The sequence below is a fragment of the Podarcis muralis genome, chromosome 2 (genome assembly GCF_964188315.1).
Source record: "Podarcis muralis chromosome 2, rPodMur119.hap1.1, whole genome shotgun sequence".
Taxonomy (NCBI): Eukaryota; Metazoa; Chordata; class Lepidosauria; order Squamata; family Lacertidae; genus Podarcis; species Podarcis muralis.
In genome coordinates this window covers 75635713-75740523 of record NC_135656.1, presented here as the reverse complement: position 1 = coordinate 75740523, position 104811 = coordinate 75635713, and the positions used below count along the sequence as shown (strand labels likewise).

Sequence of the window (104811 nt, the reverse complement as noted above, 5' to 3'; positions counted from 1 at the left end):
GGCGCTGAGGTTTTACCCACAGCGCCACCCGCGTCCCACAGTTGTTGGTTTTAGGTACATAAAAAACAAGGCTCACAGCTTAAAGCATTATTTTGGAAATATGCTCCAACAAAAAATGTTTACAAACTTTAGGCCACTCACTAACATTTATTCAGAAGCCTAAAATAAAATTTTGGGGGGCGGGCGCAGGAGCGACAGCTGAGGTGAGAAAGCAGTCAGAGCTGCAGGCAGTATGACCACCAGACAGAATCATTGGAACTGAGATGTACTTGGAAGCTGGAAGACAGACTTTGACAAGGCTTACGTGGTTCTGGGGCAGTTCTTAGTGCTAAAGGACAAGGACCTCTTCTGTGAATGGCTGAAGGACATGTGTGGCACCAATGCCAAGCAATCCAGAGACTGTTACGGCTGCCTGAAGGGCGAGATTTTTCTTGCGAGTGACGTTGGCCAAAGCCTGGTGGATGATGTTAGGGGTTTTGTAGTTGAATAGATTGTCCCTCCCCGTCTCTCCTAGCACCTACTCTTTATAAACCTTCAGCACCTACTCATTATAAACCTTCCAGCATCTACATGGGCTGCTGTGGGCTCTTGTTCCCAACGCTGGTATGCAGGGGAGCCATGGCTGCCTTTTAATGTAACAGAATCTTTGTTCCTCCAGGGAGAGGGTTGAGAAACATCCAATGTTCTAATGTGGCTTTTAATGTGGCTTTGATGGCACCCCCCCACAGGCCACCCAACTCCAGAACCAGACCTGCCTAACAGTAATAGAGGTTCCCCTGCTCCCTTTCTTTGAGCTCCACTTAGACTGAGGTTTACCTGTCTGAAAACAAAAGATGTATTAGGATTATTATTTTTCTGTTTTCTCTCCAGTGTTTTGTCTTCACCATAACTTTCATGTGACTTGGTTCATTGGCAAGAACCAAAAATCATTGCAATACAATAAAAATCAGCAGTGTTAACTAAATAAAAATAAAATGATTTTCAGTAAGTTTTGTTTTGTTATCAATGCACAGAATTGTTAACTGAAGTTCCAGTCCAGTCTTCCTACTGAGAAGCCCCACTGAATTCACTGGGCTTTGTCGTCAGCTAACAAGAGATAATTGAACCAATCTCTTGAAATATATTATTCAGAAGCAGACTTTATTCATTATGTATTTTGAAATGTTACAGTCTAAGTTTTAAAAATAGGTTTTATTGGAACTCTTACTTAAAACAGGCATTAGATTCCCGTAATCAAATGTTAAACTTTAAAAAGTTTTCCTACTCCCACTACCTTTTCAGCCAAGTTGGAAGTATCACTTTGAATTTGCCCAGACATGCCCCCTTAACTTTCTCTTTTACCATGCTAATGTGATATTTTGCTAGGTTTGTTGATGTGCTAATAGTCTACATTGCTGTCTTTCAGAAACTACTAAGAATTCCACTTAGCATGACCAAAGGCCTTAGGTGTATCTAAGGTAGTCTTTTGGATCAGTTCTTGGCTTTGGAGACTGTTGGGGCAGGGCAGAAAGACTTAATTTTGAGTGATGTTTAATGTTTAGTGAATGACAAACATGTTTAAATAGAAAATAAAAAGGGGAGTTAGTAGTTAACAGATTAAAATGTTTTAAAACATGAAGCAGCTAACATTAAATTTGCACCCTAATCCCAAAAACTTTATATGAAAATAACTCCTACTGAAATGAATGGAAGTTCCACCAAAGGTGTTTGGGATCAAGACAGTAATTTCCATTTAGGGCAGCAGATTCCTAGATTCAGGATATTCTAGAAAAGCTTTAACAACAATTACTGTACATTCTGTAATGTACATACTATACACATTAGATTATTTCACTGTGATGTTATATAAACCAAAATATGTTTCTGTTTTAACTGACCTATTTTTATCTAATATTATTGGTGTAAATAGATGTTTAAAAAGGTATTTTCTTGGGCAAGTGGGAAAGAACTATGGAGTAAATTTCTAGAACTTTACTTCCAAGAAATTTGATTCCATGCATGACAGCTGTTTGGGAATAAAAAGCTGGCCTGGATATTTACATTAGACAATTCATATTTGTTCTGTTCAGCTGTGTTTATGATCCTGAAATAGTCTGCGCTGCCAAGTCACTAGAGAGGTTTAAAAATTCCAGTTGGTCAGAGTTTCTAATTCCCACCACCCACATTGCCTCCTCCCTATCCCCCCCCCTCCAATTATTGCTCAATAAATGCAGAGGTGGTAGGGGATAGCTACTGCGAACTAAAAGCCATTGTTAAAAAAAAAAAGATTTAAATTAATTTCATTTTTATTACAAATAGCCAAGGATTTTTTTCCAAAATATAAATCTGTAAAACAATCATCTTGACTGTACAATTTCATTTACAGTATACAATCCAGAAAAAGTACACAGTTAAAGAACTGTTTTTATACATTAGCCCTTGGCCACAAAACAAAGAATTTGGCAGTACTACTACAACTTTAATGACTATGGGGTGAAAATCAACATATCAATTACATCATCTAACTTCATTATCAAAGCGGGATACATACATACATCATTGTACAGGGAATGTTAATTTTTTTAACTGGAAACTGTCATCATGTTGTAGTTTTTGGAAGGGCTGGCTCTGCCAATTCTCCACTCCTCTTTACAGCTGCTCATGCTCTCAAGAGCTTTGGCATTCTTCACTGCTGGCTGAGGGCCTTCATAGAGGACACAGATCGACCCATCTTCTCCGATGCGATAGGACACCTCAAAGGGGTCGATCCAAAGAGTTAATTCGCTGGGCAGGAGCTGGAAGAGTCTCTCGTGGCTTAGTCCGATCATACCCGCTGCCTTTCCTATCAAGGGGTCCATCTTGTGATTGATCCTAATGCAGCGGTATCCTGAGCCTTTGGAAGGCATCAGGGGGAACCAGTGGTGCTTATAATGGTCTGCAGAGGGTGGGGGGAACAAAGGAAAGAGGAAGAAGAGTTACAGCCTCTGGCACACAGTCCCCGTCCTTCAGCTGTCTTGCCTGAAGAGGGATTCAAAACACAGAGGAGACAACGACAAAAGGAGGGGGGGAGAGCCTTTTTAGAAACACAAATAAGGAGGACGTCAGTACTGTTATCACTGAAAGTAAAGGAGGGCTGCCAAGGAGACTGGTCGCCAGCCTCCCCCTCCAAGTCGGAGAGGCTCAAACTGAGGCGAATTTAAGCTCCTTAATCGTTGAGAAGTGAGGGTTTTTGTTGGGGGGGGGGGGAGGAGAAAGGAAAAGTGGTCCATAAGAACCCCATAGCAGGGACAGTTAGGAGTTGGGGAAAGATATTTCGAAATCCAACCCAGGTATGGCGGGGGGAGGGAAAAGCGAGGAGAGGCTGCTCTGTTCGTTGGGGGGGGGGTTCTTTCTTTTTGTGGGGGGTGGCTTTGTGGCAGGAGGGAGGCATAGACTCCCCTACCCCCCGCGTGCGACGGCTGAGGGGTTCTCGGGGCTCTTTTTCTTCAACTCCCCCATCACCGTCGTCGTCGTCGTCGTCAACAACAACAACAACGGCGCTGGGTGGGGGGGGGGAGAGGTTTGGGAGTCATGGGGGCGCCCCTATCCTCCGCCGCCTCACCTCGCAGCGCCTCCTGGAGGGACTCGCTGAAGCAGCGCAGCTCCTCGTCGCCGATGCCGCCGGGCGTCCGGAGGAGGCGGGTGATGAAGCCCGCAGCCGAAGAGATCTCCGTCTTCATGGCCCTCCACAGTTCCCTCGCGGCCTCACTCGGTCCTTATCTTTCCCCACACACTCTGTGTGTGCGCGCGCAGGGGGGGGGATGGGGTGGGGGGTTGGCTTCGTTGCTGCGGGAGGCTGCGGAGGAGCTGAGGGAGATAAGCGGGGGCTGCTGCGAGGTGCCGATCCGCGCTGCCGACTCTCCCTTGCTGCTGCCGCCACCCACTCAGCGCTGCCGCAGCTGCGCGAGGAGTAAACAGATCGAGACGCACAGACAAGAGGCGGCCTTTTCCCCCCCACCCACCGCCGCCACACTCAGCGGGAGGGGCCGGGACACCAGGCAGCCAATGACGCCGCGCCCCCCCAGCCGCTACATCACAGAAACCGGGCGTTCCGCGTCGCCGACGCCGAGCCGCCCCTCCGGATTGGGCGACGGGTGGACATTTCAGCCTCCTGATTGGCCGGCGGGCAACGAGGAAGTCGGTGGAAGGTGTCGGTTGACGGAGTCTCTCCTTCCCCCTCTCCTCCTCCGCTCGCACTCTTCCCCCCCCCCCCGCAACTCCGCGCAGCAGGAAAAGTTTGGGAGGGGGCGGGCCTGGTTTTCTACCAATGGGAGAAGCGCGGAAGGGGCAAGTTTATTTGTTCCTTGCGTCAGTCTGGCGGCGCCTCTTGAGTCAGCCGCTGGCGGGGGTGGGATGAGGGAGCGGAGAGGCTGGAAGGGCGGGGGGAGGGAGACTGCTGATCCTTTTGGGGATGGTGGGTCTGATCTGCGGTGCCTGGAAATCGCTGGCAAGGGAGGAGCGTGGCGCCTCCGGAGTCACAGGGGAGGGAGCGCGGGCGCCCGCTGCGGGACGTGACTTATTAGAAGCGCCCAGGCGGCGGGAAAAGGGAGGGGGCACCATGACTAATCCGCACAGCAGGCTTCACAGGAGTGCTGCAAAGACGCCTATTATCTCAAGTTATTCTCATTCTTATCGGGTCATACAGTTACTGTATCTTTGTGTGTCCTAAGAGGAGGTTGCTGTGGAGTAAAAGCGAAGGAAGAGGCCCGTTATTATTTATTAATTTGTATACCGCCTTATACCCTCAGGGCGGTTCACAAGATGCATGAAGTAAGGTCTGGGTAAAAGGGGATCTAGTAAGTCGAAGGCTCTTGAGTTTTCGTTATTCACCCCCCCCCATCCACCAGCAAGTGATACCCGTGGATCACCATGTTTTTAGTGGCACGTCGTGGGTTTTTTTTTGGTGGTGGCAGGACCTGTGTGAAAGTCTAGAAACTCCCATGAGGATCAGTGCTCCAGATCTCTCTTTTTGTCCCAAGGCAGCTCACCAGATCTGTCGCTTTTGTGGAATGTGGGTGTGGTTTGTAGGAGCGGGTAGAGAAACCTGTATAAACAAGTGAATTCTTAGGGATCCATATTGCGCCATAGTGGCTTTCATAGTAGTATATGATCTGTCGTTTTTATGGTACAGTCTGTGAATAAAGATCATATATTTGCACTTGAGATGAATTGTGGTTATAGTTTGGGGGGGGGATACTGTGGCATAATCATGCAGCTTAAGGGTTCCATTTGTTATCTCCTAGATAACATTTACTTTCTTCCATATGAAGTGGACTCTGATCCATGAAAACTTGCTACATAATAAATGTAGTAGTCTTCAAGACAGAGCTTTCCAAACTGTGCCGTGACACAGTGGGTTGGCTGCAGTATGTGTTGTGTGATGTGTGTCCCTATCTTATAAGGGGTTGGTTTAATCTCCGGTTTGCTGGTAAAACTGAATTACCGTGTCGCAAAATGATGCATGTCTAAAAAGTGTGTCACCAACATGAAAAATTTGGAAAGTTCTGCTTTAAGGTGTTACAAGAGTCATCTTTGTTTTTGCTGCTACAGATTAAATGGTTTCCCCAAAGGAAACTTATTGAGATACTACTTCTTGAAAAAAGTTAGATGGTAGTCATCTGTATTAAAATTTTGACTGAAAATTTACTGAGTGACTTTAGGCAAGCAAATCTTTTTTAGCCCCACACACCATTTGCTATGGCAATAACAATACAGGCTTGCAGGGGTTTCGTCTGAGGGCAACGTTCAAGGTTAGCTAACCCTTTGAAGGCCACGAGCCAGCAGTGGTTATGGTCAAAATGGTCATATACATACTGCTGGCATACAGACTGTACAAATATGCATTTTCACTTCACAACCCTCACTACACCACCACTAATTTATGCACTGCTCTGTTTACTCACTCTTCTCCTTACTAGACTGTAGGGAAGGGAACTAAACTTGATAAGAAGGAGAAAGTGGGCTCCTTTATCTTTCCAAAAAGAAAGAAAAGAACTCATTCTCTCCTTACCCTTCTTGCCAGGCAGCAGAGAAGAGATTTTCATTTTTCTAACTTTTTTTCCAAAAACAACTTTAAAAGTTTTTGGGGTAGCTGCCCCAGCACTTCCAATAACCTCTAATAAATTTTGAACAAAGTTTAGAAAAATGGGAGGGTCTCTTACTTGCCGTCTGCCTCCTTTCCCCTTGTTGCCTCCTCTTTACCAACCAAGCTGGCAGTAGCACCACTCTCACAACATCTTTCTTGTTGTTTGCTTTTCTCATTGGATGTGCTGCTGGTGAAGCAAAACTCTGAATTGTTTCACCTGTCCTCTTCATTTCTCAGAGTGAGGCACTCTGGGGAATTAAAGATTGTGCGTGTGACTTGTCAGGAGCTTCACTGTGAAAAATAAAAATAACAAGCAAGACATTGGGACTGCTGTGGCAGCATCATTAGGGGACCCTCCAAATACTGCAATAATGAAGAAAGGGAAAGTGGGGAGGGGAGGAAAATGTATTTTCTAAGGAGCAGAGACAGCACCACCACCCCTCCCACTGCAATGCGATGATGGGAATGAAACACTACCTGTGCATTTCTGAGATTTCTGAAGAACAGAGACAGTGATATTACTTCTCATTGCAGTGCTGGGCTGGGAGGAGAGGAGTCTCTTGTACACTGTCATTGCTAGCAGGTTGGAGGTGCTTAGAAACAGGAAGAGAGCACTCCAGCGTACTAGCAATGGTGGTGTACAAGAGGAAGAAGAGACACTTTTGGAAGTTTGAGAAGAAGTGTCCTTTCAAGATAATTGGTTTTGATGAGGTCTTGGCAGCCTGCTTGAAGTGACTAGGCACACCTGATCTGACCCACCACAGAAGTGCCACCCCTCTTCTCAGGATTATCGACATAATGTACCTAAAGCATTCAATACACTTAGGATATTTGCCAAATATTATTAGAATAATAATATATTACAATGTCCTTTGGTTTGTTCATTGAATAAAGAATCCATTACTGTTACCAAGGCTTACTGAGTAAGAGAAAAAGATTACACAACAGGCTTCATCATCAAGTGTATAAACTTTATTTAGGCTGATGTACATCTTGTGCTACTTGGAGCGTGACCGAAGGAAGTGTGACTCACAGATACTGTAGTAATTCACAAATACATGGCACGACAGTAGAAGCTGCAGTTGCAGAGTATTTTGAATGAGGCATTTATTCTGAGACTGCATGAGGAATGTTGGCACTCTCACACAAGGCTGTGGCATTTCATAATGTGTTAGCACTGGGAAATGTACACGGTTCCTTATGCAGCTGAACAGCTCATAAATTCCTAGGGGACTGAGAAGGTTGAGCTTCAGATCTATGTGCCCATTTTTGTTCTGCAGAGCTGTGGTTTCTGTTCTTTAGGACACCCTCAAACAAATGTTATTAATAGCACCCAGAGGAAGCTACAGAAGAAAAAAAGATTGGAAGGGAGAGATTGGAAGCCCCAGTTGACTTCTAAAAAGGGCCCAAAGGCACTTGGAGAAGCCCAATGAAAGTACGGTAATTAACAACAATAAAAGTGGAGGGAATCACCAGAAGAGACCCATTGCATTTAATGGATGTGGCTTACTTAGGTCCATTAATTTCAATGGATCTACCTGGAGTAGGACATATATGCACACCCATACACATGCACATGCACAACCCACTGTTTGTAAAAAAGAAGCAGCAGCTACAGAATTATGCTAGGATTCTCAGGGGCCTCCCAAAACCTCTTCGTGGGCTGTGGGTTAGTCACCCCAATGTAAAAGACCCTCATATATACTTGAAAGTCAGCTCATTTCTGTCCAGATCTGTCTTGATTTCTCACAAAAGGAAGGTGAAATAATTACCTCATGATATATTTATGATATGCAGCTAATGGAAGAGGGAAGCCTGCAAAGTATTTTCAGTTTAGCATGGATATAAATAGTGTGATGGGAAGTACAAATGTTATTGATGTTCTAAGTAGACTAGGTCATTGTGTCAGATATAATATAGTTGAAGAGACAGAACTGTCATTTTCAACAGAAAGTTAATGCAGGCAACTTCTGAAGGGATTATTACCACAGCCAAGGATGGCCAGTGCAAATATACTGCTATTCCCCTAATTCCCCAAACTCTACAATTTATAAAAATGACTATGCATTCTGTCCCTGACATATGATTCTTGTTTTGCCTGATACAGGATTGGACCTACAACCTGTCTATATCTCCTGCCTCTTGCCCACTTGACAATTACATACCTTTGAGCAAGCAGCAGTTTGTTGTAGAGCTATGCTCCACTTGCATGTCTTGGAACTCTTGTGTTTGGAAGAGGACTTAAAAAAAAGATACTCCATATTTTATGTAACCAATGGAGAGCTGGTAGTATTTCTTTATACACCAGGTTCATTCACTGAGTGGAGTGAATCCTCTTCAGAATTGAGTTTCATTACTGAGGGATATTTAGAGCTCTGCAAAGCACCTGAAGATGTTAATGAGGCAACAGCAATTAATTCAGTGCCCACAAGTTGTTTTAGGCTTCTAGAAATCATACGGGAGATTCATAATCAGAATGTGAGGAGCAGGACAAGGGAAATGCCATAGCTCTGTGGGCCCAGGTTGAATCGCTGGAATCTCAGTAGGGCTGTCTGAAAACTTGACTGTAAATTATATGAAGTTTGAGCTAGGACGGTGAACCTGTTATGTACTGAAGTTCTCACCCTGGGCCAGCAGGGGGATACTGTAGATAGTTATGCAAATGAAGGATCGAAAGTGACGCTCAGTGATTGGATGGATACTGTAGATAGTTATGCAAATGAAGGATCGAAAGTGACGTTCAGTGATTGGATAGTTTTAGAAAGTTGTTACAGTAACAAGGTACTGGAGCTCTATATAAGCAGGCTGATTGAGCCCTTCAGTTCAGTTCTGTTCTGGCCTCTGAATAAAGAAGAGCTGTTTGAAGAATCGCTGTGTTGTCTGATATGTTGACCCACAACTTAACAGAACCAATGGCCTGATTCAGTACAGTTTGCTAAGATCTTTGTGCAGTCAGAGAATCACCCTTTTATAGATCAAGTAGCACACTCAGTAACACAGATATGATGAAGTGGATTTGAGACTACAAAAGCTTATGACAAATTTGCTCGCAGGGTGGTAAAGGACCCTTGTTAAATTATTCAGTATCTCCATAGTGCTCACTGGAAGGACAGATCGTGAAGCTGAGGCTCCAATACTTAGGCCACCTCATGAGAAGAGAAGACTCCCTGGAAAAGATCCTGATGTTGGGAAAGATTGAGGGCACAAGGAGAAGGGGACGTCAGAGGACGAGATGGTTGGACAGTGTTCTCTACTAACATGAGTCTGACCAAACTGCGGGAGGCAGTGGAAGACAGGAGAGCCTGGTGTGCTCCATAGTCCCTAGCTGAGAGTGGTAGGAGCACAACGAGACTGGAAGAGGGTTGTCAGATGTAATTCTGCTTCAGCACATTGTAATAATGTGGGGAGTTTTACTATTGCTTAGATTAAAAGTCGCCTTGCAAAATATCAGAATTAAAAGGAGGAATAAAAAAATACAGTACCCTGAATAGGAATACAGTGGTACCTCGGGTTAAGTACTTAATTCGTGCTGGAGCACGATTCCTGTTCTCATCCTGAAGCAAAGTTTTTAGCTCAAAGTACTATTTCTGGAGTCTGTAACCTGAAGCGTCTGTAACCCGAGGTACCACTGTACAAGCAAATACTTTAATAAAAGCCATACATACAGTATTCTGCTTAAGTGGTGTGTGTTTTCATACAGTCTTAAAAATGTAAATTAAATACGTGAATAACTTCTTCCCACACAATGAAGCTCGAGTTTGAAACAAACATGTGCTTCTGTATTTGCTTCTACTTTTTTTTAATTGTTGCTTTGAATGGCAGGGACTCAGATGCCCCCTTTTACCGGAGTGAACTAGGGATGGCCAAGGCGTCAGAGGCAACCCGGACATCCGGCTTTGGGCCTCTGGCCAATCCGCAGAGACCGAAACTTCCCAATTGGCCAATTGCCGAGGGCCTTGCATTTCTGCCTTTGCCTGCCTTTGGAGCTCTGCGTTTTTTCCTCCGTCGAGCTGACTGGACGTTGTTGTCTCCGGCCGCACAGAGTCTGCCCTTGATTGGTTGGCCGGGGCAGGGGAGGAGCCCTGTGTTCGCAAGCGGGAGAGAAGGGCCCGCCGAGGCGCTCCCGGGTGGGCGGGGGGACTTTCTTTTCTGTGCGCCTCGCTGGGGCGCGCGCCCACTTTGTACTCCGGCAGGTCGCCTTGGGCAGATCCGGTGAGTTTGCATTCCCGGCTGCAGGTGAAGGCATCGCCGGATCAAGGGGCTGCTCCACGGCTCTTCTGCGGCGGAAGAGGCACGGGGATGATGGCCATGCTGTTTCTGAATACTATCAGGTCTGTCGGTAATTTTCTGTCCCGTCCCCAATGCCTCATCTTCTGCAGCACAGGCTGCGATATTAGACAAGCGTGTAAGTTAAGATTATTCCCATTTTCAGGTGACACATTGCAGGAGGGTAGCTGCGTGCTTTTGTTGGGGGAAAGTCAGAGGCATCTAGTTAGTTTATTGCGCCATAAGCAATTTTTTTTTGCAGGTGACATGCTACATGACCAAACAGGAACGTGGTAGGAAGGCTTACAGCATATCTAGATTGGGATGCTAAAAGGATATGATAGACTGTGGTACAGTGATAAAACTGCTAGCACATTTGCAAAGCTAAGCAGGATTCAGTATGGTTTCATATTGGATGGGATGAGATTCCTCCATTGCAGAGGGTTGGACTAGTTGACCCTCAGGGTCTACTTTGCAACTCTACAATTATCAGCACCATGCTCTACTAACTGAGCTAGAGCTGAGTCTATGAATGTGAGGGCTTTAGAATCTAAGATATTGTGTAATTTTACTGTGGTGAAAGGCCCACTGAACTCAGTGGGCTTGCTTTTGGGTAAGCATGTGTGGACTTGGGTAATAAAGTGCCTGAGTATTTATTCTCTTCTGTATCTCAGTTCTGCCTTCATACTTTCCTCTGTAGTGCAGAAGACAAACTGTTCTTAAAAGAAAGCTAAGAAAATCTTGTGATTACAAAGTTAAATGTCTGCTTATATTCTCTCGAAATTAAGAATCTAACCCCATAGGTTATGAAATCACTAGAATCAGTAGAAAGGCTGATCCACATTGAGGTTGTTGCTTGGGTTTAAACCTGCTTTAAAATGTTTGTAGTGAAGCTGATTCTGTATAAATACCATAATCCTTCCTTGGATGCTTTTGTGGGCTTGACATATCATTGGACATATTAACAAGCAGGTGTAAACTCAAGTTCTTTGTACATCTAGCTATGAGTAAGGACCAGAAAATATATTGGGACTGATTTCCAAGTAAGCATGCTTACAGTTGGGCTGTAAGAGTACCTATTGTAGGGAATAAATGCTGATGAGTGAGAGAGAAGCCAACAATACTCAAAGCTAGTTGATCTGTCTCATCCCTCTTGGATTTTGACACTTGGCTAGGAAGTTGGTGTTTTTTAATTTCTAATCATTTTTATGCAGAATTTGGTGCTTTAAAATCAGGTTGACTTTAAAACATTTTGTATTTCCCTTACTTGCCAGACTAATTTCTAACGCAGAATGTCGGTGAACCATTTATTTGGGAATAAGAAGAGAAACAGCTCCATATTGTATGGTGTGGATCAGGCAAAAGTTACCACTTCACCATTATCTCTCCAGAGAGCTACAAGCCGAAGGAATATTGGAAACTGTGAAGATGGCTTTCCACCAAGCAAGCGTTACAAAAGTCATGCTGGAACTGAGCATAAAGAACTGGAGGATCCGTTTGGGGACAATGATGACTTTACAGCAGATGATTTGGAGGAGATAGATATTATTGCTTCCCAGGCATTGACACAAAACACTTCTTTAAATGTGAACACAGTGAAACCTAAGCAGAATGTGGAGCTGTCTTCCCATCCAAATAGCACCATCAAAACATCTGATCATATTACGCAATGGAATATTGCCCCCAAATCTGCAGGGCAGTTTGGTATGTGTGGTCTAAATGCTGTTTCAAATTTGCATCAGTAGGGAGAGGTTAGCATCTTCTTACATAAGCATTTGGAAAGAAACTGCAACAAATATGCTTTAGGTATTTCCTCCCTCCCTCCCTCCCTGCCCACCCCATCTCCTACCCACAGTGTTTGGACAGTGCAGTTAAGAATTTCAGGTCTCAGAGGTACAGCCTGGTGCTATGTAACAAAGTGTATTCTGGTCCTCATTTGTGCTGGCAGTATAGGCATGTCCTAGAATCATAGAAGGGACCCTGAGCCATGAGTTCAGTTGTGTGCACATGTGCACAAAAGTAAATCCCATTGAGTTGTGGGACTCGCTTCCAGGGAAGTGTGAAGAGGGTTGCAGGTTTAGGGTCATTAGAATTTATTTTCTTGGTAGAAACGTTTAGGATTGCACTATAGAATTGGATGTCTGGACATTTAGATCTTTTACACCATGAAAACTGTTGATTCTACTTCAGTCCATGTAGCAGACTGAATACTGATGATTCTGGTACACAGATCGTGCAGGTTTCCATGCTGTCTTCTTTTTCTGAGTACTGGGGTGCAAGCAGAATTAAATGCCAAGCTCTATGGAATTTATACTGCTTAGTTGTTTTGGAAGATCCCATGGAGCAAAAATCCCATGGAACAAGTTTTATACCGAAATCTTCATACATAGATCTAGATCGTTAATTGGTACCCTCGACCACAAAAGAATTGAATTGTTTAGGTCAAATCCTGAGATCACAATTCACAAGTTTCTTTCTGTAAACAGGAAGTAGCACAGAAGAAACCTCATCAAAAGACCAATTTAGACTTGAGGCACTTCAAGCACAATATGGGGAAGCTGAGAAAAAGGTTTGTTTTGTTTTCTGAAAGAGTTCTGGTCTTAAGGCAGCCCTGCTCTGTGGCATATGCCAGTACTGAAGTTGTGGACCCAAGATTTGGATTTCGTGGGGGAAATGCCTCTACAAGGGGATTGCGGGGAGGACCTATAGTTGTATATGCTAATAAATAAGGAGGACAAGTGGGTGATTCATTTTCTCTCTCAGCAGTTACTGTTTCTTATGGAATTTAGAGAGTAATTTGACCACTGGGGTAGTGAGGCAAATGTATGTAGAAGCTGGACTTCGCTCAGATAGGTTGTATAGACTTTTTTAAAAAATGCTTGTTGCAAAACCTCAGTGATTAAGTGAACCGGGGGTGAGAAGTCTGATGTCTACTGCTCTTCTTAACAGCCCAGTCTGATGCAGTTTTACATGGTGGTGTCTGGCATCACATTCTTAATCTTAATGGGAGCAATGGTCTTACTGGGGGGGTGGTATGTGAAATAAAGCTTGCAAAATGCATATAATTCTTCTGCTTGCATCATGTTCATGAATTTGCAGCTGAAGGAAATGAAGGATGAAATCCTAATTAAAAATGGAGAAATCAAAATTTTACGGGATTCAATGCAGCAGATGGAATCCACTGCGGAGGAACAGCGAAAATCATATGCGCTACTGGAAATGGAGAAAGCTCAAACTATATGTGAAAAAGAAAAGGAGTTTTCAAGAAAGGTACTATTTAATTAAGGGGGGGAATCCATAACAAAACCTTGTTTGAAGGTTCTTTTTCACCTTTTCCTCCTTTTCTTCCCTCCCCTCTTTAAGCAAAAAATTAAGGACCTTTAGTGCTATGCTAAATAGAAGAACATTGAAAAGATGGAAGTCCATGTCAGATTTGGTATTTTTATTACTGCTATTGAATTAAGGAAATAATGAGCTACTTTTTGTCAAAATTATTAGTGGCTTGTTTTGTACACATAAGGGCTTCTTCTTGTTAATTCTATTCTTTTTACAATTTATGTTTTTAGAAAAGGATTTTTTTTTAAAAAAAATAAAGAATGTACATTTCATTTTAAACCAATGAATAATGCCATTTGACAATTAAGGTTAAATACCTCTGTTAGAGAAATCTGCCTTGTTATTTCTGGTTGTGATGCTAATGGACGGCAAGTGTGGTGTCTATATTTCACTAGCAAAGCTCTTGTTACACTCTATCCCAGTCACTCATGTTTTCACAAAGAAAGGATTGGACTCTTAAACACTCAGCTTTCCTAATTGAAATTAATAATTTACCATTTTTAAAAAATGGGTTTCTAATGTCAAGTTTATTCTTTCAGTTGGAGTCTCTGAAGTCTGAGCTGCAGTTCAGAGATGCAGAAATGAATGAGCTGAGAATGAAGCTTTCAAACTGCGAAAGATTTAAACCTGTTACTTCTTCAATGCCATATACCAGGTATGAAGTAAGAAGATGAATTCTGTCCACTAAATTCTAGACAGTTGGGCCAGCCAGGAGTTTGAGCATCCATCCTTCTTATAGCTGAATGTAATTAATTGCACTGCTGTTTTCATCTTGCAAGCTGTTGTGCGGAGACTTATCATTGAACGCACAGCATAATTCTTAAAGCAAGGTTGTCTTTAATTTGCAAAATCTTCCAGTCTATAATTGGAGAATAAACTAATGTCTGGTGCAGTCTGCTTGCACCTGCTTGACACTGCTCCTGTGCAAACTGCACTGGCTGCCTATTTGCTATCAGGCCCGATTCAAGGTGTTGACCACTATATATCTTGAGACCCAAGGCCTTGATGGTGCACTTCTTCCCATATCTGCCAGGTTGGGCCCAGCAATCTGCATGGAAGGCCTGTTTCGTGGTCCCTTTGGTCAACATGACCCAGAATAGGGCCTTTCTTGTGCTGGCCCACCCATTTGTGGAACTCCTTCTTGCATAAAATATATACAATAAGGTCCAACAGGGTTTCTTTGGATGAGGAGGGATAACATGAGAAAAATATTACATACTACAGATCATGCATCCAGTATTCTGGAGAAAATTCTTTTAGTTTATATAGAAGAAATTTACCCTGCATATTCTCCTATTCAAGTGTTCTTTATTTTCTAATGATTCACACAAGTATTTATGGGAGGTAAGTGAATTGTTATGTTTGTTTTAGACGTTGCTCTTGAGCGGTTTTGAATTATTTTTCAATTACTGTACCATACTTTGTTGTTATTTCCTCTGACTTGGGATTCTCCTGGATAAGGAGCAGTTTACAAATGTAAATAATATTTTGCAACTGATTCAGATATTTTATTTAACCATTTAGTCCAAAGAAGAGCCCTCGTAATATTTCAAAAGCTGAAGAATGTACTCAGGAGAAAAAAAGTTTCCCCACTAAAGACTCTTTTCGATCTGAGGTTTCGCCTAAACCATCGTGCTCCACAACACAATTGTGTGTCCAAGCGTTGCCATTTATTAAGGGTATGTAAATTCTTAGTTAGTTATATTTGACCATTGTACATCTTGCCGTGATGTCACCCTGGCCGCTCACCTGGGCAAAAATAGAGTTTGGCTTCAAGCAGGTCCTGCAAAAATGGATGGAAGATGTGCAGCAGCAGCTAGAGTCAGCACCGCCATGCAGAACAGCTGAACATGTGCTGGGTCTTCTGCCTCTGGTTACACTTGCAGAGGGCCCACTGCTGTATACTGGTAGTTCCAAGTCCATAGACTACCTGTGAGTGGTGTTTGTCTACCATAGGGCACCAAACTATTAAAATAAACCTCCACCTGTATTGTCTGTGTTTAATACAAAAATATATGCAAACTTTCTGTTAAGCTAAATTAAATGATTGGGCTTGGGCAAAAAAATCTATTGATTCCTGCAGTTCATTGTTAGACTTACATTTACTGAGCTTCAGTTTGCTCCCTTTGCTTTCTGTAATTTCCCCCCAGTTGGAGGCTATTCACTCAGGAGTATCATGCCATTTTTACTAGGTTTCTAGATGTGTTGGAATTGAAAGCAATGAGCTAGCTGACAAGGCTTCGAAGTTTGGAAATCCAACTTGCTGTTAGGTGCACAGGGATCTGTGTGGTTTCTTCGTTATTGTTTAATTTAATTGAAGGGTGTCAGTTTTTTAAGGCATTTGGACATGATTGCGGGCAAAAGAACATTAGAGATGGATGCTTGGCATAATCTGTTGTATTTACACTGTATGGTTTACTGTTAATTCCTAATCCACATACTTCTTCTCAATAAAACTGGCCAGGATTGCTCTTCTGCCTTTAACAGCACTGGTTTACCTTAATTCAAGGTAAAGCTTTCACAACACAGAGATAAGCATGATCACCTACTAATATCTCCAGGTCATACTGCTACTAAAAGCACAGAAGCAGAAATTAACTTGTCAGTTTACAAGTGACTGGATTTGAACCCAGATCCAGGTTCTTAAATGGTACCCTCAGTCTTGAAGTTCTTAGTTTATACTGGCTTCAGATAATCTAACCATGCAAATACATTTACTTATTCTACATCTAGCCTATGGAATGGGTGTGAGCCCCTACTGATTTTCTGATGTAGCAAAATACATTTTTAACCCACTTAAATATATGTATCTCTGTTTGCTACAGTTAAAGCATGAAAATGAAACATCAGCAACAGTGCTATTGTCTCATGATATAAGGCAGTATAGATAGGGCTAAAAGTCAAAAGGGAATTGAATATGACTGCTTGAATTACTACAAAGATTTCTTTCCAGACAGTAAGATGCCTAACCAAGAAAATGAGCTTGTGAAGGAAGAAACACGTTTGAATATCTTTGCTCAAAGAAAAGGTAATTTCAGATAAGAAATACTTCAGTTGCATACATTTCCTAGGACTGGGGTTGGCAACTTCTATTTGAAAGCATAAAATATGATCCCATGATGATAATAGGAACCCCAAAATACTGCTGTGAGTTGTAAAGCAGTGAAGTCCCCGCAATAAGTTTCTAAGTCCTCTTCTTCTGAGTGTGTCCCTGTTTCCCAGAATGCCAGCTGCCCCCAAACCCTTTTGAGTTATAAACCAAGCAGAAAATTGGCACTGATTTTATGAATTGCAAGTATTTTGAGCCACAAATAACGCCGAAGCAACCTTATCAATAACCTTTAATGTATGAATGGGAATAATCAAACAAGACTGACAGTTTCACCATAATGAGTTTCTAAGCTACATTAAATATTAATTCTTGTTAATGTTTCACAGCTAATCTAGCCAATGTTGTTATAGTTACCAGACTCACAGCTGGGAATGAATGACCTTTGTGGCCGCTTCAAAAGTGTCTGTTTGACCAAACCCTGACCATTCTTCTGATGGATGAAGCCAAATATAAAAGGGCCAATATTTATTTGTTTCAACAATGTACAGTGGTGCCTCGCAAGACGAAATTAATTCGTTCCGCAAGTTTTTTCTTCTTGCGAGTTTTTCGTCTTGCGATGCACGGTTTCCCATAGGAATGCATTGAAAATCAATTAATGCGTTCCTAGGGAAACCGACTTCAGACCAGGTCCGGGGACAGTCTGTCCCCCGACCTCTTCTGAAGGCTGGGGGGGGGGGACAAGGGCTTTTCTTCCCACCCCCAGCATTTTAAAAAACCCCGGGACAGCGGAGGGCTTCTCCGCTGTCCGGGGCGATCTTAAAATGCTGGAGGGCGGCATTTTAAAATCGCCCCGGACAGCGGAGGACTTCTCCGCTGTCCGGGGCGATTTAAAAGCCCCTGGGAAGGCAGGCAGGGAGGACAAAGACATTTGCCCCCCGCCCTCCTTCAGAAGAGGTCCAGGACCTCTTCTGAAGGCTGGCGGGGGCGAAAGTCTTTGCTCCAACCCGCCTGCCTTCAAAAGCTGTCTGGCCAAGGCTTCGCGGAGTGTTGCCGGCATGCCGAAGCCTGCGTGCGCTGAGATCCGCGCGCCCAGGCTTCGCGAACCTCTCCGCAAGCAGCGGCAGCGCTGCCGCTGCTTGCTGAGTGTTGCCGGCATGCCGAAGCCTGCGTGCGCTGAGATCCGCGCGCCCAGGCTTCGCGGACCTCTCCGCAAGCAGCGGCAGCGCTGCCGCTGCTTGCTGAGTGTTGCCGGCATGCCGAAGCCTGCGTGCGCTGAGATCAGCGCGCCCAAGCTTCGCGGACCTCTCCGCAAGCAGCGGCAGCGCTGCCGCTGCTTGCGGTGAGTTGCCGGCATGCCGAAGCCTGCGCGCGCTGAGATCAGCGCGCCTAAGCTTCGCGGACCTCTCCGCAAGCAGCGGCAGCGCTGCCGCTGCTTGCTGAGTGTTGCCGGCATGCCGAAGCCTGCGTGCGCTGAGATCCGCGCGCCCAGGCTTCGCGGACCTCTCCGCAAGCAGCGGCAGCGCTGCCGCTGCTTGCGGTGAGTTGCCGGCATGCCGAAGCCTGCGCGCACTGAGATCCGCGCGCCCAGGCTTCGCGGACCTCTCCTGCCTTCAAAAGCCGTCCGTGATAGCGGGAAGCACTTCCCTGCTATCCCGGACTGCTTTTAAAATGCTGGCGGTGGGGAGCAAAGCCTTTCGGCCCCCGCCAGCCTTCCTGGACCTCTTCTGAAGGCCGGAGGGGGGGGGAAAGGCTTTGCTCCCCACCGCTAGCATTTAAAAGAGGTCCCCGGAGATTTCCCTATGGGCTTTCGTCTTGCGAAGCAAGCCCATAGGGAAATTCGTTTTGCGAAGCGCCTCCAAAACGGAAAACCCTTTCGTCTAGCGGGTTTTCCGTCTTGCGAGGCGTTCGTCTTGCGGGGTACCACTGTATGTGCCACTTAACACCGTAGTTTCTAAGTAGTGGATTTCAAGTAAACTACTCCGATTGTGAATTTGGGGTTCCCATAATGCGGGTTAGGACTCTCTTCAGCTGCAGATGTCACCATAAGCAAACTTGGTCCAAAAATAGATGTTGAAGATGTCTGTTCTTTCCATTCTGCAACTGGTCACGCTTATGATTGTCTGTAATGAGTCACATTGTCTTCCTTGCACCTGCTGTTTTGTAAGTGCAATTGCAGTATTGGTTTAGCCTAACATTGCAATAAATAGGTATGAGGGTGACTGAATTTGGTTTTCTTTTGTGTGGGCACTGTGTTGTCTTCTGAAAGTAGACTAAGCAGTCAGTATTTCTCACATGCACACACAGCTCTATCTGAAATGCAACATTAGCCTTATTTTTACACCCATCCTGAGGCTTATCTCTTTCCTTTACAGTAGTATTGGGGTTGCTGAGCAACAACTCTCCTCATCTCCCCAGTCACATTGACTGGGGCTGATAGGAGGGGTAGCCTAATTACCTCTTAATGGCTACAGATTTTCCGCCCCTGAAAGCAAAAACAAGAGGCAAGGGCAATATAGCTTGCTTTAAAATATAATTCCTGGCAAACTGCCCTCTTTGTACGTAGTCAAAATTTATGGACTTGGTTCCCTTTCCAAGTAGAAGGGAGAACATAATGGCATTGGCACGAATGAATTACATTTACTTCACTCCTCCTTGCTTGCACTGGGAGGAAACAAACCACGATCGCTGGTTAAGCATTACATCCAAGCTCATACAAATATGGGAACAGAACAAACTCTGATCCCTACTTTGGGTGTCATGCTGTGAGTCTAGGGGTGTGTGTTTTATTTCTTCCCAGCATGAGTGGGTAGGAGCTGAGAGTGCCTGGTTTGCTTGTGTCCAGTAAACCATGGTTTACAGCTTACTGTGATATGTAGAAGCGGCTATTGTGTACATATGTATGTGTGTGCTCATCTTTCTGTGTATGTGTCCAAGCGGTACTCTTCTCATATCATAAGCCGCTTATATCAAGGCATGGACTATATAGCAAATGCAAATGCTGTTGGTTTTCTTTTTCCACCATGTTTGCAAAAACATCTGCTTGGCAGTTTTACACTCCTGTTGCAATGTCCATCTTGAACACTGGATTTTTATATTGTTGCAGGTTCCATTTTGATCAATGCATTGCTGAAACAGCCTGTCGTTCCTGAATCATCACTAGGCCTCTGCTATCTTCTTAGCTGTAACGTTGATGCTCAGTCTGGACCTTCTGTGCAGTCGAGTTCTTTCGAAACGTATGTTTTCAGCAATTTGTGATACTTAGAATGTAATTTTAAGTAATGCCTGCTGCCGTCCTGTGCTGACCCAAAAAGCCCAGCAAGCAGAGAAACTCTGTTTCATGTAGATGTTTTATGCTGTAATCTGCCCTGGGATCATTATTGACTCATAGAATTGTAAAGTTAGAAGGCATCTGCTCTTGGGGAAATGTTAAATTAAGAAAAGGTTAACCTTGCTCTTTGTAAGCCTTGCAAACTGTAGTGGGTTAAGATACTAAGCAACTTATTTTTTCTGCGCCTGTTTGCGTAGAGGATCTACAGGAAGCATCAGCAACAGGAGTGCAAGCTCTGAGGAAGAAGAAACATCACTGAGAATCGCTCAAAAGCTTGCCTTAACGGGATTGAATTTGATTGCTGTGGATGAAGGCTCGTTGGCAGAAAACTCCGAAGAAACTGAGCGAAGAATATCCCACCTTAAGCGCTATAAAATTCCTGGAGCCATACATCTTTTTCCTCTCCTTGAATATCATATTGGTACATACCACCAAGCCCTCCTCCTAATGATGAAGACGGGAAGCTCTTCTGGGAACCAGTCCGCTTGCTCTTCCAGGACCTCCTCAAGTGCGGCGTCAAGTGTAGACGATAATTTGTCTACTCTGGAAGAGTTTGCACTTGTGTCCCTGGGCATTCTTTATTATTTGGTATCCTATAGCTGGGATGTTCTTCATACACTGCTCTCCCTTACCATGAAACCAGATTGTGGTTTGGGAGCTCCAGAAATTCCGGAGAAGGATGAAGCTGTTTGCAGTAAGCAGTGCAGAGTCGTTCTTCAGGAGCCCAGCCCAGACCTAAATACTGCTAATGTGGACCAGTCCCAACATCCTCTATTTAAAAAGGTGCTGCAGCTCTTGGCTTCGTGTGCTACAGCAGCAGGGTACCAAAGACATGGAATCATGAATCAGTGTCTCAGAGTTCTGGTGAAATTAGCTGAAAAGTCAACGGTTGATTTACTTACAAGGTAAAATACAACTTGAGCGAAATGTCTTTTCCAAACACCTATTTCCTTCCTGCCTTGATCTAAGATTCAAAGTCATCGTAGTTATTATTGTTGTTGTTGTTGTTGTTGTTGTTGTTGCTGTTAGTTAAATTTATATACTGACATTCATCTGAAGATCTCAGGGCAGTTCACAAGAAAGAGATACAGGATAAAAGCACAAAATAAATAGTTAAAACAAAAACAAAACAGTAAGCCCCTCCCACAAACAAATTAGTAAAGGATGCCGTTAGGATAGGTCTTGCAAACACACACACACACACACACACACACACACACACACACACACAACATATAAAAGACTGCCATTAATTACAGAAAGGCAATTAGAAAGGCTAATTGTTACGCAGCTGTGAAGAATTGGAGGGGAGGGGCACAGTCCCCGAGAAACCTGCATATTTCCAGCTGAAATGCATATAAATTATGCAAACAAATAACAATTATGTATCACTGAATACTCTAAAAAAATAACTGTTCTTGTGCCGAATCCATTCCTAAGAGGTTGTGTCCAATTCTTGCCTGAAAACTTCTTTCAAGTCTTATGGGCAAAGCATAGAGCCATTCTGAGCATGTGCTTTATCCATATGCAATTTAAATGCATAGTAGAAAGAAAATGTAACCATATATACGTTTTATTCTGCCACAGACTTTTCCTGTTCTGATTCCTAATAATACTCTTGCCTTTGTGGAAAAACTTACTTTTGTAATCCTAAACATACAAACTTGAATACAGTAGGACTTACCTCTGAGTAAATATGCATAACATTACTTGACTCTTAGACATTTTCTAACAGTATATACTATCTGCAATAATTATTGCCTCTACTCTAATTTGTATTTTATTTTTCTATTAAGCTTTCAGCATTTGTTGAACAGACAAACACAGACTCTCCTCCGCTGCCTGTCTTCTGACTCTCCCTTGTTTGCAGTCCATCTGACTGTTCAGTTGTTAACTTTATTTGCTCAGCACTTGGAGCTGGCTGCTCAGTTTTGTTCTTGTTCAGGTGAGAGGGAGAAAATCTTCACTATCTTAGTGCTTTTACGAAACACTGACTTTGTAAGGCTGGAATGAAAACCAAAATTAACTAGTTTATTTTAACAGTTTTTTTGTGTTTTAAGTTTACAGCCTGAAAAAACTGTATTACTTGCCTCAAGACTTCTGCATTCTTGAATTTCTGCATGAAAATATTTTGCTATCCATTAACATTGCAGCACCTCAATTAAAGCAGACTTTCAAAGAAGTGGAAAAAATAGGTGCTAGCTTACAAGAAGAAATGTTGGCAGTTGCTCACATGTACCTGTGAGTTTTACACCCTGTGTCAACAACCAGTGGCTCTGGTGGCCTGTAGTATCTATAAAATAACTAGCATTCTCCCCAGATGTGTAGGTGAACTGCCAAAAAAGCCTAAGAATTTGCACAAATGCAGTGTACCATTTGGTGCTGTGAGCCACCATCATAATTTTGTTTTCCACTTTCTGGTTTCCCTTGGGCCAAAGATTTTGCATGCTAGGTGTCTTGTGATCTGAGGTTCTGGTCCTTTTTGGGCATCAAGCGTAGCATCCAGGCCCAGCAATCAACTGCTGGAGCACTCTGTTGGCTGCCAAGCCTGGTACTATGCTGGAGTTCAGGAAGACTGGCTGAACTCTTTTTCTTTTCCCCTCAACAGAGAGAGAAAGAAAGAATGAATGAATGTGCAATTTAGAAGTGTTGAGGTGGTGGGCCCTACTCATGAAGAAAGCTGTGGGAGTTGTAACCTTTGTGCTGTGCTGTTTACAGCAGTGCGAGTTACTGGCCCACCTCAGCTCCTTTTTTTACCCACAGTTAATTATTTGAGGAAGTGAGAAGTTTTTTGAGGGTGGAGTAAGAAGATGAACGGACACAAAGGAGAAGAGCTCATCCAAATGAAGTAGGTCAGGCATAGGCAAACTTGACCCTCCAGATGTTTTGGGACTACAACTCCCATCATCCCTAGCTAACAGGACCAGTGGTCAGGGATGATGGGAACTGTAGTCCCAAAACTTCCGGAGGGCTGAGTTTGCCTATGCCTGAAGTAGGTTGTGCAAATCACCACCTGACACATTATTTTTTCAAGGTTATTATAGAGGATTCAGTCTTGGTCCTTTATGGTAATTCCTCCTTTTCCCTTCCCATTGCCCCTTTTTAGGAGGCACTTTTGAAATGGATTTGAAGTGTGGTTTTTAATGCTATTTAATTTTTTTATATAAAAAGGCCCAGGGAGCTGCTATTCAGAATAACTTTAAGGCAGTGCATTAGCATTACTAATGGATAACATAGAAATACTTTATTACTACACGTTTTTTTTTATAGAAACCTGTCTCCTCTTGGCACTGTACACGTATATTACATCACGACCAGATAAGTCAGCATCCGAGATGCGTTGGCTGCAGTTGGAACAAGAGGTAAAAGGGTGTGCATCTCTGTGTCGTTTTTAAAGTGTGAGTTTGGAATAATGGTTCAATTTCTTAATTTAACAGGATATGCTGGTGAAGGGGATGGCGGCTTAGTGCTCAGCCCCGCAAGCTTCCTTTGCAGGTTTTGTTAACTCTACATGTGCATACCTGAAGAAGGTTTTTGTGGAAACCAGCAGTGGGGAAGTCAGATATCTTATTGCTGCAGGCAGCAAGCAGTAGCAGCCAGGCACTCCTTTTGGCACTTTGGGGGTTGTCACCCTGGGCACCCCAGCCTACAGCCTCTCCTGCTGCCTGCCAAGTCCAGTTATGAAAAGAGGGAATGTGTGCCCAGAATTACTGAAGTGGGGTTTGCGTTGTGTGTATCCAGCCATGGGAGGGAAAGGGGCAGTTATGGGGCGTTGAGTGGAGACCACTCAGAAACAGGTGGGAAGCCTAACAGACAGGGCCTCCTCTAACCTGGAGCTGGCCCTGGTTAATATGCTGTTGAATGAGCATATTAAAACTGATACTAAAGCTCGATCCAATGCACATTGCTTTGAAGATTTTTTCCAGGTACAGTCGTACCTTGGTTCTCCAATGCCTTAGTTGCCGAACAAATCGGCTCCCAAACTCCACAAACCCAGAAGTAAGTGTTCTGGTTTGCGAATGTTTTTTGGAAGCCAAACTTCCAACACTTCTGCTTGAGTGCAGGAAGCTCCTGCAGCCAATTGAAAGCCGCGCCTTGGTTTTCGAACGGTTTCGGGAGTTGAACGGACTCCCGGAACGGATTAAGTTTGATAACCAAGGTACAACTGTACGTGTGCAGAGGATTGCAGACTTGCTTACATCCCGTTGAATTTAATGAGGCTTACTTTGAGCACATGTATATGAGAGTGCACTGTGAGTCTGATACTTGATCGACATTTGCTTACTCCCCTCCCCTGCTTCATCTCGACACCTACATAGTCTGTTCTTTGGTTTTTGTTTCATTTTGTCTTAGACTGTTCGCTTGCTGACCAAGTGTGCGCAGTGCTGCAGCAACTCTGTTTCACTGGTTGGAACAGACTGCCAGTGCAACTCTGAGGTAACCCACTGAATGCAATGAGGCCTTTACGGCATCATTCCGGTTGTAGCAAGTTTGTCTGTATTTATTTTAAATGTGAAAAATTAACCCATCCATGATGCATTATCGGTGTAATATTACTAGAAAGGAACACTTTCCTATTATAGCACGTGATTTAAGAATAATTAATATTTATAATAACAATTTCCCTTTTCTGTACTGCAACAAGATGGTCAAGGGTCTGGAAACCAAGCCTTATGAGGAATGGTTGAGGGAGCTGGGTATGTTTAGCCTGGGAAAGAGGAGACTGAGAGGAGATATGAGAGCCATCTTCAAATATCCGAAGGGCTGTCACATGGAAGATGGAGCAAAGCTTGTTTTCTCCTGCTCTGGAGGGTAGAACTCGAACCAATGGATTCAAGTTAATAGAAGGAAGATTCTGACTAAACATCAGGAAGAACTTTCTGACAGTAAGAGCTGTTTGACAGTGGAACGCACGTCCTCTGGAGGTAGTGGACTCTCCTTCCTTGGAGGTTTTTAAGCAGAGGTTGGATGACCATCTGTTATGGACGCTTTAGCTGAGATTCCTGCATTGCAGGGGGTTGGACTAGATGACCCTAAGAGTCCCTTCCAACTCTACAATTCAATAATTCTATGAGTACACTTCCGTAGGAATATAAGAGCACTGCTTGATCAGGCTAAAGGGCCATCATAGTTCAGCATCCTGTTTTCACAGTGACCAACTGGGTACATATGGGAAGTCCGCATGCCAGAACCTAAGTGCAACAGCACTCTCCCCACTTGTGATTCCCAGCAGTCAGTACCCAGAGGCATGCTGCCTCTGATAGTGGCGGTAGAACATAGGCAACATGGCAAGTAGCCATTGACAGCCTTGCCATCCATGAGTTTCTTTTTGCAAACTGGCAGCAGTGGAAAAGCCATGTTTGAGAACTGTGTTGTGCTTTCTCCTACAGGTAGTGAAGGCTCTTATTATAATGATGCATAGACAATGGCTGACGGTCAGAAGGGTGGAAGGAAACTTGTTTGATGTGCGTGGAAAGCAAGTTGTTCGGTTTTTACGGGACACTGCTTTGCTCTTACACAGTTTGTCTCAAAGGGATAAACTCTTCCATGAACATTGTCTGGAAGTGCTTCATCAGTATGATCACGTCATGCCTGGTGTCAGAGCCATCCTCAGAAAAGTTCCAGATCTGAAAGCCTGTGAAGGTGAGGCTACTGGCGTGAAATATGTGTATCTTAGTGAATATTGATATCATTAAAGTAACCTGCAGCCGTGCATGTTTTCTCAGAAGTAAACCTAAGTACCAAGTTCAGTGGGACTTGTCTTCAAGCAGGTGTGCACAGGCTTGCAGCTTTAAGCTTCCTAGCTTTTTATTATTCACTGACTTCAGTACTGATCACTGGACATTGGTTTAGCCTTACTTTTAATATCATGCCAATCTACTGCGCATGCAAAGTGAATGTTTCTCCTTTGCTAGAATCAATGAATCTAAGGCCATGTTTAAATGGACAGCACATTACAGTTTTGAATTGGATTGGCACAGTGGGTTGTGCTGTTACCAATTCCTGTAGTAATAATAGGGTAGTAAGATAAATATGCAGTAGCAATACAAGTGAAGTACATGGTATTCTGGGGCCAGCGCTAGTATTGCCTCTCTGCAGTTTGGAGCTGTATTCCTTGATGCATCGTGACCATATTTTAATATTCCACTTTATTACTTTACACTTTGCTGTAGTTAAGCATATGAATCTGCTGTTGAGTCCTGAGCATTGGTATATCTTCTAGCCCAGGGTTTCCCAAACTTGGGTCTCCAGCTGTTTTCGGACTCCAACTCCCATCATCCCTAGCTAGCAGGACCAGTGGTCAGGGATGATGGGAATTGTAGTCCCCAAAAAACAGCTAGAGACCCAAGTTTGGGAAACCCTGTTCTAGCCCAATGCCTTTGGCACTGACTACAAGCAACTCTTCAAGGTCATAGGCAAAGGTCTTTCCTAGCCCTGGTGCCTCAGGTACTTTTAATGGGAGTAATAGTGTTTACCATTGCACTACTATTGATCTATGGTTCTTTGTCTAAATTATTCCCAAACAGAGGACATTGTTGTTGCTTCTTCACTGGCATAGTAACAACTTTTTAAAAAGTACCATTCCTAGTGTGAAACCCAGACAGCCATCTTTTTCCAATAGCTAATATTTAGATACTGGCCACATTCCTATGTTGTACTAAACCACGGTTTAGCAGTGCATTCCTGACTTGCAGGAAACTTTGGACTTGTACACTTCTCTCCTTCTTCCTTTATGCACGGCTTGGAGGAGGAATTTAGAAGCTTCCAATTGCACTTTGGATAACGATGATTTGTTGAGTTGTCTGGACTGATAAACTGTGTTAAGAGAAACATGTTTAAACCATGGTTTTTCGAAGCTGACTTGTTTAAATGAACTGTAATTAAGTTTAACCACAGTTCTGAGTCTAGACAACTAAAGAAGCTGTGGTTAGCCAAAAGCAGAAGCACATGCTTCTGAACTCCTCTTCCCAGCCATGTCGGAGGAGTGGGCAGTGTGTGGACCCAAGGCTTACTGCAGCTTCTTCTTGCTCATGCACATCATGCTAAGCCAGATCCTAAACGTAGAAGCTGCATTATGGCAACTCAGACTGTTGATCCATCCAGCTCAGTTTTGTCAGCACAAGGGGTGAGGAGGCTGTGGCTGTTCAGATGTTGCTGGACTACAATACCCACCATCTCTGACCATTGGTCACAGTGGCTGATGGGTTGTGGCTAATGGAAATTGGGAGTCTTTACAAGGGTCCACATTTTCCTCCATTTCTCTTTACCGCATTATAAGGCAGGGATGAGAAACCTTGGCCTCCCAGATGTTGCTGGGCCCTAGTTCCCATCAGCCCCAGCCAGCATGGCTAATGGGTCATGGATGATGGGAGTTGGTGTCCACCGGGAAATTCTTTCACTCATAAGATACATGTTTTTTCTCCCCCAGAACTTGCATTGGATGAACTGTACCCATTGGAACCAGAAGTTGAGGATCAAGAAATTGACTGCAGCTAATCTTGGTTCAAGAATATATTGGTTTACTTTCTAGAAAAGGCAAATTTTGATATACGAAACTTGTCCCTAGTGTCCAGTAACCAGGAACTATTCCAATGGAAGCAGTATGTTTTTTGTTTTTTTAAAAACTGTTTTACTCAATGAATTTGCAGCCTAATATATTGTAATATAACACTGGTGGCTGAAGGATGTGATATTAAAAATAAAATCTAAAAAGCTGTTTCTGTGTTTATGGGAAGGACTGCTTTGCTCTTCAAATGTTGCTCTGAATATTGTGGGAACCAGCTTAAATATGTATTTCACTGTATTTTCAGAAGAATGCTTGTGTTCCTAAAACATACAATCCACTTCCTGTCTGTGGCTGCAATCCTATAAATGCTTCACAAGGACATGAGTTTCGTTAAAGTCAGTGGGTCTTAATTCTACATTGACTAGCGTAGGATTGCACTGTTTGTCAGAAGTGGGAATGCATCCCTCCAAGCCTCTCTACTTTGTCCTCAGGACCCCCCAGACCATGTCCCTCCATAAGCCCTGCTTTCTACCCTTTTGCCCTTGCTTCAGTTTGTGTGGAACATGAATGGGGATAATCCTTCTCACTTGCCAGAATGGGGAGAAAGGTGTGTGCAGAGGGTGTAGTTACCTCTGGCTTTTGCATGACTGTATAAAAGAACCCATCCCTTGCTCTGAACACTTTTGCATTCACCCTTTTAGCCTTACGTTGTATACCTGTGAAAGCAGATTCTCACTGCAGAATCTGCTTTCAGGTACATCCTCCTTCCCTGTTTTTAACTCTTAACAGGGCAGGGTCAGAGCCAGGATTTTCTAGGCTTCTAAATAGCATGGAGAGCCTCAGTGAACAGAACAGGCTCCCCTCAGTAGGCATACAGTAAAGGTAAAGGACCCCTGACAGTTAAGTCCAGTCGCAGACAACTCTGGGGTTCTAGCGCTCATCTCGCTTTACAGGCCGAGGGAGCCAGCGTTTGTCTGCAGACAGTTTTTCTGGGTCATGTGGCCAGCATGACTAAGACACTTCTGGCGTAACGGAACACCGAAACTAGAGCTCTGCTCTCCATCACAGAGTTCTAAGCACATAGGGGTTAGAATGCCAGAGTCCTGCTTCTGCCATGCAGTGATCTCATCTTGCACTTTTGAATGCATACATCCAATCTCGTAGAAGTACCTTGCCCCACTTTGCCTAGATCTCTTTCATAAACTCCACTAGAAATGCAGCAGTATCTTCCTTCAGCTTCTCATACTTCCCGAGTGCCTGGTTCTAATATTTCTGCCTTTAACTGAAATAAATCTTTAAATTATTGCATTACAAGAGGGAGCCACCCTCATTCTTGATGAGTTTCAAAGGACTAGTAGTGCTGTTCACAGTAAGAATTGTCTAGCTGTAAGGGAAAAAAGTCTCTGGGAATTATAGGAGTGTATTGAGTTACCTGTCTAGGAATTATGCTACGTCAGGGACTGAGTCACTAAAAACAAGACCTCACATGTGTATTTAATAACATCTGTGCTTCCAATACTTAGTAGTGAAATCAGTTTTAAAGTTGTGTAAGCATGTTACAGCAGAATCAATTTAATTAGTGTTTTAAATGCTTTTGCTTGCAGTTGGTAACATCAAACTCATAGGATTGCAACTTTGAGAACAGGTTCTTGATTTGTTGATACGAAGTCCATATTATGATGTCTGATTTTCCTAGTAGTAGTTCTAAAGCTCTAGCTACTGAACAGCAACAAATATGCTCCTGTGAGATGTGAGGACAGAGAAATGCATAGTGTTAATCTTTATATAAATAAATGGGAGCTAAATACTTAACCTAATGCATATGAAAAATGACAGCACTGTATATATTATAGCCATAATGAAACTAATTGACCTATACGTTGATAATATTTTAAATGTGGAACAGGAGCAAACCAATCCCGTATCTGTCTCCTGTTATCCTTTTCCTATTAGCATGAGCCACAATCGACTAAAAAGTGGTCTCAGTGTCATTTTGGATGCTTCTTAGCTGGTGCCTGCTGCTTAGGAAGTTTGGGCAGTTTCTACAATTGTTCTCTTATTACTCTACCATGAATGTAAGCTAGCCCCTTTTGTTATCTGTATAAACTTGTCTGTGGCTAGTTATTTTGTCTGTGTATTTGAGAACAACCTACTTGCTTTCCTCTTGCAGTTTGTTTCCAAAGAAGTCAGTCCAGCGACAGTTATTGTTGATCCTCTTTTTCAAGCCAAAACAGATTACAAACAGTACAGTATCCGGGCAAAGCTAGATGCTGCAGTAACATGCACAGATTTAAACATGGTTTAAACCACGAGCTCCAAAGCTTTGTGAGATACTGATTTGCCAGGACTGTGGCCAGGGAGGAGCTGAGCTTGAGCTTTCGGTTTCATCCGGAACTTTGGGAGCGGCTTTCCAATGCCTAATGGCGGATTAAAATAAAATAAAATAAAAATCTTAAAGGGGTGAAGGAGGCGCTGGACTGGAGAGAAGGTCTCCATCGCGGAAGGCTGCCTGCGCGCCATTCTACTCCAGTATGTATTTTAAACAGGAGGCTCCGAGTCTGAGCGCTTGTAAAACGGAAAGGGAGACGCTGCTTGGTTCCGCAGCTGTTCTTGAATTTAGGGGTTAAGGTAGTAATAAGGCGAGATCGTGAAGGGAAAAGGGTGGGACGAGCTTGGCCGCCCTAACATTTCCCTCCTTTGCGAGTGCCGTTTGCGCAACCCAAAACGCGGCAATGCGGGCACATCGCCTCCCTTTCCCGTCAGTGGCGCCTGCAGGAGGACGGCGCCATTTTCTTGGGTTCATAGATAGGATTCCCAAGCATTTGCACGGCGAATGCGGCCACACTTCACGTGGGGTTGGGAGCCGCTTTGCTCCCTTCCTGGCCCTTCGCCACAGGAAGACGAACTCGGGCCTCTGCTGCGTTGCTCAGCTCCCGGGAGAGGAAAGGGGCGCGCGACTCTTTCAAGACAGGGCGCCCTCGTGATTCTGCGCTGTGGAGCCACCTGCCCTTGAGGCGCCCGGAGATCTGTCTCAGGAGAAAACACGGACTTCTCTCCAGGGTCGAGAAGGAACCTCCCGTCTAGTTCGAGGGCAGAGTGGGCGCTTGGTGCCCGCATCCCAGACAGACCCCTACATCGGTGTGATAGAGGCCTTCTTGCCCCCCAGTAGGAAGGTTTATGCAGCCTTCCTCAGCTGTGATTCCTGCATTGCAGGGGGTTGGACTAGATTGTTCTTGGGGGTCCCTTCCAAGGATTCTGATTTTACGAAGCGCAGCTCCTTTGCGAAGCAGTGCAAGGGGGTCGGCAGTGTAGCCCAAATGACCTGAGCATAGGGCTTCTTCGCGTATATCTGTGGCTTGTCGCTGTGTGTCTACTTCATTTATTAAAGCATTTTGGCCACACTGAGAGGGTGAAAGGAAGGGTAACTACGGGCATAGTGTTAACATGAGATCTATACATTGCATTGGCCATCTTGTGCCTTTCCCAAATTTTCACTGTTCTTTCTTCCTAGACCTGAGAATGTGGCCAACATCTGTGACTCCCTCCAAACCCATTGAGACATTTGTTTTTATGGACCTGGAAGCAACAGGCTTACCACCCTCGCAGCCTAAAATTGCAGAAATGTGCCTGTTTGCTGTGTCTAGACATTCCTTGGAGAATCCTCAATACAGCAACCCTCGCCCAAAACCACTACCTCTCTTACCACGGTTAGCAGATAAGCTGTCGGTTTGCATTAATCCAGACAAGCTGTTCACCCTGGCAGCAAGTTCCATTACAGGACTGACGAATGAAGCGTTTGCCATGAACAGAAAGCAAACCTTTAACTTGGATCTTTTGCACATGATTGTGGCCTTCTTCAGACGGCAGCACCCACCAATCTGTTTGGTAGCACACAACGGCTATGGTTATGATTTTCCTTTGCTGAAAGCTGAACTTTCTGCGCTGGGTCACTTAGCCCTTGACGAAATCTATTGTGCAGATACTATTAAAGCCATGAAAGCCTTGGACAGCGAGAACAACCAGCTTCAGCAGTTTGCATACCAACCTAGCGCACCTGGCAGCAGGAAAAAATATGCTCTTCGAGACTTGTATTTTAAATTCTACAGAGAATATCCTCCGAACAGTCACAATGCAGAAGGAGATGTCATTGCGCTAATAAACATCTTTCAACAACGTGCCAGCGATCTTATGTGCTGGATGGATTCAAATGCAATTCCATTTAATTCCATTAGAGCCATGTACAAGGAAAATGAGAGATACGCTTCCTTTTCAAAAACACCTGGAAACATTCAACCACCCCACTCCAGTCACTTACAGAAGCAGTCGCGGCAAAGGGTAGCAGCAACTACTTCACGCTGGCCTTTTCCAGAAGGTGGTGAACCAGCAGATAATAATTATATTCCACTAAGCCATAAAAGTACTGATAAATATTTCATAATTCCTGATGAAATTAAGAGTGTTCAGGGTATTTTGATTCTGTTTCTTGGGCTAGTAGTCATGTGGGTTGCAGTTAAATACCCTGTTTAATTTAAGAATATGCATTGGATTGCGAGGAACGCCTCGCAAGACGGAAAACCCGCTAGACAAAAGGGTTTTCCGTTTTGGAGGCGCTTCGCAAAACGAATTTCCCTATGGGCTTGCTTCGCAAGACGAAAGCCCATAGGGAAATCTCCGGGACAGCGGGGAAGCGCAGCGCGTCTTCCCCACTGTCCTCGGACCTCCTCCTGCCGCCCGGCATCGGAACGAAGCTCCGAAGCCGGGCGGCGGGGCGGGGACGCCTTCTCCCGCCGCCCGGCTTCGGATGGCTTTTCTGATGACTTGGGGTGGGAGGAGGGTTTTCCTTCCCACCGCCAACATTCAGAATGCTGTTCTGAATGTTGGCGGTGGGGAGGAAAAACCCTCCTCCCACGCAAGCCCCGGGAACAGAGGGAAAGTGCTGCGCGCCTTCCCCTCTGTTCCCGTACCTGTCCTGAAGGCTTGCGGTGGGGAGAAAAGCCCTTCTCCGCACCGCCAGCCTGGCAAGCGGTTTCCCTAGGAACGCATTAATTGATTTTCAATGCATTCCTATGGGAAACCGTGCTTCGCAAGACGAAAAGCTCGCAAGAAGAAAAAACTTGCGGAACGAATTAATTTCGTCTTGCGAGGCACCACTGTATTATAAGTTGCAAGCTGCAAAAATGTGTTTCCACCAGCTCTGGTTCTTATTTTCTCCCTCCATTTAGATCTTCTATAACCCCTATTTTAGAAAAGGGGCATTGGTTTCCAGTTTGTGTCTTGGCCCAATTCAAAGTGCTCACACTGGTGTTTAAAGCCTCAAATGATTCAGGTTCCAAATATCTGCCTCCTTTTGTACCGAGCCTCTTGTGTGCTGAGATCAGCAGAGAAGGTCCTCTTGGTAGTTCCTCTGCCCTTAGAGGTTCAGGGAAGGCATTCTTTGTGGTGGCCCCTAAGCTGTGGAACTCCCTTCGCACAGAGATGCTTCCGGCACTTTCATTTTACTGTTTTTGGAGAATGCTGAGGTTTGAGGTTTATGTTCTTAGGATGCACTTTATTTTTATGGCTATTGTTTTAAACTGTTTTTAATACTATGTTTCAACGCTGTAACCTGCTCTGGGATCTTAGGGTAAAGGGTGGATAATAAATTAATATTATTTTGGTGATTCTTGACGTTATTATTTTGTTGGTGTCTTCAAGGGCTGTGATTTTTTCCCCTCTTTTTTTACAAGCCATTCTGCACAATGTAAAAATTAAAAGGATAAAATAAATTTTAAAAATTGTGTAAGAACTCTAAATGTCGGAGTACACTGGTATATATGTGAAAAAGCCAATATTCATTAGGGGAAAGGCCTAAAATTCCAGAGAGATGAAGGTGGGTAAAAACAGCTATCTTCCTTTCCATTAAAAAAAAAAAATGCTAAAAAACTCAAGTGGTTGAGGAAAGCGGTTCAGAGTCTTGCTGTCATTTTAAGTATTTCCTAGAATCTTGACTCTGGAAAGTTCCATGTCGCCTTGGGAAGTGCCCAAAGCTAAAGCTTAGGCATAAAGAGCAAGGTTGTAGTTTTTATTTGCTGACTTCACTTTAGAACAGAAGCGGGGAATATCTCACCCATTGTCTTCCACATTTGACCCAACCAAGCCATTTTGGTCAAGCCACACCCACCCTACAAGATATACCCCACATACCAGATGTGTGACATGACTCTTCTTTTTCTTCTTCTTTGGCAATCACTTGTAGCTGAGTAAGATTGTCTTCCATAAATATGGTTTTAACAATGAGTCCGTAAGTGACTGTGGAGGCCAATTCTGGATCCACACGTTCTTCCACAGTAGAGACATTGGTTTCCGGGCAGGAGTTGATCACAGTGTGTATTTGCCAAGCGTGCCTTCCTCTTAGCATGTTTCTCCCTTGCGTCCTGAGTTCGAGTGTCTTCGAAGCCCATGACACCTTTGGTAAAGGCTGTTCTCCAATTGGAGCGCTCACAGGCCAGTGTTTCCCAGTTGTCGGTGTTTATACTACATTTTTAAAGATTTGCCTTGTGACTTGAATAGCAGGAGCTTAAAGTGATGGGTCGTGGGAGTGTGGAAAAAACCTCCCATCTTAGCAGTAGTTTCAATGGAAACTGCTTCCCTCCACTCCCAGCACTGCTGTTTGAACCTCTGGATTTAATGAGATTTAAAGAGCAGCATAGACATGTTTGCAAAAGGGCTTTCAAAACAACCCAGCACTGCTCATATTGTAGGTCTGCCAAGGGTGGGGAGATAAAGATTTGTCCCATTGTCCAGCAAAGGTTCCCCAAGTTAGGTTGATTGATGAGATACTTTCACAAGGTATATTTACCATAGTGAAAGCAAGAATGCTAATGCCTTCTTCATGCTTGACCTCTAACCTAAACAAGTCAATCCAAATAGAACTTGATTTGATCTACTTAGATCCCTGGAGGAGCCCTGTTTGAGGCACTGCTGCCACTACCAGTCACACTAGCTATTTTTATGAGTTAGAACCTCACACTAAAAACTTATGCTCTATTTGCACACTGTTCATTTCACTCATCACCTTTAGTGGAAACTTAGACCCAATGGTAAATTTAGGACCCCTCCTGTGCCTCCACAGAACTCTAGATCAGTATCCCTCTTTGCTTTAGACGAGACATGGCCAAACTTGGCCCTTCAGATATTTTGGGACTACAACTCCCATCATCCCTAGCTAATGACCAGTGGTCAGGGATGATGGGAATTGTAGTCCCAAAACATCTGGAGGGTGAAGTTTGGCCATGCCTGCTTTAGACAAAGCCTTCATAGGTAACCGAGCCCATCAGAGTTCTCTAAGCTCTCAATGTTTGTACAGACTTTGTGAAATCTGCCCTAGAATGTTCCACCCTTAGCTTGACTCCCTCTTTACCACAGTGCTCCATACCTCCCCTTCAATCTTTGTTATTTTGTGTTTAGGTGGGAACCTAATATTTCCAAGTCTCTCTTGCCAGCCAAAGACAGCTTGTATTGCATAAAGCAGAGTAGCCAACATGGTCCCCTTCAGACGTTGCTGAGCTCCAAATCCCCATTGTCCCTGTCCATTGGCCATGTTGGCTGGAGCTGACAGGAGTTGGGAGTCGAACAACATCTTGAGGACAGCACATTGCATACCTTTGGCATAAAGCTTCAGGGGCCAGCAGGGCTCCTCTGGCCCCTAATTCACTATCACAGACTGCCCCAGTGGTTTGACACCCAAAATAATCTGCAAACACATTAGGGTTGTGCAATGCTTTGAGAGCTGTATCTTCTTATATGGAAAAAAGGTAAGGCTTTCACCATGCAACCCCCAGTGGAGTGTTTATAATGCCGCATCACATCCCTGGATTTGCATGAAGCTGGTACAGGGTTTGGGGATTAAAAGAGAAGGCAGGTTACAACACCAAGGGAATGAGAAGTTGTGTTTGAAGCAGCAGTTTGTGTAAAGCAGGGATGATGGACATGGTGTGAATGTAAAAATGGGTGCAAAGCAGGGGTGCAGAATAGAAGAGAGTAGTGGCTTCAGAAATGGGCTTTGGAAAGTGAAAAGCGAGTTTAGATAGCAGGAGCTTAGCCAGCAGAACAAGCAGGGGCACAGCCCTTACTCTCTTCATATTGTCACTGTTTGGGTTTGGATTCTTTTCAGTTAGTGCAATTAATTTTCTCTGGGTCAGAACTACTGTCTTTTACATGCAGGGAGTTGAACACTATTTTTCTAATACTAGCAGAATTCAACAAATAATGCAAAGTGAGTACGTTTTGACAATATATTTATTATAAAAAGCTGCAAACATGCCAATCCTTTTGAATTGTCTTGTTTACTATAAGCAACATACAAATCAGGATTAGTTTTTTAAAAAAAGAATATAAAAAAGAATTGCATTGTATATTGATATATAGTACACTGACTACAATAATGCAGTTTGAAAAGTCTGTGAAAGGCACTTCCAAAGTTCACAATAAAAAAGTAAACACTGAAAATCTACAATATGAAGCTGAAATTCAATTTCCCTTCTGCTTCAGTAAACAACTTTTTTATTAAATTGACATATATAACACACACAGTATTTCACAGGCCACAATTTCCCCCTCAGATACTCACATATAAGCACTATTGAGTTAAACAAGACTCATGTAACAGCAGGATTGCAAATAATGAAATACTTGTATGTAAGCAAACACTCGAATTCTGCTCATAGATACACACTGGTGTCATCATGTGACTATGTGAGCTGATATTTCACAGGTCACAATGGAACAGGAATTACTCATGATGTTGATACCTTTTAATGATCATATACAGTTTCTTCCTAACCCTCACTCCCACCAAACTCTACCTAATACTGGGGAGGAAGGTTAAAAACACACAAGATACTGTCTCATGACCATGGCAAAGTGATGGCAGTCAACAGAGCTATGCTTTGTGATACAATCACTTATGTGGAAGTGTGGACAGGGTTTCAATCCATGCTGGCACAATGGTGAATTAAGATAACTCTGATGCTTTTCCTGAAGGAGGTAGAGAAAGACACACTTTTCAGCAGTTTGTTACTATACACCCAGAAAGAAAAAGTAGAGCTTAACACAGCACATGAAAATCAATATCTATATAGCCTTCCTAACATCCCCAATAATCACCATAAGACAGGACTTTTCCCCATTACAAGTCACGGTAAGGAAATGTAGTCAATGCCAGTTTCTATAACTTTTCATTTTACATTAGTAGAATGTAGACCATATGCAATCTCATGAAGAGAGAGGTCTATGCCTACATAACATGATCCACGTTGCAATCCTATGCACATTCCCTCAAAAGCAAGTCCCACTGAGTTCAATGGGGCTTACTCCTAGGTTAAGGGTACATGATTGCAGCCTTAGTCATTTTACCAGAAAATTCTTGAATAGGAAAATGCAACAGAAAGAACTATATAAAGACGTTTAAGAAGGCACCAAGATCACAGTAGCACTCCTCAAAGCATTGGTTGCTCACACAGAGAAATGCAGGGACTCCAACTTATAACTACATAGGAGCAATCCGCAATGAGAAACTGCAGCTCCAAAAACAGGTTGCCTCCTCTTCACATTTCTCCTTCACAGCGAAAGCAATTCTGACAGTGGTTTGTGGTGGTTTTGGTACATGGATAGATGCAGGCAGGTACAAAAACCCATTAAGAGCTGGAAGCAAATTTCTGTTAGTCTATTTAAGGTGCAATCCTATACTACCTGGGAGTAAAAAGGCCATTGCTCTCCAGGAGACTTACTTCCAAGTATGTATGGAGAGTGCTGCACTGTTAAGCAGTTTCAAATAAAGAAAATAAATGGTTCTGAAGGGGCATTAGAAAGATTTACAGAGAAAATAACAGGCAACTAGCCATGTTGGCTATATTACCTCCAGCATCAGAGACAGTATACCTCAGAATACCAGTTCCTGCACTATCATGAGTGGGAGAATACTACTGTGGCTTGTGGGCTTCCCATAGGCATTTGGTTGGCTACAGAAAACAAAAGGCTGTGCTAGACAAGTCTTTGGTCTGATGCTGTAGGGTTTTCCTTATGAGCATGCTCAGTACCCATGGAATGTTGAACTGCCAGACAGGAAAAATAATGAAAAGGAGAGGCAGGGTGGAATGCCTAAGCTTCCTTATACATGGAGGAAGGCATGTTTGGCCGGCACTCTCAACAGGAACATTAGGATCAGAACAGGAGAATACAATATTTATGTATTTATATCCAGCTCTTCTACTAAGCCTACTAAGCCTAACATTGTACTGCAGGTCTGACATGTTAAGATGATTAATGATCTCATGCAACCATGTTCATGCAGCGGTACAGTACTTTTGGTTGTTGTTGTTGTTGTTGTTGTTGTCGTTTTGAGGAAAGGGGAAACTGGAATATTAGACAGAGGAAAGTTACCTATGAAACTGACATGCTTGAAATTAAAACTGTGAAAGCATAATGAAGCAAATGACTATGCAATTACTGCACAAATACAGAAAAGTTTTCTTTAACAACTTACACTATTTCTTGCCAAAAAACCAAAACATTCTACTCAGTACTATTTCTCTTACTTCTGTTCATTAGATTTTACTTTGCAATAGTTAACTGGAAAAAGTATATCCAGTTTTTACACTGATTTTGTTGAGGTACACCTCTCATTTTATAAGCATTAACAATTACTGGCAAAATCATGGTAGCAGACACTTGTTGCTACTCGTCTTATCAACGACTCCGTTTCACTAGACTTCAAATTATTGTATGGCATATCCATGACTCCTACTCCGAAGTTGTCTTTTTAAGACACTATCAACAATTTAAATTGAGATATAGGAAAACAAATCCAGGTGATCTTTTTTTTCTTTCTTGTGGTGTTCAAGGTATTAAAAAGCAAACAAACACTGTCAGGGCTTCTACCCCACCTGCATCAGAGTAGTATTTTTAGAAAGTATGCCACAATATAGATTCTGTTTGAAAAGGCTTCTGCGCAGATACAGAGCAGTAAATCCATTTGAAGTTAATGCTTTGGAGGATCCATGTATGCTGGGTTATAAGGTGGCTGAACCCCAGGAGCTCCAGCTGTAAAACAAGACAACATTTTAAATATATATTTTATAAATACTATACTTTCTCCTGGGCTGATTACGAGCACTCTCAGAGAATCTACTGATTTGTGAGCTCAAGAAGGACTTCCAGCCTCATCAGTAAAATCTTCAAAACAGATTGTATCAAGGCTTTTAAAAGTTCTTTTCCATTAAAGGAGAACATATCTCTTAAAAAGAAGTTCAAGCAGGGTCTCTTATGACAAAACTGACCCTGTCCTTACATGCTTTTAAGGGTAACCCAAAGCTGAGTTTCTGTACAGGTATACTGCTCAGTGTGATTAGATTCCTGACCAATCTATAAAGTGAGGACAGGATTGTACATTTGGGCTCTGCTGCTACGGAATGACTAAGATGGCAGCATATCAGACTGAGGGATGCCACAGTCAGCAGCGTAGCTAGCCACTTGGGTGCCTGGTACAGGGGCGTGTCCTGCAGCCGGGGGCGGGGTGAGCCACCCATGGGGTAGGGCAAGCCTCTCCAATGCTTGGAGCCTCTCCCCCGCCTCCCCCTCAGCTGTAGGGCAGCTGAGGGAGAGGCACTAAGCAGACGCAACTCCCACACTGCTGTTTTAGGCAGTGTGGAACCTGCAGGCGCCTAAGCTACCATGTCACTCCTAAAAAGTTTTGTGAGCCCATTTTTTATTTTTATTTTTAAAAACTCATTTTATCACACACACCCTTGGTGACGACACCCGGGGTGGACCGCATCCCCTGTGCTCCCCTTCCTCCGCCACTGGCCACAGTTGCTCCAGTATGGCATGATGCCGGCATATTTGATACCACCAGTACAACAGGCAAAAACTGACAAACTTGGCAGTTTAATGGTACAGCAACATGCTTTAGTTAGGATCCTAAGTTTGCTCAGAGGTCATCATCACCAGGAAATTTGGTGTAATATAATGCCAGGAAAGGTTATGCAGTAATAAAGATCACTTTTTATAGAAGTCAGCAGAGAATCTAAGATAATTGCCTGCCCCTGCCCCCTCGCCACATAAAAGGATAAGATTCCAATTAACTCTGCAGCCAACGATAGCATAATACAGTAAGTATACAAGCCCCAATCAAGGATCACCAATCTCAGATATTAAATAGCACATCAAGGGGCACATTGTTGTCCTCATGTCAAGAAATATTGGGAGCATGGAATGAGAACTTGGTTGGTGGAAACCTTGATGAAATAGCAAAGAACTAGAAAAAAATAAGCTAAGAATGAGCATATTAATGGTTCACGTCCTCCCTCTCAGAAACCTTGTATTTGCTCCACTTCAAGGCTCCAGATAAAAACACCCACAGACACCCCAGCTCTTGCAGCTGAGGGTGCAAGACAAAGCACCCCGCTCTTCTCAACAGATTCTCTCCTTACCTGCCATGGTTTCATGGTAGGGTGGTGGTCCTGCAGGCTGTGTGGGGTAAGGTGGAGGGTACTGTGTTGGGTAGGGTGCTGCTGGCATCCCCTGCTGCGGTTGCACTGGCAGAGGATTATATCCTTGATACATCCCTACAGGGTAACCTTGTGGTGGCATCCCAGGCTGCTGAGGATATGGCACCTGCACCACAGTTGTGGCTGTAGTTGTGGTCACGACAGCTGTAAGACATGGGAAGAGTGCCAGGGAAGCAATCAGCACATGAAGGAAGATGATTATATTTCTAAACAATCCCTTTGCTCCCTGTTTTTTCATTTTTTGTAAACTCAACTGCCACCAACTGCATTCTAAAGCTATTCTGACTACATTCCTGAGGTGAACAGCGATGAAGCTTACCCTCCCCTCACACACAAATTTCTTAGTCCTCCTAAGAGACACAAACAGACACGACACAGGGTTGAATCCCGCTAAGTCACTGGGCATGTGGAATGACTTCTGCAAGCACATCAGAACTTATCCTCCTTTTGCACTCCCTGCCCTGCACCACCCCAAATCTGCTCCAGGGGTTGAGGAAACCCCAGAGCAGATTTGACAGGAGGGGAGGGGAGAGGAAGTTCAGTTGTGCTTGCAGAAAACGTTCTGAACATACTACAGTTTAGCTGAACTCAGCCTGCATATTAGATTCACTTTACAAAATCATGGCTATTTGGTTGTTCAGATATTTAGACAATTCCTACCATACCTGCTTTTTGGCATCAAGTCCAAAATGCTGCTGAGGTAAACAAGCTCTTGATCTCAGATGTGTCTAAATAACATGAATTGCTTCTGCAGCTATATCCCAAAATTACGCATGACATTAGACAGCACTATATTTTTAAAAAGAGTTTATGAGTCATGAATAATTTCTTGTTAGAACAGCCTTCTTTCTTTCTTTACTAAGAGGAGGTAAAAAATAAACCATACTTACGCCGTGGTTGTCTTCGGCATGCTTTATACAGGCAGCAACATGAACAGGTGAAGCAGAAAATGATGGTCACCACAAACAGTACAAATATGGAAACACCAACAGCTATGACAGTCCCGCTGTAAAAGGAAAAGTCACATTTGAAAACTAAGGTGTCTATCAAAACAGGAGGCAATCGTCAGTTATAACCGGAAACACTGATAAATCACACAGTTATCCTTTGTTCATCAAATATTTGATCTAATTTGTTATATTTAGAAAAAATGCATAAAAATAACATTCAGTGTGCAAACAAGCAATTTCCCTTAGAGGTTTATCATATGGATTATGTCAAATAAAAAAATGAGGATTAAAAATTCAGTACTATGATCTAGAAGTGTTCTTTCACGAAGGGGCATAGTCATACCAAAGAAAGAAAAAGCAGCAGAGAGGCATATATAGATGCATCATGTGTATCACTATATCTGAAGGAGCATCTCCACCCCCATCATTCAACCAGGACACAGAGGTCCAGCGCAGAGGGCCTTCTGGCGGTTCCCTCACTGAGAGAAGTGCGGTTACAGGGAACCAGGCAGAGGGCCTTCTCAGTAGTGGCGTCTGCCCTGTGGAACACCCTCCCATCAGATATCAAGGAAATGCCGTATTTTTCGCTCTATAAGACGCACCAGACCATAAGACGAACCTAGTTTTTGGAGGAGGAAAACAAGAAAAAAAAAATCTGAATCTCAGAAGCCAGAACAACAAGAGGGATCACTGCGCAGTGAAAGCAGTTTAGAAGTCTGATGTTTAGAAGACATCTGAAGGCAGCCCTGTTTAGGGAAGTTTTTAATGACTGAGGTTTTAATGTATTTTTAATCTTTTGTTGGAAGCCGCCTAGAGTGGCTGGGGAAAGAGGGTATAAAAAAATTATTATTATTAATTATTATTATTATTAATGAGTGGATGAGTAGGTACACACTGTGTTGGGGTGCTTGGTCGAACTGGCATGCACATGGCTACATGTATGTCATCAAGTTGACCGTCCCTGTGCGCGCAAGTCACTTGACTTCCAAATGTCATCAATCTTTAGCAGTATGCATTAACCTAGACTTGCCAAGAACAAATCTTTAGCTCTGCTCCTTTTCTGTGCTGGACCTACTATGCATAGGGTGATCATTAGACCAGGCCACAAGACCACCACTGCTTGGCATTTGTTCAGTACTGATAGTGTGCTGAGCACACTAAGGTAACATAGTTCCTGCCCAGAGGTCTTACAATCCACAGTAGAAGGGCAATTCAGGGATGGGGAAAGACTACAATGCAGGTGGGTGGGTGGCCCCTGGTCTCCTTTTATGTAACCCTTGACACCTCATGAACAGTGTTTGAAACTCCCATTGTTCTAGGCACATTTTGTGATAGGGGATTTCATTAGCGCGAGCAGTTTCTGAGGTCCGGGTGCAGTTCTGTGCCTAAGATTTCAGATTAAAACTGCAGAGTGGAAGGAAAGAAGGATCTTTTTCTGCCTCCTCACTTCCAGTTACTCTCTGAAGACTGAAGAAGAGACCCTCTAAAGAATATTAGGGGGGTGGGCAGGGGAAGGACTAGACCATGTGAAAAATGAACTTAATATTTCTGCAATTCATTCATTTTCAGCTTTGTATTCTTGTTATAAAAAAGTGTGCCTAGACGTACCTCAGTTTCTAACGCTGCTCCGGAAGCTTTCCCATTCTTCCATCCCATCCATTTCCCCCTTCCAGTTCCTTTCCGGTTTTTTGTGGTTTTTCAAAGTGTTCCTCCCCTCAGTATATGCCATTTCAGAACAATTTTGTTTTATTATTATTATTATTATTATTATTATTATTATTATTATTATTATTATTAACAATAATAATAAATTTATATCCCGCCCTCCCCAACCGAAGCTGGGCTCAGATCGGCTAACAACAGTAAAATAATACAGCATTCTAAAAACAATTCATTATAAAATCAGTTCAAATCAAATTGATGGCAACCATTGGGCTAGAGTTCTGTGAAGAATTACCAAAGGAGGGGGTCAGGCTGTGCCTTGGCCAAAGGCCTGGTGGAACAGCTCTGTCTTGCAGGCCCTGCGGAAAGATGTCAAGTCCCGCAGGGCCCTAGTCTCTTGTGACAGATAAACTGATTTCTTTTTTTATTCTTTTTTACTTCTCCTCCTGTTTGTATGACTTGGAGAAAATAAGTATTTTCCCCACCTGTCCAAGAAAAAAATTAGTAGGCTTCTGCCATATGTGTGTGGGTGTGTAGCATCCTGAAGTCAGAAAGTAATTATTTTAATTTGCTTTCTAGAACATTAGCTGTACTGGCTGTTGTATTATTATTATTATTTTTAATTCTCTGTAGTTATTTGAGACTAACCTCATAAAACCCAGTAAAGCATTCATCTGAGTAGAATTGTACAGAATTAGGAATTCTAATCAGAGGCATACCACAGCTAAACTTGAAACAGTGTGGTCTTTATTCCACCTTTATCACCACCTTTCTGTAACCAGTGAGGAAATGACACTGACAGGAGGGGAAAGTTCCTCACCCTTGGGTTAAAGGTTAGGGTACAGAATCGTCAAAGAAGTTGATCTCGAGGAGAGATTCAGATGAAAAGAGAAGCTGCACCAGGCAAAATCCAAATTGGGCCACCTTCAGCAACCAAGCGGCCTTCATAAATCATGTGCATTGAGCAACTTTTCATAATTTTAATTTGTGAATATTTGTTTTTTAGTGTTGACTGTTTTGCACAAATTATTCTGCGTTTTGTATTTATTGGTTAGGGGAAGGAGCCACCAAGGCCTAATTGTAACCACTAGGGAAGGGTTTCAACATAGTGATATCAGGATAGCTTCATCAGCAAAAGCATTTCTGCTTGCTTGGTGGAATAATCTCCCCTCTCCTTCTCCCAAGTACTATTCTGGGCATTATCCTGACCCACCTGAGCCAATCTAGGGGACGCATGGGGGGAAGGAGAGGAGGGTAAAGTCTAGTTGTGCCAACTTCCACTTGTGGGACCAATTAATTCAGTCCAGCCCTAGGAATCTGGTTCAGTTATCTCTGGCTTTAGTTATTTTAGCAGGAATTGCCCAGGCACATTCAAATTATTTTTTTACTCATAAGGGCAAAAAAATTACATTTCCCCCACGTTAAGAAGAATCCATGATAAGAGTTTTACATATCAAACCTCCATTTTAAACTTCTTTCTATTCTTTAAAATGAATCCAACAACAATAAAAAAGCTCCAATGAGGTGGAAACAAAATGGCCACAATGAAACAAAATAAAGCATTTAAGGATTTCACAGTGATACTACATCTTCAGTTGCATGTTTATATTCTGCTCCATGTTTCTGCCAAACATCAGGCCAGTCAGGCTAAAAAAATGTTTGTGTTCAACAACATTCAGCCAATGCACTTAGGTTTAATACACTGGTGGGTAAACTACATTATTGTCAGCTACAGTGATACTCTTTCCACTGCATGATGAGAAAACTGAAGGCACACCCAAAATATTTTATGAAGTGCAAGCTAGTATATCTTTGAGACGGCAGCAGCAAGCCATCTGACAACTTCAGTACTGTACTGACTAATTCCTGAAGCTCATACCAAAATAGGGGTGGGGAGAAACACCCACAGCTTGCATTCATTGAGTGTTCCTTTCCTTAAATGTGAAAAGCAAGAGCTTACTGGTGTTATGCAAAACTAGACACAATTTACTGTATATGAGCAGCCAAGTGCTGCAGCACGATATAGACTCTTCCGTGAATTGGCAACACCGCCACAAAATGAAATGTCTTGTGCAACCAAGGGCAGGGAGGGAGAATCACACTTATTGGAGGCCATCTTAAACACAGTCCTTGTAACAGCGATTGCAATGCAAGCTGAATCAGGTCTTTCTTCACTTTCAGATGCTGATTTTAGAGGTTAATGCAGTGATTCTTTAATCTACTACCGCCCATCAAGTACACAACATTGCCATATGGCCCCTGCCCCAAACCATCACCACCGCAGCCACCACCATCATCATCGAACTCTAGATGAGGCAACTTGGTCAGAATATATAGATGTTATTACTAAAAGGTGAAAAAGATAAACAATCTAACGAGGAGCCAGAGAATATATAGGTGTATTTCTTATGCATGCATACGATACTCAGATCTCAGGTTCAATGAGACCACTGTACCAGACGGTCATTAGCCAACATCACCAACAGCAGACTGCCACCCACCCACTCTATCTCCAGGCAGCAGCACGGTTATTAAAATTGTGAGGGGAAAGAAGGGATGTGGTTGTGGTTGTTTTGTTCAAGCTGTAGGGGAAGAGCTGAGGAAAGTTGTCCCCAGGTGGAAGAGACAGTGGCAGGAAATGAGGTTGGTTGTTTATTGTCTTCAGCTACAAGCAGAGTTAGTGGTCAAACAAACATTATTTCTGATAAAGCCTGGGAGCTTGCACAAGCTGACCTCTCCAGCCAGGCAACAGCGCTGAGTCAGTAGTTTAGGAACTGACCTCCTGGATCATAGCTGCTTCTCTTACAAGGGCCACACGCTAGATGTTGAGTTGACAATGCATACATTACAACATCTCAACCAGCGGGGCACCCCCTCCCCAGAATGGCATATGAAGATTTCAGGGTGGGTTCATGTTTCCAAAAAAACATGTCCTCATATGTATATGTCACAATATTTCAATACTTTTGAAAATTCAAATCATATAATTAGGGGAGCCAGGTAATTGCTCTTTGGTGGTGAGTTCTGAAAGCTCATACAGAGAAGGAAGAAATGGATTCTCAGAAAAACACCACCATTTTTTAATAGGCAGTTTTTCAAGAACCTGTTTCTCCCTTGTCTCTGATGATATTAGTGCATCCACTCTGTTATTTTCTTTCTGGAAGCTCATCAGGTATACTCAGTCTCATTGGAGAGCAGGCTTTCCAGTTTGATTCTCTCTTTGCTGCACGAGCTCCTTAAAGAGCCTGAGGAAGAAGTCTAGGATCTGGGGATTTTTTCTTAGGGTATGGTGAACAGGAAAAAGCAACCGTCCTCTGCTGTTGTTATAACCCATTGCAAAGGAAGAGAAGAGGCTCCACAAACCAATTTGCAGAACATGCTGGAGGACAGCATGACTCTGGTCAGTAAATCAGGTCAGTCTCAGCAACTTATAACCACACTTTATATAAGGAGAAGCTACAGATGAATGGTGAAGTACATATTTTGCCAAGGCTTAATACCAAGCATCTCTGGTTAATAGGATTGAGGCCCATCTGAGGCCCAAGAGAGTGAAGCTTCAGGCCAAACCATGCAAACATTAAAATACCTTTGTTTTGTTTTTTTGTTTAAGACCATATCCAGCCTTTACTTAACGTCCATTTTTTCTTTAAAAACATAATAAATAAACAAAAGATCAAGGTAGGCAAACAAACTATCTAATAATTATAGCAAGAGGAGTAATAAATACAAGACAATAAAATAATGGTCATAATAAGCTTTTTTAAAAGCATAAAATATATCCCATAGTGGAATACACGGTTCATATTTATACAAAACATATCAATCATGAGTACTTAAAGGTGTCTTTGCATCAAACGTGCAGGTTTTTTTTTTAAAAAAGAATTTTGCTTCAGCTGTTGTGGGTGGGAAGGCAGTGCTGATAATTAATGGGATCGCACAGCTGAAGCAAAATGCTTTGAACACTCCTTTTCCTTTGTACACAATAAGGAGAACTCTTTCCCACTCTCCCTTGCTTTCTGCTTCTGACTATAGCAGCACACATTCCTTGCCCTTCTCCCATGCACTTTGGACACAACCCAAAAATTATTTCCCCAGTGGCTGCCTGTGTGCTCAGTTTCTCCCATACTACCTTGCTCTTGGTCTTTGGTGTTGTTCTGTCCCAGAATATAGTCTAGTGTTGCTTTTCTGAGCCGTCCAAATTTGCTACCCTAAGCTTCTGCATGAGGTGCTTGCACTGCTGGGCCAGCCCTGTGGGCAGATAACTAAACTGAATAAAGTAACGATGGGTAATGTCCATGAAGCCACAGTTACCATTTGTGGATACTAAATAGTTGCATGTGATCATTTTATTCTTTATAGCATCAGTAGAAAGTGATCTGGACTGATATCCTCTGGCCATACAGTTGCATTCTATTCAGTATTAAAGGCTGAATCTATTCCTGACTTGGTTAACTGCTTGTTGATATTCTGCAGTGTTTCCTGGAACATCACTGGATGTAGCGGTTCCCAGGAATAAGTTTAATTAGGATTGTGCAGAAAGGTGTTTATGACATATCTTAATATCCCCCCCCCCCCAGAGCAACAGATTGCTATTACATAACGCGTACATGGGGAAATAACTTTACTAGTTTTGAACTGAGAATCAGACCCATTAAGTTAGGTGTTTTTTAAACAAATGAGATGCATTTGACAATGACAGTGAATTATTTATGTTTAATAATAATAATACCTTTATTGTCAATGTACAACCTGTGTACAACAAAATCAACTGAGCCTTCCCACCCCCCACAAACACTCAATCTCATTGCACTCTCTGTGCTTGTCACACAACACACCAACCCTGAAAGTCAGTTGCACTATATTATTTTCCGTTCAGCAGCCTAACAGCCCACGGATATAAACTGTGTTTTAGCCTGTTAGTATGATTGATTATACTTCTATATCTCCTGCCCGAGGGTAGAAGATTAAAAAGGTGCTGGCTGGGGTGTGAATCATCCCTGAAAATTTTTCTCGCTCTCCTAGGGAATGATCCCTTGCGATGTCATTTAGTGGGCTCAGGGGACAGCCCATGATCTCATGTGCTGTGTTCAGCACCCTCTATAAAGACTTTCTGTCTGTGACTGTCAAGCCAATGTATCACACTGCGATACAATATGAGAGGACACTTTCTACTGTGGACCGGTAGAAGGAGGTCATCAATTGTTGTTTAACATTGTTCTTTCGCAAGACCCTGAGAAAATGGAGTCTCTGTTGGGCCTTCCTAACCACCTGAGTTATATTGTTTTTCCAAGTGAGGTCTTCACTAAGGTAAACTTCCAGGAATTTAGAGGAAGAGACTCTCTCCACCCCCCACCCCCCACCCCCCCCCCCCGATATACAACAGGGCTAGTTCCCCTCTCTTCCTCTGAAAGTCCAACACCATCTCCTTTGTCTTGCTAATATTTAGGTGCAAGTTATTCTCTAAGCACCATGTAGATACTTTTTGAACCTCCCCCGATACGCTGATTTATCTCCACCTGTAATTAGACCCATTATGGTAATATCATCTGCAAACTTAATAATTACAGTGGATGGATCAGATGAAATAGTCATATGTATACAACGAGTACAGGTAGGGACTCAGCACACATCCCTGTGGGGTGCCAGTGCTGAGCTTCAGGGAGGTAGATGTAACAGGCCCAATCCTCACTGTTTGTGTCCGATCCCTTAGAAAGTCTTTAATCCAATCACAGACGGTAGATGAAAGGTCTAGTTCCATCAGCTTTTTGATAATAATGTCCGGAAGGATGGTATTAAAAGCCGAGCTATAATCAATAAACAACATTCTAACATAATTCCCTGGTCTCTCCAGATTGTTTTACCTGAATACAGCAGCTGCAGTGTGCAGATGCAGACTTGGAGTCCCTTGTGCCATTGGCAAAAAGTTGTATCGGCGCGCACACCCACCCCAAGGTAACAATCACCTTTGTGCTGCTGTGCGAGAAGGACAGGGAGTTTCTACCATGTTTGACCTTGCCACAATAGCAGCAGTGCATTGCCACAGACACATGCATCATACACTCCATAGTCTGATATGTGATTTTTGTGCCCCTGGTTGGGGGGGGCAGTTTTGCCAACTGCTAGTTGCAACTCTGGCAACATGTTACCTTAGCATCCCACCCACCACCAGGAGAGAAGTCAACAGTTTGTGCTGAACCCGTCTCCTCCTCCAGGTAGAGGTGAGAGAGATTTCTGTCTGGGGGGAAATGGAGAGCCCCTGAAAGTCAGTTCAAACAATGGTGAGCTACATGGATGGACAGTATGACTGGGTTTAAAGGCAGCTTTCTAAAGCCTGGCTCTAAAATGCAAATGACTATGGCTGCAATCCTAACCCCACTTACCTGGGAGTAAGTAAGCCAGAACGGTTATTCTGTACACTTTTTATATCAATTGCAGAACAACTGGATAATCTTTTTAAAATGCACCTGTAATGCCAGGGGCCTCAAGCTATGCATGTTCCATGCATAGTTTAGCAATTTGAACTTTGGATCCTGGGCACCAGAAAACAGCCACGTATTCCTTGGACAGCACTCCTGAGCACACTAATTTGAAAACCTTATTTAAATCAATGGGACTTACTTCTGAATAAAGAGGGGTAGGGGCGTGCTGCAACAACTGGAGGGAGTTTGGCTATCTTTCCACAATACATGAGCCCTCACAAGTCAAGCTATTAACTCTCTAGGTAGCCTATGCATTATAGTGGCCTACTTTAATTTACAATAGTACAGACTTATGTAAGAATTGAGTTTATTACAAAATGTGCTGTAATAGTATATATATTACAGCAGAACAACAACCACCCTATTTTTTTATTTGTACCCCACACACCTGACTGGGTTGCCCCAGCCACTCTGGGTGACTTCCAGAATAGTTACGGGGCAGCTACTGGGGTATTTTTCAGTTACAGGGCATGGTGCCGCTCTGCAGCACGATGGGAAGGAAATCTTTCAGCTAATGCATTTCTCACACCCTGCACAAGATTACCACGTGCTTAGAGCTCATAGACCCAAAGGCACCTGGTCCTGCAAAAACTCTGATAAGAGTTTGTGGGTTCCCACCTGCTCCCTTTTCCACCACTATGCACTTAAAGCTGACATAATTTGTGTGCAAAGGATAAGCTAGGTGCAAGATTCCTTCCTAGGGGATATAGCATGGAGGTCCTGCGATATAGCAATGCCTTGGCCTGCTCTGGTGCTATGTACCTGGTTTGGTATATATTGCAGTGGAGGGGCTCCATGAGTGTACTAATTTTTGGAGACCAAAAGTGGGCTCTGATGTTACCACATGCTAGTTCCACTGATGCACACAGGTGTTCATACACTGCCTTTTGCATGCAGAACCCAGAGGCTAGGTTGTGTCCAGTGCCCACAGTGTTTTTTTGCAGATGATCAGCACTCTCAATCCAAGTTTTAATTGGCAATAATACCGTTTGGAAGTGTCCTGTGGGCTATAGTATATGTTGCAATGCAGTCACATGTAATATTAGCTTGCCGGCAGTCTCTCCATTACAAAAATATCTGCATATTTTTGATTTGATTTTTTAATTTTTATACCGCTTCATATATTTAAAATATCTTTAAGCAGCATACAGAAAACTAAAGGAACCACAGACAACTTAAAACAAAATATTACACAAATACACACCTACATATAAAAATGTTACATTAATAGCAATATCTATCAAGCATCTAGCTATCTCAATTCATTTCCCTTCCTTCCTTCCTTCCTTCCTTCCTTCCTTCCTTCCTTCCTTCCTTCCTTCCTCCTTCCTTTCAGCCTCTGGGTTCACACCCAGGGTCCAAACAAACTCTCAGCTCACCCACAGAAGTCTCAAAATGAGAAGAGGTCCTGGAAAGAGGGGACATCACCCTAAGTCTCCCATTCTAGACTTGTTTTTATGAGCAATCAACTGCACTCTCAACACCCAGGTGCAGGTGGTTTGTTGAGTTTCCCAGGGGGTCCGAAGGATGGGAAGAGGGCCCCCGCCACTTAACATCTCCTTCTTCACCCTTTGTCCTCTGCTCCTCCAGCTGCTATTTGATTTATGTTATTAAATTCATTAACATGGTACATATAATTCTACCCTTAGGATGCCTTCCTACAAACTATTGCAATATAAATGTAATGCACATTTTTTGTTTAAGAAAAGACCAAGGTTTAAGGAATGGAGGCTGGAACTTTGGAACCTAAGAAGAGCACTGCTGGCTTAGACCAAAGGCCTATCTAGTCCAGCCTTCTGTTCCCAACCAGATGCCCATTGGGAAATAACTGCCCACAAGCAGGAAATAACTGCAACGGCACTATTTATCCCATCAAAATTATTTACTTATTTAAACTATTTCTGCGCCACCTTCACCACCGTACAATCATAGGGCAGTGTACAAAATGCTGAACACACGCCAATATTTATTTCTAAAGCCCATTTAAACACTAAATTAAATGCTGCAGCAACAACACAGTGGAACAAAAAATTGCTTTCCCCCATTTTTGGTATAATAGAGGAAGTGGTGGTGGTGAGAATCAGTTTTTACTTGCTGCAAGAAACTTGAGCCCCAGATGGCTTTGAGAGTCCAGGGAGGCTCATCTGGCCTCAGCTTGCAGGTGCCAGGCAAAGACCATCCTATTCTCTTGGGGAATTTGGACTTTGGCATGGTTTGATTTTCTGGCCTGTTCTTGATGTTCATCTTTTGGTTGCGTGGGATATTTTCCTAGTTTTCCTGGTTATTTGTGGATGGCCACTTTTAGCACCATGCACGGCTTTGCTGTTTTTATTGCACTTTTAATTTGCTGCATGTAACTTTGAGACTCTTCTTGTAAGTGACGAAAATAATAAATAATAACAATAAAGGAAAACCAAAAACAATGTTAAGGTAACAATAGGTACCATAGGCTGACCTCAATTAACTACACCTCCTCACCTCCAAAAGCCCGAAAGACTTGCCCCCTGAAAGACTATAACGTTTTGGCAATACTGTATGCCCCTCAGCAAGGAAATCAATCCACAGTTTTGGAGCTACCACTAAAAAGTTTCTACTGCAGGCCCCCACACTTTTCCCATTCAAAACCTTTCAGATAATTCAGTGTAGCCCCCAAATTTATTTACTATTAACAACAAGAATAAATTTATTATTGCTACAATTCCTTTTAAGATGATGGAATCCGTGTTCATTAACCTGCTTTATTGCGTATCTAAACATATATAAATGCTTCTCTTCTTAGATTCATTACTACCACAAAGTTAAATGGTTTTGCCATTCAAAACATTTCAGTTTTATTTAAGTAAAATAGTTCAAAAGCTGCAAACAACTTCCTGCATGAAGGATTAAAAACACATTTTCTCTTTTATTTAAACATTGTTTCATTTCAGTGAACTGCATCAGCTTCCGTGAAAAGTTCCATGAAAGCTTTAGTAAAATCAATTCCAAACGGATTTTTTTGAGAAAAGGGGAAGCAACAAGCTGCTAAGGAGTGATTCATTGTTTCCGTTCAGTTAATACATCTGCCTTACATGCTCAATGGATAAGAATAAGAATTACACAGGTTGAATTTATCTCTTTTGGAAGTTAATATACATACTGCACTGCTCCCATGAAGTTACTTGCTTTTACATATAGCTGGCTAAAACCTTAAATAAGAAGGATTAATTGATAGGCACCATCCCTGTACATTCTTGCAATTACATAATCTAAAGCTATGTAGGCTATCCCCAATGTTTGCCCATTTTTAACATGAGACAATACGCTTGCAGACAGAACAAGCAAAGCTTACCCCATTTTTGTTCTCAGCAAAGGCTTTTAACCCAAATTCTCTCTCTCTCTCTCTCTCTCTCTCACACGTCCTCTAGTTTCTTTTCACTCAGAAACGAAACTGGCTGCTTTCTTGCAGATGTACTGAAGCCTGGTGGATATGTGCTGTTTCGTTGTCAGTGACATCAGCAGGAAAGCATAGCAGGCTTCCTTGGTCACACCTACTTTTGCTCAAAAAAGCCTTCTTAAAGGTACAGAGCGTTGCTTTTCACCCTGAACCACAGAACAATATAAGGCACAACTGAGTCATCCTAAACTGCCCAATGGCTTCAATGCATTCTGCTCAAGCTTTTTGTATAAATGGAAATCCAGCGATTCTAAAATGTAGCCATATTCTCTGTGCCTGCCCTCAGATTGTGAAATTCCGTCCCCAAAAAAGCTACATCTAGCCTATTTACTCTACAGATGCTATTAGATGCTGAAGACACCCCTCTTTACCCTAGTCTTTGAGATTACACACAAAATTTAAACTGGAAAATTATTGGGCTTCTTCTTTAAATTGCATTACTGTATTATTACAGTAGTCACCCTAATGCAGGCATGACCAAACTCGGCCCTCCAGATGTTTTGGGACTACAATTCCCAACATCCCTGACCACTGGTCCTGTTAGCTAGGGATGATGGGAGTTGTAGTCCCAAAACATCTGGAGGGCCAAGTTTGGCCATGCCTGCATTAGGGTGACTGATTACTAAAAATAAAAACTAAAACTGGAAGTGTCACCATGGTCCCAAGCAGAACTGGCTTCAATATATATATATATATATATATATATGTAAGTAACCAGGCAAGAGATTAAATTGTATATGGAAGTTATTAATCTGATGACTGACTTTCAACCACAACTATAACAATATTTTCAAGTAACAGAGACGTTATCATGATTATTAAGGAAATACAGCATTCGAAATCTTACTAATATCAGATCAAGACAAAGGCTTAATTGGCAAAATGTCCTTAATAATCATGGAATTGGATAAGAAAGTTGAGATCTTTGCATTGGGTAAACAAGCTCCAACAAGAGCTGACATGACTAAAACGGAAATGGTTATGGGCCAAAATACCACCATGGATTATATCTGAAAATTTACAGGAATTTTTCTCTAAGGTCCAGTACCAGTGGTATTTTACCCCACATAGGCTTGCAAGAATATATCCAACACCCCCAGGATAAATGCTGGAAGTGCGATAGTTACCATGCAGAATGTCTGCATGTATTTTGGAGTTGTCCAATAATACAAATTTATTGGAATACCATTTGAAATCTTGTCTCAGAAATGACTGGTTATCTATTGTTAAATAGATCCCAAAGTAGCAATACTGAACTATTTGGAAGGCAGCATCCTAGAGATTGATTTAGAAACACTTTACTGGTCATGGCTAAATTATATATTATAAATTATATACAGTCATACCTTGGGATAAATACGCTTCAGGATAAGTATTTTTGGGTTGTGCTCTGCGGTGACCTGGAAGTAATGGAGTGCATTACTTCTGGGTTTTGCCGCTTGCGCATGTACAGACGGTCAAAATGACGTCACACGCATGCGCAGAAGCGGCAAAACGCGACCCGTGCAGTCACATCTTACGTTCTGTTCAGGATGTGAATGGGGCTCCGGAACGGATCCCATTCACATCCCGAGGTACCACTGTATTGCAAAATCCTGGAAGAAGAAGAAGAAGAAGAAGAAGAAGAAGAAGAAGAAGAAGAAAAGCACCCCTAAGCTTAGATTAGTATAAAAAGATAGCAGAGCCTATAATAGTGCCATTGAAACTTACAAACAGATTTACAAAGGTAATTTTTTTATCCTGTTTTGGAATATTATGAAAAGGTTCATAATAAAATATACCTGTACATTTTAATTAATAACACAAGAAGAAGTTGCTAGATCAGACCGATGGCCCTTCTATCCCAGCATCTTGAGCTTACAGGGGCTGAACAGTTGCCTATAGAAAACCAGCAAGCGGGATTCAAGCACAAAAGCTCTCTTCCCTCCTGTGGTTTCCAGCAACTCGTATTCAGAAGCATTAATGCCCCCAATTTCGCCCAGGAAATTTCCCTCCAGAGGAACATGAACAAAATTCAAGAGAGTCACCCCCACACCGATGCCTACCCTGGACATGTTGCTATGACTGAATCAGCACCTGATCATAGCACACCACCAGTATATACAGTAAAACACACACAGGGAGACCACTATTTAGATAACAAGGTGTTCAGTGTGGGATCGTATCTCTCTCTGGACTCATTCATGTTGTGTACACTTAAGAGCTCACAAGGTTGCTCTGGTGAGGGAGAAGGGGAAATGACAGTATCCTCACAAAGGAAGCACCTTACGCAAATTGGCAGGCCATATGGAACACAAGGGAGCATGAGCACATTGCTGTCATTTCTTGTCCCAAAGCCTGAACAGCTGCTTCATGTTGGGACCCCAGGCACAAGCAGCCAACATCACACTCCAGTCCAACAACTGAGGGTACCAGGACAGAGCACACCACACAGGTAAGCAAGGGAAGGGAAAACACATGCTGTTCATGCCCAAGTGCCACACCTGCCTCTGTATCGCCTTATGCCTACTGTGCCCTAGCTGAACTAACCTGCTCTGGCCCTCTTCTCCCTTGCACCCTCCACAGCAGGATGTAGAGTCCTCCACAAAGGAGAAGTACTTCTCCCAACATGCAGGTAAGCTCTCTGTTGCCAAAGGCCAGGCACTCCACTCCAACCAATGCCACAGCTCACGGTCATTTTTGCCTTGCAAGATCACAGATCAGATTCAGGGAGTAATAACAAGCTGTCACCATATGCAGCCCCCAAGGATAAAGGGGCACCTCCTCTCACAATCACTGCAGGTTCCTTCTCCTCCCAATGGGATTGAATGAAAGCTCAAGATATTTGAGCAACATGCATTTGGCAATGTGGGGGTGAGATACCACAAGGCACACACAGTGGTGGGGCCTCCCCCTTCAGTGGGTATTAATAAGCAGTGCCTCCTCAGAACAGCTGTGGAGGATCACTTGCTCCCAAATGCCTACATGAGGAGTTTACAACGAGGAATGTACTTTATGCTATACAGCCATACCTCGAGTTGAATGTGCTTTGGGTTGAGCGCGTTCGAGTTGCGCTCCTCAGCAACCTGGAAGTAACGGAGTGTGTTACTTCCGGGTTTTGCCGCTCGTGCATGCGCAGACGCTCAAAATGACATCACGCGCATGCGCGGAAGCGGCAAAACGCGACCCGCGCACACGCAGACGCGCCGTCGCAGCTTACATTGCATTGAGGATGCGAACGGGGCTCCGGAACGGATCCTGTTTGCATCCCGAGGTACCACTGTATCTAAATTAGATAAAAGATTACTACAGGCAATGACCAATGGACGCACGTCCGACTAAAGTGCGATTGCGTACACATGCATGGTGCCAAACCCAGAAGTGACAATAAAATGTCACTCAAGGGGTGGAATGAGGGCGGGGCGGAACACTTTACATGGGCCCTGCTGATGCATGTGTGAGTCCTGAACTTAACCCCCATGCAAAACAAAGCTTGCATTCTGCCGTAGGTGTTTGTAAGCTTCCCTATTTGCTAACCAGTAGTTCAGTCATCCATCACTACTCAAAACATTCATCCAATGAACCGATTTCATATGTTCATTTTAATATGGGTGGAAATTGCCACTTTGTTGTTCTTGAAAGCATGAAACTAACACCCAACAAGACATAGTTACGGCTTGTAAAAAGTTTGCTTCTCAGCATGAAATGTCACTTATTATAAGGATTTTCCCTACTCCAGGATTTAGTTTTCACCTTCAACAGAAAAAGACAACATTGAAGAGTAGTTATGACACTTTGCAATACAGTGGTACCTCGGGTTACATACGCTTCAGGTTCCATACGCTTCAGGTTACAGACTCCGCTAACCCAGAAATAGTGCTTCAGGTTAAGAACTTTGCTTCAGGATGAGAACAGAAATCGTGCTCCGGCTAGCTAACATGGTGCTTCAGGTTAAGAACAGTTTCAGGTTAAGAACGGACCTCCAGAACGAATCAAGTACTTAACCCGAGGTACCACTGTATATCAGAAGAGTCTAAGGGCTTGGTAGACAAATGCCAACACAAAACTGGTTCATTAAATCACAAGACTGTCATTTACATGAATCTGAGAGTTCATGTCCACCAACTTATACCAGCATCATGCTACATGAATTTAAAGAGAGTATTCCACAACAAGTAGTCTTAAGATTTCTAATTGTGGCTACAGGTATATTGAAACTCCATAAACATGCACCCTGTGAACACAGCTTTTTACATATGCCATGAAGCAGGGCTTTCTAGTGTAACATATGATAAGAATTTTGTAGATTTGGCAAATCCACACCATGATCAACTCCCACCCGGAAACCAATGTCCCCACTGTGGAAGGACGTGTGGATCCAGAACTGGCCACCACAATCACTTATGGACTCATTGTTAAAACCATGTTTATGGAAGACAATCTTACTTGGCTACGAGCGAGCACCAAAGAAAAGAATGATAAGAATACATACAATTGCATGTATCACAGATATTACGTTAGTTAAATGTGTGTACATAAAACCACTTATTTACCTGGGTTGAGAGTCGAAGCCAAAGTCGTTTGATTTGTACATGTCTGAGATGATATCTAGATCTGAGCTGTAGTATAAAAACAAATGTAAGACTTTAATGTTTAGCAATAATTTCATCCTATGTAGCTATTCTTTACAATGTTATTCACGTGGCGTTAATATCTAGTGCAGGGAAGTCATACATGGAGAACTGTGCTTCTCAGCCACAAAGGGGAGCTTTTTCCATTGAAAATAGAGATAATTAGCCGGGAGCCTAAGATGAGTGAAAGTTTCCCAATCCTCTCCTCCCTCCAGTGCCTCCCAAACATCTGTGAAGGGTTAGGGGACCTCCTGAGCAAAGTGGAATTGGGCCCAGGGAACTGCTGGGAGAATGGGAATGACCCCATAGTGAGTAAATAACCTTTTCCCTGTAAACCTCCTTCCATTCACTTAGGATTCAAGCCACTGTGTTTAAGATGCACCTTTAAATGCTGAAGCACCCCATGTATAGTAAATTTTATCCCTAAATGCAAAACAAAACAAGATTGTTTACATTTACCTCTAACCCCCAACACCATGTTAAGTCAAGCAGCAAGCCAGGTAACTAAAACATCACAGTAAGACACTAAAAGGCCCATAAAAGGTTTGCCTAATTAGAATATTCTTCATCTGGTGGTAGAACATTAGAAGAGAGAAAGCCAAACAAACCTTCCACAGGAGAGAAATATGCAGCTTTCCCCACAAAAAAGAGCCACAAAAAAGGCTCTCACACATTCCAAACAACCTAGCAGCCACCCGCAACCCGACAGAGGGAAGGGCATCCTTCTCAGTTCTTAAGGGTGTGGGGAAATTACATGGGAGGAGACAGTACTTCAGGTCCCAAGCCATTTAGGGATTTATAAGTAATAACTAACATTTTGAATTATGTCTGGAGCCGTGTTTGTAATAACCAATGCAAAAGTTCTAAAATGGGTGCAATATACGCATGAAGCTCTGTTCCTGTGTGCACCAGAGTTGCTGCATTCTGAACTAAATGGAACCTTCAAAGGCCATGTACAGTCTTGCTGTAACCAAGCATGTGTCACTATGATTTGGTCTGGCCTCACCAGAAATGGAAGCAGTTGGCACTGGGTCAAATCCCCCTTGGCCACAGCAGCAAGGTCAGGTCCATCCAGGACTCCCCTCAAACTCCAAACCTTAAAATTTAAAGTGAGCGCTACTCCTTCAGGAACAGGCAGAAACCACCATGCCTCAGGAAAGGCTAACCCTGCCACAAAGAGAACCTATTGTCTGGATTAAGCTTCAATTTATAAACCCTGAGGGTAGCAAGACTGCCAGAATCAGACTTCTAGGCAGCGGGGAGACATGCAGTGGGTCACTGGAATTCTACTGTGCAGCTTTTCCTTCTGTAGTTCAGCGGTTCTGGGAAAAGCTGAGGAGCTCATGGCTCCTTTATTTGTTCCCAGCACCAATTAACTGGAGAGTAGGAGGCACATGATGGGATCTCCCATGGTCTGGGAAAGGAGGTTTAAACCTCTCCATTTCTATGTGCTGAGAAGGCAGGGGGCGAGTGCATGGGTGGCAGTGTGCGTGGCTGATAATGGAGTGGGAGGAAGACTCTGTGTCTGCCTGAGAAGGAGGAGGCCGGTGAATGTCTCTCTCAACACACCACCCACCACCATATATTGCTGCCTGGACTGAGAAGGCTGCCATAGGGCAATGGCCAATATGTTGAGCAGCAGTCCCCCCCAGACGACCTCCCAGAAAGGACATATTGCAGAATGATGCCCCAAAGACCAATATCTGACAGGTGGTCTAGAAATATACCGTTATCAATAATGGTTTTTTTTTTAATTTAAAAAACTGCTATGAGGACCAGTAGAACTGGTAGGGATGCATTCTCCCCCACCCAGCCCCGGCAAAAAATCTATTCTTTTGGCACAGATTGTCAAATAAGGCAGCCAATGTCCTCTTGGCCCCATTCTGAAGTCAGAATGAAATACAACTGGATAATCCATTTCATCCAAGATACTGAAATGGCACAAATGTGCTCAAGCAGCTTTCCAAAGACTGAGCATTTTACACTGGCCTATCATTATCTAACATTGTTGGGTCAAGGGGGGATTTTTTAAAATAAAATGGCTTTAGCACAGCCATCTTAAACTTGGGTAGAACCACATTTCCCTGTATGAAGGCAATTCAATCCTCAAGACCCATGTAGGCATACAAGACCTGGTCTCTTTTATAAACCAAGATAGGTAAGGACATGAAGACTATCTTACACTTCCAAAGATTTTTGTCGACAAAATTGAAAATTATCCCTAAGGAAAGAAAACGCAGGTATGATGGGCACACAACGGAATTCAGTTTTAACTGTGGCATCCAAGTCAACATGAGCAATTTAATCTGCAAAGTGTCAAGCAAAACTTTCACAGTGAGCTGAGTCTCCAGTCATACCTTTCTGCATCACATACAAGTTGCTCATATTTAACCAATCTTTGCATGCCGTCTGAGCAGCAATATCGGTCGTTGCAAGTTCCACAGCAGAATGCTGGACAAGATAGTGCTGGTTTCAGAATTCCATTAGAATTGGTGTATTCCATGCAGTCTTCACAGAAACCTGAAAATAAAGTCAAACAAACAAACAAGTCATTGCGCTACACATGTTCCACAACAAATTCACTACAAATCAGCATAGCCTCTTTTTATTTGGATCTCCTGGAAATTATATACCAACATGCACAAGCTTCTGACTCCTGCATAATTGTAACCCTAAATAGTACATCATTGGAAGGAAGAGAATGATCTCATTCAGAAGGAAAAGCTTATTGAAAGTAGTATTTATGAGCATCTAAAACCCGTGAGGGAAATGTACGGTATATGGGGGAAGAGAGCTGCCAAGCGTTGTGTGTTTTACATGGTTTACATTTTTCTACAATCCATCGTGAAAGAAACAATCTGTTACAAAAGAACTGCTAACTGCATAAACAGCCAGGTGCCCAAAAATGGCTGCTACCACCTCCTTGGTTTGGGCAGCTAAAAGAAATTTCGGAATATAGTCCTTGCCTGCATCACCAGTTCAGCCTTCTCCTGCTTTGATTATCGGCTAGAGCAGAAAACCACTATTTACTACTTAAATATTTATATTCTGCCCTTAAAGTGTGGTGTTTGAGACAGCCCTTGAGTATTCTCTCTGTATCTGTCTCGCAGACTCTCACTGTGTGTGATGCATCTCCCAGGCTACTGCTGTAATTTGAGTCAAGGGCACAAACAAAAATGATGTGGGAGATCTGTGATCGGGGTCTCATGGTTGTTGTTTTAAAAAATTGCTGTATGGGGCTCCAGAACTGGAGAATAATGGTGTCAATGGAGATGGCTAATCCAACCTTGCCTTTCTCCTCCCCATAATTTTTCCAAAGCAGCTGTTTGTTCTTCTGGAGGAGCAATCATGATATCACAAGTCTTTGGCTTGAATCCAGACTTGTTCTTCCACAAAAGGAAGGGCTCCTTCCATTCACTGAACAGCTTTCAATCCAGTGGAAACTCCCATTGGTATAAGTGGGAGTGGGGGAAGAATGTAACTATCATTGATTTCTCCTTTCCTGTGCACCCCTGCATCATCCCTCACACTGTTCTGGAGGGCTGCCCAACCTCCTTGCAGTTTTTCAAGAGGGCCAACAGGAAGAAGGATTCTGCAAAAAACCACTTCACCTTCTTCTGCCAGTGACAGCATCCCAAGAATGGGAGTCTGCTCACTGGATCCAAGCATTTTTCTTAATCTGAATCATCAGTTGAAAATTAAAAAACAACAACATATCACCAGTTTTTAAACATTGTCAGAAATAAAATCTCTTCCAAGGTATCAGGCTGAAGCAGTACTTCTGGATAGTCCCAAAATATATTGGCCTGAAGAGCTCAACAAAATACGGCCATTTTATTTTATTTTATTTTTATATCACACTTCAATATAAATATAATATAAATTATAATATAAATATAATTTATAATATATAAATATAATTTATATATAAATATAATATAAATTCCTAGGGCAGGAATAAAACAGATCCAAACAGTTATTAAAAATGCACAAAACCTAAAAGGCAGCAAGATCTCAAAAGACAGGTAAAAGCAACAAACAGGTCTAAAATTACATCTCAAAGGTTCTGTCCTATGTCCAACATAACAACAAGTTAAGTGCCAGGCAGAATGCTCTGAACTTGAAGTGAGCACTCCATAATTAGGATGCAAGCATTGAAAAGGTCCCCTAGTTCCTGGTGGCTTATCAAACCCACCACAGATGGTAGGGGCACCTACAGAAGGCTATCTGCATCCAAGGTCAAAGCCAGAATTTTGAATTGGGTCTGGAAATGGACAGGGAAGCCAACACCAGTGAGTAATCCACTAACTGGACTTTGCAAACCATCTGCAAAAGCAACCTCAAACAGAGTGCATTACATTAGTCTAACCTTGAGAAGGTTAATTGAGGCCAGGCTGTCTCTGTCCAGGTAAGGTGTTCACTGGTCCACAAGCCTTAGCTGGTACAAGGAACTCTATACTGCAGAAGCAACCTATGCTTCTAATAAGATAGATAAATCAAGGGCCATCCCACAATGTGAAAACCTTTTTCTTGGAGGATCCGGGAGTGTTATCTCATCAAGCACAGGATGAGCACCACTTCTCCCACTTCTCTAGACAGATAACACACTCACTCATGATACCTCTGTCTTCAGTTTATCGGCCTTCATCCAGTCTAATACCGCAGCCAGACATAAACTGGGTAATTCAAAAGATTGAACCTCACAGCAAGATGTTACTTGGAAACATGCCAAACAGTAAAGAATCAACCTGACTTTCTACCAAGTCTGTTCAGGATTGCAACATTAACCTCATACTGGGGGGAAATGTTCCCTCACTCCATTATTGTTGTTATAAGCAGGAGCTCTAAGCCTTCTGAAGGGTCCACCACTGTGCACTGGTTTCTTACTGCTTATTTCAAACTTAATTGAAACAAAACTCAAAAATAGATTTGCTTTCCACAAGTTGACACATATGATTAAACGCTGTAAAGCAAACTAGCAAGACAACTATAATTAGCAATGTTTAATTCAAACCTACATCAGCTGCCAGTTATTTTCCAGGCTTAGTTGAAGGCACTGATTACAATATTTAAAAGTATTCATGGCCTGGAAACTGCATATTCAAGGACCAAGTCAGACATCTATGTGTCTGTTTAACATGTATCTGTCAGTTTGAATATTCACAGGTGTGCAGGGGTGGAGGACGGGAGCAAAACTAACCCCTCAACACCCCACTGCTTTGATTCCCTCCCCAGTCCAGCTCCAATAGTGGAAGTGATCTAGCCGGGGGGGGGGGGGTAGTGGTTGCACTCCAATGAGTAAACGAAGTTTTCCACCCATACTGACAAGTGCATGTTTAACAAACATGTGCACATTTCGTTTGGCTGCCCTTCCCACGTGCTGGCCTCCCCACTTCTGAAGATTGTCTACTACAGCTCTAACCTTCTTCTAGAGAAGTCAAGAGCAGTGGCCAGCAGGCACAGAAACTTTGCAATACTGCCCCAATGATTTTGACTCCCTGAAGAAGATTTTTGCTGGCCTTTCAGACTTCAAGGAGGGAGTCCATCCAAACAGTCATAGTTTGCTATTGATACTGAAGTAATCTGGGGTTTGTTATCTATGTCTTTTAGGCTGCTGTCCTTCACACAGTTGCCTGGCTGCAAGTCTTATTGCTTAATGATTTTTGCACTGATTGTGTTAGCTGCCCTGAACAGCTAATTATGCCCAGGCCAGACATAAACATTTTTTTCCCCAGTTGTTTCCCATAGTGGGTACATGTGCTTTTATAACAACCTTCTGCCTTTTATAACAACTGTCAACAAGCCTGCATTTCTAGAGATTGCGCCCATAGTGTTTGCATACTTTGGAGAGGACTCTAAATCCTTTATAAGGGCTAAAGTAGACATGACACTGAGGACACTTTTCCCGCTGCGATCCCAATTATCAGCCCACCAGGGGATGCTATTAGCATTTCTGAAAATTACATGTTGAATGCAAGCACATGCTTAACAAAACGTCTAATTAGGCTCTGAATTGAATGCTTTGATCTGGTTCAGATAATCAAATTCTGGCCTGTTATCCTGGTCTGTTAAATGACATTAAGTCCCAAATGGGCCAGAATTTTGTACTTTGCTTTTACAACATCTTGTTGTTTCTCTGCACAAAAGTTGCTTTATACAGAGCAGGTGGGGGTGGGGGTACAGATCACTGGATTCCAACTATGAGTCCTAAGGAAATGCTGTCAATTTAAAGGAACAGACTAAAATACTGTATAGGCCAATGAGCTGCTATAGATCTGATAAAGCATACAGAAAAAACACAGGAGGAAAAAGATAAATTATCACTTCAAAACACAATGGCGGCATCCTCCTAATTCATCCTGAAATTCAAAGGTATCTTAATAAAGTCTTAGTCTAAATCCAGGCTGTTTTTCTTGTAGACCAGGAAGACAACACTGAACACTTAGGAGATGCTGCCTGCATGGAGGAAATAAAAGTTGCTACTTTCCCCCCTTTCCCCTTTCCTCAAGATTCTGCCTTTTAACACATTTCCTGCACATGAGAAGGAAGGAACCAGACCACACCGCTGCTTTATTTCCTGTGCATTTGAAGAGGAGGTGCTTTTTAATCAAAGGTCTTCCTTGCTTGACTCTCAGAGCTATGTCAAGGAGGGCTCACCCATTATACCTTTTGTGCCATAAGCTCCGTGTTAGAGTGTGGGGTTTCGGGGTCCCATATTTCACCATTGAATTAGAGAAAATGGCAATTGGGTTTTCCATGGAATGCCATTTGCTCTGGTACAGCACTGCCAGGGCAAAATTTTAAAGCGCTGCTTCGACACAGAGCTTTAAAACATGGTGCAAAAGGAAGTCTGGGTGAGCCTGTAGTTGAAAGCAAGATAGATACAATTATGCTAGACATGGAATTTCGTATTAGATACCAAGCTGATTAGAAAGTACTATTTTAAATATATATATAATCATTTTTATTACTTTTACATATAATCACATTGCATAACATCTTGACTAACATCTTGACGCTGCCCATTTCATGAAGAACCTGAGGCTCTAAAGATCTTTCTAAAGATTGTAGCCATGGGGAAATAGGGCCATAACTCAGTGGCTGAACACATGCCATGCAGAAGTCTCCAGCTTCAGTCCCAGGAAACTCCAGGTAGAGCTAGAAGAGATCCCCTGCCTGGATCTCTGGAGATCCACTGCTAGTCAGTGCCAGCAGTTCTGAGCTAGAAGGATCAATGGTCTGATCTGGTATAAGGCAGCTTCCTATATTCCTATTATAGCAGCAGATACATTAGTTGATAAAGCTTGGCTTGGTCTGTCTCAATATCATCATCACCATCATCAATTAAATATTCAAAGTGGGGAGCCAGGGGTTCAATTTAGAGAGCAATTGGCAGGAGCAAGTTAAACCCTTCCTACAGTCCATCACGTGTTATTTTGAACCCAGGATGCTTAAGAAAAGAGAAATAGTTTCACTAAAACATGCATTACTGTATTTATTGAAAGCGTTGGTGGCTCCCAAAGAGAGGTATCCCAAGGGTGAAATCCTGCAAAAGCAATCACTATGGCTGGGTGGTGTCCCCTCCACCCACCATACGGTCCCTGTAGGTGCACATGCACCCAGTAAGGCTTTCCCTGGCATCCATGAGAAAACCTGAACCCACAGAAACAAAAACTGGCTGGTTGACCGGAGGCTTTCTTCATCCCGCCACTGCTCTTCTCTCCATACTTACTTCTTTCTCTCTGATTGGAATTCCTCCCTTCTCTTGGAAATTCTGGCCAGAGTAAAGGAGACAATGAGCTATGGTGGATGTGGTTTGTGAAATGGGAAATGTGTGGGTGTGAAATGCAAGTGGCTATGGGTGCCATGCAGGGAAAGGGGTGGGGGGAGATGAAACAGAGGAGACTGTTTTTGGCAAAGGAGCAAGGCTCATAGGCTTTCTTATCTTGTAGAGACGGGGGCAGGGGCGGGGAGAGACAGAAGTTGGAGGCATTCCTTGTTTTTAGCAGCAGCAAAGCCATCATACTTCCCACCCAGCTCTGTGGGGAATGGTTGGAAATCTTCTCAGGGATCTGCTCTGTAAGGGCCCCACAGAAGTGGGCTGAGTGGCTGGGGAGCAGTTCTGCAACTCTCCCCAACTAAATAACTCAGTGAGGCAAAAGTACCTCTACACCTGTGGCTTTGCTCTCCTTCCCTCTGTGATCTACTTCACACCCACCCACCCGATAGTATTTTCCCCTGTGGCAAGCATATGCCAAACCTATTGTGTGGGTTCAATTCATTGTGTAGGTTCAACTTGTGATCCATTCTTGACTGCCTTCATAAGCACCTCTTTTAATTCAATGGTGGCTTGGAGGGGAGACGCCTTGTAAAAATCAATAAGGACAACGACATAGATCAATGTTCTTTTGCCATGGTGGCACTGGAAAGTGCTGGATAGGTGATTGTTTTACAATTCAGTCCATGAAAGACAGATGTAATCTGAACGTTGATGGCGGCTAGGGGACAACCTATGTGAAAATCACGCAAATGCTGCATAATAGCCATTTTGTGACTGGGTTTTTTTTTCAGAATTCTGAATGTATGTACCTACATGAATTCTGTAGTATGTACCTACAAATCCCCAGAAGGTTGGGGGGCCCTGTACTACAGAACAAGCTCCACTGAATATAATGAAACTTATTTCCAAGTAAAAATGCCAGCAACTGATCTGTGGGGTCCCAAAGAGCACAGTTTAGGCCAAATGTTTTTTATACAAAGCCACAGGGATTAGTCATTAAGACATGTGGCATGGTGTCATCAGAATGCAGATTACACCCAGTTCTATTTTTTCTGCAACACTTGAATCAGGAGAGGCTGTTTGTGTCCTAAACTGGGGTCTAGATGAAGTCATAGGCTAAATGAGGACCAGTAAATCGTGATACAACAGACCCTGTGGATGGGTGGTTGCCAAGTCTGGAAACTGTGTTGTGTAGCCTGTAGGGGTTGCACTCACTCTGAAGCTACATATGCATGGTTCAGGAGTCTTGTTATATCCACCACTGTCACAGGAGGTCCAGGTGACCTCAGCAGCTTTGAGCACCTATTACCAACTTTGCAAATGTTGGCATACCAACTACGGCACAACCATTCTTGGACAGGGATGGTCTTGCTACATTGGCCCACACACACTGCTATCCTCATTATTAGGCTACTGTAGTGCACTTCATGCAGGAATACAGTGGTTCAGAAGCTGCAGCTGGTGCAAAATGCATCTGCTAGGGTGCTTAGTGAAACAACCAGCCTTACACATATTACACTGGGTGTTCAAAATCTGCACTGCCTGATTACTAACTATCAAGCCAACTTCAAGGTTTTGCCTCTGCCATTTAAAGCTCTTGACTGCCTCCTGCAGTACAGATCCAGCTGAACTTTTAAGATCTTCCACGGAGACCCTGCTGGCCATTCCACAAACAGCAGATTGTCACTGTCTCCTTGGTAGCACCCATCTTGGGCAATCTGTGAAGCAGAGACAGTAATGGCTTTTAAATGCCTCTTTAAGATGCACATGTTTACCCAAGCTTTCATGGGCTCTTGCTCTTAATTATTTTTTTGTACAGTTTTATCTGTGACATATGGTTGTGCTCTATTTTTAGCTTGTATTTGTTTGGTTTTCAGGAAGTAGCATTTTTGTCGGTTTTATGTAAGCCACTTGGAGGTGCTATTGTATTAAGCGGTACAGAAATATAATAAATAAATGAATACACAAATCTCCAACCAACCATTCAACGCAGGAGCACAGAAAATACTTCTCCACCAGCACTGCAATAGAAGGCCTTACACTACTGGTCCTCTAGCCATAGTAAGGAGATCAGAAGTGAGCTGCAGGCTTACATGCTACCCTCTCCTGTGGTTATTCCCCTTCCTTGATCAATATTAATACTGGGGTAGTGAATGTTATTTCTGTACTGATGTTAATCATGGTAAAGAGACCAGTACTGCTGCATTATGTACTGGCTACAGTAAAACTTTCAGATTAGGACTAAAGGAGGAGTGTCATGGGTCAGAGATCACTCTGCACAACCAGTGGTGTAGCATAGCAGCACATGGCCCCGGGCACATTTTCTGGAGGAGGAGTGACCAGGAGCCCCCACAATAGGTTCCCATCAGACCCTGGTTCTGGAGCTGCAGAGGCAGCTTCCTTCAGTGGAGCTCCACTTCTGGGTCACGTCTGACCCAGGGGAGTCAGTGGCAGAGAGCTGTTGCCCCTCTCCTGGGTGGGGATGTGCCACATGCAGCTCCTCTACAGCGGAGAGAAGCTGTGGGGGTGAGGTGAGCCACAGCCGGCTCCATTTGTGCCCTACCTCCCTCAGGGCGTGCCCCAGCCCTTGGCCTGTGTTTGGACACGCTCCACCACAGTGCACAACTAAACAGCCTTGTCATGCTCAAAGCCACATTTCTGCCCAAGATTACGACTCCAACTTAGTTGCTAAAATGCCATAGAAGGCCATCACAGTACTTTCAGTTATAAAGTATCTGGTTACTTACACCGTATAAAAGATCAAATAGGCTGCTCGGGATAGTTACATGGGTGTTGATGAACACTCCTTTATCAACTGAAGGAATCTTTTCACAGTGAAATGATCTCATATCGCTCATGCAGTTTTAATCACTAGGAGCGTAGGTGTATTGGAAGGAAAGGGAGACCTTTCACTCCGTTCTATACTGAATGGCAGCCACTCTCTAGGTTACAGGCTGTTCAGGGCTCTGCATGGAAATGTTGGGGATCAAACCCTACACTGAACCTGTGCTATATGCCCCTGAGCTGCGAGTGTTCCCTCTGGAATTACTTTTCACAGCCTCACAAACTAAGGCTTAAAATGTGGAAGTCATCCCACAAAAGGAAAATTATATATTAAGATTTAGATAGTGCTGTCGCAGATATAGGCTCAGAGGCCTGTGGCATTAAATGGCTTCAAGAATGGTCTCAGAAAAAATGTAAAAATGATTCCAGTATGCAGCCAAGGTCAAAGATTAGTGACATCTGAAAGGCTACAAACTTTGCAAGTTTTACCGTCAAGGTTATGCAGTATAAAGCACAGTCATATAAAGACAAACAGTCTTGCAACCCTGGAATTGACATGATACAATTTTTTCATTCCTGAAACAGATAAAAAAACTGCAAGCCCTTTTTATGGAGGGGCAGGGAGTGCAAGCAAAGGTAGCACAAGTAAACAGTGGGGGAAATTCAATGTAACACTAAGCATATTGCTGCTTCATCAGCAGAAACAGATGAAACAAACTGCCCTGTCCTACCCCACACACTGTTCCAGTGGTTCTCTAGACCCTCCACTAAGTTAATTTGTGGGGCACAGGAAGAGGAAGGGGGGAAGCCCCATTGAGCTAATGGAAGTCCTGGTGCAATGAAGTTGCTACATAACTAACTTAGGTTCATTCACTTCATTGGGCCTTCTGTGAGGACTAGGTTGACTACAGCCCAGAATTTACTATTTGCAGACAGAATCTAGGTCGATGAATAACTGAAGTAATATACACACTGGGTTATACATGACTGCTAAACAGAGAACTTCCACTGTATGCACACACCATGGTAAGTTATTATATTACAAATTTAATATGAATAAATAAGCCTTTAATTTCGAGTGACAAACCATCATTTTTTTCTCTAATGGCCAATGAGACTAGAGAAACATACTTGAGTACTTCCTTGTGCGGAATGTTGGGTTGTCCCTCCCTTTTTCAGCGGTAACAACTTAATTTGTTAAAAAGAGCACTTTTTTCCTTCAGATATCATTTGCAAAATGTTCTGCTCAGCTACAAACACTGCACTAGTTCAAGAAGTATTGAGCAGAAGATAGCAGCATTAAATGTATATTTATTTAGTGGCAGCAGTGTGCAAAAAAGCTAAACAAATGTATGTCCCTTCTATAAAATATTGTTTTGTGTTAATACTTGGATTCCTTGGCCCAACCTTTAAGGGAAGAGGATGTACTTTATCTTGACTTTTGCATTATTTACAGTGCACTTGAATACACTGTGCAATGAGACTTGCCTCCAGGTAAATGAATACAGAATTATAGCCTTAGTCCATCTTGCTACATCTACTGACAAATATTTTTTGCTTTTTTTATTTAGTAGCATAAGATTATCTGAGAATTGTAAAAGTTTTCAGCCTCTCTCTCCGCTTTCACAGGAAAGTTACTCCATGTTCTAATGCTCCCACAAATCGAACATGTTTCCTTATATATAGCTCTTATTTTCTCTCCATTTGATAGCTTTCTAATGTTTATTTTTCTGTGGTGAGTTATTGCTTAACTTTTATCCTAAGCTGCCTTAAGCACTTTTTTAAAAAACAGAAACACAGACTATAAATCTTTTAAATACACAAATACCTTTGTTGCTATAACTGTTTTCGTGCCCTTCACTATCAACACTTCTTTTTTTAAAATTGTTTTTATTAAATATTTTCTTGGGTTACAAAAGTACACACATCACCTCTGTTTTCAGATCACAGACCCTGGTTTTGATTTGTTCAAACACCAGCAACTACTCCTTAAGCCCTTAGGCATCAGCCTCAGGTTTAAAGTGTGTATTTGCCCCTGCAGCAAAAGTCCATGACAACCTTTTAAACAAAAACAAAAATCTTCCCTTTATGCTGCGTTCCCTCAACCCCACTTCTGCACAAGATCATCGACTGCTCCTTTCATAGCCTCAGTTTCTTCTACAATGGAAATTTCCTGTGTTATAAAAAGCTGTGTTGGGAACAACGTAAATCATGGATGTGGAAGCATATGAGAAAAGTGGGAGGCGCGCCATCAAATGTGCTGGGAAAGCGAGAAAGGGTGGCTTCCCACTCCCATGGGCACCACGTAAGCACAAAGCAGAAAATCCCACTTTGCAGTGTCTTTCAATATTTTCCATGAAACCCTCAGTTAATCTTCAGGGGCCTCTAATCTCCTGTGCCTTCACACCTCACCTTTTAAAACAAACAAACAAACAAACCCTTTGCTCACAGAGCAGCTTTACATCTGAAAGACAGCCTAGATTGGCATATGTACATCTATGCATATGAAGTGGAGGGAAGTGGGTGGCGCTGTGGGTTAAACCACAGAGCCTAGGACTTAAATCCCCACAACGGGGTGAGCTCCCGTTGCTCGATCCCTGCTCCTGCCAGCCTAGCAGTTCAAAAGCACATCAAAGTGCAAGTAGATAAAAAGGTACCACTCCGGCGGGAAGGTAAACGGTGTTTCCGTGCGTTGCTCTGGTTTGCCAGAAGTGGCTTAGTCATGCTGGCCACATGACCCGGAAGCTGTACGCCGGCTCCCTCGGCCAGTAAAGTGAGATGAGCACCGCAACCTTAGAGTTGTTCGCGACTCGACCTAATGGTCAGGGGTCCTTTACATATGAAGTAGCATATGTAACATGTGTCCATGCCATTCTTCATCTCAAAACTGCAACAAAACCCATGGATATTTAACTACTGTATGGCCACATCTACCACCCTTTTCTCTTCCTTCCCTCTGTTCTCTGCACAGCAAAATGTTTAGCACAGGCCTGCATTATTTGGGGCCCTGATGAGCTGAATGCAGGCCCCCAACCATGCCCCTGAAACTTGCCAGGTGCTCACCAACTCCCTTGCTTTTGAAGCTCCTGGCAACAAAAGTCCGGTGGTTTTAGTGGGAGGGTGTGTATTTTAGGGCTGGAAAACCTTCGAGGTGTAGCTGAACTGCAAGTCCCATCATCCCTGACCATTGAGCATGATGGCTAGGGCTGATGGGGGTTGGAGTCCAAAAGCATCTGGAAGGCCAAAGGTTCCCCAGCCCTGTTTTATGGCAAAGGCAGAAAGATGGTGACACCAGAAACGCAAAGCCTGGTCCCTCAGGAAGGCCTTTGGGGGCTAACAAGGCACAGCATGCTTTGACTTATACTAATTAGGTATACTTTGGGTTGTGCTATGTGTGCTTTCTTTGTGTAGTAGTTGTTATACTAGAAAAGCAGGAAGTTTACTGAGCTCCTGATCAGCTGTGTTTAGCTTAGGACCACAACTTACACATTTCTACTTTAGCTTTTAAGCGCCTCTAGCCATATACATAAACAAAATTTTAAAATGTCCAGAACAAACTTAGTTGGTCTCTAAGGTGCTACTGGACAATTTTTAAAATTTATTTATTTATTTCGACTGTGTCACACCAACACGGCAATCTACGTGAATCTAGTCAAATACATTCATCTCCCTTTTACTGGAAGTCACCATGTACATTGGTATCTGTTGCTCATCTTCACACTGCCTAAATTTAGAGTGTAACTTTAAGCAACTGTATTAATAATTTTGTGTGAAACACCTCTTGGTCAAGTAACTTCTTCCTCAACTGTTAGTTCCTTCAGAGGAAGAAGAAGAAGGAGGAGGTGCTTCCTCCTTTTCTTCCTCTTCTATAATCGCCTTGTGTGAACCACTCTAGTCTAACCTTGCCTGCCTCACCATTGTTGCCCAAGTCCCCTCTACTCCATTCCTAGGATTTCAGTTGCCTGCTTCAAAATCTACTGCACCTCTCCTAGCAAGGGCAACCCTGTCATAAAGTGACATACAGCAGATTACTTTGGTCTCAGTACTGGAGCACAAAAGCCTCCTAACTCCAACATTTGTGCCTTGCCCTCCCCATTTTATAGGCTTGGGACAGATAACTGCAGGGAGCAGAGATTCTTTTACTTCCAACGCTTAGCTTATATTATCCCCCAAATAGCTCTAAGCCAGAGTGGAATGGGCGGTTTTCATAATAATAATAATAATAATAATAATAGTCTGAAAATACTGCTAATGTTCAAACCTTCGCTGTCTTTTATTTATGACAAGAAGTCTTATTTATAAATATCTTGAGGTGCAGACACGCAATTCTGAAACGCAGCAGACCTAGTAGTAGCAGACAATCGGGTGTTAACCGCTCCCCCCCCCCCCACGCGCCAGTCTGGGAATATGAAAAGCGGGTTTTGGTGAGGCCGATGGCAGTGACACTTGAGAACAATCTCACAAAAGAGGCCTCGGAGGTTTTAAGAAAGCAAAAGCAAAAACCGGGAGATTCAGACACATACACGCACGATGAGCCACGAGTGGGGCCTCGGCGAAGAACGAACCAATTGAGAACGCCCCTGAATCAAACATGAGAAGGAAAACAGGTCTCTGTGTGACAGAGGGAGCGCCAGCTTCTTCCTCGCCTCGACAGCCCTGGATGTCTGCTCAATGCATCTCCTTTCTTAGAAGTTGCCCAGTGTCCGAGAAGAGAGCCTTACTTAACCTTCTCCCCCCGCCCCTTGCCATCCATAGCGGATGCGTAAAGCACCGCCGAGCCGCCACCAGCTGGTTATTGATCGCTGAAACGCAGAGCCGGCCACTTCTGCGCCTCCCCGCTGCTGACGCCTCGGCTCCCCCTCGGAGGAACTTCTCCCGGGGCAACCCGCCAGCAACCCGCTCCTCGTCCCTCTTCCCTTCCCACCATTGTTGACGCCAGGCAGGCAGGCAGCCCTCGCCCCCCTCCTCCTCCTCCGCCTCCAGGGTCTCAGAGACGTCCCCCTCAACTTCGTAGCGCGTCACTCACCGCCAGGCACCAGGAGAAAGAGCGCCAGGAAGGCGCAGGAGGTCAGGAAAGGGCTCCGGGCGCAGGCCATCCTCCTCCTCCCCTCAGTCAGCCCGCGAGCAGCTGCCACAGACCCACTGGGACGACTCCGCGCCTCACAACTGAGTGGCTCGCGTTGCCCGAAAGCGAAGAGCCGCGGCCACGCCTCCTCCCGCCCCCTCCTCCTCCTCCTCCGGCTGCTTTTGCTCCAGTTGTCCCTGCGAGCGCCTGAGCGAAATGGGAGTTCCGCGGCGGCGGCGGCCGTCCTTTTGCCGGCACCTCCCTCCTGCTTCTGCTTCAGGGCTGGCTCCTCCCTACCAGGTGGTCATTTCCCCGAGGGTCATGGATGAAGAAGCCCCAGAGCATGTGCAGAGCCTCTCCGTCGTCCCCCAGCGCCGCCCAACTTGGAGGTGTGTTCCCACACCTCTGGGATCAACAGCGCTATTCTGTGCCTGCTTCCCCGGAAGGAAGCCCCACTGTGTTCGGTGAGATTTACTCCCGTGTAATCGTGTATAGCGGGAGGTGGGGCACCCTGTAGCCATCCAGATGGGAGCCGGAGTTCAAGAACACAGGTTCTCCATACCTGCTGTGTAGGACTGCAACCTAAAAGTCCCAAGATCCAGCTCTGACAACGAACTTCTTCCTTACAACCCCTGTTGTGGCTCTTTAAAAAGAAAGAAAGAAAGAAATAAATCAATTACTGGAGCTCCCAGGGCTGAGACCTGCCTTGGAAGGAATGTCCTCTGGCCAGAAAGTTCTGCTCCTTAATCCCAGTTTGCGCAGGATGTCTGTAACTGACCAATGGCAAGAAATCATTCTTCATGTGGCTGGGGAAACCCAGCCAAATAGGCGGGATAGAAATAATAATATATCATCATCATTATCATCCTCATGTACTACTTTATTGTTATCCCACTTGTGTTGGGGCCCCCCAAGGTTCAGCCAGTCAGTTTACAACCAACCTTTAGTGTGGAGGTTGGAATGGGAATAGAAGTAACACTGACAAGAAGGCATCGTGTTTAGCCCTTCTGTAGCCCACAATTATTGTAGCAATTGTAATATGCTGTGCAATATGGTGGATGATTATTAATTGTATTTTTGGAGCTTTTATTTCTTCGAATGTATTTTATTCTACTGAAATATGAATTCCTTAGAATTCAATATGTGCTTAATTTATGCAGGTTACTTGCAGGTTATCTCAAATTTAAGTAGTGCAATACGTTCCCATTGGGTTGAAGAACAGGATGTTGGCTCTCAACGGATGGCCTTTGGAGGATGAGGAAATGGCCTGTCCCTGTTCTCTGGGCTGATGTTTTCCTTCCCTTTGTTGGTCATCAAGAAGTGTTTGCAAAGAAATGACAGTTTGGAGAAAGGCAAACCGGGGACAGACAGAAAACAACTTTAATGGAGAGAGTAATCTATTCATCAGTTGTATGATTAACTGATTACAGTTTATTTAATGGCTTGCACCCATGGATATAATCCTACATTACACATGGGCAGAGCAATTCAAAAGGAGTGTGGCTCCTAACCTCCCCCTTTCTGACAGTTTTATTGCCATCAGGAATATACAAACTAGGCCAGCTTCAGGGCTGGTGTTGAGGTGTGTCCTTCATTCCAAGGTGTGTGTTGGGGGAGTGGCATGCTCCTGCAGCACATCCTTTTGGGTGAGTCAAGAGGGGCAGCCTCCTGATGGATGAAGCATAAGTCTCTCTCTTTCAGGATGGGCCTCACCGTCCGCAGAAAGGGAGGCCCAGAGGATCCTCTGGTCTCTGCGATCCCTCCCAGGGACTGCAGCCTAGCCCATTTAACTGTCTTTCTTATTTCTGTAAATGTGTAGAAGTTGGTAGGATTCCACAACAGTGATCAGAAGGAAAGATGCCATGGTCTCTTGCAGGTCCTGCCAGCTTTTTCCTCATCAAAGCTATTTTGTCTGGAAATGCAACACCTTATTTTTTTGCATGTGGAAAATTAATTACCTATTTATTGTTCATTGGAATTGTTTCCCTTTTCAGCATGAGCTTCTATGCTAGCAAAATGACGTTTGTGGCAGGATGCCACATTTCTTAGCCTTGTTACTACATGCTGAACTTAAGAATATATTGCTGCATTTCCTCCTTTGTTCCCTCACAATAAATTGCACACTGCTGCAGGCCACACCTGCTCATTACCAAAGAGAAGCAGAAACGGAAGGGCATGCCAATTGCAATGCCAGTGGGAGAGGTTTACAATAAATAAAAACTTTTCAGTGAGGAAACGGATGATGACATTTCCTTCATGTGACCACATTCGCACGCCCTCTTTGTGCATCTAGTCTAGCAGTGGTGGCACCTGTGTAGGTGTAGACTCTGAGACACCTTTATTGCAGGTCCACCTTTCCAATTACTTCTTGGTGGATAGAACTGCTGTCTTTTTTTTACAGGTAGACCTGACATCCAGAGAACTCTGCTGAAGTCCTCAGTTCTTTCATCCCACCCAGCATTCAATTGAGCTGCTGCTGCTGCAAGTAACTTCATAGCAACCCCCCAACACACTGCATTTCCATAAAACAACCCAACCCAGCAGGATAACAACAATGGAATACACTTCAGGGCTGTCAAGCACTATTTAAGTCTCACCCCCACCCCCACCCCCGCAGCCCTTCACATAGCAAAATATGTTACTGCTCAGGATCCATGATCCCTCAACCACAGATCCACCACCTACAATATGATATAACAATGATGGGCTTTATATGTGATTTTGGTAACAGCAGAGTAATTTTTTAAATGCTACAATTTTATTTAATACAGTGGTGCCTTGGGTTAAGTACTTAATTCATTCCGGAGGTCCGTTCTTAATCTGAAACGGACCCCATTTAGCTAATGGGGCCTCCTGCTGCCGCCACGCCGCTGGAGCCCGATTTCTGTTCTTATCCTGAAGCAAAGTTCTTAACCTGAAGCACTATTTCTGGGTTAGCGGAGTGTGTAACCTGAAGCGTATGTAACCTGAAGCGTATGTAACCTGAAGCGTATGTAACCCGAGGTACAACTGTATGTGAAATAAGTAGGAAAGATCAAAACCCTTGTTTTTGTCACTACCTTTTTGTTTATGAACTGAAACACTTCTGCCCAGTCGCAGCTAGCTAAACTCATCAGCACCTGAATTGTTTTCTATGGGGCAGCAATCACTTCTTCAATAGGGAAGTTACAGATAGGTAGCCGTGTTGGTCTGCCATAGTCAAAACAAAAAAAAATTCCTTCCAGTAGCACCTTAAAGACCAACTAAGTTAGTTCTTGGTATGAGCTTTCGTGTGCATGCACACTTCTGTGTATCTGAAGAAGTGTGCATGCACACGAAAGCTCATACCAAGAACTAACTTAGTTGGTCTTTAAGGTGCTACTGGAAGGAATTTTTTTTGTTTTGTCAATAGGGAAGATTAGCATAAAAGATTAGAAACTAAACCCAAAAGTCTCTTGGTAGAGACAACCGGCATTTCAACTCTAGGCTTCAGCTTCATTAACATGTGATCCGCTTTCCTAAATGTCAATAATTGCTGTGACTCATTTATTGTCTGGAAACACTGAGAAGTGCGATCAGGCAAGTTTTTCACAAAAGGAATGAGGAGATTAGTGCCTTTGCTCCACACCTCCTTTCTACAAATAGTAGAAAATTCCTTACAAATGCTAGGTACCCAAATGAGCCATGATATGCAGATTCCCAGCTTGCTTGCTTGCTTTTTTTAAAAAAGGAATTGCATTGTTGCTTTTGGTAGATTGGGATGGGGAACCAGCCTGCACACATGCAGCAGGGTGGGGTCTTCCCCTTCCAGGGTTGCAAAGGTAGTGCCTGAACACTACTGTTTTCCTGCCATTGGGTTGAGAAAGGGTGTTTGTTGATTATTCAAGGCAGCAATTGCTCCCTCACTCTGTGCACACACCATACATTTAAAGCACTTGACATCCTCAAAAGAATCTGGGAGCTAGTTTGTTAAGGGTGCTGGGAATCTTAGCTATGTGAGGGGTACACTACAGTTCTGAGGTTTCTTTGGGGGCAGTCATGTGCTTTAAAAGCATGGTGTATGCACAGCCTTCAAATATAGCTACCGGTATGTATGTGTAGCAAGGGAGGCAATTTGTTGCTTTAAAATGCAAACTTCTCTTCTTCGTCAGGAATGATAACCCATATACAGGAAGAAAGAAATTATCCAGTGGCCAGTCTTGAAAGTTTTTGCTATATAAAATTAATTAAGAAGATTGAATCATTAAGGGTATTATATCTGATAGCTCCTCTGTTTAATTGTGAACTTGACCAAAGAAATAAAGGCCAGTAACTCTGCTGCCCTGTAAAAATAATCTTAAAGCTTCAAATATAATTCATTCTATTTGATTAACATGATAACTATTTTTTCAAGCAGCAGTCAAGGAACGTGTTAGAGATAATTAACAGATGCCTGCTGGCCTGGAAATGAAAAAGCAAGGAATGACTCATTGTAAACTAAACGACTTTCCATTTTCCAAGCCCAGAAGTCAAAGCTTCGTTTGTAGTTCAACTAAGCCCCTCCTTTCTACCACAACCTACTGCCTTCCCCCTGTGGTTATTTTTCTAGCCTGTTTCCCCAAGTTGAGAAACAACGTACATGCCAGCAGTGATTCATTTCGCAATTGGTAGAACTATGAAGAAGCAAATGAAGAACCATAATGTAACATTATGGAGGATTGCTGCTCTAAATGTGTTGTAAACATTTTTTGCTTACTGGCTAAATCTCTTCCCCCCCCTTCTTTTTAGTGGTGAGGCCGCCTCCTCAAGTTACATTGAGAGGTGTCTAAAACTCCCCTATGTTATTTTTCCATTGAAAGTCACCCACTTAAAATTGGTTATTTGCTGCAATTTTAAAAAGAATTGGGTCAGAAAAGAACCCACCACCACACAGCACAGTCCCAGTAGGGACCAGGGCTCCCCCCCCCAGCTGCTCTTTGTAAGCAAAGAAATTTGTCCAGTCACAAAGACATGATTCAAAAAGTAGTCACATCTAGCCTGACCCTCACATATCAAAATATCAAGGCTTGCTTAGTTCTCAGATCTGATTCAGATTCACATAGCAGAAAACAAAATCCTAGGACAGAGAAACAGTATCGAGTCAGAGAACACTAACCCTTCCCCCTTGACATTTTGATTTTCTGTGTGCATGATATTCCCATGTCTTAAATAAATCATGTGAGTCTGGAGTCTGAAGTAGTACAACCAGAGATTAGGTTTACTGTCTCATCTGCTGTTTTTCAGAACGAGGCCTAAAGCTGTAGCAGAAGCACTGCTATAAAACAGAGGTAGGAAACATCAGGCCTGAGGGCCAGATTCAGCATTCCAGGCCTCTCCATCTGGCCCTTGGGGGGGGGCCCTTCCCAGGCAACACCTCTTCCCAGTTCATATCCGCCATCACTAGCCTACACCCTGCAGTGGTTCTGCTGCGCACCCTCCTTGAGTGCTTTTGCCTGTGTGGAATCAGCCTGAGCTGTGATGATGCCTCTTGTGTGGGGTGTGTGGCTGCTTGTAGAAACGTCAACTGTTAGTGTACAAAAGTAAATGTCACGCTAGTTGCTCCACCCACCACTGGCATGAGGTCTCCAGAAGGTTGCCTGTGATATAATATAGTCTTCAGGCTCCAAAATGTCCCTCATCAGTGATAGATAAGCCTTTCCTACATCATAGAATCCGCAGGAAAGATCCCACACCAATGAATATATCCTATAGGGAGGGAGGAATTCAACATCACACCGTTACAAACATTCTGCTAGCACAAGTGTTTCTGCTCTCCAAACTCATGCTGTTCTGTGGGGTTCTCCCAGCCACTATCACCCTGACACAATTTAGCAGGGTGTATGAGAGGAGGAAGATGGGACGCGGGTGGCGCTGTGGGTTAAAGCCTCAGCACCTAGGACTTGCCGATCAAAAGGTCGGCGGTTCGAATCCCCGCGGCGGGGTGCGCTCCTGCTGCTCGGTCCCAGCGCCTGCCAACCTAGCAGTTCAAAAGCACCCCCGGGTGCAAGTAGATAAATCGGGACCGCTTACTGGCGGGAAGGTAAACGGCGTTTCCGTGTGCTGTGCTGGCTCACCAGATGCAGCTTTGTCACGCTGGCCACGTGACCCGGAAGTGTCTTCGGACAGCGCTGGCCCCCGGCCTCTTGAGTGAGATGGGCGCACAACCCCAGAGTCTGTCAAGACTGGCCCGTACGGGCAGGGGTACCTTTACCTTTACCTTTATGAGAGGAGGAAAGCCCCATTGCCATAGTGGAAGTCCTTCTATTAGCGGGACCTGGGGACACAGGTAGCGCTGTGCTCTAAATCACTTAGCCTCTTGGGCTTGCTGATCAGAAGGTCGGCAGTTTGACCACTACGCAATGGGTTCAGTACCCATTGCTCTGTCCCAGCTTCTGCCAACCTAGCAGTTCGAAAGCATACCAGTGGGAAGGTAAATGGCATTTCTGTGTGCTCTGGCACTTGTCATGGTCCTCCGTGCACCAGAAGCAGTTTAGTTATACTGGCCACATGACCTGGAAAGCTGTCTGTGTACAAACTCCAGCTGCCTTGGCCTGAAAAGCGAGATGAGTGCCGCACCCCATAGTCACCTTTGACTGGACTTAACCATCCAGAGGTCCTTTACCTTTGCTAGCGGGTCCAGTTAGTTGAATCCAGGCCATGATTCATGCATGGTGAAACATCACTCTTATTGCAGAGAAGCAAAACTCTGCACTTGGTGACAGTGTTGTAGTTAAGATTCCACCTGCTTAGGTAACTTCTCTATGCTAGGAGTGTAACTACATATGTTAAACGTTTTTAATAGTTTTCAGTTCTTTTAATTAAGTTTTTATTGTACTTTAAATTGTACTGTTTCAGCATGTTGGTGCTTGCAACCCTAGGCTCCTTTGGAATAACCTAATTAGTAATAATAACAAATGATACATGTAAATGTCTGTTACTGATGCAATTTTTAAATGTAAGGGAATTTAAACGGAGAAGCAGCAGCAGCAGGAGGAGGATGCATAGCCCTTCCTCTCTTGCCAGTTGTTCTTCTTTTTAACTGCTCCAGCAAAGTGACTTTCCCCTTGTGAGCTTAAAAAAGCCATGTTATTATCTCTCCCGTGCCCAGATAGGTCACTTTTTTGTTGCCATTGCTATGATTGTGGATGTTTTGTTCGCCCTTAAATTTATATTGGCAATTTACACAGAAATGCATAGCTTACTTTGTAGCATCCTGTGTTAAATATCATGTATACACTCCTCAGCTGCTGTTTTTATAAGCTTACTGAGCATGGCCCATGTTACCTGATTAAATAAGCCCCACCTGCAGCCTAGCAAACCCTGCCAATTTCCTCTTGGCTGCTTTTGGTGCTTGTGGAATTGCTTCACAAGCCTCCTTCCTTCTGGCTGCCTTCTCACTGTTTAGTGACACTGCCTTTATTCCCCAAACAGTGTAAGGGATTCGAGGCTGCTAACTAATAGAGAGGTGGGGACCCTGGATGGAACTGCTGTTGTGCAATTAACAGCAGCAACATCTGCAGAGATCAGCAAGCGAAACTGGAGCATCATCACCTGCTGTTGATATTTAATGCTGTTAAAGCTGAAGGAGCAGGAGTAGGAGGGGGGACCCCAAGATCTAACCTAGAATATAGTGCCTTATTCCCACTTTGTAGTGTGGGCAGCATGGATAGAAGACGCAAGGAAGGAGAAGGCTTATCTGTCTTTAAAACACCTGGTGCAGAGCAATAGCCATCACAAACCTCCAGATGTGACTGGGTTACAACTCCCATCAACCCCAACCATAATGGCTGATTGTCAGGGATTATGGGAACTGGAGCTCAACAACATCTGGAGGGCACCATGTTGGATATGCTTGGTGTACAAGATGGACTTTTGGTAGGTGCAGCTTTGCTTAGTTTGCAGAACAAGCTGCAGCAGCCAAAGATGAAAGACATAGGGTGAGGAACCCTTTAGGCCACATCCCCATGGTGGCAGGGTCAGCAGGCAGAGCATTAAATGTGAATGTTCTCCTTTTGTAGTAATCTAGTTTCTGCACATGCAAACATTCCTCCTTATCTTCCAGCCAGGCAGGGGTGGTGAGAGGTGGGGCTTGGGGTGGTACAGGACCAGGAGAGAGACCTGGGGGGCCAGATAAAAAAGCCTGGAGGTTCCCCATGCCTGGTCTCTGATATGTGTTTCCTTTAATGCTATCCAAAGAGACACAAGGCAATTGCATATGAGCGCACTCATGTCCGCCATATTTTTGCACACCTCTCCTGGAGATCAACAACCACTGCGCTCACGAAACAGGTATCTTGATTTGTTTTAGTCAAGCAGTTTGTCTGACGTATGCACAAGCAGCTGAACTGAAGGGATGACTGAACTCTGAAGCAGGAGTACTGGTGAATAATTCAAGTGTGCAACAGGGCAAAATTGCAGCCAACACAAAGGCCGAGGAGAAAGGAAGACTGTTTGCTGCATAGACTTTTGTTTTTAATAGGGAAGTTTTTAAAGAACATTTTAAAGAACATTAAAGAACACCCATTTAAAAATAAATGGGTACGGTATGTTTATGGCCATATTTTCTTACTATGCACCATTCAAGCATATAGGATTGCTGGGGGTGGGGGAAGACAGTATTCCTGTACCTGTAACAGCAGCATGGCAAGCAGTAATTAAGCAACTAATTACAGCATGTAGGTGCATTTTCTGTACCGCAGGCTGAAAAAAGAGCTCGTGGGAGTGGTTGGGTGCAGGGATACCAAAGAGGAATGTCAAAAACATCAGAGTTATCAGTTCTAGTACTTTATTAAAGAAAGGTGTAGACTTACAGCAGAGCAGCCTGCCAAGTCTCCCAGACCTAACAGATGGGGGATGGACACTGCAGCAAGGAGATGGCTTGCGCTCCCCCCAGCAAACATTCATACATTCTTTATCCACAAAGCAGTCTATGTCACTTTGGCTAGGACTTCCCATCACGCCACCTGACCAGATGAGGGCATAGGTGGCAAATACCCAAATCTTACAGATAGTTGTTCCCCTTTCTGGGTTCAAAGCACAGCACCCCAAGCCCCTAGATAAGGATACCATCAAAGCAAGCCAATTAGCCTATATCAGGGGTAGGCAACCTAAGGCCCGTGGACCAGATGCGGCCCAATTACCTTATCAATCCAGCCCATGGACGGTCCGGGAATCAGCGTGTTTTTACATGAGTAGAATGTGTCCTTTGATTTAAAATGCATCTCTGGGTTATTTGTGGGGCCTGCCTGGTGTTTTCACATGAGTAGAATGTGTGCTTTTATTTAAAATGCATCTCTGGGTTATTTGTGGGGCATAGGAATTTGTTCATCCCCCCTCCCCCCCCCAAAAAATATAGTCCAGCCCACCACATGGTCTGAGAGACAGTGGACCGGTCCACAGCTGAAAAAGGTTGCTGACCCCTGGCCTATATCAAAGCAAGTGAACATAAGCATATATGAGCTCACTGCTACAACAACTACCAATTAATTGTGGGGTTATCTTGACTACCAAGATGGCATCTGCAGAGTTTCCGGAACAGTTCACCTTTGGTTCAACACAATGCAGGTAGCTATGTACACATAATACTAGGAGTGGAGAACCTGTTGCCCACTTGCCAATCCTGGCGCACCAGATTCCCCATTGGGTGCACAAGACAATTTTGGACAAGCCACCCTCACCTGCCATAAACCTGAGCACATTCAAAGCACATTCTTCTTCTCTAGGGCACTGTAGTTTATCCCTCACAGAGTTACTAGCAACTCTTAGCAAATTGCTGTCTAATAATAATAATAATAATAATAATAATAATAATAATAATAATTTTGGCACTGGTGGTGGTGGTGGGGGAGGAATGTGTTTCCATTGTGCTTTAAAGGTACAGTGTATACATCAACAGCTAACTGTGTGAGCCTAAATGTGTGTGCTCAGAAGTAGGTCCTATTGAATTCAATAGGTCATGTGGCCAGAAAAGTAGAGATAGGATTGCAGCCTAAATTATTGAAGGTATAAGCTCAGTATGTCTCGCTAAAGGTATTGGTAGAGTGCAGCACATTCCTATGTATACTTGCTCAGCAGATACAGGTGGTCATCCATTTTATTAAAAACAGCAGCATGGCCTCATAGTTTTGTAAATCATCAATGTATTATAATTTTAAGTTTTGGAGGCTGGCTTCTCCCTCTCACATCTGTGGGAGTGTCCAGCTAGTCAGATTTTTAGAAAATTCATTCTAGATTCATGTTTATTAGTGCTATTCTCTGCCCCAGTGAAAACAGGCTTCCATCTTTTACATGCAGACCGTGTATCATATAAATGCAACAGAACAGGGACTTCAGGAAAAAGCAGAAGTCAAGTGCTACATTTGTGACATTCTGTTGAAGATTGTGTGCAAAAGCCCTATGGACTGGTACCACACTGGTTTCCCCATAGGGTGTGCACATGCGTATCACCACTAGAGGCCACCATATATCTAAATCATAACCAAAAGCGGCTCTGAATCATTCATAAATAGTAAATCCAATCAACACACTTATGTTGAAAGGTCTTCTGATTTAGTGGTTAGAATTGCCCAATACCACAGGAGCTTGGCCTTATGCTTGTTCTCTGCCCATCGTGATGTGAGATTTCTACTGTGTATATCTGAGTAGAGACAAAACTGAATGAAAGGAGAAGCAAAGGCTACAAAGTATAAAACCTGCATCTAGTAGGTTGAAGTTAAACAGAAAACTAGCACAACAACATCAACAACCAAAAGAGGTCTATACTGTAAATAGGGAAAGGAAAGCATTTCCTCCACAGACAAGAACGGCAACACTAAAAACAAAACAAAAACAGGCAAGAAGCTGGCTGAGACAACCCACCTTATTATTCTGTAGTAGATTACAGTGGTACCTCAGGTTACAGACGCTTCAGGTTACAGACTCCGCTAACCCAGAAATAGTACCTCGGGTTAAGAACTTTACCTCAGGATGAGAACAGAAATCGTTCAGCAGCAGCGGGAGGCCCCATTAGCTAAAGTGGTACCTCAGGTTAAGAACAGTTTCAGGTTAAGAATGGACCTCCAGAACGAATTAAGTTCTTAACCAGAGGTACCACTGCATATTACTATTGAAACAAATTTTAACTATGCAAAGAGCTTTATAATATTCACATTTCTCAATCTCAGAAGAGCATTGTTGTTGCAGACAGTGAACTGAAGCTGAAAAATTGTAACTTACCCAACACTTGTCAAGAGGCTGAGTTGAGATTTAATCCAAATTTCACCACTCCTGATCTATCTCAAGAGGCACTGGACAGACAGTGCTAGCTTCTGTAATAGGTGTTCTTAATATGGCACAGGCTTCAATCCTAAACATTCTGGCGAGGGAATAAGTCTAACTGAATTTAATAGAGCATTAAATGATAAGGGGGAGAACCATGTATGCCACCTTGAGCTCCTTGGCGAAAAAGATAGCATGGAAGTGCAATAAATAAATGACTTAATTTTGAATGAACATGTTTAGGATTGCATAGTGAGGCTTGTGTTTGTCTGCAGCATACTTTGAGGCTGAAAGTTACTCAGTTATACTTTTAGACTTATGCACATTGATTAGAGAGTAAGTTCCAACTAACATGGTCAAACCTTTTCTGTGGACTGTGGGGAAAATCAGCTATTGACTGTTTAGTTTACAGAAGAAAATTTAAGCTCATGTTTCCTGATTTGTTTTCAGATACATTGCTCAGGAGAAGGATGGCCTGGGGCAAAAAAGGAAGACTGGAATCCTGCACCTTTCAAGGCTGTGTAGAAGAGAGAATTTCAGCAAAGGTAACCACACCTGCTGAAATTCTCTCTTCCACAGAACAGGACTGGGGTGGATAGAAATTCAGTTCAGGTTTTTTTTAATGCAAACTGTGGAGGAGGAAGCGAAAGGAGAATGTTAGCCGCTTTGAGACTCCTCTGGGTAGTGATAAAGCGGGATATCAAATCCAAACTCCTCCTCCTCCTCCTCCTCCTCTTCTTCTCCTCCTCCTCCTCCCTAATTCACACCTCCCTAATAATGGAGCTACTTGTCAAAATGTGCACTTCTCTGAATTTTGCACTGCAATTCTACAACCAAAGAAGTATACAAAAATGCACACATTATGGGGAAATGTGTATGAAACTGGATATACATTTCACTGCTCATGTGAGTATAGAACTTGCATGAACAATTATTTGCCTGGCTGACCCTCAGAGTCGATCCTGAATTGCCTTAAGTGTGTCGCAGCCAGGAAAATAAGTTTAGCATGTTTTTCTGGACGACACGCCCCAAACTTGGAATCTAAAATTATCCTGGCCTGCAGTTTGATAGCGGAACAAATATTTTAAGCAGTATTGCCACCCTTTGAGCAGAAGACATGTTTCCCATGAGTTCACCGTATAAACCTGATCTGAAGAAAATTCTTACTTTTGAAGGGTGGATAGATGCCTGCACATTTGCAGGTAATATTGTCTTGCCTGGAGGGTTTACAAAAGGCACTCCCTCAAAAAGTTACAGCTGTAAGATCTGCATGGCAGACATCTGAAGTACACGTCTGTTGTGCACAGTGTGTATCAGCCTTGGATCATGCTTAGACTCCAGCTGAAGAGTGGTTTTCCCTTGTCCATTGCAAACCTCACCAATTTCAGAATGTGCTGTGAAAGAGGGTCATGAATTCATATCGAGGGCCAGTTCCTATGGCTGTGTTGAGAGTTGCTCCATGACTGCACAGGATACAGAGAAACCACCCAGCTGCCATTCCATAACCCTTTTCTGAGCATGAGATACATTGGATTCAGTGGGGCTTAGTTATGAGCAGACATGTATCAGATTGCACTCCCAGACTCTTTAGGGTTATTCTGGGAGGCAGCATCAAATTAGAAAGCCTAACACTGTATTCAATAAAACTTGTTACACTAAATACTAGGCATCAGTGTAAGATTTTTTTCAGTTGGAATCTCCACAAGACTATTTGGTTGTATATGCAGGGTTAGAGCCATGCTGAGGACCCAAGTTCTCAGTTCTGAAACTACTCAGCTGTAAATAGGCTGTAGCAGTGTTAACCAGCAACTGCAGACTCTTTAGCAGTACTGTTCCTTTATCATTCAATAGGCACAGATGATGTGAAAGCAGTACAATTACATATATATTAATTGCTTACCTTCTTATATAAACTCTTTCATGAGCTGTTCTCCCAAAAGTAGTGGGGCAGAGTATACTTTGTGTTGTGAGAAAATGACATTGTTTAAAAGCATTGTTGTTATTGGTAAGTTCTATATTTTTTAAAAAATATTGGCTGCGGGAATTGGGGACTGTGAGACTTTAGGCTATATATTTTCTCTTTATATGTGCGTTTTCTCTTTATATGCATGCTACCCACACTTGGTTTAATTTTGTTCTTATTTTTATTATATTGAATGAATAAAAACCTCTAGCTTTTAATAAAACTTACTTGCCTATAACAATGTTTGAGTGCCTTGGTCAAATGATTTAATTAAAATATTCAAAGCTATTCTTAGCAAACAGACCCTCCAGTTCAATTTGAAGGGGAGAGAAGAAAGAAAACTGCTTTTCAAATATTGGAAGGACTAATCTCCGACTCATTGCTAAGCGACTTTTAAAAATACTAATATAATGTAGCTCTTGCTATTATCAGAAATACAGAAAGCTCTAGTGGCCTAGAATGACTTGACTGAACCTTATAATAATCTTAAGGGGAAGAAAATTTAGGGACGAGATTCAAGAAGTTCTTGTAACTACTAACCCTATGTTGAAACTAGCCCAAACTGAGAAAGAAAACTATTGTTAATTTAACAGAAATTTCTGTTTGTCTTGCAGCTCCTGTAGCTGAGGCAACTTGTCCATTATCTGAGCCTCATCATCCAACCACAATATCACCAAACTGTAGGGTCTCATCTCCTTCACGTTGTGTTTCTCAAACACTACGTGAGATAACAAATTGGAAAGGAAAACCCAGAAGGCATAAGCTAAGCAAAGACTATATTGGGGGCCCCAGTAACTTCAAGTAAGTTAAAATCAAGTAGCTTAAGTTGGATTCCTGCATGCATGCACATAACTGAACTGTGTGAACTGGAAAGCACTGCATTCAGGTTTTTCAGGTTGTAATGAATGAAAGAAAATTGCTTTGGTGGCGGATTCTTTCACACGTACTAGTTGTGAATCTAGGCAGTATGGCTTCAAATACACAGTGGCGGAGCTTCATGCTCCGGCCCTGGGGGGCAGAGAGCAGGTGGGCACATGTCCTGGGGGTGGTGCGCTCCCCCCCACACTCCCCTTCCTCCACCACTGTGAATACAACTGTTGGGAAGTGAGGATAGAGCTGTTGTACTTGAGCTCAGCTTTTGGGCTTCCCATAAGGATCAGGCTGGACTAAACAAGCCTTTGGATTAATCCAGCAGGGCTGTTCTTGCATTGCAGCCTATGAGTAAAGAACTTACTTGCACAAGATTTGGAAGATGCTATCCTGAAGTTATTGGCTGGAAAGTTGAAAGAGATGTCCTTGTATACAAGAGAAGGGACTTCAATCTGTTGAATTTCATTGTACACAGGTCGTACATTGATCATAAAGGTATTATTATACAAGGACCTGAGAGACCAGGGTTTAAATCCCCACTCAGCCATGAAGCTCACTGGGTGACCTCAGGCCAGCCACTGCCTCTCAGCTCAACTTACCTCACAGGGTTGTTGTGGGGGATTAGATTAGAAAGGGAAGATTAGATGAGCTCCTTGCAGAAAAAGGTGGAAGAGAAGTATAAAAATATAAATAAATAACTTTTTAAAAATTCAGCATCATACTACTGACTATTCAGAGTATTTGCTAATCATTATACAGTCTAATATCTTCTCTAACAGAAGGGTTATTGCACAGCTGGTGCTTCAGGTCAGCTAATGTGGATTCCAGGCAACTGTTGGCAGAGTCCACATTGTGCTAAAGGAGCACCTTTGAGGCTGTAACTTTCTGCTATGCCTTTAACAGTTGCTTGATCTGCAGACATGAGCAGATACTGTAAAACTGAAGTCCCCTCCCCGCACCCCAATGAAGTTGGTGTTAAAGGCACAGGAGGCAGGTCTGACTAGTTCTTGTTCCGTGATCAACCCTGCCTTAGTGCCATGTTGCATCTTAACTTGGGCTGCTTCTCATGTAGAGGTAGAGGTAACTAACTGCATCAACTGGTTCTCAACTAAGATGGGGAACTTAGTTGCTGACCTGGGGAACAGTGTTGCTTACCTGAATCATTAACAGCCTATAAGAAGATGATTTTTTGTTTTTATGCAATCTGCTGTAGTCTCTTATGCTCCTGGCTATTGTTTGTTGAGAGGCCTGTTGTTAGAATAAGCCTCCATGTGAGAAGTTGGTAAATTTACCAGTATTAATAAAATAAATAACAGCAGTTTGTCAGAGCTGGAAAGGAATCTTGTTGAAGCTTACTTGGGAGTAAATTTACATGTCAAAATTCCTTGAAATGGTTTGCCCAGAACCAAGAAGAGGGATGGGTGGCAAAAAGCCTCAGAGACAGCCTCTTAGCTGATCTTATGAAAATGCAGTCTTTTAATGATCCTGTGACCAAATAAATCCAATTCAAAACCTGACCTCAAGATAAATTGCTGCACATGGAAATTCTACTTTTGACAAACAATTTGCTTTTACTGGAAGGGATGCTCATTTTCCCTTTGGTCATAGGATTCCTTTGTATTCAAATAATATATTGCCAATTTTTTATGCCCTTTACAAATAAATGTGTTGAGGTGTGAGTGTGTGTGTACACAAACATGCATCTGGGGTGTGTGTGCCAAACTGGGTCTTTGACCTGGGTGACAGAAAGCCTAGTTTTGGCCCTGAGTTTGTACTACAGTATTCTAACAAACATGCTTGCTTTGATATGCTTGCTTTGACAATCCAAGTCTTCAGTGATACCTGCTAAAAATGCTAATCTGTCTTTTAGACATCTCTGCCACATTGGATGGAGTCCCCAAACTGGTTTTGCTGTAAGTAATTGCTGTGGATTATTGCTTGCTCAACTATCAATGCTTCCTCTTTTTCTCTCCTTTTTTAAAATGGTTGCTACAAAAAAACGAGCTTTCTCTCATGATCTGAGAGTGACATTCTAACTTGTTTGAGCCTTACCTTTATGCAAGCTTTTTTGTGAGCAAGTACGCATGCAAAGAAAGGCCCTTTTCTTCAAAGGCAGGGGTCTCCAAAGTGGTGCCTTGTACACAGCAGTTTGCCCACCATTGCCTCCTATGTCTCCTGCAAAATGTCTCGGTAAATAGCCATCTCCAAAATCACAAGGCACGAGAGACTGTTTGCTCTTCTTAGTTGTGTTTGCACTTGCCAGATGGGCAGAGTATAAATAATATTATAATAAATTGTTGTTGTTGTTATTTATAGCCTGGTCTTTCCTGCTTCAGATACATTCCCTTAAACAGACCCACTTTTCAGTAAATACAAAGCCTGGACACCTACTTTTTCTTCCTTCCCCAACACAGGTGAGATGCAAAGACCTTCTCACTGTCAGTGCAGTGCTGACTGATGCTTTCTTTTCCACTGAATAGAGCATGTCTACATCATTTAATGTTTATGCCCTTTTAAGATGAGGCAGCCTTTTTATGTTATGTCATTTTCTGATTGGTGCCCATTGCACTTCTTCAAAATTACAAATGTGTCACAGGCTGGTGGTGAGCCCTGTTTTCAAAGCTCTGTAGCCGTTACATCCTCTCTCTTTTTTGGACACAGTTGCACAACCTTTTCTATACCAAAGCTCTGTTTATTTGCCCCTTATGGTTTGCTTATGGTTTTCCTCAAATAATGATGGGACTTGTTGGTTAAGTAAAGGTAAAGGTAAAGGGACAGGGACAGGGACCCCTGACCATTAGGTCCAGTCGTGACTGACTCTGGGGTTGCGGTGCTCATCTCGCTTTATTGGCCAAGGGAGCCAGCGTTTGTCCACAGACGGCTTCCGGGTCATGTGGCCAGGATGACTAAGCTGCTTCTGGCGAACCAGATCAGCACACAGAAACGCCGTTTACCTTCCCATCGGAGTGGTACCTATTTATCTACTTGCATTTTGACGTGCTTTCGAACTGCTAGGTTGGCAGGAGCAGGGACTGAGCAATGTGAGCTAACCCTGTCGTGGGGATTCGAACCGCCAACCTTCTGATCGGCAAGTTCTAGGCTCTGTGGTTTAACCCACAGTGCCACCTGCGTCCCGTTGGTTAAGTAAGAGACACTTAATTATCTCTTTCAATACTCAGCACCTCCAACTAGTTTCCAGGTTCCCTAGCAAGACGAATGAACAAGTTTACAGGATTAGTTATTGAGAGGCCACATTAAAAAAACCAGGAAAATCGTTTTGAATTCGACATGCTTTACAACTCAGTCCTAACCATTTCTATATGGGAAGTATTGGGGGTTGATGATTAAGAAACATGCGGCTCAGTTTTACAATTGTACCTTGTCTTGCAGACCAGCTTAGATCCTGAACTAAAGATGATCTTTGCTAAGGCTGGCATAACACAGGACCACCTGAAGGACAGGAGAACATCAAAGAAGATTTTGGAAGTAATTGAGAAATGTGGGGGTGTAGAAGCAGTATTGAAAGAGGCAAAGGCGGCAGGTATTGCACTTGAGCACCTGTGTAGGTAGTGGAAACATTTTTCTGTATTAATGTTATGTAAACATTTATCCAAGCGGTCAAATGTATTGGTATAGTCACTGGCTGCCTTGCTGCATACAAACACAGTATGGAATGTGGTTGCACAAGTATGGCAGCCACCAGTTGGCTAGTGACTGTACCGTGCAGTGCTGTGACAAACTCAGGGTAGACAGCTTTCCCTCCCCCCTTGTACCATTGATAGTTTCTAAAGATGTTTGTTTAAAGGCTTACCGTAATAGTCCCTGTCTTGTATTCAAAAAGTGAACACCAGGGTGGGGCTGTTCTACAGAAAAGGCCCTAGCCACCACCTGTCCTGTCTTTCATCCCCTGCTTTTATTGGTGCTTGGCGGGGCTTGTTATTTGTGCCATACCCATCCCAGGTGAGAAGACTATGCTTGCAACTGAGGGCTGGATCTGTTCACGCTTGCACTGATGATGGCACACCTTGAGTGAAGAGCACTCTAGCCCAACCCTCTGACTCTCTCTCCATCTCCAATCTGGCTAGTTCCATGGATTGGCAGGATGGCTCCCTGGCTACTGTGGGAACCTTGTTTCTCAGAGGCATGGTGGAGACCAGCTTCCCCTTGCCTACTGGGATGTCCTAGGGCCGCAGGATGGAACCCTAATCCAGATCACTGTTCAAACTGCCTCTGCCCCCCCATCTCTGGGGCCTCTTCCTCCCCCTCTGACGGATCCTGCCATTCCCGCCCCATCCCACCTGGGACTTGGCTAGATTGGAAAAGCGATTTATATGCGTTGTGTATGCTATAGAACATTGTGCCACCAGATGGCGCTGTGGAGTCCCATATTTCTCTACCTGTTTCCCCTTTTTAAATTTACAATGCATTTAACTGAAACACTTCTTTGAGGTGTCTAGATCCAGCCCTGGTGACATGGGGCCCATGATACCACCATGCATGCTTTGGGGTGCTGAGGAATCAGATGAGAAAGCAGGTCCCAAACCATTCAGGGCTTTAGAAGTAACCAGCAACTAATGGGTAATTCCTGCAGATCGCACAGAACTGGTATAATTAGAATAAACCTTTCAAGCTGTTCTAACTACCTGGACCAATTCATAAGCAAGCACCCTTTTACAATGCATAAAGTTGGTTTTAATTTTTGTATGTGGATATTTGCATTTTTACATGCATAGCCCTGAATCCATATATGGATTTGGAAACTGTAAAAACAAAGAAATCTGTGTTTGGGATGTAAGTAACAGTGGCTTCGTACATGGACATCAACAATCAGATTCAATATTGCTCTTGGTAATTTTTAAAAAAAATCTTGCTTTACTTGGGACTTTGCTTTCTTGCTTAACTTGGTGGGGCTTTGGAAGAAAACAATTGTGTTGAAAACTTGAATTGAATGGGCCGGGGAGCTGAATAGCTGCACAGTTACCTGTTTCACACCTGTCTTTTTGCAGGCTTATTGAAAAAAACCCTTGATCATCCTCTGCTTTATCCTGCAACGCCCACGGAGCTGGATTCCACTTGCAGCCCAAGCAATAAACAAGACTCCTGTAGTTTAGGAGTGAAGGATGGGGATGGATTTAAGGATGTACTAGTAGCACCTAGTTCCATATCAAAATCAGATGAGTCGTCTCATTATGTTGATCTCCCTGCAGTTGTCATATCTCCAGCACCTTGCACGTCTCCTTCCCAAAGGGTATCTCAACACAATTTGATCCAAAATTTGAAGGACGTGCAGCTGAAAAAGTCAAAGAGCGACAACCGACTAACTCCTTTCACCCGCAAAATTCTAATGAGTCGGATCAGAAAAGGGACACAACTGAAACCAGCAAGTATCTTTTATTTCAATACTGCACTGGTTATCTGGTGATAGCTTAAGCGTTCCTGTTAATCTCCTCCCCGTCCCCTGAGTTGGCTTTTAAAACAACACTTCTCAAAATGCAAGCTTTGTGCCTATGTCTTCAGCTAATTTTCTAGTGAACTTTTAAGTCTAAAAACCAAGCCAAAATGGTGAGCACATAATAAGCATTCACTTAATAAACCTGTTTGCCATATCTCAGAGGTAATGCTTCTTATCTCTGTGCTCTGTTTGGAAGCTGGGGATTACCTAGAACAGGCATCCCCAAACTCGACCCTCCAGCTGTTTTGGGACTACAGTTCCCATCATCCCTGACCACTGGTCCTGTTAGCTAGGGATCAGGGCCGTCTTAACCATGGGCCCAAGGGGTGCGGGGCACCCAGGCGCTGGGCTCTCAGGGGTGCCAGGCCGAAAGTCTGGGGCCCGAGAGTTGGAGTCTGGAGAAGAGCCCGTCGGAGCGCTGCGGGCTCTTCTGCTGCAAGGCACTGAGGTGGCCGGCCAGCTCCACCCTCCACCCTTATTCTCACCTGGGCTGCATGCGCACAGCTCCTCCGTAGCAGAAAGAGGCTGCTGGCTGGGGCGGAGAGAAGCTGTGGTGTGCGAGGTACCTGGCTGTGGCTGCTCCATCCAAGTCAAGCCGGGGTGGGGGTGCTGGGCAGATCTTTGTACCCCGGCGCCCCATATGCTTAAAACTGCCCCGCTAGGGATGATGGGAGTTGTAGTCCCAAAACAGCTGGAGGGCCGAGTTTAGGGATGGCTGACCTAAAAGATGGGAGACGCTGAACTTTGGGCTGCCTAAGTGGGTGGTATCACTCTCTCCATTTTGTTTTGTTTAACTTAATGGCATCAGCAGGTGGGTAGAAAAATGTTATGAGTAGTAAGATGTGATTGGGAATGAACCTTGTCTCATTTTGAGAGAAGGAGGGAAAATAATAATAATAATAATAATAATAATAATAATAATAATAATAAATTTTATTTATATCCCGCCCTCCCCAGCCGAAGCTGGGCTCAGGGCGGCTAACAACAATCAAAATAGTCCAACATTCTAAAAACATTCATTATAAAATTAATTAAATCAAATTAAAATCAAATTAATGGCAACAATCAAGCAAAATTCTGTGCAGATTGCCAGAGGAGGGGGTCAGGCTGCGCCCTGACCAAAGGCCTGGTGGAACAGCTCTGTCTTGCAGGCCCTGCGGAAAGGATGTCAGGTCCTGCAGGGCCCTAGTCTCTTGTGACAGAGCGTTCCACCAGATTGGAGCCGCGGCCGAGAAAGCCCTGGCTCTAGTTGAGGCCAGCCTAACCTCTCTGTGGCCTGGGATCTTTAGGATGTTTTTATTTGCAGACCGTAAATTTCTCTGTGGGACATACCAGGAGAGGCGGTCCCGTAGGTACGAGGGTCCTAGGCCGTATAGGGCTTTAAAGGTTAAAACCAGCACCTTAAACCTGATCCTGTACTCCACCGGGAGCCAGTGCAGCTGGTATAGCACCGGGTGAATGTGATCTCGCAGCGAAGACCCCATAAGGAGTCTCGCCGCGGCATTCTGCACCCGCTGGAGTTTCTGGGTCAGTCTCAAGGGCAGCCCCACGTAGAGCGAGTTACAATAATCCAGTCTGGAGGTGACCGTCGCATGGATCACAGTGGCTAGGTCAGGGCGAGAGTTCCACTGTACAGGGCCTTGTTCCAAATGTACATGGGTACTGTTCAGTGTAGGAGCTGCATTAGGCCAACAATACCACAGTGTTGGAACCGTTGTTCTTATATGTGAGGTTAGGGTGCCACTGGAGAATTCAGTGTATCCCATTAGATAAATATAGCTGTTGCTACGGAAAGTGAATACTGTATACTTATTAGGACATTTGGACCAGGACTAGGACTGTGATACCATGAAATAGAATGTTACAAGATAAACTAGCAGTGGTACCACACCGATCTGATGCAGGCCACACTGCCATAGCTTCACCCATCTCCACAGTGGATTATGAAAGATGGCTGTGAATCAGTGTGCAGATTAGCAGAACAATGAGCTAGTTCTGTAGAAAAAGTCCATAGAACAGATTCTGTAGAATAGACTTGGCTAAAGCCATAAACTTGACAAAGAGACTAGTTTGACAACTTTATGTTAATGGCTTCAGCAAAGTCTGTTAAGCAGAAGGAGCCAGGCTCACAGCGTACCGTACTTTTGAAAGCTTAGCGCCATTTGGGCCAAGTGACGAGGAGGAGTGCACAGGTGCAAGGTGAGAGCATGGGACATTTCAGGATCCGATCAGAAGCCAGGGTGGCTTCTGTAATTCCAGGGTGTCCCAGTCAAATTGGGACAGTTGGGGGTATGGGTTGCCCAGCTCTGCTGGCCTGAATTTGCTGTTTGTACCTGACATTGCTGACTAGCTCTTCTAAATGCATGCAAGCTGAAACAAGAAATCTTCAGCTTATAGTAAGCTGTCTTCAGTTGCCTTCAGGAAGTGAGGCAAGTGCAAGCCAGCTATATAACGTGAATTCTGCACTTGCACAAGCTCTGGTTACACAAGCAAAAGGACCTTAATAACTGGAGGCTTATTCTAATCTCTTATGTTAAAAATAAAATAAAAATCAGTCCTAAGTCCCAGTGACAGGCTAATTACCTCAGCTGCTTTCTTGAAGCCAAGAAGAAAGCAGATTGAGTTCATGCATCTTGCTAGATAAAACGCCTGGGGTGATGGCAGCTCTCATCTAAGAGACAAAGCTTTGTTTCTAATTTGCTAGTCTTCAGCTGTTGGGAGCTGACTAAAAATGGATTGTTGCTTCTTAGAAGTCTTGGAACATTAGAACACTTTGCAAATTCAATAAATAAAAGCCCCTCTGGCCGATTTGTCTAACAAATTATTTTAATTATGACTGAAACTTGTTTAGAGAGGGGGAAAAGATGGAATTAACATTATGTAGCAATAAATATCCAAACCCTGCATTTCTCTAAATTTTATGTTGTAACTTTAAGTATAATGTGTCTAAAAGTCTCCAAACATTGACTGGCCATCTTTTAAAAATCAGATTTAGTGGGGCTGACTTAAGTTGCGTGGATGTGATCAACTTCATCTTGTGGAAAGTAGAAAATAATTTTTTGGATTGGTCCTTGCTTCCTGATTCAGAGAATGCTTTATGTGGGCATGGTGGTTTTATATCATGTGCCCTGTTAAAAAAAAATGCTGTTTGGCAATTTAATTCATAAATAACAGACTACAATTGTCAGAGGTGGGGGGGGGAGAGGGAAGGTCTCTTTACAATCTGCCCCAGACAATCATTCAGAATATATGCAAATTATCTAATACACTGAGTTCATGGATAGTTTGAGGGATTCCCATAGGCACCCTGTTACCAAAAAGAAGGAAATGAATCACCAGGAAAAAGACAAGGATTTGCATATTGATATTTTCTATGTGTTGATGCAAATTTAGAGATAATGACTGCAATTTAAGTGGAAATGCGTCTTACCACAGTGGGGAAGAGTGGTCTGGGTGCCTACTTGGTATTCTGTGTAGGTGCTGTTGATGAGCACTTCCAATACCCCTTCTCATGCTTCTTTATCTTTAAACTGACTAGGGCTAGAAAGCCCTTGAAACAGAGAATTACACTGGTACCTCGGGTTAAGAACTTAATTCGTTCTAGAGGTCCGTTCTTAACCTGAAACTGTTCTTAACCTGAGGTACCACTTTAGCTAATGGGGCCTCCCACTGCCACCGCATAATTTCTGTTCTCATCCTGAAGCAAAGTTCTTAACCCAAGGTACTATTTCTATGTTAGCGGAGTCTGTAACCTGAAGCGTCTGTAACCCGAGGTACCACTGCATCTTCTGATGGTCCTTCTGTAAAGTAGGACACTTGGCCCACCCTACTGGCCACAGAGGGAACATATTAGACTGCACAGGCCTTAGTCTGATCTTCACTTATGTTACCTAATGTAGGCAAGGGTGCTAAGCTCGTTTCTTAAGAGGCTTTTCTTTTTATGTTTTGCATGGCTGTTTATGAGGCTTTAATTCCACATTCTGGTTACATTTTGTGTTTTTATCTGTATTGTTGTATTTGTTGATGATTGCCTTGTGAGCAGGAAGATGATTCATAACATGCTTTTAGGAATAAAAATAAATACCGCATTTTTTGCTCCATAAGACGCACCTAGTTTTTAGAGGGGGGATGCAAGGGAAAAAATATTATTTAAAGGGAGCGCTGAGCAGAGCCTGTATGCATCCCAGGCTCTGCTCAACGCTCCCTTTCACGAGCCGCTTGGAGCGTGTGTGCGGCGCTTGCAGGCTTTTCCCCGAGGAGAGAGAAGAGCAGCTCGTCACTGACGGGCTGCCCTTCTCCCTCCTCGGGGAAAAGCCCCAAAGATCCGTGCACACACTCCGGTGGCTCTTTAAAGGGAGTGTGGCTCTTGGGGGCTTTTCTGGGAGGTGGGGGAAGGGACAGGGGGCTAAGCCAGAAGCCAGGACAGCAAGTGGGATCGCTGCACAGCGATCCCGCTTGCCGTCCTGGCTTATGGGATAGCCGCGCACAGCCTCTCCCAGGCAGTGGGATGAAGGCTCCCCCAAGAGCCGCACTCCCTTTGAAGAGCTCTTGGGAGCTTTCCCCCGAGGAGCTACCCTTCTCCCTCCTTGGGGAAAAGCCCCCAAGAGCCGCACACACACTCCACACGGCTCTTTAAAGGGAGTGCTGAGCAGAGCCTTCCGCCTGCATTCGCTCCCTAAGACGCACATACATTTCCCCTTACTTTTTAGGAGGGGAAAAGTGAGTCTTATAGAACGAAAAATATGTACGTGGGCATTTACACTCCACCTTTTTAAAGGAGGCAATGAACAATATAAATCACAGCAGCATAAAAATACAACAACAAAGTGAAGGAAAAGAGATTGCAGATTTAACTATAAAATGTAAACTGAAATAGAGCAGTCCAAGTACTCAGATTTAAAACTGGTCAATGATAATGGGGCTGGGGGCTGGGGCTTTCAGAAGAGAAACAATTTCCACCTTTAAAATCCTTTGGGCTGTCCAGAGAACACATACAGTGTGACCATAGTAATATAGATCTCTTTGCTCTAAATTATTTGTTAATCAAGTTGTTTTCCTGCCCACCAAATACATATTGCTTATTGCTGTTGTACTCTTCTGATATCCTTTCTAAACCCAACTTTTTTCTCTATGCTGCTTGAAAATGGGAACAATTCAAATATGCATACTAAACAAGTCTGAGGCCCCTGAGTCAACACAGCAATAAAAGTAGAGATGATTGCCTAGGTATAATTGCCATGTATGATAAAACAGAAATCTAAGCTTATGGAGGAATAAAATAACTTTCATTGCAAGTTCTGTATAAAATTATGTGGCCCTTTGAGACTACTTGCAGAAGATAGGAGGAAAAGAGACTTGAAGGTACAAAACTGCTACTTCTGGAACTTTTATTAAATAGTCTTATTTCTCCTTGTGCAAATGCAGAAACACAATTTATAGTTTTTGACGTATAGTAGTAAACTTCCTTCTCCAACATAGCTAAAAATGGAGGCTTGCTAACTATATCTCCTCAATGGCATGGCTGCAAGAAAGAAGATGGATGGAGATATACTTTTGTTTTACACTGAGACATTAAGGCCCCACTTCAGAGTGATTTAACAACCAATGTGTACAGTGGTACCTCGAGTTACAGGTGCTTCAGGTTACAGACTCCTCTAACCCAAAAATAGTACCTCGGGTTAAGAACTTTGCTTCAGGATGAGAACAGAAATCGCGCAGTGGTGGTGCAGCGGCAGCGGGAGGCCCCATTAGCTAAAGTGGTACCTCAGGTTAAGAAAAGTTTCAGGTTAAGAACGGACCTCCAGAACGAATTAAGTACTTAACCCGAGGTACCACTGTATTCCCAGGGAACTCTAGGAATTGTAGGTCTCTGTAGGAATAAGATCTAACAACTCTCAGCATCCTTAAAGAACCACAGTACCCAGCATTCTTTGGGGGAAGCCATGATTGTTTAAAGTGGTGTGATACTGCTTTAAAAATAGAGTGCAGATGATGGGAAAGACAAAAGGTCAAAGATGGGTGGGAAAGACAAAGCATAGCAATGAAATATTTGATCCTTCTCAATCTGCTGGCAGCGAAAACTAGAAATGTATGGCAAATAAGTGCTGAAATTATGCTTGGAAATGAGTGTTTTGTACTATTAATCCTGGAATGGTAAAACTCATCTGAAGAAATGTTTTTATATAGTGCCATCTATGTACATGGTGCTTGTTGAAGAATGAGAGACCACAGTCTCTCCTGCCCTCCCAAAGGTTTCTATTTTAGGAGACAACAGAAGGAAAAGAGGGAAGTTGGCAGAGGGGAGAGAGAATGTGAGGTTTTTGCAGCTATGTGCGTTTAGGCTTGGATACAACAAGGCACAAAGCTGACCAGTGACTTGTCCCGAAGTACTAATGGAGAAGGTAAATTTTGAGAAGGGGTTGAAAGAAGCAGTGGGTGGCATTGCAGTCATTATGAGAGGGAGGAGCCCACTCCTGTAACTGGTACATGGAGGCATAGTATTAGAGGCTTTATAGCCATCACAACTACTTTTGAGAGCCAGTGTGGTGTAGTGGTTAGATTGTCAGACTACGACCTGGAAGACCAGGGTTCAAATCCCCACTTGGCCATGAACTTCACTGGGTGACTCTCAGCCTAACCTCCCTCACCAGGTTGTTTTGGGGATTAAATGGGGGAAAGAACCATGTCCCCCACCTTAGGAGAAAATGGATGGGATAGAAATGCAATAAATAAACAAACTAGCCACTGACAGCCTAATCATGAATTTGCCTAGATGTTTGTGTTGCTCCTTGGAGCAGACAGCAAGCTACTTGATCCTGACCGAATAAAAACTCCTAAAAAGAACCAGATGGCTGATTCGTCATGCTGATAGTTCCAAAGTAGATTTGACTTCTAAAAGCTACATCACTGTTCATTTTTGAACTTTGAAAACAGGTGGCTCAGAATCCAGTGCCTCCCATTGATGACGACATAGTTGCTGCTCTTAAGGATGTTGTTCAGAAGAGACACAAGGCAATACACCTTTCAGGTAGATGACTTGGAACCCCCCCTCCTTTCAACATGTAACTTAAAACTATATTGCGTTATTGTTCCTTTGGACAAGCATCTGTTCAATAATTTTCACTGGAACAAAGTACAGTAAGTCATCCCCCAAGAACTGGGTGAATACACTTCTGAAAAGCCAGTGCTTCCTTTCCCTTTTAAAATGTTGAATATTCATTGATTATGTCAATTAGAAATGTGTGAAGATGGCAAGGATATTGAACCCGAACTGTTCCTAAAAAGCTATTGCTAGAAACAGCTGAAATATTGGGTAAAGTCTGGAATAAACGTGGCACCATATGAGGTCACGTTCTATTTAATTTTCTAAGTCTAATGATAATGGGGGGGGGAGTACCATGGTTATGACAGATTGAAAGCCATATGTGAGGAATCACAGAGGACAGAAGCTGAATCTGACATTTATGATGTAGCAGCAATTAGCAAGCAATGTCATATTTAGAAAGCTGGATAGGAACAGGAACCACAAACTCATCTCTCCCTGGTGTTTGCAAATTTTTAAAAGGAATAATTCTACTTTTACCAGGCCTCTTCCAGATGTTTTTATGAGACCATGTAGCTTTAGAGAACATTCAATGGACTAGGGAAAGTTATGCATCTCTTCCTGCCTTTAACTATTCCTTCTAGATATGAAAGGTTAATATGTTTACTCAATCAAATAAGCAATATTTTATTACAAAATCAGAGTCCTACACAACTACCTGCCTTTTTAAAAATAAATATGGGATTATAAAAGTTATTATCTGTACTAGAAAGAAACAAAAGAACCTTTTCTGTTTGATACTAGAAACTGTGAATGAAAGATCACATATTATTCTTTGCATACTCTTGGGACACTGATCTTGGTTATAAATTCATTAGGCAGGTTACTGACATTTTATGTAGTTACATTGTACACACTTCTATCTTGTTTTTATTTATCTAAAAAATGTTATACCCTGTCCCCAGCCCCAAAAAGGGAGTTTCCCAAAGATGGTTTAAAAAATATGGATGACATCCAATGTTAGTCATACTTGTTTATTCAATTTTTATGAGATGGAACGCTGACTAATGCTTCAGTTCCAATACAGTTGTACATTGGTTCTTGAACGGAATTTGTTCCGGAAGTCGGTTTGACTTCTGAAAATATTCGGAAACCAAGGCGTTGGCTGCAGGAGCTTCCTGCACTCAATCGGAAGCTGCGAAAATTGCGTCTGACATTCGGATTCCAAAGAACGTTTGCAAATTGGAACACTTACTTCTGGGGTAGCGGTGTTCGGGAGCCAAAACATTCGAGTCACAAGGCATTTGAGAAGCAAGGTACAACTGTATTCTACTCCCTTCTATATGGTAAGATCACTCCCTTTAATAGGAAAGTTGGTGAATGCTGTGGGAAATTGAGCTGAAACAGACACTGAGAAACAAGAGAGAGATACTGCTGTCCTTGGGGGAACCTGAGGTTTGCAGAGGAACCCGAGGTTTACAAAACCAATACAAGGATTTTTTCAGTGCTGTAATTTCTGCATTACTTATGTACAATGCCATGCTCGTATTAATCTCCTTTTAGTTATTTGCAGCCCATCCATTCATGCAAAACTTGCACCACAATCCTAGCTCAATGGGGCTTGCTCCCAGGGCAAGTAAGGCTAGAATTACCTACTTTCCTGAAAGTAAGCCCCATTGAACCCCATAGAGGGTTATGCTATTAATCACATTACAATGACTTTAAAATTACAATGCTATTAAATTGCAATGATCTCCAATATTTTTAACTAATGACATAATGAATAGAATACACTACTATCCTCAACCTTTTCTTGCAGATACTGAAGAATCTGACTTGGAGAATGGCGATGAATGGAATGATTAAAATTACCATCCTTAAAGAGAAGAAATTAAACATGTTAACTACTACTTGACCTTTTAATACTTGATTGTTTAATACAAATATTTTCCAGGATACTTGGAGAATATGATATACTTTAACTGTAGGCTATTTAAATACTGAAGATGTCTAATATGGCACTGACATGACTTGTCTTAGTATTGTTTTTTAACAATCGTGTGCAGGCTATAAGCTGTTGCTTGATTTTTCTTTCTTTCTTATTTCCTCCCAGTGCTGTTTTGTTGGTGAATGTATTACAAATATAAACAGTTTCTGCTTTTAACTTTTATTCCTGCTGATACTCCATTTAGTATCTGCTCCTAGAATACAGATAATACGTGTCTAAAAATCAGTAATAAACTGTGTTTCCAGGCTCTAGTGAAAAATGACTTCTCTTTTTGGTGTGGTCACAGAGACAGTGTTCTTATCTGAAGGTTATAGAAACATACTCCTGCCTGCTCGTCCGCCCAACAAAAGGAAGTTGTGTCAATAGCATGGAATATGCTTTGCCTCACTGTTCACCAGAGCTTTAGGTGTTTTTCCTCCACCCCCTGAAAGTAATGACCCTATTCTTTGTTTAAGTCCTCCTGCCACTCTCCCTGCAAGCTTTGGCTACTCGTGTGTATTTGTTGCTTCACCCATCCTTCCATTTCATCATATGTATGCCCCTTTTTAAAAACCAAAGTTTCCCAGAAAGCTCCCTTACATAGCCACCTTGGTTTCTTTATGTGCTTCTCCATTGTCTTGCTTTCTGGAATGGTTTGGGATTGAGCCTTTAACAACTCACTTTTAAGAAACCCCTACCCATCCTGAAGTCATTTCTCCTTTATTTAAGAACATTCATGACCTGCTTAATAATATCCAAGACAAATCTCTAAGCTACATGCACAAGTCAATATGTACAAACCATATACGGTAAAACCATTAATCCCCATATGATTACAACAACAGACACAAATCCAAAGTTGTCAAACAGAGTCCAGCTTCAATAACCAAATTCAGTGGTCTGGGAAAGCTTGTGTAAATAAGTCTTGAAAAGATATCTAAAACAGATAATAGAGGAAGCATTCCATATGGCACAAGGAAGAGCAGTCCAAACATAGACTTGATGACAGGATAAGGCCAGTTTCAGAGGAGTTGTCAAATTATAGTCAGTAGAATGTGGTGCTAGCAATAAGGTTTTCCCAGGGTTCATGCAGAAGATCTATATGTGGCCAGGCAGTATTTCAGGTTACTTGACCCAATGGTCTTCAGGGCTTTGTAAGTCAACATGACCTTGATAAGTAACTAGCAGTCATTGCCATTTTGTCAGCAGTACAGGTGTACTATGTGCACATGAGGCTGTACCATCCTAGATCATTGTCAAGGAAAGCTTTATACAGTCATAGAGCACATTGCAGTAATCTGCTTGTAAGGTTACCAATGCATGAGTCTCTCTCTAGACAAGCTGTCCCTATTCAAGGGAGTGTGAAGTTGGCATTGGTAGTAGGGTGCCTTGCCACAGAGATTACCTGGGTCTCCAAGGACAAAGGTAGATCTAGAAGCACCCCTAAACTATGTACCAGTTCCTTTCAGAGGGAGTGCAACACCATCCAGTGTCTCTATAGGAAGCCTCTCCCAAATTTTCTTGAGGTTTCTAGCCTCTTTTTTTTTTTTTAAACTTTGGAAATTTGCTTTCCAGACGTTACTAGTGTTTTTCCCCCTTTACTGGGAAGCCCAAGATGATGTGATCACTTCTAAGGTTTCTATGACTTTCATCTCATCAAATAGTAGTGGTGATGTTGCCACAGAACTTACCAGGCAAAGGTCTGGGGCTGTTGCATAAATGCCACTCAACAAATGACCAGGAAGCAGTGGCAGTGGGCAGATAGCAGCAAGCTAGGAAGATACCTGATGGCTGAGACTCCTACTGCACAGCACAGTTTTAAATAGAACATTAAAAACTCCCCCCAAAGTGAATGTAATAAGAGTGGCAGTGAACTTGGTCACTCAGGTGACACTTTTGGGGTTGTGTGGGGGGGTAGTGAGCACATTATTGCAGAGAGGGGGTGGGCTTGGCCTGCCCCTCATTTATTGTGCCCTCCTTTTATTAACACAAGGCAGTCCAAAAAGTAATAATAATAATAATTTTTTATTTATATCCCACCCTCCCCAGCCGAAGCCAGGCTCAGGGCGGCTAACAACAATAAAAAGTACCCAGGCCTCAACTTATATAGGGTTTTGCTTTATATAATCCCAGCAAAGCAATCCAGTGGAATGCTGTGTGTTGATAAAGTGATGCAAGGTTAATTATATTTTCACTACCCAAACATGTCATCACCTTTATAATAGTTTCCACTCTTGGAACACAGCTCCCTCCTATTCTTAGATAGAAGTATGTATGGCATTGAGACAAGTTTATCAAAAGCTCCGCCAAGCCAAGAATTCTTCCAAGTGCTGTTGCTACAAGGCTACATTAAGGTCCACTTTCAGTGGTGGCACTGTGCCCATTGCTGGAGTACTGTTAGGCACACCAGCAGAAGCATTTGGTTCACAACCTATACTAAACAGAATAATGTAGAGAGTCTATAAAATAAAGTAGGGATTGATGTATCAATCAATATCATATGTACAAATAGGGATGGCGTATGAATAAATAGGGATTTGGTTACTTTCACATTTCCTATTTTTCAAGCCATGCATTCACTTTGTCCCATAAGGTTGCTTACAGTTGTGGACTTTGGGGTCTCAAATTTCAGGAGCGCTCTCTGCATCGCCAAAATTCAGCATCCCTTACCTTCCGTGTTCCATTCTAAATAACAGCTGTGGTGCCCCTGAGTCTCTGCTCCCAGTGTGGCCAAATCAGTCGTGCTCCCCTAAATTCGCCTCTGTTGCCTAACATTGTAGTGGAGAGGAGCACGTGGGCTGGTGCTGGTTCACTCAAAATGGCTTAGCAGGCCTGAAACCTAGCCTACAGCAGCTGTCAGCAACTCTTGAGGGGTTCAGACCCCAGCAGTCTTTCGCAACTCCATTTGGAGATGTCAGGGGTTGGTTTGGGGGATCTTCTGAACGCAAACCAAGTACTGCACTGTTTTGCTTATGCCCCTTTCATAGGTTACAGCCTTATGAAAACAGCTTCCAAGGCAAGTCATGGTAGATTTCTTCTCCCCACCCTGCTTTGTGTAAGACACACACATGGGTGGAGACGCTTTTTCAGCCCAATGGCCTCCCTTCCTTCTGGGCAACCTTCCAGGGGCCACATGCCAGTAGTGGGCAGAGTGATGAAGGGGGCTTTTCCCTTTGTACACTAGACGAGTGTCTGCACATGCTGCTCACACACCCATCTCTATGCTCAATCTGGGCAAGCCAGAGCCATTATCAGAGCTCAAGGTCCCACATCTCAGCTAGGCAAACACACTAAAAGCGGCACAAGCAGGGTTGGTATGGGATGTGGCAGTGCAGTAGCTATGG

The 104811-nt window shown here is 43.3% G+C and overlaps 5 protein-coding genes across 6 annotated transcripts; 3 read left to right on the top strand and 2 right to left on the bottom strand.

Moving 5' to 3' along the window:
* Positions 1–2267: 2267 nt before the first annotated feature.
* Positions 2268–4150, bottom strand: LOC114591611 (protein BTG1-like). The gene is made up of 2 exons (XM_028718837.2): positions 3581–4150; positions 2268–2914 (listed from the first exon to the last, which is right to left on the bottom strand). Exons 1-2 carry the CDS (start codon positions 3696–3698, stop codon positions 2562–2564), a joined length of 471 nt encoding a protein of 156 aa, XP_028574670.1. The 5' UTR covers positions 3699–4150; the 3' UTR covers positions 2268–2561.
* A 6034-nt stretch (positions 4151–10184) lies between these two features.
* Positions 10185–27802, top strand: ATRIP (ATR interacting protein). Of its 2 annotated transcripts, XM_028718833.2 has the most exons (14): positions 10185–10434; positions 11644–12073; positions 12856–12938; positions 13469–13639; positions 14245–14360; positions 15230–15384; positions 16659–16733; positions 19861–19990; positions 20283–20990; positions 21882–22030; positions 23356–23447; positions 24439–24522; positions 25476–25728; positions 27515–27802. In XM_028718833.2, the coding sequence occupies exons 2-14, from the start codon at positions 11662–11664 to the stop codon at positions 27580–27582; spliced, it is 2496 nt and encodes an 831-aa protein (XP_028574666.2). In that variant the 5' UTR covers positions 10185–10434; positions 11644–11661; the 3' UTR covers positions 27583–27802. The 2 variants fall into 2 exon arrangements, with proteins under 2 accessions (XP_028574666.2, XP_028574667.2); XM_028718834.2 differs by lacking the exons at positions 10185–10434; positions 12856–12938 and having other exon boundaries at positions 11842–12073.
* An 82-nt stretch (positions 27803–27884) lies between these two features.
* On the top strand, positions 27885–33252 carry TREX1 (three prime repair exonuclease 1). The gene is made up of 2 exons (XM_028718836.2): positions 27885–30121; positions 31104–33252. Exon 2 carries the CDS (start codon positions 31112–31114, stop codon positions 32117–32119), a length of 1008 nt encoding a protein of 335 aa, XP_028574669.2. The 5' UTR covers positions 27885–30121; positions 31104–31111; the 3' UTR covers positions 32120–33252.
* A 2599-nt stretch (positions 33253–35851) lies between these two features.
* On the bottom strand, positions 35852–72993 carry SHISA5 (shisa family member 5). The gene is made up of 6 exons (XM_028718832.2): positions 72862–72993; positions 59629–59791; positions 57194–57259; positions 41028–41143; positions 40060–40281; positions 35852–38671 (listed from the first exon to the last, which is right to left on the bottom strand). The coding sequence occupies exons 1-6, from the start codon at positions 72929–72931 to the stop codon at positions 38610–38612; spliced, it is 699 nt and encodes a 232-aa protein (XP_028574665.2). The 5' UTR covers positions 72932–72993; the 3' UTR covers positions 35852–38609.
* A 187-nt stretch (positions 72994–73180) lies between these two features.
* Positions 73181–101735, top strand: LOC114590875 (uncharacterized). The gene is made up of 7 exons (XM_077924809.1): positions 73181–73364; positions 86731–86917; positions 88857–88899; positions 90377–90527; positions 91993–92366; positions 99372–99465; positions 101300–101735. Exons 1-7 carry the CDS (start codon positions 73226–73228, stop codon positions 101344–101346), a joined length of 1035 nt encoding a protein of 344 aa, XP_077780935.1. The 5' UTR covers positions 73181–73225; the 3' UTR covers positions 101347–101735.
* The last annotated feature ends 3076 nt before the right edge of the window (positions 101736–104811 follow it).

What these genes read in the sequence shown, in the direction of transcription:
- LOC114591611 (XM_028718837.2), bottom strand. Translation starts at nt 3,698, where the DNA reads ATGAAGACGGAGATCTCTTCGGCTGCGGGCTTCATCACCCGCCTCCTC. An exon ending in CCTCCAGGAGGCGCTGCGAG is followed by an intron (nt 2,915 to 3,580) that starts GTGAGGCGGCGG and finishes CACCCTCTGCAG; the next exon opens with ACCATTATAAGCACCACTGG.
- ATRIP (XM_028718833.2), top strand. Translation starts at nt 11,662, where the DNA reads ATGTCGGTGAACCATTTATTTGGGAATAAGAAGAGAAACAGCTCCATA. An exon ending in ACGGTTGATTTACTTACAAG is followed by an intron (nt 20,991 to 21,881) that starts GTAAAATACAAC and finishes TTTTCTATTAAG; the next exon opens with CTTTCAGCATTTGTTGAACA. An exon ending in GGCTGCAGTTGGAACAAGAG is followed by an intron (nt 23,448 to 24,438) that starts GTAAAAGGGTGT and finishes ATTTTGTCTTAG; the next exon opens with ACTGTTCGCTTGCTGACCAA.
- TREX1 (XM_028718836.2), top strand. Translation starts at nt 31,112, where the DNA reads ATGTGGCCAACATCTGTGACTCCCTCCAAACCCATTGAGACATTTGTT.
- SHISA5 (XM_028718832.2), bottom strand. Translation starts at nt 72,931, where the DNA reads ATGGCCTGCGCCCGGAGCCCTTTCCTGACCTCCTGCGCCTTCCTGGCG. An exon ending in CTTTCTCCTGGTGCCTGGCG is followed by an intron (nt 59,792 to 72,861) that starts GTGAGTGACGCG and finishes CTTTATTTTCAG; the next exon opens with GTTTCTGTGAAGACTGCATG. An exon ending in CTTGTATGTGATGCAGAAAG is followed by an intron (nt 57,260 to 59,628) that starts GTATGACTGGAG and finishes TTTATACTACAG; the next exon opens with CTCAGATCTAGATATCATCT.
- LOC114590875 (XM_077924809.1), top strand. Translation starts at nt 73,226, where the DNA reads ATGAAGAAGCCCCAGAGCATGTGCAGAGCCTCTCCGTCGTCCCCCAGC. An exon ending in AGGAAGCCCCACTGTGTTCG is followed by an intron (nt 73,365 to 86,730) that starts GTGAGATTTACT and finishes TTTGTCTTGCAG; the next exon opens with CTCCTGTAGCTGAGGCAACT. An exon ending in GGGGGCCCCAGTAACTTCAA is followed by an intron (nt 86,918 to 88,856) that starts GTAAGTTAAAAT and finishes TCTGTCTTTTAG; the next exon opens with ACATCTCTGCCACATTGGAT.